This window comes from Amia ocellicauda, chromosome 6 (assembly GCF_036373705.1).
Source record: "Amia ocellicauda isolate fAmiCal2 chromosome 6, fAmiCal2.hap1, whole genome shotgun sequence".
NCBI classification, from domain to species: domain Eukaryota; kingdom Metazoa; phylum Chordata; class Actinopteri; order Amiiformes; family Amiidae; genus Amia; species Amia ocellicauda.
This window is the reverse complement of record NC_089855.1, coordinates 31493067-31637245: the sequence shown is the minus strand read 5'-3', so window position 1 is coordinate 31637245 and position 144179 is coordinate 31493067. Positions and strand designations below refer to the sequence as shown.

The 144179-nt window shown below is 37.9% G+C and overlaps 7 protein-coding genes across 11 annotated transcripts in view; 1 reads left to right on the top strand and 6 right to left on the bottom strand.

Moving 5' to 3' along the window:
• The window catches only part of btla (B and T lymphocyte associated), a 15904-nt gene extending 9378 nt beyond the window's left edge, over positions 1–6526 (top strand). Inside the window, exons 3-6 of the mRNA XM_066706911.1 lie at positions 321–368; positions 541–663; positions 2409–2494; positions 2736–6526. Coding sequence (XP_066563008.1) covers positions 321–368; positions 541–663; positions 2409–2494; positions 2736–3113 — 635 coding nt within the window. The 3' untranslated portion in view covers positions 3114–6526. The remainder of the gene's footprint in view (positions 1–320; positions 369–540; positions 664–2408; positions 2495–2735) is intronic.
• A 17256-nt stretch (positions 6527–23782) lies between these two features.
• On the bottom strand, positions 23783–58662 carry LOC136751355 (OX-2 membrane glycoprotein). Of its 3 annotated transcripts, none has more exons than XM_066706909.1 (7): positions 58551–58662; positions 49806–49881; positions 48585–48905; positions 45036–45362; positions 40567–40848; positions 35250–35354; positions 23783–25155 (listed from the first exon to the last, which is right to left on the bottom strand). In XM_066706909.1, the coding sequence occupies exons 1-7, from the start codon at positions 58560–58562 to the stop codon at positions 25151–25153; spliced, it is 1128 nt and encodes a 375-aa protein (XP_066563006.1). In that variant the 5' UTR covers positions 58563–58662; the 3' UTR covers positions 23783–25150. The 3 variants fall into 3 exon arrangements, with proteins under 3 accessions (XP_066563006.1, XP_066563005.1, XP_066563007.1); XM_066706908.1 differs by lacking the exon at positions 23783–25155 and adding an exon at positions 34697–35017; XM_066706910.1 differs by lacking the exons at positions 23783–25155; positions 58551–58662 and adding exons at positions 34697–35017; positions 50925–50944.
• A 1859-nt stretch (positions 58663–60521) lies between these two features.
• LOC136751354 (OX-2 membrane glycoprotein) lies at positions 60522–69767 on the bottom strand. Its single transcript, XM_066706907.1, has 13 exons — positions 69661–69767; positions 67914–68252; positions 67354–67659; positions 66841–66894; positions 66407–66497; positions 64245–64295; positions 63838–63918; positions 63313–63393; positions 62763–62801; positions 62450–62533; positions 62110–62196; positions 61478–61516; positions 60522–61011 (listed from the first exon to the last, which is right to left on the bottom strand). The coding sequence occupies exons 1-13, from the start codon at positions 69710–69712 to the stop codon at positions 60999–61001; spliced, it is 1317 nt and encodes a 438-aa protein (XP_066563004.1). The 5' UTR covers positions 69713–69767; the 3' UTR covers positions 60522–60998.
• Positions 69768–78748: 8981 nt separating this feature from the next.
• LOC136751353 (OX-2 membrane glycoprotein) lies at positions 78749–86536 on the bottom strand. Of its 2 annotated transcripts, XM_066706905.1 has the most exons (12): positions 86356–86536; positions 84612–84950; positions 84020–84325; positions 83701–83742; positions 83227–83329; positions 82719–82769; positions 81940–82005; positions 81602–81640; positions 80885–80947; positions 80507–80593; positions 80002–80034; positions 78749–79489 (listed from the first exon to the last, which is right to left on the bottom strand). In XM_066706905.1, the coding sequence occupies exons 1-12, from the start codon at positions 86405–86407 to the stop codon at positions 79471–79473; spliced, it is 1200 nt and encodes a 399-aa protein (XP_066563002.1). In that variant the 5' UTR covers positions 86408–86536; the 3' UTR covers positions 78749–79470. The 2 variants fall into 2 exon arrangements, with proteins under 2 accessions (XP_066563002.1, XP_066563003.1); XM_066706906.1 differs by lacking the exon at positions 81602–81640.
• Positions 86537–96930: 10394 nt separating this feature from the next.
• On the bottom strand, positions 96931–101682 carry LOC136751859 (OX-2 membrane glycoprotein). The gene is made up of 5 exons (XM_066707613.1): positions 101350–101682; positions 100736–100754; positions 100196–100501; positions 97955–97990; positions 96931–97133 (listed from the first exon to the last, which is right to left on the bottom strand). The coding sequence occupies exons 1-5, from the start codon at positions 101680–101682 to the stop codon at positions 97057–97059; spliced, it is 771 nt and encodes a 256-aa protein (XP_066563710.1). The 3' UTR covers positions 96931–97056.
• Positions 101683–103060: 1378 nt separating this feature from the next.
• Positions 103061–108708, bottom strand: LOC136751352 (OX-2 membrane glycoprotein). 2 transcript variants are annotated; one of them, XM_066706902.1, is made up of 5 exons: positions 108579–108708; positions 107904–108248; positions 106938–107252; positions 105813–105929; positions 103061–105276 (listed from the first exon to the last, which is right to left on the bottom strand). In XM_066706902.1, exons 1-5 carry the CDS (start codon positions 108628–108630, stop codon positions 105170–105172), a joined length of 936 nt encoding a protein of 311 aa, XP_066562999.1. In that variant the 5' UTR covers positions 108631–108708; the 3' UTR covers positions 103061–105169. The 2 variants fall into 2 exon arrangements, with proteins under 2 accessions (XP_066562999.1, XP_066563000.1); XM_066706903.1 differs by having other exon boundaries at positions 105166–105376.
• Positions 108709–119280: 10572 nt separating this feature from the next.
• LOC136751351 (uncharacterized) lies at positions 119281–125025 on the bottom strand. The gene is made up of 5 exons (XM_066706901.1): positions 124622–125025; positions 123614–123922; positions 122883–123212; positions 122081–122206; positions 119281–120608 (listed from the first exon to the last, which is right to left on the bottom strand). Exons 1-5 carry the CDS (start codon positions 124680–124682, stop codon positions 120511–120513), a joined length of 924 nt encoding a protein of 307 aa, XP_066562998.1. The 5' UTR covers positions 124683–125025; the 3' UTR covers positions 119281–120510.
• Positions 125026–144179: the final 19154 nt, after the last annotated feature.

Here is a 144179-nt window from a genome sequence, read left to right as displayed (position 1 = left end):
AAACAATCAGGCACAATCAATGTTAATCAGTGAAGCAGCAGTATAAGGATAACACAACCCTGTCTTAACTGAGCTCAATAAGCTGCAATGTTTATAGTTTAATCCTCTTAGCTGAATCAAATAAGTATAGTTTAATTAACAATATTTATGGAACTATATAAATCACAGTTGTATTTTGTTTTGTTTAATAGAATGGGTTAAATACGACAGAATCATTTTTTTCTTAGAGGTATAATGCTTTGATCCTGTATTGCATATCTGTATATAAGATTGCATATTATTATATTAGATTGTGACTTACATAAAATCGTCTTTTTCAGAATCAAACAGAAGCAATGAGAGCCCCAGCAATAAAAGCACTACCACAGGTAAGACTTAGAAGAATAAGAACACAATTCTTGCTTTCATGTATTGTGCAATGGATGTTTGACTCAAATAGCACAACAGTGCTCTGTATATTAGTAAAATGTCTTAAATATGTAGACTATATAACATGTAATACATTATTTCGATGACCTGAGACCTTGTTATTTTTTTCAGGTGTTTCTTTAAATGACAAAGTTGAAATACAATGGATAATCTATTTTTACATATGTGCTGCAGTCGTGACTTTCATCGTAATTGTGGTGATCATATCATTTTACTGCTTGCATGCAAACAAAGGTAAGTGGCAAGTAAATAAATCGATTTATGTCCTTGGCCGTTTTGGCAAATGCTTTCAGCCCTCAAAGACTAGGTTTGGCTAAACTGTAGGAGGAACTAGCTAGCTTAGTCAATAACTGACCTGTACTTGAGGCATTGGTGATTTGGCTGACATGGACCAGTGCTGGAGACCCCTGCAATAGAGTATCTTTGGTTGGTTTGGGGGATGGGGGGGGGGTCTTATAATCTGCAGGAATTGTACATGAGTTGAAAAAGCGTAGTCTAATGGTGTTAAACAGCAGTATTTGTGGGCTATGTGATGTGGTATAAATTATTTTAAAATAATCAGTAATTGAAGATATTAATGTTAATTTATCTCATCTTTTAAATGCTGCCTTCCTGTCCAAAATGAAAATTGGGTTGATGTGCAAGATAAGGCTTGTGAGATATTTATGTGACAGTAATGCTGCTCTTAACCATGCCAGTCAGAAAAGGATGCTCAGATATATGTCCAGGTCCTAAACAATGCTAACCAAGACCGCGTTGACACTTGAGATTTAGGCCGGGCCTGAACAGGGTAATAGATTTAGGCCGGCCATGGTCCGTGTCAAAACTAGTCCCGCTTTTTCAACCGGCCTAAATCTTTAGACCCGGCCTAATGCGGCCTAACTGTGACTGTGACGCGCCGGCCCTGGGCCGGGTGGAAAGCGTCAGCGTGTGACGCAACTCAAGCCCCGCCCCCAGAGACTGCGTGTCTGAGAGACGCGGAATAAACAGAGTAAACAGAGTAAACACAGTAAACACAGTAAACACGGGCACCGACACAGCTACAGCGCTGCAGGACACAGTATTGTCTCTGTATTGTCTGAATGTCATATCGATCTATAGCCTGAAATGTAGTGACACATTTCGCTAGTTCACATCTTTATATATATTTAAAAAGTCTAGGCTAAGTAATGAGTTCTAATGTAAACAGTTCAAACTACTCGGTCGATTAAAATAAAAGTGTGTAGCTGGTAAACTAGCTATTGTTTGTTTTTGTACTAAGTGTGATTGAAGTCTGACATTTAACAGCATGCATTTTACACGTGGAAATTGCATTGTGAAATTGTGAACGGGACCATAACTTCATTAATTATCCGGATTTTGCATTTAAACGATATAAATTTAACCGAAGCAGGTTTCCATTCAAATCAATACATTTTAAAACGAGACCAGCTGTTTACTATCCAATCCGAAATGCAGTTATATTGAGCTGAGCAGTACAATCACAAATGCCGGCGTTAGAGGTAAAACTGGGCCGATGCAGAAATGAAAGCGCGGTTTGCAATGTGGATGAAGATGAAGATGAAGGTAAAACAGAAACCGCAGGAGCGCAGCGCTGCTGTCTGAGGATATAAAACGACAGACGCGTCACAGAGGCCGCTTTCCGCGCACACGACTGCACACTAATGCACACGATTTACTGTGATTTAATGCAGATGTGCTAATGAAGGTGCTTCGCTTTCGGGGAATTGTATACCAGCACTTTTACACTTGCAGAACCGAAGATAGACATTGGAAAAGGGAAATGTATGAATTAGATTCCCCATTGAACCAGCACATTTTTAATTATTTTAGAAAGCTTCGGCTGCAAAGGGTTAAGATTACTTTCAAAGAAAATATAGAACAGAATCAAAACAAAGAAAACACATGGTTTTCCGATTACGATCTTCTCTGATGTCATGGATGATCATCTTATGTTTTTCTTCTCATTTGTTTTCCAGCATCCCCAGGGCAGAAGGATGCAGTTCAACAAAAGAAGCAGCTAAGGACAACAGTGTCCAGCACTGCTCCTGGAGGCCTCTCAATGGTATGCTGAAGGAATGTAGCAAGTAGCCAAAAATGCAGTATTTTTCAGTATTTAATCAAAACATGATATTTGAAAAGGATATATATTTTTAAATAATGTCATCATGATTTTGGTTTTCATGATAATGTATCACAAACCAAGCAACTGAACTAGTATTCAACATCAGCGTGAAGTAAAAATGATGGTGTTGTTTAGCTACTTTGCTTTATCTGTACCTCATTCTGATTCTATATACCCACAGTGTGCAGCACCAAAATCGCCTTGCATCAGCACAAGGCCACCGAGTGTCCCTGAGCGGACAAGAAGCATTCGATCTCAACCAGCAGGCCGTCACAGCGAGCCTAGCACAGTGTACGACAACGACAACCTCCGAAGGAAATCCCGGAGGAAACAGACTGCTTCCAATGGGGCTCCAAAAGCTGGCCGGAATGAGCCCAACCAGGTGTCCATTGTGATACAGACCTCTGATATCTACGACAACGTGGAGCAGGAGACGGAGGGGGATTCTTTCACCCTCGTGTACGCCGCCTTGAACCACAACAGCGAGGACTGCCCAGTGCGGACTTCGGCCCCCATGGATGACTACACAGAGTATGCTGCCATACGCGTCTGTCCGTGAGGCGTCCTCTTGTCCAGAGCTGAGACATCATACCATTTCCAAGGTGCAAAATGAAGAAGAACTGGAGTCACAGATCTACTGCTAGCTGTTCTCATGAAGGCACCATTTTGTACGCTTTCCCACTATTGTACGCATCAATGGTGCTGACTGCAAGACACTTCGTGCTGGGCCATTGCAAATAACCTCTGCTATTTTTGTGGCCCATTTATTACTTGTTTCTTGAGTTGTGAATGGGCTGAGACACTTCTAGGATTCAGCATTTGTTCCTCATAAGTTGCAGAAAGCAAGACTTAAAAGCTTGTTAGTAGAGACAAACAGTTGACATGGCCTATGGAGAATTGTTGCTGGGTTACATTGATTCTGCTTCGACCTGTATTGGTTAGATATGGCCACCTGTAGGGCAGTTGGCCATTGGAGATATGTCCATCAGAAAGCCTCAGAATACAGCAGAACTAATGATCAGAAATGGGTATGGAAAGCATGTGCATAAAGCCTTAATCAAGGAAGAGCACAACACAGGACAAAAGAAACACACTGTCCCAAATGATGTCTCCAGTTAGTGCCTTTACAATCATGTCACATTTTTATATAATGAAAACTGTTATTTTTATTACTGTAGTCTCTTGAATTTAAATGGTCCTGGTCAGGCGTCATTGTTTATAAACTTGTTACTGCTTAGAAACCTGATAAACCTGTCAGTACTAACTAATAAGTATATTTTGCTTTCTTAGAATTGCACATTACAAGCCAGATGGCAGGAAATGAGCAGGTGAGGTTGGTGATGTGTTGTGTGACTCTTTTAGCTCCTGACACTTTTAAACATCTGTGACTGCAGGAGAAAGGGATCTATGAATGTGGGCCTATGAAAAAACACACAATTTCCTTTTGGCTCTTGTTCTATAGAAACTGAGGTTCTTTTATTTTATGATTTAAAAGTCAAAGTCAGCAGTGCAATTTTATTTTATTTATTTGTTTTTTTCCAATGTAAAGCTTTGTGGAATGCGGCTTAAGACGTTCCTGAGCAGTGGTCTGAGGAAACAATATCACAAAAGAAAAGAAAAAAACAATGCAGTTAACTATGATTTTCATTGTCAGACCTTGCACACTTTGTTCTTGAAAGAGGAGGCTTAGGGAGGAAGGTGGTTATTTTTTTTTCTTGTCTCACATAAACAGATGTAGAAGAAAAAGTGAACCCGTAGGCCTACAGCAAACACATATTCACAAAATAAAAGGCATCTGTTGTATTGTCTCATTTGAGGTGAACCAAAATAAAATTTCAGTCACTTCAAAGAGACAGGGTGTCGGCCGTTAATTTAACCACTGACCAGAGGTGACACCAGAGAAGATGCATTCGTGTTTGTTGCTAAGCAGTATCTTGCATAACACCTTAACATTAACAACACAATCTTTTCACAATAAGGCAGAACATGTTTCCTTTTTTTAAGCAACTGAAAACAAACAGTCCACAGTCCTGTTTTGTAGAGTGTTTACATTATTGTTGTAGTTTTTTCGACATTGCTTGAATGTTTATTTTATGCCTGTGTTATACAGGCTTTTGCTATAATCCTACTAAACCTGGCTAAGGTTCTATTTTATCAAAAGTTCTATCGTAAGCGAGATAGAAAGGTAAATTGCTGTTGTCAGGGCAACAAGCATTATAATAAAAACATAATGATTGTGGATTAGTTTCATGGTATGTTATAGTATATATATATATATATATATATATATATATATATATATATATATGTAGACTGCAACACTCAAGTTTTTATATCAAACAACCAAGAAACAAACATTTGAACAATTACATTTTTATTTATTTATTGGCAAACAGTAGGAACCCCAAATCCTATTTCCTCTGCTCTGCTTTATTAACATTACAAGTTTAAAAAAATATATTTTATATTATTATTATGATCTAAATCATGATCATAATTGAAACAACCGAGAGCAGCAAACAACAAATAGTAGAGGGAAATTCCTAATTATGGAAATGTCTTAAAATTTATAAAAATTTGCATTGTTTTGTCGAATCTCTAACCAAATGAGTCATGTTTCATTTGTGACCCCACACCTGAAAGCAAGAGGCCCCTCACTTCCAGTAACATTTAATAATAAACTGGAACTTAAAAAATGGCAAAATTAACACTCCACACAAGTTTCCTGTGAATGCCACCCCACACTCCTTTTTGTTGTCGTTTTTATTTTTTTTATTTTTCTAAGTACTGTATTGGATGGGTCTGAGCTGTGTTTCTTCCTGTAAATCATGTTTCAACGATGGATCTAATCTTTACAGGGTTTAGTAATGAGTGTAGGGCCTAGTCCTGAGATATAGATTTGTATTTTTTGTCATATCTCTTTAATTCTTGATTATCTAGGGAGTTGGAAAATATCAGTGATAGTCACTCACACAGTATTCACACAGATCTGTTTTTCATAGTATCCAAACAAAATACATACTAGCACATTATTCAGTTGGCAGAAACATGAAAACGTTAGATGTTTGGACAACATTTTTGAGTTTTGAGTACCATACAATGGTCCATTGCTATGATCAAAAGCACGGTTTAAATTTTTCACCATTGTGACCATTTTCATATGCCCTTTTCTATTGATTAATACACTGGTTATTTTTAGAACTACAAAGAAATGTGGTCAACTTTGATACAGTTATGGACTTATTAACTTATTTTATTGAGCTGTAGACTTGAGACCTCCAGTTAAAGATGTGCTCTGTGAGTTAGTTTTGGTAGAAGTTATTATATACAGACAAATGGATATGATTTTCTAGATGACAGTGTGTTCAAAACGGCAAAGTCACAGAATGATGGTGGAACAGAAAGAGCTGTACGGAAACCTCTTTTGATTGTATTACAGATCTGTGGTCAACATATGATTCATGAATGCATAGTGTAACACTTGAAGTCATGGTTAAGGTCTATGATGGTGACCTATTTGATAAATCCCCCCCACTCCAAAATGAAGTAGATACAGTACAATATTTCAGTTTGCAAATTGCACATTTGTAATTGTGAATATATGTTTTTTAGTCTAGAAGTTGCCCATTTGCAAGGCTCACATATTTATAATGTGTTTATGTAAGTATAGTGTGTTATCAATATACATCCTGTGAAATGTTGAGCAGCCCCCCAACCCAGCCTTATTGTTGTTGCCTGTTGCTCAGGAGGTTTTAAAATGCCTTCCCTGTCAACCTATCTGAGACCATTGTAATTGTACAGCTGCTTTGTGTTACACAGAATGTGATTGTATTTTAATGTCAAGGTATGTATTGTAAAAAAAAGATTTTATCATGAAAAGTGCTCGCCATAAATACTTATGCTATGTTTTAACATACATGTATAATTATGACAATTCATAAATTAACAAATATCTATTGTAATGCAATCTAAACCGAACCATCTGGTCTTTTGTATTTTTTCAGCTTTTGTTCTACTATTACTAAAAACCTTTATTAAACATGTCTAATTAAACTATCCACTAATACAGAGCCCACTCGCACCATTCCAGACACCTGTGCTCCTTAAGCATGCTTTTTTTTTTTTAACAACCTATGTGTAATGGATGCTGAAAATCAAGCAGTTCAAATGTCAGGATTCGATCGAACTTAGTAACACGGCAAAACACTGAACAAGAGGAAACGTGCACATGCAAGCTTGCAAGGGTTCGCTATCTTCATAGGTGCAATGACAGCCCCACCATTGGCTCTCTGATTTTAAGTAACTCAATGGATTATTTTCAACAAACAGGCATTCATCATAGCCTCAAGGTCAACACTGTACATTCAAAAGAAAAAACGAAAAAGATCTTCTCTGTTTGGATCCATCTTTCTTACAATGTTGAAAGCATGACCTATTTTTCATCCTTGTGGGCAAGTTGCAGGTATATTTCACACTTCAGTGCAAATGCATGACGTACCCTTTTCTAGACTCACAAAGAGAACTGCAACACTTTTCGGAAGTCTTCAGAATTGTTGTTACCACTACGACCACCATTTTACCTATTTGAGCTATAAAGTAATTGAACAGATCAAGAGGAAATTGCACTGAAACTGTAACCCAAATTGTGCTGGGAATTCATTTCCAATGTGCGCTGATGATTACAAAGGATTAGCTAGGATTATTATTATTATTATTATTATTACAATAACATACAACATATACTCAACTCACTTTGAAATCCACAAGGTTTTCTGTTTTCTGAGCTCTTAATGGCTTAATTACTGAAGTAGTTAGTTGGTTAGGATATGTGTTATTATATAGGTATAACCCATTCAATGTATAAATAATGAATTGAGTGAGTTCTCTGGGATGTACCGAAGTTCTTAACTTTGAATACATTTGACCGATTTCTACTTCTGTATCGTACAGGGTACAAAGGTGATTAGTGTAGTGTATGCACTCAGAAAAGGATGGATGACCTTTGCATTTAGTTTTAACCTGTTTCTCTACTAAACTGGTGGATAACACAACATCCAGAGCATCTCTGACTAAACTCAGACACATTTGTCAGCTTACGTTTCTTGGACATTTAAAACATTGTATAGCTGTAAAGTAACCTGATAATAATGATTTGTATAATGTAATTCTATTTAAAAATGTTACTTGAGAAGAATATAAAATAGCAAAATTCATTATGATTTTGGGAATAATGCTGTTTTGGCATTTCAATGTACCATAACATCAAAAGTCTGTGCAAATAATTGGAACAACAAAAATATTGTCGAAATTAACACCACACGAAACAGCAGTGTAGATCAAATTCAAAACGGACAGAAGCATACTGCATATCGCTGTATATCAAATTCCCAGTTAACAGTTTACTTAATTTAGCAACAAAGGTTGAAACACACTGTTCTTAATCCAAACAGCTCGTCAGTAACAGTTTATAATTCGGTTACATCTATAATAGTCGATTAGCACCTAATTACATGTTAACAGGTGGCCAATAACAATCTATGGAACTATTTATATTAATGTAGTCTTCCACCACTATTCAGCTAACCATAATATAATGTGTACATCATAACATTAACACTGTTGTCTGATGACTATAAAATTGTATTGCATTTCACAAGTCCCTGTTCATAGTAGAGTTTTACTCTACTCTATTTTTGGAAGATAAATAATTTATAAAGGTTTATAACTACATTAGTAACACTTTTATAGGTTCTTATTCATCATCTGACAATGTTATGTTTATTGCTTATTAACTACAATAGATGTAATGTTATTACAAAGTGTGACCTAAAATTCTTCACCTGAGCACCTAGAAAACCTCAACCAGGATTTAGTGCAAGCTGTAAGGTAAATGTTGTACAAGCAGGAAATAGTTTTGCAAGTTACCTGACACCGGAAATCCTGTTTTCAGATTTTCAGGTAGAGAAACTTATTGAGTTTTAATAACCATTATCAAGACACAATGTATAATTCCCACAAAATCTGTTTGGAACCTTTATTATTTTCCTTATAGCTGCTTCAGTGCAATGTTCCTGCTTTGGGGAATACAAATCTGGTCACAGGATTAGCAATTTAATTATCATTTCAACTTGCAACCAGTGACCTAAAAATTCAATTGATGTGTATCCTGTACCAATAAATACTTTTCACTTATGTTATGTATTCAAAGCTTTGAGTATGATTTAGAAGAGGGTTGAGAGTAGGGAGCATCATTAAATTGGACATCTAGATTCACTGTAGTGCAACCACCGATAGTGAACAAACAGTAGTCAAGCTATTTGTCTTCTCTTTTCTTATCTGTTTTACGATACATACAACGCTGATTGTCACGAACAATTACCAGTTCAAACTGAATCGATCCCACCTTGCCAGCAGTATATTCGCTTTCTCAAAAAAAAACTATATTGTGACGGCAAATGTTTTTTAGTTTCCCACCATGTAAAAATGGTTCAATATAAGGAGTTTCTTTCTGTTACTGGAGTAAACTTTACTGCCTTAAAGAAACACACCCTTCTTCCCCAAGTTTAAAAGCCTTATGATGCAACACCCAGTAAAGTGTGACAGTACCTCAGGCAAACATAAGGCTTCATTGTGGTCTGCTTTTTTATTACCCCTTTCCACTGCCTATGACCACAGCGTCCTGTCAAAGTTAAAAATGTATTCCTTTTTTAATTATTATGTATGACCCACTATAATCCTTCAATTTGTGCCCTGATGAGAAATATACTACGCAATTGTTTATTTATTATTATCTTAAAATATACATATATGTGTATATTTGCAATCACAGCATTAAACATGTTTCACTGAGAACACTCCAAATAAGTGCTTGTTCCTCTGATCAGAGTGCAGTCTGTGTGGTTACCTGAACACCTCTGAAGTGGAAAGTTCTTGAGGTTTAAGAGTTCTGCAAATTCAAGCCATGAGCATTGTTCAGATAAAACAGGGGGGCTTCGAAGCTTCAAAGTCACAAGGAACATCAAGGGTCTGTTTGTGATATAACTCTTGTTGTTTGTGCACTTTCTACCTTTTTTTTTTTGGGGGGTTTTCACTTTTTCTGTTCTGGTAAATTAAACTCTTTATTTGAAATGAAAAACAAGTACCATCTGGCTTAAAGGGGGGGGGGGGGGGGGCAGGTTCAAAAGACCTGCAGTTTTCTGGTTGCATACATATTTATACTTGGTAAAAAGGATTTAAAAATAGGGACAAAAGTCTCCATTAGATTATCAAAAACAACATATTTTGAAAGAATGGAGACACTGCTATAGACACTGCTGAAACAGGCTTGATAAACATGGTAAAACTCTGTAGTGGGGTGAATTACCTCTCATAGCAGTGTTGTTAAACTTTTTTGTCAATGATACCTCTTGAGCTACGGATAAATACATTCAGAATTACCCCCTTCATTTTCAAGTGGAAGATATGAAAAAGCAAACTCAAGAAACAGCATAATTCGATAATAATTGAAGTTGAATAATTTGTATGCCTTTGCATCACTAGACCTATATGGTAAAAATTACTTACTTACTCTGGGGTTTGTGAGTGGTTTCAAGAAAGGCGCTGGGAAAGTAACAGCACTGAGCATGTCTCTCCGACCAGATATTGCTTTGCAGCCATACAGTGAGGGAAAAAAGTATTTGATCCCCTGCTGATTTTGTACGTTTGCCCACTGACAAAGAAATGATCAGTGTATAATTTTAATGGTAGCTGTATTTTAACAGTGAGAGACAGAATAACAACAAAAAAATCCAGAAAAACGCATTTCAAAAAAGTTATAAATTGATTTGCATGTTAATGAGGGAAATAAGTATTTGATCCCCTATCAATCAGCAAGATTTCTGGCTCCCAGTTATCTTTTATACAGGTAACGAGCTGAGATTAGGAGCACTCTCTTTTCATTTGGTCTGCGTCTCACAAATGTTAATCTTTTTGATCCGAACACCTCAAACTTACATTCGTCTGTCCATAATACTTTTTTCCAATATTCCTCTGTCCAGTGTCTGTGTTATTTTGCCCATCTTAATTTTTTATTGGCCAGTCTGAGATGAGGCTTTTTCTTTGCAACTCTTCCTAGAAGGCCAGCATCCCAGAGTCTCCTCTTCACTGTTGACGTTGAGCCTGGAGTTTTGCTGGGACTATTTAATGAAGCTGCCAGTTGAGGACCTGTGAGGCGTCTGTTTCTCAAACTAGACACTCTAATGTATTTGTCCTCTTGCTCAGTTGTGCACCGGGGCCTCCGGCTCCTCTTTCTATTCTGGTTAGAGCCAGTTTGCGCTGTTCTGTGAAGGGAGTTATACACAGCGTTGTCTGAGATCTTCAGTTTCTTGGCAATTTCTCACATGGAATAGCCTTCATTTTTCAGAACAAGAAGAGACAGAATGATAAAGGTGGATTAGCAAACACAACGTGCCATTGGAACACAGGACTGATGGTTGCTGATAATGGGCCTCTGTACGCCTATGTAGATATTTCATTACAAATCAGCCGTTTCCAGCTACAATAGTCATTTACGACATTAACAATGTCTACACTGTATTTCTGATCAATTTGATGTTATTTTAATGGACAACAAATTTGCTTTTCTTTCAAAAACAATGATATTTCTAAGTGACCCCAAACTTTTGAATGGTAGTGTAGGTAGGAACCATTTCTAATGTAATGTACATAAAAAGCATTATTAAGGAGTCCCGATTTTTCTTCTCTCATATACTCTAGTGCAGTACTTGTTAACCTGCACATAAGTTCAGTTTCTGTGAACAGAGTACCCTCTGAAATAAGCTGTATTCCTCCTTGGTGGGTAATTCACCCCCAGGTTGAGAATCACTGTATTATAATATTATTTATTTATTGGCAGATGCCCTTTTCCAGGGTGACTTACAGGCATTACAAACATTACAAAAGTACAGCAATAGAATTCAAATGAAGCATGAATACAGGGTAGAAGTTAAAAACTGTGAAAATGCAGAAATACAAAGCATGCATCCTAGATCAAAGAAGCATAGTTATATGAAGTGCAAAATGACAGGAGTGCTGAAGAGCTCCGGAGAATAAACTGCTTTGTGTGAAGTACAGTCTGAACAGATGTGTCTTGAGTAATCATGGGAAGGTGGTCAGGGACTCTGCTGTCCTGACCTCAATGGGAATGTCGTTTCACCACTTAGGGGCCAGGGTTGAAAAACAGCAGGCTCTGGAGGAAGGAGTATTATAGGATCTTCACCCTTTTGTACTGAGAATGTACTCATTGAAAGGGAAGTGAGTCCCTCTTTATACTTTAAACTTAGCATCACTTTCATTTAGAATTAAGTCCGGCATTCACTTCCCATCAGTTTAAGTAGTTTAAGTTTAAGCCATCATAATGGTAGTATGTAAGTGTCACATAAAGAGTGTCTCTTATTGGATAAGAAATGTAATCTCATGCAGTGTGGGCATACAATCTCACACAATAAGAGACCCCTCTCACATGACCTATTAACTGATTATTAGTCATTATTATAAATGTGTTACATGTAACAATAAGCCCACTTTCTCACCATATAAAAATGGTTTGGTCGAGGATCAGGTATAGCTGACCTACAGAAGGTGATCTGTGTTGTGTTTTCATGCTGGTAAAATGTAACGAAACAAACAAACAAACAAAAAAATCTATGAGGGGATGTTCAAATAAAAAATAACAGAAAAAACAAATCATATACCAAAGTGGATAACTGCTGTAAGCAAATGGTTGCAAATCGTTGACTCTCAAAAGCCGGCTAATAGATATTTTAAATACTTAAAAGCTGGGTTGAGCACATCTGTACATTAAGTACTGCCTACAAGTCTATAAAGTATTTTTATTTTGGAACTGCCTCGCCGAACTACGCATTTCATCAGCTGTGAAGAGCGCAGGCAGAAAGTAGTCCGTAAGTATGTGGAAACTCATTTCTTACGATTAACACTAAATTAACAAATTAATTGAACTATTTATTTATAATGTATAGTATTGTAAGACTACAAATGACAAACGGACAAGCTTTATGGTAGGTACCCATGACCCCCTGGGTTAGAAAGAGGACATTGCTGCGAGGGGTAAAAGTAAAGGAATGTTACACAAGAACAGGGTAAACATAAGTCAGGAGTCAAATTAAAATTTGAGTTTCAAATATATTGAATGCAAGTTCTTCTAATGTCTTAGAGGCACGAAAAGAAGCAATGCATGTGGTGTAGCGGCCTCTAGTGGACATCTGGGTACATCCCTCCAGCGCAGTCTAATGGGAAATACAGAATACCTTCTGCTCAGCCACATTGCTACAGTAACCTCAAAATACTGGAGTCAGTGTACTTAGTTATGACGAAATAAAATTAGACGGAATGATTCAAATACTGAGATCATTCAACACAAAGCTGTGAGGGAACAGAGTTCATGAATCGAAGTATGTATACCACAAGAAGAACACACCACCTTATCAGAATCACATGTTAACAACATTAGGGTCAGGGTCCCAGACTGGGTTTAGGGTTAGGTCTACTACATGTGATCAATATCAGATCTCAGTGGAAGTGCATAAGGTGTTCATACGTTATTCCGTGGGATTCATGTATCGATTCATTAAGAATGTGTGGCCATTATTGTGAAGTGTTTCCCATTTGTTTGCAAAGCAGTGAGTTAAAGTTAGTCATTACAGGAAATGAGTATTTAACGATATGCATTCCTTTCCTCTGTATCCTTTCAGTTTAATATAATATCGCAGCATTTCAGTTTGTTTCCTTATATATATATATATATATATATACACTCACCTAAAGGATTATTAGGAATACCTGTTCAATTTCTCATTAATGCAATTATCTAACCAACCAATCACATGGCAGTTGCTTCAATGCATTTAGGGGTGTGGTCCTGGTCAAGACAATCTCCTGAACTCCAAACTGAATGTCTGAATGGGAAAGAAAGGTGATTTAAGCAATTTTGAGCGTGGCATGGTTGTTGGTGCCAGACGGGCCGGTCTGAGTATTTCACAATCTGCTCAGTTACTGGGATTTTCACGCACAACCATTTCTAGGGTTTACAAAGAATGGTGTGAAAAGGGAAAAACATCCAGTATGCGGCAGTCCTGTGGGCGGAAATGCCTTGTTGATGCTAGAGGTCAGAGGAGAATGGGCCGACTGATTCAAGCTGATAGAAGAGCAACTTTGACTGAAATAACCACTCGTTACAACCGAGGTATGCAGCCAAGCATTTGTGAAGCCACAACACGTACAACCTTGAGGCGGATGGGCTACAACAGCAGAAGACCCCACCGGGTACCACTCCTCTCCACTACAAATAGGAAAAAGAGGCTACAATTTGCACAAGCTCACCAAAATTGGACAGTTGAAGACTGGAAAAATGTTGCCTGGTCTGATGAGTCTCGATTTCTGTTGAGACATTCAGATGGTAGAGTCAGACTTTGGCGTAAACAGAATGAGAACATGGATCCATCATGCCTTGTTACCACTGTGCAGGCTGCTGGTGGTGGTGTAATGGTGTGGGGGATGTTTTCTTGGCACACTTTAGGCCCCTTAGTGCCAATTGTGCATCGTTTAAATGCCACGGCCTACCTGAGCATTGTTTCTGACCATGTCCATCCCTTTATGACCACCATGTACCCATCCTCTGATGGCTACTTCCAGCAGGATAATGCACCATGTCACAAAGGTCGAATCATTTCAAATTGGTTTCTTGAACATGACAATGAGTTCACTGTACTAAACTGGCCCCCACAGTCACCAGATCTCAACCCAATAGAGCATCTTTGGGATGTGGTGGAACGGGAGCTTCGTGCCCTGGATGTGCATCCCACAAATCTCCATCAACTGCAAGATGCTATCCTATCAATATGGGCCAACATTTCTAAAGAATGCTTTCAGCACCTTGTTGAATCAATGCCACGTAGAATTAAGGCAGTTCTGAAGGCGAAAGGGGGTCAAACACAGTATTAGTATGGTGTTCCTAATAATCCTTTAGGTGAGTGTATATATATATATATATATATATATATATATATATATATACTTAATCTGGATTACATATGTGATTTATTTATTCCAATTTTTAATGTAATAAGGTGAATGCTTTTCTCATTTTATTCTATCTTCTTATCACCAAGTAAAATTAATGTTTTTTTCAAAATGAATAATAAAGCAGAGGCTGAAAAAATTATAAAGTGGTGAGATGACAGCCGGATACAATTGATTTGCTTTTTTTGCAATATGCATTAGAAAGCATCACCCCTCATTCACTTTACTGTGTCTCCAATTCACAGTTAGTTTGGTCAGTAACTTATCTGTTGTAGGAAGAGTTAAGAAAAACACTAAAGCAGCTGCTTTGTATATCATCTTTTTATCACATTTAAAGCTTCAGGTTTAAATTAAGAAAGAAGAAGGTATATTTTTGGTCGGTTTGCTTTAGGTTTCATTCTTAATGCACTGCCTTTCATTTGAGTTTAGAGTTAATCATGTTCTGAATGAACTAATGAACAACTAATTGTCTTGACCATACCTTTATTACTTAGTGTCTAGTGTTAGTCTAGCAGATTTAATCGAAAACATGGTCATGATATTTACATTTTGTTAGACAAAGATATATTATTCTGTCCATATGACACATTTATTTGTAAGTTAATTTTCTATCTGAGGAAAAACAAAACTGCGAAACAATGTGACACTGTCTAAGGGGGAAGTAAAATTGAGTTCATGAATTAATTATATGAATAACAGTAGATATCCATATGTATTTGTCACATACAAACAAATATGCACTGATAAGAACAAAAGACATGGATAAACTGCATCTATGAATGTGAAATGGTGATTTAAAAATAAAATGTAATAGAGACATAATTGTTCATATCTACCTTGAAATCTGGATTAATTGGAAGCCTGTATCACAATCTTAAATCATAACATTAGTGTACCCTTTCCTACTATTGACATGCTTTGTATTTCTCAATGGTAACATTCAACACTTACAACATGTTAACAGAATATTTCCTGGAGGAATGTAATTATGTAGAAGTTATCTGTCAGTGCTTAGATGAGTTTTTCTTCCTTTAATATATTCTGGTGTTTTGCCTGAGAACCTGATGAGAGAAGATTAACTGGTCTTTTTTGACAAAGGCTCTGAAATATGACTCAAAAAGTGTGACTATAGTTCACACAGTTGTTTATATGTGAATGATTTCCTGTGTCTCTCCCACATTAAACAACTTCAGTACACGAACAGCAAAAAGATGCACCTTATAGAAGAATAGAGACACAAATTACAGAAACAGAGCAAAACTCGCAATCGTTTAGGCTGAGCTTCTGAGAAGTTACATTGCTTTATTCTCTTCTCCCACTTTCTCAATCACTCTGTTCTTAACAGTTACATTTGGGGGGAGATACAGCAAAGATAATTCAACGTCTAAGAAACTAATTTTATATGATTTTTTGTACAAAATGTTTTTTTTTTTGTTAAGCATTCGTTTGACACAGATATCACAGGGCATCTTTAATAACCTAAAATACATAAATAAATTCAGGACATTGGGTCTTTTCACAGATTGTGAATTGTGTTGACCTCTTGTGGGATTATTTAATTTGTTCTTATTCATTCACTTCAAGTTTTAATATTATTATTTTGTCTACTTGCCTAATCTATCAGTAAATTAAAAATCTCTTCAGAGAAAATTGTAATGCCGATACCAACTTGGAAGAGGTGTGGTTTGCTTTTGGACATTGTGAGCTGTAACTTATCCGCCTGAAGTGACGTACTGTATTTTTTCTCATAAAACCTAAGATCATATCTCCTTTACTTTCAGGAAGAAGTAAAAGTAGGTGTTGGAGTCTGAGTAACAGCAAGATTAAGATTGTTTTCTTTCCGGTTATTCCTAGTCATTCCCACATTTGAAGTCTGTTTGTTCTAATTGATGTTTTCTCTCTGGCACAAGAATATCATCTTAAAATAACTTTCTTGATTTTGTGTTTCTTGGCTAAAAGTCACCAACTTCAATTCCCATTAATCATACGGCCATTTTAAAATATTACATTATTGCTGTTATGTTGAATATGACATGCTGTTAACCCCTTGTACACCTGGTCTCCTATGTAAAACAGACTCAAACCTACACACCTAATTTTTAACTTGAAAGCATAAAAGTTTAGCCACATTCAAAGGTTATGCTTTTCCATCTAGAGAGGCACTGGGACTTGACATGCATCACATCCATTCAGTGGGACCCTGTACATTTAAAAAACAGCAGCAGAAATTATGTCAACCAACATTTAAAAACATAGATTTTAGCTAAAGAAGCTAATGGACTGTCGGACATATGATAGGCTCCCAGATCCAGGGGAGTGTGAGGACATTATAGACTAACCTGTCAACACAGAGACATGGAAATATGGGAGACTCTCATAATAGAGGGAAGGGGATGTCTTCTGACCAAACTCTGTTCTTTACCTTCATTGTTTGAACTTGCACTTTCATTCATGCCTGGCTTTCCCTTTTGTTTGACATCCCCCCGTGGTCCTAAAAAACATATCTATTTCAGAATTGGTATGAGATTTTGAGCTTTTGGTGGCAATAAAATTTTTCTGAAATTATAGAAATATATAAGAGTAATTTGTATTACAAGAGCTATCTGTTGAGAAGGGCTTTAATGACAGGATTTAATTGAATTTAACTTCATGAGATATGAGAGATTTGATATCTATGCATGAGCTGTATGGTTAGTATTAATTTCACTATCCATCCATCCATCCATCCATTTTCATATTACTGCTTCATCTAGTACTGGGTCACAGTGAGCTGGAACCTAACCAAGCAGACACAGGCTATACCATGCCAGTCCATTGCAGGATTTGTTTAACTGGTTTAACCCTTCTCTCAATCTCCACTGCCTCCAGAGCCCTGCAGTAGTGTTTGTAGTGTTTAGGCTTCTTGCTATGGAATTCACTGTCTTGCATTAAAAAAACAAGAAATAAACATAATAATGGTTAATGAGGATAATGAACTTAGCAACAGTGTAATTTGCAGGGAAATCAGTGGTACCGGTGCAGCATCAATTGTCTCTCTCCTGCACACAACTCTGCTTTTATAAGTCTCTCAGGCTAGTTTGAATCGGAAAGTAGGGGACTGGGGCACCCCGACTTATCCCCCAACCCTGCATGATGCTCTCTCCCCAATCACTGCTCCCCACTATTCACGTATGGGGCCAACTTTTAATGCCAAAAGCTCCCACAATTTCCCGCCCATTAATTCAGATCCCCAAACGATCTCCACCCCACACAGTATGTCTGTAATACTTAAATTATTGAAATCATGGAGATGAGCACCATTGGTCTAAACAGCTCTAGGTTTTTCCCCATTCTCTCATCATCATCGTAACAAATAGAAGCAGGACTGTTTCTGGTCAGAGATGTGAAAACTGTTTTGACATTGCGAGGAGTCAGGGGGTGTAGGTCGAGTTCAGTGGATAGCATTTCTCTTACAGCTAGACTTTATGAAAATAGTGACATACTACAGCAAATGACAAAGATCAAAGTGTTCATTGGAGTGTTTTTTTTGTTTTGTTTGGTTTGTTTTGGTTTTGTATCCACTATATCCCCCTAATTTTTTTAGTAAGACTTTCCTTTGGAGACCAGCCACAGGACACTTAATAATTGACGGGTTACAGAATACAGAGTATGGAAATCAGCCATCCAAAACCTACAATTCCCATGAACTTGTGGGAAAGCACGCTATGCATACTTCACAAACAAGCGTCTCCAAAATGTGAGCTTACCTACTGCTTTTCCTGGTCCTTAAAGTTTTGAAACATTTGCCCCACACTTAGTGAAGATGAGTGACTGTGCTCTATGCAGACTGCCTTCAAATGCTGACTCTCAAGGGTTATTCCACAGACCCTGTTAATCTTTAATCACTCCTAATTTGGATTTACAAACTATCGTAGAGTACTGAATGGTGATCCATCAATGGTTAACCCCTGCCCCATCAGAGCTTTACCATGTGATTTCCGACGGTTTGTCGATTTCTGTTTCCCTTAGCAACCACAGCCCTTCATTTGGGTGTTTGAGGAAAAGGATGTGGAATTTTTGGAGCACGACTTGGGCGGATTGGGAATTTAGTCACTTTATGACTGGATTCGAACTTTAGGAAATGGACTGATAATGGTCAGTTGTTGGGTATTGCTGGCAAACATAAAAGCACAGAATATTACTCACTGGTCCCATTGTGAATAAGTTTGCGTTCCCCCATCAGATTAGCGAGGATGCAGTAGGAATGGATTTACACCCACAGGGATTGAACAATATAAGGGAGGAGGCATGAAACGCAGAAACAATGACCTTCAGTGCTTTTGCTTCCCCTTTTGCTTGCCTTTCGTTGCAGAAGTCGTTAAGCTGTACTTGTGTCTTACACCTGTAAAACACAATTGCAAACTACAAAAACTACAAACTACACAATTAATTGGCAATGTCAGTTAATCATCTAATATTTGTCTATATACATAAAGCATGACTGGACCAATAACAGATCCTTGTGGGACACCATGTGTGACATCATGTATATATCAAAAGACTAAGGCCCAGACCACATCACAACTTATATAACTGACCTATATATCACTTACAATTCATAAACCTCAAACCTTATGGTGGCTTCTTGTTTGTCTGAGGCTTCTTGCTTCTACCCAGTGGGAGTGCATACATCTTGAAATGAAAATGAAACTGAAATGCTATTTTTGCTATGTTTCTGGTGGCAGTATTTTCATTATATACTTTATGATATATTTTTGGCTTCTTAAAAAAAAACATGAGCACAGACTTTTCTGCTTTTTTAATTACTTATGATCAACTTAGTGCCTTTTTTTTCCTCGTCTTATGTTGCTAGATAGCTAGATAGCAGTAGATCGATAAATATATACAATGACCAGTCAAGTTTGCACAGTGTATGTGATTAGTGTTGTTTTTTGTTCTTGCCTTCACCATAGAACAAAAGGTAATATTTATGGAAAGTATTTGCCGTCAAGATATGATTTTCATGCAGCTGCCAGAACTGGAATGTCATTCATAATCAATCTTTATTTTGCCTGAATGAGGTCATGCCCCTAATGTTTAATACCGAAAATACCTTCACAGAGATACATTTTCAGGCACGTTCCTGGACAGATACATTGTACTGCTGGAATAGAAAGAAATTCACAAGTATGAAAAGTATGAGATGCTGCTGGACTGACTTGCAAACTAAAATTTTACTCTTATGTTTGATAGCTTTCCCTTGCATACCTACAAGCAGACTTTTTCATTAAGTTTAGTTCTTTAATCAGATTAATTGCCCTCAAATACTTTGAGGAATTTTATATTTACAGTAGGAGTTCATTATTCAATGCAATAATTAGAATGCCCATGATGTATTCGCACAATCATTACCTACTATACAGCTGGGAAATTTTAACATTGATGATCTAGCTCTGTTCTTCAGTTGCCAAGATGATCAGAGGGCATCTTAGAAGACAACATCATACTAAAAAAAAACACCTTGTTTTCTCTGGGTTTTTTAGATGTGCAGCTCAATCCCCTGCAGGTGTGCAGACTGTGTTTTCTGTCAAGGCTTCCTGCTGCTTTTTCATACTGGCCCTGCATGAAACGATCCTGTAATGACGTGCATGTGTTCCATTTAAAAAACAGCCTTTTCATGTCAATCCAGTTATCTAGGAGCTGCGGGGGCAGAGAGGATTAATGTTAAAGGCTGGAAAGTTTTGCCAGCTCCACCAAAAGGAAGCTTCAGCACAGATTGTCTTTTGCAACTTAGCAGGAGCAAACATTGCCCATTTGCAATTCATTTTGATTTTGCTTGGCTTTTTAAAATGTCTCTAAAAGTGTGTTGTTGATATTTTTAACCACGACTCTATATCTTAGTGTCTTACTCAGCTATAGAAGAACTCAGGGTGCTGGAGGCTACAGTGGATTTGAGGAAATCCATTGTGATGCACTTCAGAAACGGCCTAACCAATGTTAATTAATTGAAATGATAGTATTAAGTGGGAGTGGCCATTTACATGTCCATATTTGCCCACTAATTTAGAATAAAGGAAAAAGAAAATGTCCCATCCTCCGTAGGTTCCAAGCTGTGTTCTGTCCCAGTGTGTTCAGTGATAGAAAGTAACACGAGATAACACTCTCTAAACGACCCATTATTTTCATCTTATTTTATACCTAAAATGATGTGAGCCTGCCCTTAAAGACAAAAATACGTATAGAGCCCAGTCATAGTTGGTTCCCACGAGATTCAACCTGATTTATTGTATCAGAAATGACTCTGATGAACTTCACCCAATGCCTCCTCCACCCAAATGAAACGCGTTGGCATACAGATATTATATATGCTGCACAACACCAAGCAGAAAATGAAGCTGCCACAGATTCACAGACTGATAACTTAGGTTGAGATTGCTGATTTCATATTACAGAGCTATGTGCGCAGTTGCATTGAGAGACATTTCAAATTTCCCCTTCATTCTACCCATACTCGTTCCGGGAAGACCTGTTTAGTTCAATAAAGCTTTGCAAGATTCTCTGAATTCAGTCTCATTCAGTCATCTGCAGGTTTAAAAATAACATACATGAACATGACATTATCAATTCATATAATAATAATTATTATTAAAAAGATAACTAACACAATGCTGTGAATATATGCACACTGTGATCAGGATCACATGAATTTAAGAAGAAACAAAACTCGAAACCATAAACTTTAAAGCCAAATTAAACTGTTTTAAAACCCTTATGATGACCTCCATTCCCAAGGCAATTTAGCCTTGATTAACAAGAACTCGATACCCCTTACAGCATGGCATGTTTTGGTAACTTTACCTTTATCATCACATTTTTTTGTTTGTTTTGTTTAAATTTTTCTAACAAGGACAGGATAGAGTACAATCCCAAAAGAGGTTCCTCCATTCAACACAACTTGAAATTACTGACACAGGAAGCCAGATTTGTGAACTCTTGTCTTTGCAATTCTGTGCAAATTCACATACAGGAAAACAAAAATTAATGAGAGGCGAAGTCCCACTAAGACTTGTTTCCCATTCATCATGCCAAATGTCAACCTGAGCACTTACCGAAAGCATCATCCTGAGGGTTTTTGTTTGAAGCTCCCAATTTTGTATTTTTTCAAAAGAGAGAGGCATTCAAAACTCAGCATTGGAGATAAAATGTAACAATTTCCCCTTTTTTGTGGTGCATTTATTTTACAATGAAAACCCAATAAAGGTTTAATATAGTATACCAATCTTAAAAGCATAGTAACATGGAGCAAAAAAGCGATATCATGTAAAGCATGTAAAGAGGTATGGTCAACCGTAAAGGAAACAATATACAACAGCTCATGAGTTATATGACTGTTGCCATCGGTTTTCAAGAAGGCAATCTGCGTTAGTGCCGTGCATGTCCTTAGTTAGCTGTCTGTGTGGTGTCACAGTTTTAGTTTAGTTTAGTTTCACAACCCATATGTAAAATGTATATATGTACAATATATATTATATATTGTCATATAATTATATTTACAATACAATATACCTGCATAAACATATATAAATATGTAGGTTTGCATTTGGGAAGCATTAAACAAAAGGTAGTGCTTCTGGTTTCAAAACAGAAGTGGTCTAAAACAATGGAGGGGAAGATGCTTTCATATCCTGTGTAGCAGGAATCACATATGTGAGTTTTGAAGAACTGTCTATTTAATGAAAGACAATAGACGCCAGTTTGTAAAGAGCAAGGGTTTCTTTCTGGAAATAATAAATACATAAAGCACATCAAATGACGTAGGCAGAATATTCCTTGCATTACAGTACACATTTTTATAAATAAGTATCCTTACTTTGAATTTACAATGATGCAGTTTCTTGTAACACTTATCATCAAAGCAAAATGATACATTACACAATACCATGCTTAGTAGAATATAACCACGTCTGAAAGTGTTTTCAGTTATTCCCTTTTCTGACTGACCAGCATTCTGCTTCATCCCTTATGCTTCATATTCTGCTATTTTATTTTAGATGTCTAAAGTCTCTACATCTTTGCCCACATTGACAAATAGATTGATCAAATGTTCATTTGGTAAGCTCAATATTATTAAATCACAGCCCTGCATGGCACACTTTGGTTTTGGTAATTTTAAGGACTCACATAAGCACATAAACATAGACATTCTGCCCTGTATTGGGAAGAATCAGTCACTCATATCCGCACTCATTGCGTTCCTAATCTACTTCCCGCTGTGCTCCATACGAGAGACTCGAGTCATCAGGCAAGCAGATCAATACAGCTCATTCTGACAGCCTTCATAAATGACTCCCACTATCAACCTCCAAACACCCTCAACTCCTCCATCTTGACTGAGGTATACAGATGTGTGGCTCCAAACTTGGGATTTCATGGGTCACATCTGGCCTGGGGATGCATCATAAATTTGGACTGAATAGCAGAAGTACATCAAAGTTCCTGATGTGCTTGCGCTGTGTTCTTGCATCAGGACTTCATCCCACCAATAACATATCCCAGATGGTGGCTGTTCACCAGGTGAAAGGGAGAAGCTTTGACTGAGTGTCTAATCTTCTAAAGGGGCACAGACAAAAGCTTTTTCAAAGGCAGCTAACATTGGCCAACCTTTTTAAAAGTGATCCCTTGATTTTGTAAACATGTCAAGCCATGTATTTAAGAAAGAGTTATACAAAATACAAATCACAGGTTCACTATCTGTGTTTTCAGATGTAATGTATATAATATAACTTCAAATTGTGGTTTGGTATAGCTCTTGTTAAAAAAAAAAAAAATGATAAAGGATTGCTAATTGGGAAATGAGAGATGAAATGTATGCAAATATTTTTGGTATTTTGATAATTTCTAGTATGATTCTGTAAAAAGAAATGTATGCATCCGAGAAGAAAAATGTCCATCTTCACATCTAGATATGTAACCCATATAGTCCTGTACTGGAACGGCTTATGCAACTTTCCATTGTACTTTTCGTCACCATATCTCTGTATGTGTACTTAACAGCTGTTGTCATGAAGGGTTCTTGTGCAGAGAGGCCCGACAGCTGATAACTGTGATGTGAATGAGCTTACATGTGATAGTCAGATCCAGAAAGAAACTTATAACACAAAAAAGTACACAGGGTTACTTGAAAGTTTTAATGTCTTCATAATGGACTGCCCCGTTAAAGTACAGTCAGTCCTGTAAATATTATACAATTAAGGAAGTTACAGAAAAAAATACTTTTTCAGCTGACAGTTGACAGCTGACAGTCCACAATAATTTAAAACGTATCTGTTCAAACTATAGAGGAATATTAAAGTCCTGCTCCCATGTCTTGTAATCAGACATAAAATAAGTAAACAATCCATATCTTAAAGGTGACAAATTATTGACTGTTCTGTGGTGACTTAAATATATTTTACATATATAAATGCATTTCTCCCAAAGAAAGATAAAACAAAATATATGTCATTCTTGCTTTTGTTGTTGGTGGTTTGTTTTGTGGTAACGCTCTATCATGGTCTTAAACTCAACATTTCTCATTGAAATACAGAAACACCAACTGAACATCTTGGTATTTTGGTATTCACATACAGTTCCAAATTCACATTCAAACTGCCTACTCTTATTTAATGCGTTTCCAATTAAAAAAAAAAAATAAAAAAAAATGAAAAGTTCAAACTCCCACACAATATCAGTGGAACAATGAATAAATCATAATAAATGGGGAAAAACTTCTTGGGTGGAACTGGTTCATCGTCAATGTCATCCAAGACCACAGTGCCCAGTTTAGTTTTTTAGGTGTGTTAAAATACACAACCTCTCAAGATGATTACATTAGCCCAATTCGTAAGAAGTGCAGTTCAATGACCAGGAAGATATTTTAGAACAGTGACCATTTTTCTCATGGTGATTCACAGGGTCAAACAGAACAATGAGTGAGTATCATTGTTTTAGTGCTTGGATAGGATTAAATAAAATCTTAATTTAGAGGTCTTTCGAATTACCTAGTCAATCTTCCTGTTATTTAAATTTCCCAGTAGTTCCACTTCCTATTCAGGTTGTCCTGTTATACTCTGTTGTTTACTTGTGAAGCACTCTGTGTAACACTGAAATTATTCCTCTGATCTTAACCCCCACCCGCCCCTTCCCAAATCTTTGTTGTAAATTTCTTGCTGGATTTGAATGCTTTCCCTCCAGGTTTGCACCTGAACAAATTACTTACTTTGGCACTTGCCTGTTCTTTATGTGTCCACAAGCTGTAAACAACAAAACAAACCAAACAAGCAGCAACACATTTAAAAAAAAAACACACACTGGGTCTACTTAATATCTGTAATATGTAACAGTTCTGTAAACACTTATTTTTTAAACATAGGCAAGGTCATTGTAGTTTACCCAAATATAAATATCCCTTTATTTACCATAATGTGCACAGTGCTATGTTTTAATTGATTTCTTTTGTTGCTGACATTCTTTATTAGCTGCCTTCTCGTTTCCCAGGTCCATTCAATCTGAAAAATAAAGAAAAACTAAAAATCAAGCCATGACATTGATATTTCCTCTAAAGAACCTCAGTGAAGGCAGATTTAGGCTTAAACATATTCCAGCTGTCTTTAGAACTATGGACCCTGTGCTTTAAGCAGCATAGCCTCTCCTCCATCACATCCTAAGCAGGTTATGATTGGATAGCCCATCGATCAGGTCTAAATGCAAGTGTTGATTATGAACCGAGCTTAGTGAATAGTACTGATGTCGAGAGTAGCTCTCCCACTAAATTATATTGTAATTTTTTTCCTTGCGTTTTGTTTTCACTCTCTCCAGTACTGACAATCCAAATGCAGGACATTTCATGATGGATGATATATTTTAACCTCTTTCCTTACTGCCCATTAGAATACATATAGGCTATGTCAAATATAATCTCCTAAACTAATGTACACACAGCCTGCTAATTGTGGTCCTTTCACTCATTCAAAGTGCTGTGCATGAGAACACATATTGTGTGACAGGCTAACAAATATGTGAACTTACAGTCTGCTTATTTATTATGATAAAAAGAGAGAATACAGACAGATACAGGGGTGTGCTTCTCGGCTGTGCTTCGAGATATGCCGAATCAGACCATTGGATCAATTCCGCAGTGCTTGAGGTACCGAGCATGCAGTAGACGTCACACAAAAAAGCTGCCAGGAAAAGGTGAAATTGTAACGTGCGACTGAAGTTTTGATTCGGGCCCAAGATCAAAAACTTGGGGTTTCATGTTTTCCGGCTGTTTTGGCTCGGAATCGCACCCTTTTCCTGCAGCATATGAAACCGATTCATTGTCTCAGTTCATGGCAGTAAAGATACAGACCCGTCTAGTGGTAAATTAGCAATGGCACGATCTTTGTTTTCACAGGAACACCCTGAAAAAAAATAAACCACACAGCCTCCCTATGTCTTGAGGTTTCAACAAGAAACGTAACAGTTTTTGGCTCAATGTGCATTACCACTATGTTTTTTTAATGTGTGCTTTTCCATGCCACAGCGTTCTCTTCTCTGATACATTTACTTTCTCTCATCAATCCAGGTTTACGGGAATCCACCCTAATGAATCTGATAAGGTTTAAATGCTTAAGTCTTCAGTGATACCTTTTGAAGGCATAAAACATTTTATATTATGATCTCATTAACAAATGACCTGTGGCTTTTAGTTATGCAGTATATGCATTTGCATTTACGAACAAATAAACAAAGACTGAAAGAGAACACAAAGGGGACATAGAGGGGACCCTAAGGTAATTTATTTTTGACCGCATTTTCAACAGCGCTCTGAGGAGATAAACAGAGAAACATAAAAAATATATATGTCATGTGCTTAGAAGCAAGAAAACCTTTTCAGGAACACTAAAGGTAGACGTTCCTGTTGTTTTGCAGTGTATTCAAGTGGTTTTATTTTTATTTTTTGAAGGGAAAAAATTAAATGTAATCTTAGCATGGTAATACATGTTGCATGCAGACTACAAATATTGCAAACTCTCTATAATAAGACAAAGAGGTTTTGTTTTTCGGTTTATCAATTCAAAATGACAGACTAAAACTATGCTGGGATTATTATAAGAGAAACCAGAAAAACAAAAACAAAAAGCTGTTAAATTTCTATCAGGCTGCACTGGGATAACAATGATAAGACATAATACATTTTAAAACTGAAATACTTACTACCTTAGTCATGCTATCCATCATTGCCAAAAGGGGCTACAATATAGTCCCAGGACACTGCAGACAATTCCATGCTCCTACATTAACAAACTAATGGAAAGACACACAAGCTTTTCCTTAAATGTAACAAATTTGGAACTGGTCCCCAGAGAAAAGGAACCATATCTAACCTACCTCCTAAAGGAGCTTTAAAAAAAAGTGATAATACATTTGCTATTGTGTACACATATCTTCAAGTCAGCTATAAGTTAGACTAATGGATATGAAGCTATAGGACTTTACCAAAGCAGGAACTAAGACAGTCTGTGAGATCCAGGAATGGAAACTTACAATAGCATGGACTTATACTGTGTTTGTCCTTAAATAATCAATCAATTGTACTGATGTATTGCTTAAATTAAATTAGTTGTTTTTTGAGACTTGGCAACTTTTCATTAAATGGCTATTGTTATATAGGTGAAATAAAGGACAAAATGCATTACAAAATAAGACGCAATGCTGTAGCAGGAGGGAAGTGTAGGTTTAACATCATTGGCTCTTGATAGATGTTATTTACACAGTGACAGATGCCACCAACTGTCAAGAAGCTGCAACATTAGGAGTCAAACAGTTCTGAAGTAGTCGAAATATGGTTTCTCATTGGTGTTCATTTTCATATCCTTTAAGAGGGAAACTAAAATTCTTTGGGACATTTAAAAAACAGAACAAAGATGCACACAAAAGTGCACACCTGACCAACACCCACATCCATTTCCTGTAAGCCCCGATTTATTTAACTGCAGTCTTTGGCTACCATTTGCTCCAAGTCAGATTTTCCTTCTGCTGTATTTGCGCTTCAGTCTAGAAATGACAAGCCGCAATTTATGGGATTCCAGATAAAAAGCTGAACAAACATACATTTCTGAGCTGTAAAGTTTATAATATGTACCTCAAGTTTCCGTTAACAAACACAAGACATGCAACACAAGTCTGACTATCTGGATAAGAAAACACAAAGGCTGCCATTGCCAATACTTATCTGAGCTGACAAACCGAACTTGCAATGTTTTATTTTCACTCTTTTCATACAGGAATTAGCCTAGCATGGGAGATATTTTCCATTCCCAAAGCACAATGGCCACAATGTCCTTTGTGTGGATGCTAAACCTTCAGCCTGATGGATGAAGACTTGGCACCACAGATATATGGAGGTGAAGTATTCATTTTCAAATTTAACTGGATCATGAAATCAAGAAAGCAAACAGGAATGCCAACTCTGGTTGTGCACAACTCCAACATCTGGGATAAACTTCCAGTTTCCAGCCTTATTTTCATGTTAAGATTTCAAAGGTATGTGAAGAAATTAAATCACTCTGCCAAAGTAATGGCACACATCATTAAAGTCATAATGGCACAAATGATTTGTTACGCTGAAATGTAATTTTAAGATTAGCAGTGCTTCAAATTTCCACAGGAACAATGCATTGGTTGTGTAATATAACACTTTTGTCTTTACCTGCCACTACAAAGGTCACTGTATTTATTTGGGGAAAAAGTAGTTTTGTTATTATTGCATTCTTCTTTTTAAAATGCATATAATAGCAGCGTTGAAATCTGCTTACACACAAAAAAAAGCACTACATCAGCTTCAATTTAAAACCCACCGCATGTGATCGAAGAATCTGAATGAACATACACTGGCCTTCCTTTCACTTGTTCTCATGACCTCAAGACTTGGGAAGAGCTTGACTATGCTAGAGTTGTCTATAGGTCTACTCTCCTTAAACAAAAATGCCAGGCCACTTGTTTAGTCTTACTTTCAAAATGACTGATAAGCAAGTGTGTTAAATATAGTACATGAGAGGAATTCATATGAATGTAGATATTGGTTCTCCACACCACATATTCCCCTGCAGCATATTATTATTTTCTTGGGATATATTCCAGTGGTTAATTTCTCCCATGCTCAGTTTTTGTCCAACTCTCTGTGGCCACTGTGCAGAACCCAACATTTAACTTGCATGTTTTGGTTAAGTCCATTCTGGAAAACAAAAAGAGGGTAGTTGGTTTCTGAAGAGAATCCCAGTTTTATGAAGGCTGACATTTCCCCCTGGAATATGTGTATGACCAGAAAATGCGAGTTCAACAGCTGACACCTCCACAGAAAGTGGAGCAGTCCATATCCATAGCTTAACATATTGAGTTATGTGTAGGTCATGCAGAGTTTATATTATAGGGCTGGCCTGCTATATATAGAAATGATGTTCCATAACATTCATAAAGAATGAGGCTACATTAAGAAAGGAAAGGAAAGGACAAACAGATGGCAGTGAAACCTATATCCTAAATATATACATTTCCTAGAGATAAATATCTATATGCTATGTAAAGATGGAGAGATAAGATAGCTTTGTGGGGAAAAAAAAAAAAGATTTGTTATCTCTTAAATGAATAGAAACATCCAGTTGTACATTATGGCATGTATACAATCATCAGAACAAAAACAAGTTTAAAGTAAGTAACAAGTATAAAAAATAAATGCTTTGCTTAACACAGGAATCGGCAACTTTGGGCTTTATAGGGCTGCAGATCGCTCTTATTTTCATTACCCCTCATATCCATACTTGTGATTTCCACATTAAATCTTTTTCTAATTGAAAAGGTACTGAAATCTACAGGAATCTGGTCCTCGAGGACTGCACTTGCCCATACCTGGCTTAAAACCATCAACATTATTATACTAAGCCATTATACTGGGGATTTTGAAGACCCTTCTCACTCTTTTCCAGCAGGTGTCACTTCAAAACAACGACTGTCCTTAAATAGAAGCGGCATCTGATTTCATTGTGAAGACACTGTGGAAGAGACAATTTAGCAATCCAGGCAAATAACATTTCCCTTTAAAATGTTCCAGTGGGACGAATATGTTCCTTAGGCTCCGATAAGGAAGTATTCATCTAAGAGTTGTTGGCATGAGAAAGGAAACGGTTACTCCCAGCACTTCCTGCATCAGGACAGATAAAAGTCCCTGAATACAAAGGCAATACAACTGATAAGGGACATTCTTATCCGATTATTTTGACAGTCTTTTTATGCCATAGCTATTAATATGAGATGAAACTATTAAACCCAACTAGTTACAGTAAATAAAAGACAGAACTGCTCTTTAAAATGTAAAGCCCCTTAGAGATAAAAGCCAATATACCCCACCCCACATTACAGTGGTCACACAAAGATTGCCTCCACAGTGACACACCCGTTACCACAATTCTTAACTTTAGAGGAAAGGCCTCAATCTAATAAAGCTTTTCCATTGCAAGGTACAAAGAAAAGGTTACACCTGCGGAATGCTCTATATTCTTTGGAACATTTGTCCCTGGTTAATCCACAAACAAGCTAAGCCACTATTTTGTTTCTGTTGTTTTACAAACAGTTCATTTTACAGTAAATACGAAAGCAGTACTGGACCAGGATTGAGATCAAAGTGTTTTTCTCTGTCCCGACACTGACTGGTCGTGTGGTCAGCCACATGGGTCTCTGTTGGTGGATTTGCGATCCCATAACACCCCGCCTGCCTGCCATCTTCCTGGCTGCCCAAACCAGGCACTGATGGTGCTCAGCTTGAATCGAAAGGAGAGACAGTCCCATTGTTCTCCAGCACTAAACATTCTTACAGCCTCTATCTAACCAACAGATTTAAAATAAAACAAACATTTAATTGGGTAATGGTTGGATATAATTTCTGTATCATGCCCTAGCTAATCCATTCATTCCTTTTATTGTTTATTTAAAAGCCCTTCCTAGGACATTCTTAGTGAAATGTGGCCATAGTAGACTCATAAAGCTTGTTCATATTGAAAGCCAATTATACTTCATAACGAGTGGTAACAGAGCTTCTCCCCCCCACTGCAGAATGTGCTACTTGTATTTGGAATTGTGCCGCCAGAATTTTCACAGAAATCGTCACTTGGGGATAATGTCAACAAACACACCACCTTTCTTTCTCTGGCTCTGACCTGCTTTCCTCACTCCTACATCCAAAGCTGTCACCGTCCAGCACCAACTGAACATTTTCAAGGAGTTGTGTTCTACTAAATTCAATTGAATTATCAGGCGGATGCTGAGGAACAAAGTATTTATTGGGTCACAGACCTCTACAGTCTTGTAGTGCTGTGTCAATGACAGCACGTATCACACAAGTTAAATAAACACTCACAAAGCTATATGAAAACAAACATTGAGTGCTGTAGCAATATGTGATGTGGAAACACAAGATATTAACAACTAAAAAAAAAAAGTTCAAATCATATAGTTCATATTCCTATGATTAACCTAACGGAGGGTGGGGGTCTTTTCAAAAAGGCAAAATAATTTCAGTCAGATTTTCCACACAGAGTGGGATATACCATTAAACTTAAAAATGTTTTGGAAAAGGTTTAGCAGTTTCTTTTTAATGCACCATTTAAACTTTACACCTCTGTGTATAATAATCTTATTTCTGAATGAGTGAAACATGGCAAAAGATATTTTATACACCCTTAGAACATCGACTCCTGCCGACATGGTCATTTACAGCCTTTTTGTTTGGGCACCACAAAATCTCCAGTTTTGTTATCCTGTCTGACTGCGGCACCACCGATCCCTGGACACACACACACACACACACACACACACACACCTCTGTCACAATAGATGTATATGGAGAGAGAGAGAACAGGGAAAATTCATTCTGCATAGCATGGCATGATTTACAGAGTTCAAAGTTTAACTAGGTTTGTACTCCCAGGCTTAAAATTATTTGGAGGGAATTCCCAAAGTAATGTATTTTGCAAAATACAAAGCAAAGTAGAGTGGGAATCCAGCAAATGTGTAGTTCAATTTGCGTATTACAGAGAGGGAGAGAAATGTATGTGATTTTATTGCGATTCTTCCGTTTGTATTTTTTTGTACTTGTTTGTTGCTGTGGTTTGGGGTCATCTTACAAAATATACAATAAATGGTTATCTACTCAAAAACAGTGCAGGCTGTCACTGTACTTGTTACTCATTAAGAAAAGAGCGTTGCCATTTCTCCATTGTCAGAGATCTGAAGCGGTCCAACATTAGCATATTACAATGAAGCTTTCTTGCCTCTGGAACTGTTGCTTAGGAGGATTGAAATTGACTGTGATGTGGCAATGTGAACTGCACCAACGCTCCATACAGAAGTGTACAAAAAGACTGCCTCACGGTTCCATATCAAAGAGTGTGGAGGCACCTCTTCATCCAAACCTCACCAAAAACAATCCATAGATTTTAATTAGATCCTAAAGAGCAATCCAAAGCTGACCATCCCAGTTCAGTTTGACAAGCATTAAGGAGTCCATCTACCCAAAGCAAGACCTGGTTTGATGTGGTTTCAAATTCAGGAGAAATGTTATTATGTAAAAAATATTTTCATAATTTTCCCCCTTGAGCGTTGACCATCCACACCTTAGGGGAACATTAACCTCCAGACTTTCTAGCTTGCACTAATTTTGATTTCATGTTTTTTTGTACCATTCAAGTTAGACAAAGAAAGCTTTCTTGTGACTCCAGGGAATAAATAGAAATCATACAAATTGAATTGCTGGGATGATTTCAAAAGATCTGCCACTGACTCTCCCAAAAAAAGCAACAAAAAATGATAATACTTGTGTGACCTTAAATTGATAAATACAATTATTCAGAACTAGTAAAAAATAAAATACAAATAATTCTTATTAATGTGCAATTTAGGCGTGTAGGACTTAATCAACTGCTGGTAGTCGTCCTGCTAGGAATGTAGAACCAGAAGTACTTTTTGAAAGGAACTTGTTTAAGAATCACCAAAAGAGTATCAAAATTGCCGTCTCCTTTTAGAATAACCTGATCACGCGACTATGAGCCTATAATGGGGTAATGTCTCTATATTTGTCCAAGCCCTAATCTCTCACATCTCATCGCTTGCAGAAATAAAAAAAGTATTATTAATAATAATAATAATAATAATAATAATAATAATAATAGAATAATAATGATTCACATTCTATTTTCAACATTTCTGGTGTTTTCATTTCAAAAAGGGTGCAACTTCCTCATAACACAACCAGACTGCAGTTACATTAATGTAATCATCTAAGCCTGTCTGTCAAAAGGTTTGTGTTCTCTGAATCAGAACATCTCAGCTACAGAAATGGATTCTTATATTACAGAGTATAGTCAAAATGTTAGAGAAACTGAACAATTTCCTTTAACACCGAAAAGAAAACTAGTTTCATCAGACACAGGCACCAGCTCACTAGTGAATACATTTCAGGCATGTAGTGGTACTTATACAGCTAGATTACTTGCATTTTGTTAACACAGATGATCATGATGGAAGATGAGGGTCTGGATGAGATGTAGGCAGAACCCTCTTGTAAAGCAATAGCAAAGAATACTGGGAAGGAAGGGCCCATTTCCTGGATTTCAGTGTCGGTCAGTGACATACCTGGAATGGCTATCTTTCCCAGGCTTCAATGTATACATACATATATAAACATATTATACTATATGTATACACACGGGAGTAATAAACTCATTATACACTTATGTTCACACGTTTTTCCTCTCGGTTTGTGTCCACCGTTCATGTCCACTGTAATAAAACACATTGTATTTATGTTGATTCAGGGTCAGGTCAAATCAAGAAACACCTTTGTGACCTACACAATGAGACGGAGGGCCTCCAACTACTTTTTCCTGCCACCGTTTATTCACAGCTTCCCCACTTTTCAAAATACTCATTTTCAGCTTTGTGTTCAAAACTGCAGAGGGCTTTCCCCTTCCCTTTACGAGCTGTATTTCTTTCAGTGCAGGTAATTTCAAGTAACATGATGCTACTGTTAAGACATTTGGTCCTCATGCCATGTTTTCCAGATGAAGCGTGTGCGATTGTGTGCAGTTTCCCATTGTTATGGTTATTACATTTAGACAAATGGCTGCACAGGGTCGGGCAACAAATCCATCACTGCTTAATAAGGGAAACTGGATAATACTTTGCATGCCAAAAGCCCAATGAAAAATGCCTGCTGTGGCCAATTAACTTTCAAAGAAAAACAATAGATTGTAAACTATTTTCATGTTGTGGATTTCCAGTGCACTGTAGGGTGTTTGGAAAGGTTTGATTGATTTGAAAAATACTTTGGGTGCTTAGTTCCTTATTTATGCACTGTCTTGTGTAAGGAATGCACAAACCGACTCCAGCGTTGTGCAATGGCTGAGGTTTTGGGTCTAGAGAACACTCTCAACATGCCATTGGACTGAGTGTATGAGCTAAAATTAGTACCATAAGTATCGAATTCAAAATAAAATATATCGTAAATGAGAAAATTAAAAGTTGAGTAAATGAATTTTGAGATAAATTCAACAAATCGAAAGTAAAATGTATAGAATTGTAAATCTAAATTATTACTTCAGTTACTTATGGCGCTAATTTGTCCCCATACAAGTGCTCCTTCAGTGTAGGATCTGATATTTGTTCAGATTTTTCAGACTTACTTCCATCAAAACACAGCAGAACTCATAAGTATGTGCCCTTATGGGTACCTTTGGACTGAGCACGAGACAACAAAACTGTTGTGACTTTGATGATTATACCCAAGATGAGTAATACTTGGGGAACGGATAAAGTCCAAACCAGGCTGTTACGACTGGAATAAAGCAAACAAGATAATGGGACACATAGTTTGTACTGTGAATATGACTTATGCCTTAATTCCTTATATTGTGCTGTTCACCTTCCCTTTTTCAGAGTGCACACAGAATCCAATAACTCTTATTCTGTAGTGACACTATATACATTCTTTAAATGAACCGTACATTTAACAAAGGATCAGCCAGAGGACAAGATGCTTAACATTTCCTTGCTCTGCCACCAAATATGGTAAGTTTTATTTCTATTTTTAGTGGCTATAACAGCATCTCAGGGTCATAGTCAATATGTTAAGTATTTGTGGACTATGGAGGTGTACATATGATATAGTATTCCTTTGCCCACACATGTCAGTAATAAAAAGACTGCTTTTGTAAAATAAAAACTAAAGTCGTTTTGTAGTTAATTCAGATTCCGGCCTGGGAAGCATAAAAATATGAAGGTGGTGGCTCATACTACATCTCCAGCAGTCCTGACTGATGCCCCGTTACCTGCCATCACCTGCACAAAATGGAAAATGTGACTTGGCAGAGGAACGATATAAAACAGGAAGTCAGTCCCATCCTGGTGGAGAAGGGGAAAAGCAGTGGAGTTTTGGGGAGCGAATGAAAGTGTGAGTCAGCTAGAGAGAGGGAGAACAAGAAAACAGGTGACAACACCATAAGGAGCCGTTTGCTAATGAATGGAGTGGGCTGAACTTGCTTCCAGAGAACAATGTTCAATAGTGACTTACCATCATCCTTTCGAATGAAACACCTCCACAGGCACACGCACAGGCACATCACTAGCAGCACAGCCACGACCGTCACAGTTATGAGAATCGTCAAGGCCTTTCCAACTACAATAGAAACAAATGAGACATGGTCTGAGGCCACAGATGCGAGATGGGTACCTTTACAGTGCAGAAATACTCAAAACATCTTACTACTGAATCCTGCATTCCTTAAACATTCGGTTGTTCTACAGGTGGTGGCGCCCACCACATCTAAAAACAAATTTGGTGTCGAGGCATTTTTGAGTCACCTTGTTTTTTGTTGTTGGTTTTTAACCACAAGTTGTGACTTGAAATAGTGCAGAGTTAAAGTGTGTGCCTTCTGTAAGGTAGAGACCTTGGGGTCATTTCTGCTGTACTTCTGCTGAACTATACTTCTGTCATGTTCCAAATTGAACCTTGTTTTAGATAGTTAGAAGAAAATACAGTTTGCTTAATAAACATGTTGTTATGGCTTTTTTACAAACTCTTCCTCAATATCAACATCTGGAAATGTAGGTTTTATTTGTTGGGTTGTTTGATTTTTGATTGTTGAAAATATACAGTAGATTTGTATGTTTTTTTAACTACTTCAAGGAAACCTATAATTGTAGAGGACTAAAATAGCTTAGGCTATGAGCCACGAAAAACAAGTATCTCCCTTTTGACAGCTGCTTGTGGTCAAATCAAATTGTCTTTACACATACTTGGTACACTACAGCTATGTTATTCAATGTCTTTGCAAAGTTACACTATATTTAATATATTGCATACTATATATATTACAAAATAAAAAGTATGTATGAGCTTATGATAACTTCTTAATCTGGTACAACAACCTTTATGGTTTATAGATAAAAAAAAAAAAAAAAGACTTGGTCACAGACTTGGCAAGAAGACTGAACACAATTAGCAAATAAATGAACAGAATGTTTTTACATTACATATCTTCATAAAGCTCATAATAAGCCATGGAGATGCTAAAGATCCTCTGCAAAGCACACAGATTTGCTATTTTTCCTTGAAAGCTATGTCCATTTTAGTGCATGGTATCTACAATGCAGTACATTTGGCCAAAAGTATAAATATTTACTTATTGATCAAATCTTTATGCCATAACTTGGGAGGTCTGATAACTCAAGGGAGCACAACTAAAATAAATAAATATTTGAATAAACCTGGGAGCCAAGTAGGTTTTCAAATCTGTTTTGTGTCATCAGCCTCCGAGACATTTGAATAATACCTTCATTCTTAATGCATTTTTCAATATTGAGTAGATATTTGAGTACAGAAGTTAGTGCATTAAAAAAAAAAAAAAAAAGTTTAAATCTGTTTACTGTATACAATACCTCCGGCCAATTATTTTAATTTGCTTAACCTTATAACTTTGCTACCTTGGGTTAATATTCCTGCAGAGGCATCATTCTGAAACATGGGGGTTGGGTTTATTAAAAGTCTACCTTTATGCTAGTGTAAAAGAGTGTATAAACTACAAAGTTGAATCTCCCTTCAAATTTGCCCAAGATAAGTTGATGCAAAGAACTGGTAGTAGGTTGGAAATCATGTACATCAAATGGAAAACATTACTGGAAAGTTATCACATTAGATTGATAGGCCCTACACACACACCAAGAACATTTAACAATTAACAGGTGTCAGTCTTAGTCTGAAGTAGTGGACTTTAAAATGGGGAGTCTTATTATAGTAATTGTATCGTATCTACTGTATTAATTTCCCTGTGCAGAGCAATAAGTTCCCAACATAGATTTAAAAAAAAACAAAGAAGCATGACATAGATGTAGGCTTGGGAAAAAAAAAAAAAAACGAGATGGAAAAAGACACAAATGGGTGAGAGCAGAGACAAAAGAGTGTTAGACATATGCCAGGATACAGACAAAAATTGTCCGGACACATAGCAAGAAGACTGGGTCATCGCGGGACCAAACAAATACTGCACTGGATCCCCAGAGACCAAAACAGACCAAGACAGAAAACTCGAAGAAATAAATATGGGAGATAGTCTGGGGGAAAACTTCATTCAACTCTGTTCAAAGACGATGATGATAAAAAGTCTGTTCTACATGACATGTGGATTCACCCATCAAAAGCAGCAATTGCAAGCCACGGATAGAAAAATAACTCTGAAAGGGCAACAAAACAGAGCACCAAAAGACAAGATAAACCACAATCTTAATAGGACGCATAACCTCCATACCCTTTCAGAACTAACTAATCCATACCGTGGCTGTTGAACTCTGTCACTAAATCAAACAGACAATCCAGAGTTTCTCCTTTATAAAATGTACTGGCTGCCTTCCGCATTTTCGGACTCTTCCCTGGCATTAAATCCATGGACCCTAGACCTCACCACAGCTTAATACTTAGTGAGAGATATTAGCTGAAGCTAGTCATCTCACCTTGCAAGATTGCTTTTGACTCTTTTCCCACTAGCTCCCTCTAATGGTCAATTTCCTAAACTTGCGATTGTAGCATGATATTTCTGGACAGTGTACAGACAACATTGACAGAATCGTATATTGGAAATGTATTTCGGAGTCGTTAACTTTCCCTGACTACACTACTTTCTACAGTATGTTCTGGGAATTGGGGGGAACGAAGGTTTTACATTTCAAGATGTAAAGAAGTGGGTTCATGCTGCAAATAACACAATGATCAAATTCCCTGGACAAGTATTTTTCCCCACTGTCCGAGCCACGCTGAATTTGAAATCTCATCGTAGCGAATGCAATAAGTTCAAGTTTTTTCTCATGTCAGAAAATCATTTTGGAATACATCTGGATTTTCTTTTTATCATTACATTTTCTTGGCTCCGAGATGAAGCATTAAGTTTTCAAAACAATAGATTAAGTCGAGTGGAGAAGTCAGCCAGCAAAAATAGGCAAGGAGTTAGATTCTATCAAGTGCAGGCTGTGTGCCATAATCCCATAGTCTTAAATATAAATTCCTCTTCTGTTCTTCTTATGGTGATGTAAAATGCTTTATCACCAAACCCAAATACATCAGACAGATGTTCACATATGTACTTTGCTAAAGAGTAGGCCTATGCCTGGCCTAAATCACATTGAGTATTCAAAACCTTTGACTGTTGGAACCACTGTGTTCAAGTGACCTGGCATTACTGTTTTGGGAGATTCACAGGACAACTGTGAAATACAATTTCATCAATGTTGTCGGTACACTGTGTCCAGAAATATCATGCTACAATATATACCAGTAGTCATGGTTATAGTCACCAAAGCCAGCCAATGCAAAGCACATGAGCTGTGATTTAATCCATGTGGTATAATCTGGTTGAGGTAGGATTGTCCCTTTACATTGATAATCAAGTCTATACGCAGTGGTGGATAAGGCCATAAATAAATACATTATTGTGAACACAATAGGCCCACTGACATGTCAGAACACATAAAATCAAAAAAACAAAAATCCAGACCTAACTTTCATATTTCATTTGTTAAAATGTCTATGAAGAAACGTTCATTACAGGAGAAAAAATATTTTTGTGGCATGTTGGGAGTGTTTTGAAAGCCCACTGCCAGGGAGGAATGGGGGAAGAACAAAGGATGCCAGCTTGAAATGCAAAAACAATCCAACCCGATTCACTCTGTCAATCCATGTGCTGGCCGTCTGGCCCAGTGTTTACTTTCAAGGAATATATTTTAGGATAGTACAGCATTTACACAGAGGGGAAGTAATGACAGAGTGAAATGGTGCTTTGCACCAAGAAGCATCCAGTTTTGAATAGCCTATGTTTTTTGTTTGTTTGTTTTTCTTTGCCTGAACAATCAGAGCATTGAATTCACATTTCATAGGGTACAAAGATCCTAACCAACAAATTATGCTTTGGCACTGGAATTTGTATAATGTGGCCTTTATTCTGAAGGTCCATCCTTCTCTGCTCTGACAGGAATATAGCAACTTGCTTCAAACAAATCCTTCTTGCTTAATGCAGAACTCCTACAGCTGTTCTTGATTTAATTGTGTCTATGAAGAACAACTGTGCCAACGCTCATTCTTTTCACTGCATTACTAGTTTTGGAATGCATTGAAGCATTTTACTATTTAGTATTGAATTGTGCATTTTCCGTACAAGTGCATTGATAAAATCTAGTGTTTAAAACCTTGAAATCTGCAATTAATACAGATGTGGTCATCTCATGGAATATAGAAGCATTGCAATTTTGCCATGTGTTAAATGTGTTTCTAGAAGAGGTTTGTTATTTTGTGTGTACTGAAAGAAAATATTACCCTGTGGCACTGCATTTCAAGAAGTAAACCATGAAAAAACAACTAACACAATTAGAGGGCAAAGAAGTTCCCTCTCTTACACATGACAACTTGTTGCTTGGACTGTTCCAGTAATGTGTCTGCCATTTTTGTTTGTTCCTTCCCACACTCATCAGTTTCTGACGAGTGTGATAACTGAAAGAACTCCGCTTGCAATCTTGCCTACTTCTATCAGTTCAGTTGTGTCATAAGTCCTAAAATACTGCACAATCATGTTATGCACAGCGCAGTATACAAAAAGCATATTGCTCAACCACATAAACTAATCCTGCTTGGCAAATGATCGTGATTAGAAAGTTTTGTTAAACCACATTGAATCCCACAGTGAAAGAAGGAGAACTGCAAGTCAATCCTGCATTCTGAAGAACAGAGGAATTCTTCAGGAGTGGTAAGTGGTTGCACTGTTGTCTGATGGACCAACTGAAACACCCTACTTTCTTGCTAGGGGTATAAAGAAGACATCAGTGCGTTTGTTATAGAGAGAAAAATAAGAAAGTGGACATTACATCCATGTAACTGAAATTACTTAATTTGAATTATTTGAAGGTGCAGACATGTTGTTACACGATACATTTTTAAATAAACCCTATGAAAGGAGTTTATTTTGTGACTTGGTTAGGATTTTACAAGTTACTTTGCCCACGTTGAAGATGCCTCTATTACGGTGATCCTCACCCATGGTCCTGATGATATAGAGGTACTCCTGGTTTTATCTCCTTCTGTGCTCTTAATGGCTTATAATTACCTCTGATTTCCAGGTCTATATTCCTCGCAGATTTGAAGCCGCCTAAAACATCCACAGGGCTGTGGCTCCACAGGGATAAGGGTTATAGTACCACTGGACTAATCCTCCGTCACATCACTTGCTTAGGGTGGCAAACATAACTGAAGCCCCCTCTCTAACACACAGGTGTACTACCAGGCTACAAAATCCCATCTGAAGATACGGGAGCTATTTAAGAAGATTTTCAGTAGTTGGAACTGTACTCACTTTTGGTGTTCATGGACACTCCGATGGGTGAATCCAGACCACGGTGGTGTACTATGCACTTGACAGATTTGTCATCCAGTAAACTGGCTTTTACAGAGATGGTACCGATGACTTGCGTGGTCCCATCACCGCGGTCTTCAGTGAAAGTGGCGGTGTTCAGGGTTCGGTTATCTTCCTCCACATTCCACAGAATCTCTGGAGCAGGCCTTCCCACAGCTGTACAGTTGGCTTCAATGACCCCCGGTTGTGTAGTTTTGTAGTTTATATGGGGTTTGGGCAAAACTGCAACACAAACAGAACCATTACACATAAGCAACCCAGCTAACAGTTATGTTTAGGCAACATTGCAATAAAGTGAAGAACAAAGGGATTGTGTGGCAACAGAAATTTTGGGAATCGTCCATGACTCCAGGGGGTGTTGTCGAAAGGTTCTAAACCAATGTTGTACATTCACATATAACTACACCAAAGAGAAAACATTGTTCACAAATGACAAAACCAAAATAGAATAAAACGTATAATGACAAATATACTATATAAATGCATGCATAATGATACAGTTGTACTTGATGGGTATTGTTCCAGAATGGGACCTGTGATATATGAAGACAATGTTATCGTGCACCAAACAGAGAACATTAATGAATCCCTGCGGTCAGGGTAATGCGTTTACACAGTGTTTCTCACATCATCTTCGTCAGAACTAAACTGCAACCTCACACAACATTGCCTGAATGAAATGTGCTGGGAATTGTCCATGCCAAACAGAAGCATCAGGGATTTAGTAGTCCTAGTGGATGTTTTGCCTGAGAGGCTGTTTTGTGGCTGTTGTTATTTTTTCTTTGAACCATTCTCAATTTGATTACTTCTCATAGTTAGTCAAATATTTTGTACAGCCTTACTAGCAATACACCAAATGAGCATGATGGGTCAAATGGCCTACTCTCATTTGTAAACTTTCCTATGTTCTTATGTAGTGTACAGACATCTATGGTGAGGCAAAACATATAGCTATAATTTAGGCTATTCTTGTGCTGTATACTTACTTTACCCAATTTACTGAAACCTGAGTTTACGGTTTTAGTAGAATACACGTTTTCCTTGGCAAATAAATGTAAGTAGCCTAAGCAAGAAGGCGCAACTTACTGTAAACAAAATGAAACAGCAGGAAAAAGTAGACAAAGCAAAGCTAGAGACTTACTCCAGTTCCCAGGGTCTGACAATTTTTTAATGCTGGTTGCCCAGAAGGGTGGGTGGTTAAACTTTACCCCCTAAAATGTACCTGCCCACCTAGGAGTTCCCCATAGACTAAATTGTTCCAACAGCATACATCGGACAGAAAGGAGGGAGGGAGACAGGCAAACCAAAGGTAACCACATTTTGAGTTGCAGGTGTAGTACCCATGGGAAAAATGTTCATCCATAGCAGTCAGAGAAACAGCTGTGCCAAGTAGTGCGAGGAGACAAAAGGACTTAAAAGTTCTGTACACCTAGTTCGTCTTTGCACCATAAGTTATTCTAACACAAAAAAAAGATAGCGTAGCAATACCACCATTATCAGCACACAGCAGGAATCTTTCAATAGTTGTCAGGAACAAAAATATGACATCAGTTTTGTTACAGATTAGGTTCCATGATGTTGTAATTAGGAACAATTTGGATTGGCATCTACTTTGTCAAATCCTGCCAGGCAGATAGTACCATTTGTTAGGGAGACAGTTTGAACTGACTGCTGTGGTTGTCGCAGCGGTGATCAGGGCTAAATGATAATAAGTTATTCCACAATTGATGGGAATGACAGACTCAATAACTGATGGTTCTTAAAACCTCTTAAAAAGACAGTTGTGCACTGAAACCGTTAAATCGAATGATGGTGCTTTTTCCAGAACAAAGGCACGGCTGTCCCGCAAAGAATACGACAGAAGGACACACAGGGTCTGGTTGTAGTAAGAAACACTAACACATTCACACTGTAGGTGGTGTTCTGAATTCATTAAAGTACTACAATAGCTCTTTTTATGTCCTTCTTTTCTGCAAGGGTATGCCATTTGGGTTTCAGCTGATGTGAAATAGATTGCCTGAAAATACAAATGTTATTCACAGAAGTAAAATAAATAAAAGTTATGACAAAATCACTAGCTGCAATACAATAATTAAATTAAAATTGAAGTCCTGTTTATAAACTGAACTTCATTTTGACTTATTTTGACAAAAAATGATCTTGGGTCAGTACATGTTCTATCCAAAAATAAGGAAGCTGCTGTTGACCGAGAATGAACCAGGTTGAAAACAGAATGTCATCCTTATTTGCGTTAGCTTATTTAATGTCTGCAAATTATTTGCGATGTTTGTAGAACATTTTTAGTTTAGTTTTTTCCAACAGAAAAAGCAGAACAAGCATGAAAAATCATGAACGGATTTTGAAACCTATTCATGCAGTGTTTCATGGCTTTAGAAGGTAAAGAATTTCCATCACAACATTTTCAGAATGTCTTATTTTCAACAGAATGACTCTACTCAGACTAAACCCCTTAGTAAAGAATTCAAAAATTATATACAAAAAAAAAAGCAGATGCAACCAGTCCAATATATAGAATACACAATTCTTAACTTTATAGTATCCATTTTACATACCAATATATAGAAATATTTGGAAAACAACTTCTAGAAACAGAGAGGAGAGGAGAACAGAGGCAAGGAGAGGTGAAGAGAGGAGAGGAAAAGTAGACGGTCTTCTACACTAGTTCAAATTGACAGTTTTGGTAAAGTAGCTGTTGCAAATAAAATTTAAAAAAGCTAACAAATCCTGCCATGTCATGGTGAATGTGGTTAAAAAAAGTGCAAATATGATTGAGCAAGTCGAGGTGGTTGCTTTTATGACTGTTTTCCACCGAGGAATTAAGCGTATTCTTGTGAAATCAATAAGTCTAAGTATTACATTTTGGTCTGTAAGCAATAAAGATTATTCATAGACCTGGTCATTATTATTATATTAGTTTAAATCTAGTTAAAAAAACTAAAAAGTGAACGTGATTGAACAGGTATGCACAGGACCAGAGTCATGAGGACCTAAAAGTAGTTATTTTACTTAGTTCTTTTATTGGGGTAGACTTTTAAAATTAGGTACTGTATTACCAGGCAGTGAGCACATTCTTGCTTTAAGAGGCTAACAACTAGTTGCAGTTGAAATAATCAGTTTGATGTTTATTGGATGGGACCCATCTGTTGTTTACAATTTCTCCTTACTGTAAGGCAGGAGTTTGTACTGTACTGTGCGCACTAGTCTGTGCATTACAGTAGAATAGGAGTTTCCTTTAGACACAGTTGTGAAGTTCACTTCATTCCTCTCCCTAGTAAGCACTGCAAATAGCATCTACAAACAACACAGTTTGACAAGTATACTGTAAACAAATCTCAGTGGTTACACAAAATAAGAAAGCAAATCACTTGAAAGCGGAAGAGTCACACATGCACAATTAAGTAATTATAACTATTATACACACACACACACACACACAAAGACAATAGCAATTGATTCATAGAAAATATTATTGTACCGCTACTGATCTCTCTGCTGCTGGTAAAGTTAGATGAATGTAACCAACTTACTTCACTTAGTTTCAAAGATGTAGAAAGTGGATACATTCTACAGTTTATATAAATCATTTCAAAGCAGTAAATTAAGCTACCACAAAGAGGTTTGAGGAATAGTTTGCTCCTCCTGAAAGTCAGAAGAAAAATGTACTGCCTAAACAGCACTGATTAACACAGGAAGAGGAATAATGAGAAAGACATTAGGAGAACAGCTGTGTTAAATCACTTTGAGATCTGGGTGGCTTCCAGTTTCTTTAAAATGATATAAAAAGAAGTATTTATTTACTTTTGTGTAAAATTATCAACTTCAAAAGACATTGATACAACAGCCACAGGTTTTGTGCCAGTTCGGTGAGAAAAAAAACAAAGTAGTACAACTTGTACTAGTACAAATTATTGTTGAGATTCATAAACTACTAATTGTACTTTAAAAGCTACAGGATAACCTAGTTAGCTTCTAAAAAATATTACCTAAAAAGATGCAATACACAACATGTGTATGATTGAGCTTTCCGCAAGCAGTTTTTCTTGTGAAGGCGCAATGTGAACAATGTGCTCTGATTTCTGGACAATACTGTGTCACCAGCATGGATTTGCTAGGGCCCCTGTACTGAGTGGGAGCGTAACTGGGGGGGATCGCAATGAAAGCAGTTCATGGCATATGTGTACAGTCCTGATCAGCCGAAACCGAAAGGTTCATATAAATCAATATAAATCAAGCCTAGGCATCTCCCCTCTTATCTGGCAATACTAATCTCAGTATCGGAGACCATTATATTAGGGACCTGCACTGTAGGAGGTATGGCACAGTATTCCCCTGGCAATCCTTCACAAGGACTGCAGGAAACACTGAAAACATAACTGGTCAAAACTTACCAAAAACCGTAAGGCAGCTGATGTCTTTCTTAGTCCCTTCCGGATAGGTGTGGAATTGACATGAGTAGCAAGCTTCATCTTCTGGCTTGACCGATGCGATGTGAAGGGTTGTTTCCTCAAGCCCCCGGCTAATGGTGAAGCGGTCTCTGAAACCCTCTCTGGGATGAACGTTGCCAAGCTTGGAATATGAAATAATGTCCCAAGTCCCAGTGGCATTAATTTTTTTCCAGAGGACCTGTTGCACGTGTTGGGTTATTCCATAGGTGCACTTGAATTTCACCATCTTCCCACCTATAGCCGTCTTGTTCTTCTCTGCTTTCACTACATCTGGACAAAATATATATACAAATGCCAAATTTGTTATTTGTTGTGTATATTTAAGTCAATATATTATAATTACTATTATTAGCATTTTGGAGACCTCTTTCCAACATTAACCAGGGCTGATGTGATTGTACAATACTTCCACAGGCCTTAGATCTACATACATTAAATGCAGAGGTGGAAAGAGTACTGAAAAATCCTACTCAATTAGAAGTACTGTTACTTTGAAGTAGAAGTAAAGGTACTGGTATAAAAAACTACTCAAGTAAAAGTAAAAAAATAGCTCATTTAAAAAGAAAAAGTAAAAACATAACAAATGCAGGTGAGCAGTAGGGCTTATGAAACACACTTTAATGGACTTTAAGTAGCTCTAGATTTGCATGAACAGTTTCTCTGGAGTTTCATGATTGAATTGCAGGATCGTCAGAAACTCTGAGCCGCTCAGGACAGGCCTATAGTGCCCTATAATATAAAATAATTAGCATCAAACAGGTAATGATCAAACACTGATCCAGAGACCTGGGTTTGCAACGAGATCGAGGAAAGATAGCCGAGCCGATCACAGGACAGACAGACCAGAGCTACAGCTGCTGCAAATATGCTAATAATGACAATAATACATGAATATACTTTTAGAAAATCATGTTTCAGGACTCAACACCAACCCTTTCACAATTATTAATTATTACAAAGCCCAGATTGTCGGCTATATTGTGTTCAGTATATCCTGCCGCATAAACTGCGGGTCCCGCGGTTGGAGAAGAAAGTGTTTCTAATGTATTACATTCACAGCTGAAAAGCCGTAGAGGCAATTCATTTAAATTTTTAGTGACATATAAGAGCAGATAAGCGGGAGAAATGCACACACGCAGAGATATGTACTGTCTGCTGTCGTTTGTTTTTTCTGATACCTGAAATAATTTTGGTTTGGCGAAGTCAAATAAATACATCGCGACCCCGTCTTTCAATTCAATGGTCGAAGTGAAACGCTCATTTGGATCGATCTTCGATTTCGATTAAACCATATTCACCTCTGCTGACTAATACTGGTGGCTAAACAGATCATTATCTCACCTCACTGCTGCCGGACTGACCTCAAATCCGTGATTAATGGACTGACCAACCATAACATCACACACACTGTGATTGGCTGCTGTGGGCGGGATGCTGGATATTTGAATGTATTGCTCTTCATTGATTGGTCTATTTGTCTGTCAGACACATTCTGCTTTTTCGTGACAGCCTACACAATTTGTACTCTGTAATCCATGCCTTTTTAAAAAGTAGCGAAGTACAATACTTCACTCAAACCATACTTAAATAGAAGTAAAATTACCAAATTTGAAAAATACTCAAAAAAGTACAAGTATACGAAAAAGCGACTCAATTACAGGAACGAGAGTAGTTGTAATTCGTTACTTTCCACCCCTAATTAAATGTTATATTTGTTCAGTCACATTCTTTTTCTTTCTTAATAAAATAAAATAAATCCATAAACCTGAATGAATAGTAATGACAGTCCTGAAGATGCTATATTTAGCTACCAGGGGGAACATCTTCACCATTTGTGCAGCCTGCTTTGAATGCAGATGCAAAAGTATTTATTTTAATGCTTTTTATTTTAGTCATTTGCTTCACCAAAACCTATAAACAGTAAGAGCAAGCCTGTAATAGAAGCAGTCACTGTGAGGTTAACTCAGCAGTAGACGTTGGCCATTGTAACCATGGGGATTCGGGAGAAAATTATTTGGCCGAGACTTTCCAACTGGCTTCAGCTAAAGCCTGGACTCATGCCAGAGACCACAAGCTCCCTTTTATGTGGTTGTTTTTGTGGCCACACAGGAAATGTCTATTAAGTGCTAACTTTATAGTACCTTATCTATTCTCATTGCACTGTTTTTTCAAGAGTAAAAGTAGCAAAATAATAAAAAGGAAGGATATCAAATTAAAAAACAAGGTGGTCACAATGTAAGTGCCTCTGGCATCGTTGTTTCCTTAATATAATGACATCTGACATTCAAATAACTTATTTTCACTCTCACAGTTTTGTATTGAATTGTATTGCTGCACTTTTGTAATGCTTGTGTAACCTGCAAGGGCATCTGCAAGGAAATCAATAATTAAAAAATTAAACCACTGAAAACACTGCAGAGTTACCAGTCAGTAGCCTGTGAATGTACAGGAGGCGCTGCTGTGTGACAAGCGGAGGAAACCTTGACTGAACCCACAGAACTCAGGCACCACTTGACAAATTGTCAACCACTCTATGAGGAATATAGATCATAGGCAGCGTATGGCATAGTCCAGATTCCAGCCGTGTACCAACAAGGGAAGGCTTTCACAAGTTGGTACTGATTGGTATGGGAAAACAAATTAAAGGATTGATGATTGATGATTGATCAACTGACTATGTGTAAGGTCTAGACCAGTGGTCCCTAACCTGCCAATCACAATCAATCTATCAGACGATCTTGAAGCCTTACAGAGTCGACCTTGAACAATTCGGCAACAAAGCAACAAAAACTACACCCAACCCCCGGTTAACAACTCATCAGCAGTGTCTTTCATCTGCTGCAGTAAGTTTCCTTGGCTGACCACTGCGTCTACGGTCCTCAACGTTGCCCGTTTCTTTGTGCTACTTCAAAAGAGCTTGGACAGCACATCTGGAAACCCGTCTTCCTTGAAATTTCTGCCTGGGAGAGACTTTGCTGATGCAGTATAACTACCTTGTGTCTTGTTGCTGTGCTCAGTCTTGCCATGGTGTATGACTTTTGACAGTAAACGGTCTTCAGCAACCTCACCTTGTTAGCTGAGTTTGGCTGTTCCTCACCCAGTTTTATTCCTCCTACACAGCTGTTTCTGTTTCAGTTAATGATTGTGTTTCAACCTACATATTGAATTGATGATCATGAGCACCCGTTTGGCATAGTTTAATTATACACCTGACTTTGTGCAAGTGTACCTAGAAGAATTGATGCTGTTTTGAAGGCAAACGGTGGTCACATCAAATATGGATTTGACTTTTCTTCTGTTCACTCACTTTGTATGTAGTTAATTGATAAATATAATCTATTAGCATGTCTAATTCTGAATGCATTCTTACTTTACAGCATTTTTCACACCTGCCTAAAACATTTGCACAGTACTCCAGAACACAATGGGGTACAAATTTGTAATTCACAAGTGGGTCAAAGTCTTGCTTTGGTCTAGCCCCGAGCTACTTACCAGTAACAGTTATGCAGGTTTCCCCACGAACTGTGCCAGTGGGGTACACGTTAAAGATGCACTTGTAACAGCCAGCATCGTTTGCGGTTAGAGGGTTGAAAGTAATGGCACTGGCATCTGGCTGAGCCACAGATATGTACTGTCTAGCTGTGGTATCAGGCTCGGGAGGATCATCCTGGGTGTAAATGATTACCGTCTCATTCCTCCTATTCTCCCATCTGATCTGGCGCAGACTCTCTTCCCGCGACAAAGTCAGATTGCATCGTATGGTAAGTGGTTGATTCAGTGATGCAGTTACTGTCTTTTGAGTTATGACTTTACCTGAAACATTAAAATACAGAGTGAGATTACACTTGTGTGTTACACATTATTATTATTTTTATTTTTTACACCATTTGGAAGTCCCAAACTTATTGTGAGTTTTGATCTCTGTCCATAGGTTTCCCATTCACCAATGTTTTAAAACAAGACTTATTACATTTGATGAGTGAATGTGGTCTGAATGGGAGCTTTGACAGTTAATTTATAGGTATCCATCTGGCAGTTGGTAGTAAGTCACAAGTAAAATCTGATGCAGATAATGTTACCTGATTGTATCTCAAAGAGGCGTCTCCTGAGATATTAAGAGATGAAGCGGCTTCTTCCTGACAGATACTGAGAGAGAGATCCCCATTTTCCCTTCGTTCAAATCTTATCTAAAGACACACCCGTTCGCATGGCTTCCCCTTAACCCATAACCTCTCTGATAACAATAACGGTATTTGTTGCTTTAACTCCTTATTTATGTTTTCAGACTTTTTTCCTCTCCAAAGCCACTCAGCGACATTAAAAACTGGACATACTGTTTTATGCCCCATGTGTAAAAACAACCCAGTAGAGCTAGGATTGTAGTTGTTTTTCTGACCACAGAAAGTGAATCTAAAGCTCTCTATTAAAAGGAAGTGCATTGAAGAAGAAAAATGGAAGGCACTAGAGCACAAGCATTGTAGGTTTCTATGCAGCAATGTGTCTGAAGTCAATTCCTTGGGATGGTTCTAGATTGACAAATTAATATGCTGCCATCCACCACACAAGTATGATAGGCTGAATGTGAATTTGTAACCTCTAAAGTAGTCTGCAATCTCTTTTTCCAGACAGAACGGTTTACAGGGAGTACTGGGTTCTTAGTTACACAGGATGTGGTTTTGCTATAGTCCCTTCAGTGGAGAAAACAAAACATACCTTGTATCCTGCACACCAGCATTAGCGATACACAGATGAGCGAGCATCGGTGAAGCAAACCATCGAGCATTTTAGTCTGTCGAGGAAGAAGGAGACATACCATGATTATTTCTTTCAAGTATACGTATCAGTTAATACTCGACATGTCTATGGATCTATCTGACCAAACCGATGAGTTACATGAAGTGTAAGAGTTGAGTTATATGACTTACACGAGGTGTCCAGTTATCTTTTAAAACCACTGTCTGTGTACTGTCCTCAGTTCATTCAGAGGTCATAGAATTATAATATGCAATTGAATTTCCCATTATTTAGAGATTTATGTTTTTCTATCCTGTTTTATAGGTCCTTCCTCACTGGCCAAGTAACACTGCCCAAACAAGCAACAAATCCCCTAAGCCCAAATAAATAGGGCCTTGCGCATAGGCTATTAGTACCCAGAGGAGTTGTGTCAACATAACAGGCACATACATAAACAGGCTGAGCTAAGCCACTTTCGTATTGGCACTCAGAGCGGGGTAACACCGTCACACATCCTGGTTTTCACACTACAGCCGAAACAAGCAGGGTCGACCCAGGGTCACAGAAGCAAATACAGAATGTGCTGTGTGGCCTTTAACAGGATGTGCTGTTACAATGACCATGAAGAAAAGCAACCTTAAGTCAAAGTTTGGGAATCAAAACCACTGCCTGTTTTGCAGTTTTGTTTTGTTTTTCTTCCCCAGAGGTATTTTATTACCACCTGAAACAGCTGCCCTCTGTAAATTTGTCAGTGCCCCATTTCCTGTGGCAACGTCCTTCCGAAGTGAGGGATACTGTGTGGCTCACGGAGCACATACAACACGAACACAGAACATACACATGGGCAATGTCGCTCCACGGTCATCTCAATCCTGGACAGATGCTGTGAAAGACAAATCTCTCAAGACACAGTTTTCTGTTCTGCAGAATGTCTCGGTCGTTGGTCAGATTCACCCTTTTCCTGTTCCAAAAAATCAAGATTATCACACCTTCCAGGTAATTAAACTGGGAGAGGTTTTGGTTATTAATTGTAGAACCAGTAAAATCACACTTTTTCTGGTAAAAGCAAATGGAAAAAGTGAAAATCTGTTGAATTACCTTCCAATTCCTTCAGGACCCTCGTTTCTGAAACCTAGAGAATATACAACATCGACATACAGTGAGGGAAAAAAGTATTTGATCCCCTGCTGATTTTGTACGTTTGCCCACTGACAAAGAAATGATCAGTCTATAATTTTAATGGTAGGTGTATTTTAACAGTGAGAGACAGAATAACAACAAAAATCCAGAAAAACGCATTTCAAAAAATGTATAAATTGATTTGCATGTTAATGAGGGAAATAAGTATTTGATCACCTATCAATCAGCAAGATTTCTGGCTCCCAGGTGTCTTTTATACAGGTAACGAGCGGTAACTCTCTTAAAGGCAGTGCTCCTAATCTCAGCTCGTTACCTGTATAAAAGACACCTGTCCACAGCAATCAATCAATCAATCAATCAGATTCCAAACTCTCCACCATGGCCAAGACCAAAGAGCTGTCCAAGGATGTCAGGGACAAGATTGTAGACCTACACAAGGCTGGAATGGGCTACAAGACCATCGCCAAGCAGCTTGGTGAGAAGGTGACAACAGTTGGTGCGATTATTCGCAAATGGAAGAAACACAAAATAACTGTCAGTCTCCCTTGGTCTGGGGCTCCATGCAAGATCTCACCTCGTGGAGTTTCAATGATCATGAGAACGGTGAGGAATCAGCCCAGAACTACACGGGAGGACCTTGTTAATGATCTCAAGGCAGCTGGGACCATAGTCACCAAGAAAACAATTGGTAACACACTACGCCGTGAAGGACTGAAATCCTGCAGCGCACGCAAGGTCCCCCTGCTCAAGAAAGCACATGTACAGGCCCGTCTGAAGTTTGCCAATGAACATCTGAATGATTCAGAGGAGAACTGGGTGAAAGTGTTGTGGTCAGATGAGACCAAAATCGAGCTCTTTGGCATCAACTCAACTCGCCGTGTTTGGAGGAGGAGGAATGACCCAAAGAACACCATCCCCACCGTCAAACATGGAGGTGGAAACATTATGCTTTGGGGGTGTTTTTCTGCTAAGGGGACAGGACAACTGCACCGCATCATAGGGACGATGGACGGGGCCATGTACCATCAAATCTTGGGTGAGAACCTCCTTCCCTCAGCCAGGGCATTGAAAATGGATTGTGGATGGGTATTCCAGCATGACAATGACCCAAAAAACACAGCCAAGGCAACAAAGGAGTGGCTCAAGAAGAAGCACATTAAGGTCCTGGAGTGGCCTAGCCAGTCTCCAGACCTTAATCCCATAGAAAATCTGTGGAGGGAGCTGGAGGTTCGAGTTGCCAAACGTCAGCCTCGAAACCTTAATGACTTGGAGAGGATCTGCAAAGAGGAGTCGGACAAAATTCCTCCTGAGATGTGTGCAAACCTGGTGGCCAACTACAAGAAACGTCTGACCTCTATGATTGCCAACTAGGGTTTTGCCACCAAGTACTAAGTCAAAGGGGTCAAATACTTATTTCCCTCATTAACATGCAAATCAATTTATAACTTTTTTGAAATGCATTTTTCTGGATTTTTTTGTTGTTATTCTGTCTCTCACTGTTAAAATACACCTACCATTAAAATTATAGACTGATCATTTCTTTGTCAGTGGGCAAACGTACAAAATCAGCAGGGGATCAAATACTTTTTTCCCTCATTGTAGGCAACCCCTAACCTGCTCAGAGTATCATTAGCTGGAATCTTCCAAACATGATGACTTTATTCAATTCCCATGCTGCAAGTCATTATATTTATACAGCATCATGTAAGGGTTAAATCGTGTAGGCTTTGCAATTAATTAGCTGAGCAGCCAGAAAAATAAATGAATATGGAAAAAATCTAACGGATTGCGGGAAGGAGCCGGGGGGTTCATAAACAGAAACTGTAAACAGTCCTTTAGAAGTTTTAATAATAACAATACAATTACAAATCAGTATGACACAGGTAATAAAAATGCTTGTGGTTAGCTACTATATCGGTCTGGCTGCAGATCATTTTTGTAGGTCTGAGCAAACAAGCCAGTTTCAAATGTTTTAACTGCTACTAGTTGAAAGACCTAACACACAGCCAAAGCCCTAAAATTAATGCTTCAAGTGCTTTTTACAGGAGAGTTTATGACTGTTACAGTTAAAACCACAGCAACTTACGGTAATGGCCAAGGGAAAGCTGCCTTCATCACACGGTCAAGTGTTTTTTATTTATTTATTTTATCCTCAATCATGTGTTGTTTATTTTCTTGAAGAGTCTTAGTGTTACTAAGTGCCATAAGGTGTTATTTCCTTAAACAATAAGTCCGTTTCATGCTGCACTAATACCTTGGATACCAATACTGAGGTTCAGGCATTATTAACATGCCAAATTAAATCACACCCTATAATATTTGAAAAGGATAATATAGCTGTACTTCTTTGGATTTAGATTGAAAGAACAAGCAACTCATTGTTTGCATGTAGGCTACATATTAGTCTGAACAAAATTAATCAATAGATTTTTACAGGCAAATTCAAGTGTTACATGTTTTTAATCTGCAATTAAGTTAAGCGTTCTGATTTATTTGGCCTTTTTTTACAGAATATTTTCTTCATATTGTCATTGTAAAGAATCTGTAACAGGCAGTGCCAGGGGAATCTAATGTGGCATCTGCGTGTTTTTTCAAACTCTGGCACAGACAATTTGCAGGGACTTGAATGTTATAAATACGGTGTTCAGTTCTAATAAGCAAATGTATACCACCCATAAGATTCACAATATGCCTCCCTTATAGTACAGGCGAGTTAGAAAATATGTGGATGGACTTTGAAGTGCAGTAGGTGTTATCTCGGATTACATTAAAATGCATCAACAACTATTAACGGTTCACACAATGCAATTAGTCAAAACCACAAATATGGTAGTGCTTGTTTAGATGATAGAATTTGAATCTGTGGTTTTAACAGTCTGTCATTAAGTAGGTGTTTTCAGAATTGTTGACTGTTCTCTTTCCCTTTTGAACACACACCTGCAGAAATGCGTCAGTATATATGCATATGAGCTTCTTATTCTACTACCAATACATGCCCACCAGCAAAGCCATAGACGACTGGAATAATCTTAACACTGGGTATTCTTACAACCAACAATATAAGAAGTTTGTCTAGACTGATTTAACCTAGTCATTAATTAGGGTTATTTTCCAACACTACAGTTATGACAACCATACACTCTATAACAATTACTCTGTACATGTTTTGTTGTTGTATTTTTACAATCTTGTACATCTTATTTTAGTATTTTTTGCAGAGAATATATATTTAATATAGAATATATGTAAGCACTTTTGCTACAAAAAATCTCCATCCAGAAATAAAAAAATTACTCAGACTGGATAACAGATGTGCTCAAGGAATGACTTCGGCAGACATATAAAAGTGAGTTGTTTTAGATACTGTGCAGATGCTAGACAAGAGACTGGGTCTTAATGTGTTCAACATGGAGAGGTAGTGTGGTATGGAATGACAGAAGTGTTTCTGTGAACAGGTTTTTACTAACAAGCAACATCAGTGCAGTAAGTATAATCCAGTGATGTAATAATAATAATAATATATTACTGACACACCAAAATCAATATGAACGGAGAAATTTACAAAAAGAATGTAGAATTCAAATAAAACCAGACAGGATTGAAACACAGAAAATACATTTGGTTTCAATATGGTCTGGATCTCCGACATATGTTGTGTATGATATATAGTTTGAGCACACCTGGCTAAAAATATGTGTTCACACTTTTTAGTACAGAGGAAAACTAGTATGCAGTTTATTTTAGAACAACTACAATAATAAAGACAACAACAATTCAAAGTTTAACAAAAAGGTGCAATTGTAGAGTGTAGGACTCTGTAGACTGCAATGTTGCTTAATTTTGTATAAATTGTGAGGTTTCATTTTAATATTCTTCCATTCTTTCTTTATAGGGAACAGTAGTACAATTGTACAGCACTATACACATACACAAACACACACACACACACACACACACACACACAACACCATTCCAGTTCAGTTCTGGAACTGGAAATTAACACAATGTCAACCATCTGCAGCTCTGGTGTATGACATATATTCTCACAATTTGCTTTCTGTTGGGATGGAGACGTTGGTTGCCCTTCTGATTTCGCCAAGGCACTTCTGAACAATTTAATTTACAGAAACGAGGGTCCTGAAGGAATTGGAAAGTAATTCAACAAATTTTCACTTTTTTAATTCACCGTCCCTGACCCTTATGACTCCTGAACTACCTTACCGTGCCGCCCTTTGTTAGGAAAATGCTTCGAGACACACCAAGATCCCGCTTCCTCTAACAGCTCTGTTTCCAAAATTGAAGGAAATGATTAAGTGAATGTATTTTTAAGACTTTATTAAAAGGACATTTCCTTACAGTGTCCCATACACACTGAGAGTACTCCCCTATGGGGGAGGGATGAGTGACCACAGGGTTGAGGCTAATGAAGAGATCTCTTTTAAAATCAAGATTCAAACAGGACAATATGAAAATGTTTGGCAGAAACTAAATGAAAGGAAAATGTTAAATAAATAATCTATCCCTTCTCTTTCTCCCCGTTGGGCATTGAAAAAGTCTGGTTCTGCCTGTAATCAGAAAAGTAGAGGAAAAAAAACAGAGTCTGCTTTAATAGAACAGAGATGGGATGCTGTCCAAGGCGACACTGTCAAGGCCAAGTAAACTCTGTTATGAAATAAGGGGTAGAAATACTGCAGTTTAAACCGATAACGAGGAGAGAAAGGCATAGAGCTTCTCAGGGAATGACTACGAAGCTCTGAATCATTAACCTTCTCATCCAGATTTTAGGACTGCTGTTACAATTACATACGCCTGGGTAAGAGGACCGTGCACTTGTTGTCTGCCTCCTCTTGTAAGAAACACATTTGTAATTATTTTCAAATCCCCAAGCCACCATTCTCTTAATGTTGTCTGGATGCGTGTTAAAAACAAAGCACAACGTTTCTGCAAAGTTTAAAAGAGCAGACGAATTTAGAAAATACAAGTTATTTATGTATAGAGACAACACTATGCTCCTAGATAGTGGAAATGCCCCAAAATAACCACTGTTTTTATGTGGAATTGGGAGTACACCCTTTTGTTTTTTAAATACAATTTTGTTAGACAATACATCTTTGTACAGACATTTCGGGATGCCTGCTGAGAAAAGCACCCTATATAGGAAAAATATGTTGCTGCTGCTTAGACCAGTCAAAGTCCACCCCTTGTCAGTAGGCACCAGCCAATGGTTTCTCCACTGTATGCATGTTTAGTGTAATTTATCAGAGGAGGGTCCTAAAGGAGTCTGGCCTCCTAGTCAATATTGCCAGTATACCAGGTATTCTCTCAAAACTGTGAGGCCATACAAATGTACATACAAGGTGGAGTCTAGCTAATTTGTATTACGTTTCTTCACAGTACTTCAGTGTAAATGAAAAAAGGAAACCACTACAGATCTAGTGCACTTACAGCGCAGTCGGAAACCTGAAGAAATCACTGGAATTAAAACAAGCGTATTGGTGAATGTTAAACATTTTGATTTCTCTCTCTCCATCTAATTATGACATTCATTTAATTTTGGGGGGGTTGTTTATTTGTGTGGCTCTTGTAAGTCTCCCCTACCCTGTTCCGGAATTACATGGTGTCTGCACTACATCATATGACATTATGGTGAGGTCTGTGATGCTTATAATTATACAAATCCCCTCGATGTTGATGTGAAGATGGAAGTCAAGTACCAGCCTGTCTCTGTAACTCCTTACTTGCCACCCGATGCCCATGGAGGGACACACCCTGTCTGCATTGGATCAGATCGCCTTCCTAGGAACCGCTAGACCACGTGCTGAATTCCTGCCTGATTAAGTGTCCCACAGACTGCCCACGGACAGGAGTGCTCCTGGGAAGGCTGCGAGACTAATGAGGCCTTAAACAAGGAAACAAACCTAAGCCGTGGAAGGCAGCAGATGCTTATAGCGGTTAAAGATTCCAAACACTGAGCTCATCAGCAAAGGTAATGCCAGCTACAGTGGCAGCGATGGCAGTGTTGGTCTCTTAACTGAAGCTGGACCAAGTAAATGAGAGGTTAACTGAGTTGATTTGGGACCAGGAACTTGTACCATCAAAAACAAAAAGCGGTCGGTTCACAGAGCACTGCTGCAAGACAGGTCAAACTAGAAGAAAACGTGGCTGTCCCAGACCAAGATGTTCAGGGTTGAAGGTACTGATCCATAGTAGATCTGTAGTAGTCTGTAGGCTACCCATAGGTTAAGATACTGCGATGGTCAATTCAAATTGCATGAGGACTGCTTAAACACAAACCTAAGGAAAAGTAGCTCTTCAGTGGAGAGAGAAGAAGGTTTATGAAGGTATTGAACTAGCTGAAGAACAGAGCCCAGAAATCTAGCAGAGAAACCCTTTGTGCAAAACTACATTTTATTCTTCCTTAAGAAATCCAATACTTATTTACAAGCCAAAATTGCATTATAATAATAATTATTATATTGTATCTGAAACTTACACATTTGCTGCCATTGATTTTGCCAATTGTTTGCAGCTTTCTCCTGGCAGGTTAAGAATTGTGTCTCTCTAACCAACGTAACAAAACGTCAGCGACTACTACTAGCAGGAGCAATACTTAAATACACAACCCATTGTCTGTAACAAATGAACAAACAAAACAAAAACGTTGGATTAAAATAAACAATTATAAATGGAATAAAAAGTAAATAAAATGCATTCATGAACAGGTTTAGCCACTTGATTACTGTACTTAGGTTTGAAAAATTGCCAGTCCTGGCTGTTTTGTAAATATGACAGTGGCTTTTCCTTGGCCAGTTTCCCTGTGCCCATTTTTTGGCATTCATGGAGTCAATGATTAAAAGATTTAGCTTGGGAAGAGCAGTCTGAAAAGCCAATTATTCTAATTAGTAGAATAACTATCACAACAGGATATATTTACTTAAACTCCTACAAGAAGCATGGTAGCTACAGTACAGCCTGGGGCAGATTTTTCCAAGACTTACCACCCCAGCTCCATCACCTACCACTGTGTTTTCTGCAAATAATTACAGCCTTACTAAAGTGAAGAAAGAAAAGTGACAACACTTTTTAAATGCTCATACTGTACATATAATATATACACACCATTACATTCTTTCAACCATATGATTATTTAGCAAGCAATAGTCAAGTTTTCTTTTAGGATATTTTGTTAGCAAGCTACGGTTTATTTTTTAAATTGTATATATATATATATTGCATCTTTATCAAAGTATGTTGCAGAACACTAGATTTGAATATATAAACTTTTTCTAACTAGCCAACTACAAAATAGATTTAAAAATACATGCATATTTTGATTTCAACCCCTATTTTTTTCCCCCTCATAGCATTGACTTAATGAACTAGTCCAACTATTCGTTTTAGGAACTTGAGACCATTTAATTTTTAAGTATACCCATTGTCACTGATAATGTATTTAGATTTGAGTTAGTGTTTTTCAATCACAGCACCATCCGATAAGCGTAACAACATTTTTCCAGTCTTTTAAACTGCGGTCACACATTGCTCTTATTTTTAGCTCAAACTATAGATTACATTTTGACCTACCTTCTTCACCATGGTGTGCTGGTTGCAAGAATGAACCACGTCCTGAACGAAATATCCTTAATGCTTCCCAAAGCCATGTTTCCGAGTTAGTATAGGAACAGCGTTTAAAACGTCCCGCCCCTTCTTTATAAAGCACACATTAGCCTCTGAGTAATGGCTTGCCTGCAGTTTCCTATGCAGTTAAACATTGCGATATTACTACTACTACTACAAATAATTACATTTCATAAAATGCATATAATATGTTATAACGCAATTCGTTTTATGGTCTGTAAAATGTGAATGTAGTATTAACATCAAAGTATTCATATTGTAGGATTACACGTATTGCTACCAAACACGCCTTTTGAAAAATATAATTTGTGTTTTCAAGTGTATTTAAAACGTTTTACTATACGGGTGTGTGTGTTTTCCTAATCAGATCAATGAAGCAGTACTGATCAAATGTGCGTTATGATTGGCAACATGAGTGTTGATACGAATTGCTGACTTGATTAGGAACAGCTGTACTTATGAAGGTGCTAACTAATTAAAATAACAGAAAAAGCATAAACATTAAAATATATTCAATATGCATACTAGTACTGTATTGTTATATTGGCACATTAAGCCTATTGAACTGGTAGTTTGGCATAACATGAATACTTATTAATATGACATTAATATAATTAAGTTATCGTTTCATATAATCTTTGGTTGTATTGTGTTTGTTGAAAGTCTCTTGTGTGAGTAGCTTTTAAGTCAGATACATTCAACTACATATAGAAAAGCAATGCCAGTATTTTTAAGGGAATATTTCAGTTTTAAGTTGACTGTGAAGCATGATATTTCACCTGTTTTTCAGATTTGTATTTTGCAAGTTGAGGCTGACCTCTAGTGGACATTTATAACATTGTATGGCCCACAGCAATAACAGTTTGAGTTTTGCAGGCACTGAACTTGTTTGGACTGTATCATGTTTTCCTTTGCTATCAGCACAACAGACACTAATACATTTAATAATTGCAAATTAGTTAAATTAGATTGTTAAGGAGTTGGCTGCAATACAGACTTGTACTGAAGTGTTATATCTTAAATTACGGTAGTTTTAAAAGTTCCCAGTTTGTAATGTTTTCACTTTAAACACTTAATAAAAATGCACTTGTTGTGAAAGTTCTTAAATCATTGCTCCTTCTAATGTTGTAATAAGCTCACAGTTGTATTTTTTTATTCATAGAAAGCAAATCAATCTTGATGTAATAATTATGCATACATTGAATTTCATAAGTATTCACCTCCCCAAGGACTTTTGGAAATTTTGTAGTATTTGGAACTGATTTGTTTTTAATTAATTACAAATAATATATATTTTTTAATGATCTACAAATAAAAAAGTGTGCAATTCAAGTGTCACGTGACCTCAGATTAAATATTTCACTCTTCAAGAGACCTTGGACTGGACCTTTCAGCAAGACAATGATCACAAAGACTCACAGCTGTAATTGATGCCAAAGGTGGTTCTATTCAGGGGTGAATACTTACGCAATTAACACATTTCAGTTTTTTATGTTTAATTAGTTTCACTATATATATATATATATATATATATATATATCTTTCCAGATCCTTAAGGGGCAACGCATCGCAAGACGGTGTCTCTGTCTCTTGCTCTATATGGTATCACGACATGGTGTCTGGGGCTGTATAGGCGGGGTTTTCTGAAGAAGAAACCCTACATAGGTAGGGGGGAATGGGGCAGGGAGGCAATTTATTATTTATACAAAAGTTTATTAACATATAAATATGTACATATATGTATAAATGCACTTTGCAGGGGTGACATGGAAAAGAGAAGCTTTAGATTGAAGCAAGTAGAAACATCTTGGGGAGGCAGTGGATCCATATAGGCTGATGGTGATGAAACACACATATTTATATATATACAAACACAGACATATATATATATATATATATATATATATATATATATATATATATATATATATATATATATAAACAGTAAAACAAATAAAGACAGTGATGTGAGGAAAAAGGGTACTTTGGGGCAAGATGTTGGGAGGGCAGTTAAGCAAGAATACAGTTAAGTTCAAGGCATCAAACATTTCAAATTCAAATTTACATTATACAAAGCAATTGAAAGTATAATAGATTTTACAACTTCCAATTTACACAGGTAAGTACAGTAAGTGAGGTCATACGTCCTGGAAAGTAAAAGCAAAGTGCTGTCAAGATGTTAGGTCACAGTCAAGGGCTACGGGAGAGGGAGCAAAGGGGAAATCAATCAATAATGCAAGTATTAGTAACACAAGAAGCATGGTAAAATGTTGTGAAGTGTTATCTTACAGGGGATTAAAAAGACTAATATTACATGTCACTGATTCTCTGTAGTGTTGTTCAGAAAGTTGGCCTTGACAGATGTGATCCAACGTGTAAACTGCATTCAGTAATTCAGAACAATACCCTGAAATGGTAAAAATATGAGACAAAGTCAAGCACTAGACAATATAAATCAGAGTAATAACACATTAATGAACGCAGGCAAAGCAATCAGCCTAATATAAATGGTGGCAATCCTAAAAGGATTTATTTGCAGTACCTAATCTGCTGTATTACAATTAACACCTACATAATTGAATCAAGAAATTGCATTCTGTATTTAATCATAAAATAATAAAGTTCCTGGCAACTCAAACCCAAAATTTCAGTCCACTGGTTTGTTAATATTGCAATGGAGCCTTTCACAATTTAAAGTCACTCTCAATCATTCTACAGCATCCTCAATATATTAAATCCTGGTACCCTATCCATTGGCAATGCAGTTAAAACAGTATTTCATATTACTGAATTTCTGAATAACAGGATTCCAGGTGGGTGGTTAACTGGAGAAACAGTTATTCATCAGAGTTGTACACAGACAATCAACTCACCGTTTACAGCTGGAAGAAGCCGAGTCCATCGTCCTGGATCTTTTAAACAGCAAAATCAAAAGAGAATCATTACTTTTATTATTGACTGATCTTTGCATGTTTTCTCCTCCCCTCTAAATGTCACTTAAAACCCTAGAATAATAACCACAGTTCTTCATGGCACAGTATTCAATCATATGGTGTTCACTGCTAGCTCTCAAAAACTGCTATCACTTTTTGAAACATAAGATCATTTCACTATAGTTGACAAATAGAAATTGGGATTTGCACTCCGATTTACACAGAAATAAAACTTAATGGCTACTTAAATCCTCAAAAATATGTGCATCTTCAGTATACGTAAACAGATGTTGGCGGGAATGAGAATGCTGAAATGACAATTTGATAAAAAACGAATGGAAACACGTTTGTGCTCAAATCAAGGGCACATCTGAGGTGTAATAAAGAGATCTGAGATTCCAGGATCAAAGGTTGCAGGGAGAAACAGTGAAGGAAAAAAGTCCCAGAGTAGAGAAAAGGCCAATTTCTGATCTTGAAGATACAATACTCTCATTGAACATTATTTTTAATATGCTCTTGTTTTTACACAAAGGTAAACCATTTAAAGCTGAAAGAATCTCAAAAAGGCTTACATGTTTTCTTTATCGTGTTGCCTCTCATTCACAGGAGAGCCATAGGCATCAGGCTTTCCATTTGGTAAACCTTTGTCATAAGTGTAGCTGCAATTATACAAGAGTTGACACATAATTTAATTACTTTATTAGTAATTTAGGATTTCATTATGTAGAACTCTAATTTGAACACAAATTGTTTGATCATAATGGTATAAGTAACTATTTTGTCTAAGTAACTAATCAAATGTATTGTCCCCAGAAATGTATTTAAACCACAGTTAAACAAAGGAAAATAGGTAAATACAGAGTGCTGAAGGCCCAAAATACACAAAGCAAGCTGTATATCATAAAAGCTTACAGATTTCCTTTAGGTAGTGTCTTCTCCAAAGGCGAAGGGGGTATCATAAATATTCCACTTGAAATATCATCATCATCAGTAGAACTGAAATTATAATGGAATTTAAATTAGGCAGATGACATGTATACATTTTCCTAGTATTTCATGCAATTGTATTTCAGCCCCAATAAACCTGTAGCAGAACATTGAGTTCATTGTGGCCAAGACTCCCACTATTCCACATTATTTAATTTCTGAATAACAGGATACCAGTAGGGTGGTAAACTGAGCGAAATAGTTCTTCATTGGAGTTGTATACAGATAATCAACTTACCATTTGCAACTGGAAGAAGCCGAGTCCATCATCCTGGATCTTTTAAACAGCAAAATCAAAAGAGATTCATTACTTTTATTATTAACTGATCTTTGCATGTTTTGTCCTCCCCTCTAAATGTCACTTAAAACCCTAGAATAATAAGCACAGTTTTTTTATGGCACAGTATTCAGTCATGTGGTGTTAAAGTTAATTACTATTTAAATGCTCAAAAATACGTGCATATTAAGTACCTTATATGTAAACACAGATGTTGGTGGACATGAGAATACTGAAATTACAATTTGATAGAAACCAAATGGAAACACTTTTGTGCTGAGATCAAGGGCACATTTGGGGTCACCAAAATATCTGAAATTCTAGGATCAAAGCTTGAGAAACAGTGAAGAAAAATAGTCCCAAACTAGAGATAAGGCTAATTTCTGCAGAGACATAAGACATTCACATAGATTATGAAGGAGAAGACAAATATAGAAGATCAAACACAAAGGCAGGGCCCACTTCTGGAGTTATCCATCTCATCTTAAATACACACAGAAAACAAACTCACATATTTTTAAATGGTGTCCTCTTTCTCACAGAAGAAATTGTTATGCAACATTCACCATTCAACAGATGATGCCCAGAAGAACTGAAATGAGAATTAAATGTAAACAAGACAGAGAAAGTACATGGCATTTCTACATATTATACATAATTTAATATTGACCAAAGCTTACAGAATGAAATGAAGGGTGAATTGATATTCTGCTAATACTCGATATTGTACATCTTCTGTAGTTACTTCATAATAAATAACTTCAATTAACAGCTACCAGGTTTACAAGATAAGCCTGAAAATATTGATCATCATTCTTCATAAATGCACTCAAGTTCAACACAGCAAAGAACTCCTATTTAGTAGATCTGTTTTTAACGGTTGCATATCCCCCTGAGCTCAATGACTGATGACAATTTTGTCAGAGGCATGTTTCATTTTAGATATTTCACTGTGTACTTGTTAGGAAAAGCATACCAATTATTTTGTATAGAAATCATAGGTTAAGTGGCTTACTGCAGCGATGAGGAAAATTACCTATTGTTTTTGGATGGTGTTTTACTCATTAAAGGTTCTTGGCATACAGCATTAGATTGTGGCTCCACAGGGAATTGCTTTCTAAAATTAACAGTAACAAGAAAAACATGGGTAAATTAATCAATTGTTGGTCATTTTAATTTCTAAACAAAAGTTTAAGAAGTTACATTTATTTTATCTCCTTCTCTTAGAGAATGACCATGTTACATAAGACCTAAGTGGATTATTTGTATCCAAGGCAACCTACAGGTTTTACAATACCATATAATCAAAACTTAATACATTTACAACATTTATAACAAATTAAAATAAAAGTATGCAAACAAAGATTCCTTCATGGTGATCCAATTTAATGATTCTGTTAAAGATAAGTGCACAGTCAGAAAGACAGTTATTCGGTAACATACCTGTCTTTTACACATGCAGCTCCCGAGGATGTTTCTGTGGGCACTTTCTTTCTAAACAAGAAAAACAGTAAGAGAATAACTGAATTAACTGATTGCAGTGTTTTCCAATTTTTCATGACACAGCCCTTCCAAATTATCTTAGTTAGTAATAACAGAATTAAATATAATTGTATTCTACAGTGAGGGAAAAAAGTATTTGATCCCCTGCTGATTTTGTACGTTTGCCCACTGACAAAGAAATGATCAGTCTATAATTTTAATGGTAGGTGTATTTTAAAAGTGAGAGACAGAATAACAACAAACAAATCCAGAAAAACGCATTTCAAAAAAGTTATAAATTGATTTGCATGTTAATGAGGGAAATAAGTATTTGACCCCTTCGACTTAGTACTTGGTGGCAAAACCCTTGTTGGCAATCACAGAGGTCAGACATTTCTTGTAGTTGGCCACCAGGTTTGCACACATCTCAGGAGGGATTTTGTCCCACTCCTCTTTGCAGATCCTTTCCAAGTCATTAAGGTTTCGAGGCTGACGTTTGGCAACTCGAACCTTCAGCTCCCTCCACAGATTTTCTATGGGATTAAGGTCTGGAGACTGGCTAGGCCACTCCAGGACCTTAATGTGCTTCTTCTTGAGCCACTCCTTTGTTGCCTTGGCTGTGTGTTTTGGGTCATTGTCATGCTGGAATACCCATCCACGACCCATTTTCAATGCCCTGGCTGAGGGAAGGAGGTTCTCACCCAAGATTTGACGGTACATGGCCCCGTCCATCGTCCCTTTGATGCGGTGCAGTTGTCCTGTCCCCTTAGCAGAAAAACACCCCCAAAGCATAATGTTTCCACCTCCATGTTTGACGGTGGGGATGGTGTTCTTGGGGTCATTCCTCCTACTCCAAACACGGCGAGTTGAGTTGATGCCAAAGAGCTCGATTTTGGTCTCTTCTGACCACAACACTTTCACCCAGTTCTCCTCTGAATCATTCAGATGTTCATTGGCAAACTTCAGACGGGCCTGTACATGTGCTTTCTTGAGCAGGGGGACCTTGCGTGCGCTGCAGGATTTCAGTCCTTCACGGCGTAGTGTGTTACCAATTGTTTTCTTGGTGACTATGGTCCCAGCTGCCTTGAGATCATTAACAAGATCCTCCCGTGTAGTTCTGGGCTGATTCCTCACCGTTCTCATGATCATTGAAACTCCACGAGGTGAGATCTTGCATGGAGCCCAAGACCGAGGGAGACTGACAGTTATTTTGTGTTTCTTCCATTTGAGAATAATCGCACCAACTGTTGTCACCTTCTCACCATGCTGCTTGGCGATGGTCTTGTAGCCCATTCCAGCCTTGTGTAGGTCTACAATCTTGTCCCTGACATCCTTGGACAGCTCTTTGGTCTTGGCCATGGTGGAGAGTTTATAATCTGATTGATTGCATCTGTGGACAGGTGTCTTTTATACAGGTAACGAGCTGAGATTAGGAGCACTGCCTTTAAGAGAGTGCTCCTAATCTCAGCTCATTACCTGTATAAAAGACACCTGGGAGTCAGAAATCTTGCTGATTGATAGGGGATCAAATACTTATTTCCCTCATTAACTCTCACTGTTAAAATACACCTACCATTAAAATTATAGACTGATCATTTCTTTGTCAGTGGGCAAACGTACAAAATCAGCAGGGGATCAAATACTTTTTTCCCTCACTGTATATGCACATACATCTAAATTTATCTGGATATAAAAGTTTGCAAAAGTGCTCTGATAAAGCAAAACCTTTGTGCTGGATGTCTATTTGGGCCTAATAGAGGGGTTGAGAGAATGCTAAAATCATTGCAGTTCAGACAAAGGTTGTGGATCTGTTAACTTGAAATGTGATTGCAGTCCTTCACATTTCTTAATTTGCAAGACCTTAATTCTGCTGGACAGATAATTGCTCTTTGAGAATGATGCTCTTTTCTGATTTTCTGATGAGTTCATAGCAGAATATTGAAAAACAACTTTAGAAAAATCAAGAAATGCTTTATCATAGACAAGAAGAAATCAAACAAAGGAAATATAATAATGAAAAATGTTTCCTTTAAAAAAGAAGGTGTGCTTGGTTTTAACACCAAATAAACAACCACAACATTAATCCTCTAGTACAAACAACACCATAACAGGAATTAAATTACCTGTTTCCTCTTTGTGTATTCATACATGTACAGACCAATACTAAAGAGAGGATTAACACCACGACCAGTAGAACAACAATAATGGGTACAACTGTTAGGGGAAAAAGGAACAGAAAAGAAAATATGAATATATTCATTAAGCATCTTTGAATACACATTTGTATTTCCTTAAAAAAAAACAACCATAAAGCATAAAACTTGCTGCCAATAAATGTCCTTTGTTGGTGTCTAGCTATGATCTTATTGCATGACCATTTTCTGTTTTGCTATATGTAATTCCTTTTAGCTCAGTTGCCATTCCTTAAAAAATAAAAAGCTTCATCGTTTTTGTGAAACAAATGTTGAATTGCTAAAATAAATGGTTACAAACAACTAAATTGTTTCAATATTTGAAACAGAAAGATTGAAGTAATTTGCTTATAAAGTTTGTCTACCTGACTGCTGGCTCAGATCACCATATGGTCTGGAATGCACTGAATCAGTGAAACCTGAAAGAAAGCAAAACACAGAATTACCCTATTGTGTTAGAATTCATATTCAACACTTCTATCATTAGAACGCTGGGTTCCATACTGAAACGTGCAGAGAATAACATTTCTAAATATTGCATGTTTAAAGCACATTTAACAAATGCTTGCCATACACTTCCACACTATTTAACAAATAATTAAATATTGCAGTTTTTCACAATACTGGGAGTTTACATAATTGGTTTGTTATCTGTTGACAGTTATGAAATTTGGAGTGATACTCAGAAGTTTATGTTATGTTTAACAACCCTTGATGAATAATCTGTAGGCCTATACTCAAAGCTGGAACAGGCAATAGAATTATGTAGGACTGTGAGTTGTTTCATCTGATGACCTGATGGGACGAGGTAGTACTTACCAGGTTTCATATAAAACATGAAATACGAAACACTATTTCAAGAAAATACAAATTCTCACCATCTGCAATCACTCTGAAAATCTCCTTCTTGCTTTCCAGAGCAGGTTGCTCGACTATGCACTTTATCAGCGTTTCCTTGCCTGTCAGTCTGGACACATCAATCGTGGCATTTCTAGTCACAGTAACGGTGCCATTGGGGTTGGTGACAGTGTAGTGCTGAGAATCCTCTATGACATCGTGTCTCTCAGTACTCCAGGACATGGTGGGAGGTGGTCTGCCAGTGACAGAGCAGGTCAGCAGAAAGACTTTGTGTTCACTGCCATGGTGGGGCACAGTGCTCACTTCAAAGATGGGCTCATATAGCTCTGAAAAGAGTTAGAATGGGTGGAGGACATTCACTGCACAAACGGTTTCCATATTCAACAAATAAGGAAATTACTAAAGTGTTTGCTACTTTTTGCTTCTGGTCTTAATTACACTTTTGCCTATTCTGTAAAATCAAATGACAACACCAGAGTAGATGTATTGTAAAAATATTTATATTTCTTGGATACAACATTTTAAAGCGGAAGCTAGTAACCTGTACATTACACATTTAAGAAGACAATTAATATTTTACCATAGACTGAAAGGCAGGTCATTCCTCTGATGGCCCCATCAGGATACGAGTTAAATAAACAGTTGTAGCACACCTCGTCTTCTCTTGTAACTCCTCTGATGGCTATTGAGCATTTCTGCAGGCCCACCTGGGAAAAACTCACATGTTCCCTGTAAGAGTCAGAGATTTTAGCTCCAAAGCGAGTATTATAAGTGGCGATGTTTACAGCAGACTGTCTGTTCTGCCTCTGCCATGTAACCTGCAGGACATCTTTGGGCTCCGTCAGCTCGCAGGTGAGATTGGCTGCTTCTCCCAGTGCTGCTCTGACAATCCGCTGTGTTCTCACCAGCTCTGAGGAAGCTGCAAGTAAATGACAAATAATACATACATGCAATAAACATATAATAAGTGTATGTATTCAACGCTTTTGTGTTATTATTGTGCTTGGAAATTAAAGTGATTATGATATTTCTATTTTAAAGCACAAGCTTCAGTCCCAAGCTCTTCTAGTTGCACTACCACTTCACCCAAGCAGAGTGCAATCTAAACCTACATCTCACCACTTATTGCTGTATGGATTCTAATTAGCCAATTCATATATTTTACAGTAGAATATGCACTTTGTCCTAAGCATAAAATACAGACAGGACTGTAGTGTCTTATTTAATTTAATTAAGGGCACTGTAAAAAATAATGTAATTTCTCCTCCACACTTATTGTCACATTGATTTAAATTACCGGTCTAATTTATTTACTTTTTCATACAAATTAGTTTGCTCAAAGAGAAAAATACAGACGTATCTTTAGCATTTTATTCCATTAGAATAATGTATTATAATTCCACCTGCAGTGATGTTGTATCAAAGTACAGTTCATTTTAGGTAACTTGGGAGACCTGTCCATCTGACAGCTATACTAGGGAGTTCCAACTTGATATAAAAGAGATTGTCATCAAACTTTATGTGCAACAAAATAAAATATGTGATTTTCAAGATTTCTCTTAGGTGAAAACATCCTTTTCAAACTGATTACTAGATTACTAATAATCAAGGACAAATAATAAAGTAAACTAGGTCCAAAAATCATGTTAATTTAATAATTAACCAGATCGCAGACTTCTCTCATAGCTGCATCTTAATCTGCTGAAGAAAGATTTATGCACAGAATTCTAGCTGATTATGTTTTTCTTTCGTAAAAGACAGTATTAATAATTTGAGCTCAATAATGTATTAAATGGTCACCAAACTTTCCTAAAGCTGATTTTCATGGAGGTGGTCATCAATCCTGTGTCATAATGAAATGACCTATGCATTTGAACTAATTGTAAAATGCCAAATGACAAATCAAGAATTTGAATGCATGTTGGGTTTTTAACACAATTCCTCAATCATTTGCTCACGTTTGTGGGGTAATACATGTGCAATGGTGAACACAATAGATCCAAATGTTGTGCTGAATACAAGTATGAAAGTTAAAGCATGGTAAAAATCCACATCAGATAATTCTGCAAAACACTTTTAGAATAAACCTTATAAATGCATAACATGTTACCATCTGGGAGAATTCATTAATACTTTAAGACATATTTCTATACCTATATCACATGTTCAAGTTGACTTAATTACGAGTATTAAGACATATTTCATCAGCTATCAGCTAAAACTATCTACAGTGCAGCTATAGTGAATATTTACACATAAAGAAGTATATCATAAAAGAAGCAAAAAAAAAATTGAAATTGTGAAAACATTTTGTTTTAACTACTTACCATTAGCTGTCATTGCCAATAGCCAAAACACATATTTTACCACAGGAGTCATGACGAAAACAAGAAAAATATTGTACAGCTTAAAACTAGCTTACACCATTGTTTGTCACTCAACTGCATGTGTGTGCAATTTCAAATTTAGCGCCTTCTACCTATATTAGTGCAACTATTGGAGCACAGCTACACCAACCAACCAATCACATTAATTTCTGTTTTATTATTGAAATAGTGCCAACTCAGACTACTGATACACACAAGGTTGCACTTTGTGAGTGAAATTTTAAAATGCCTCCAAGGTCATTTACCTAGATTGATCCAGTAAAAATCCAGCTGATTCAATGGGCAATTGTATATAAAATTTATGTGATATATTGTAAAAAATGTAAGTTGCCCACGACAAGGGCATTTGCTAGAAATATATTTTTATTAATAATAATATAGTATTCCATAAGAAATATACTGAAGTTTAAAACTAAGCCTAAGTATGGTGGTTCATTAAGGGCAAAGAAATTCACCACCTCTTTTTTAATTTCACTTTGCCCTTTAGGGCCACCATAGCTAACAGATGGGCATTACAAGACTGTTTCACAACATCAGACCTCAAATTCCAAAAGTGTAAAATACATAATGTTCAATTAGCTAAACCCACAGTATAATACTCAATGAAGTACATGTGAGCTTCTGAAGCAAAGAAAAAGAATAACCCTCTCATTGTATCTCTTGTTAGCATAGGCTAACTGACTTCTTGAAGAAGAACAACACATATCAACAGCAAGCCAGTGCACAGGCTCTGGTAAATTACCGTCTCTCTATGGGAATACCTCCCTTTCGCAAAGCCTGTGACATGCCCTAAGGCCATAGTATTTTTCTCTTTAAGCAAACAACTTTCTACCAAAAAGTAAATAAATTCCATACTGCAATAAGTGTGGAGGAGAGAATGTTTACAGTGCCCTCCTTAATTAAATAAAATAAGAGGGTGCAGTTGACTGTATTGCCTGCTTAGGGCAAAGTGCACATCCTGCTACTGTATATAAAATATTTGCATTGGGCAATTTGAATCCATGCAGCAAGTGGAGAGATGTATTTTTAGATTGCTGGGTACAAGTGGTAGTGCAACTAGGTGAGAGATTGGGACTTAAAGTAGAAATAACAATCACTTTAAGCACAATAATATGCAGAGGATCTATCTTCCTCACAAATGTCTTTAATATATAAATGCATTATATGTTTATTGAATGTATGGATTTATTTAGTATTTACTTGCAGCTTCCTCAGAGCTGGTGAGAACACAGCGGATTGTCAGAGCAGCACTGGGAGAAGCAGCCAATCTCACCTGCGAGCTGACGGAGCCCAAAGATGTCCTGCAGGTTACATGACAGAAGCAGAATGAACAGTCATCTGAAAACATCACCACTTATAATACTCACTTTGGAGCTAAGATCTCTTACTTTTACAGGGAACATGTAAGTTTTTCCCAGGTGGGCCTGCAGGAAAGCTCAATAGTCATCAGAGGAGTTACAAAATACTGTTTTATTAGGTTTAGTATTTAGAGGAGTTACAAAAGACTAGGCTTGCTACAGCTGTTATTTAACTCCTATCCTGACAGGGCTATCAAAGGAAGGACCTACCTTTCTGTCTATGTGTGGCAATTCGGCAGGGGGGGATTTGTTGTCCGCCACAAGCATTATTGCATGTCTCCTATAGTCGGCCACACCACCCTCTTTATGATCAGAGGAGACGGACCTCTCGTTTCAGATTAATAACCCAAGATTCCCCACAACAACTATACTTCAATTAAATGAAGAAACCAGTAGTAGACGCACTGTAAAATGGTACCTGTACACTAAAACCATACAATAAAAAACTACTTAGCATAAAATATGAATTAAACCCCAGTTTCATTCAGTAAAAGGTGAACTAAGTTTCTTTTCTAATGCAATAGTCAGGAAGTTAAATCCTAATATGGTGCCCATTCTGCCTGGCACAGTTAGTTATCAGCAAAGAAATGAAAACAAGGCAGACTGGTTGTGCAGTTGAAAGTCCTGAAGGATTAAAGTTTAATCAACAGAACAAACTCAGAGAGTGAGATAGAGACAGAGAGAAAGAGGAAAGTTAAGAGAGAAAATAATATTACAGTATTAGCAGCAGCATGGAAGAAGCATATACAGAGCATATACAGAGCATACCCTAACACCTTTTAAAATAATAATTCTGGGGTTTTCGCAGTCCCTACTGTTTGCAAAGCTGACCCAAGTCACAAGAGCCACAAACAAATGAAACCCCTTCTAAAATATACAACTCACTTACAGGATGAGCAAGGGCCCTTTGTCAATCCTTGGAGTTAACAATCTATTTCACCTCCACAGTAGGGAACTAGCAGCAGGCAGCTACAGAATACATAGATAAATGTGTGCATGCATGTGTTAACCAATTTCTAAAACTTTGTAAGATTTTGAATGCATGAATAAACATTTTTCAAATGTTATTTTACAAATAACATCCCAACAAATAATACACTATGTTGATTTGGAAGTACAACAAAGTATCTCAGCAAAAAGGGTCTTGTTGTTTTCCTCAAGGTAAGTCATTTTTAGATTTTGGTGTATAAAACAGGTACAAGGATGCTGGAACAATGTGTGTAATCTGTATAAAACAATGCATTCTTCTTCTTCTTCTTCTTCTTCTTCTTCTTCTTCTTCTTCTTCTTCTTCTTATTATTATTATTAATTATTATAAATAAATAATTCAAGTGTTACATTTGGGAAACTGTTGTTGCTTTATGAAGATTATTTGAAGTTTTATTTTTTGTCAAACTATAAAAAGTAAATGAATAATGTTCATTGATTTAATCAGCAAGGAATCTATGTATTGTGCTCTCTTTAAGAGAATGCAGTGACTATATGGAAAGTCAGTAGCAATATATCTTATCACACATTATAAGACATTTTAATTTTAAACAGATTGTTAGGATTTTTTGATCGACAATACATCCAGTCCATATGCATTATTTGAGGTTTTGTTATAGTCTCCAGTGGAAATGAATGATTAAATGTGTGCAATTTACTAATGTAGTACTTTAATTATTTTATTTTAAAACTGTGTGGACAACAGAGTATAGTTCACAGCAATCTTGTCTATGTCCTGAAGTAATAGGTGATTACTCTGCAGAAGAAAGGTTTGGGATTGATAATAATTTTACATTTCACAAACCTTAAGATCACACAAAATAAAATAATTTATCAAAAGATGGTTAACACTTTACATGGCTTAACTGCTGACACTGCAGCCTGTGTACGGATTAAATTTATGAATCCACTAATTCGAATAGCTGTGGAAAATATATTTTCATTGTGTAAACGTGAAATGGGCAGCTGGGCAGTATTTAGCCACATTATTTATATTCAGAGAATTCTACTTTTAATGGTTGAATACATGTTTTAGTTTTCTGGAGAAGAACATAGTTAAGGATGGAAAGCTGACATCCATTTTGAGGGAACTGAGGAAATGTATTTCTCTGGTGCAGATAACTTTTCCTTTAATTACATAATTCCTTTATAAAGAGTTCCAGGTAATGTTTCTTTCAACTGCTCCAATAAAACATTTGTTCATGTGAGATATGAACAATGGAAGATAAACAGGGCAAGTGGGAGTAACTGTCAGGTGATTTTATGGTTTGATAACAGCAATACAAACAGCAATTGTGATGAACCTCGCATCACAATTCAGAGAGTGGGTGACAGAACCACCCTCCATATAGCACACTTTGAACACAATGATTTTCTGCACCTTATTGTATCTGTTGTGGGTAAGTATGATATTAACTAAATCCCAAATACACATACAAAACATATGTAAATAATACTATTAATTTAGTCTATTCTAAGAATAAGAATTGTTATATTACATTCATATCAATGGTAAGTCTTTCACAAAAACAAAACAAAATGAAATGGGGTAAATTAAAAAAATGTGACCACATCCTGTTGATCACGTTGTCATTATGGGGTATTGTTTGTAGAATTTTGAGGAAAATAATGAATTTAATAAATTTTGGAATAAGGCTGTAACATAACAAAATGTGGAAAAAGTGAAGCGCTGTGAATACTTTCTGGATGCACTGTATAACTGTTATTTTTAGAGAAACTTTTTTTTTACAGTGTAGGTTCCTCAGCATTTGTTTTCTTATTCCTGGTATAGATAAATATTGGTCATAATATTGGGTTTTCTTTTCTAAGACATGTTACAATAGGTAAAAGTACAGTAGAAGACCAACTAAATTCAAATTATAAAACTATAAACAAAAAAAATAATAATGATAAATTAAGTTAACAAAGCATAAACACATATATAATTGCCATTTATAATTTAATCTTGACATACTGTTAATAAAACTGACGTTTTGATAAGTGAAAGATAGGTGGATATTTACTATTTTGTAAAACTTTACCTTTTCTATCTTTATGAATGCATATACTTTGATCTACATAGTCTAGAGTATTTAAATGGATAATAATCACAATAATAGTCAAGTTAGCAGCAATTCTGATCATCCCTGATGTCGTCTTCAGTTATTATAAACACCTGATGAAAAGTTAGGTTGGTAAACATGAATACATCTGTTAACATATTTATATTATTTGTCATTCATTTTTCTTCTTCTGTTTCCTATTATTATTCTTAATAAACAACAATGATTTTTTTTTTTTTTGTAATCAGTACAGTCATTTATTATGACTATTACTTTTTCAAATATCATCAAAATCTGCCTGTGAAATGTGCATGGAAACAACCCATTGTCCTGATGACAATGTTATGTTATTGCATGTGTCCCTAAAAATACATGAATGAATAATTACAGAACAATGAAGTGTGTCATTCCAAGTGACATATATATATATATATATATATATATATATATATATATATATATATATATATATATATATATATATATATATATATAATGAAAATTAATCTGAAATATCAAAATATCTAAATTAATCATGCTCTCTTTTTTCAACAGCAAACATCTCGAGATCAGTCTCTGGAATAATAGTAAAAAAACATGGATATGTCAACTTTAACGAACAACGTGTTTGGGTTGGAGATCCTCACAGGCTGTGAATACTGTAGTGGTGCCCCACTGGAAGTCCCCAGTGAAAAGGACTACTCAACATCACAATCCCAGGCAGACAGTTCAGTCTCATCCCAGGGTCACTGCGCTGATATTTTCGAACTATTTCAACATTGACAATTACTTTAATGTTTTTGCATCCACAGAGGAAACAACAAGCATTAACTTAGTTAATGACATTAACTGCAGAGCTACATTCACTATAAACATTTAACATACAGTTAAATGTCGATCTTAATATGATATAAATCATCCTGAATTAATCATAAACAAAATTGGAAACTATCTCTGCATTGACGCACGGATAGTGTAGTAAAACGGCAAGGAAAGGAGAGGAGGATTGTTGTTTACAAGTAGGGAATCCAATCCCGGGATCCCGAATCCTGTCATTCTTGTACTCCGTGCTGTAATCTATAATAAAAGACAATGTGCAAGAATTAATACAGAGGCTCGTCATCTGTTCAGAATGTGAATCTGAATTGCTGTATTAAGAAACAGATAGTAAACAAAACCTAAAAATCATAGGCCTACTGTTTAACTGCCCAGTGTATGTTTTAGTGTAGTCGTACTAGTAGTCTAGTGCTTGTGGCTGTTTTGTGTTATATATATATATTAGTGTAGTATATAGCATACATTATAGTTTATTATAGTAATGCGTTCGTCTCATCTCCGAGACTACGCTACTTAGTAGTAAACAATCTGTTTAACATTCAATGCGATTCATGACGTGATACATAAATAAAAACGTTAACGTATTTAAGAAAACAATAGGGTGTTAGTTTTGTTGTTTTGGTTGATTCCATGTATTATAATTATTACTACATTTGAAGATGACCTAGCTAATACGCAACCTTGCCATAACGTTGCAGCAACGTAATAATGTGTGTGTTAGCTGGGAAGCTCTTTTTAATCCTGAAATCCCGGGATTTTAAAAACAGCAGTCCCGAAATCCCGGGATAGAAAAAAACGCCCGGGATTGGATTCCCTATTTACAAGTTTGCAGGAGAAAATGGCATGAACTAAATGTTATAACAAAACTTGAACACTAGACGGCGATATATCACAAGCTAAACGGACTTTCTGACGAACATCATTATGCAATCCGACAATTGCATAATAATTTTACATTTGACAAGAAGGTAGTGTGTGCTAGCTGTGAGGCACCTAGTGGTGTGTTGTGTCCCCGTCACACAGTACCTCAACGGAGGTCTACATTGCCAGCCTCCTGGATTAATTCATCATGGGAATCTACATATTCCCCTACAGAGACGCTATCATAACTCCATCCCCCAGACCGACACGAGTGTTAAAGGGCATGGTATAGGTTGTACAAAACACACTAAATGAGACTGGACTAAGAAGATACTGGTTTGTCTGGGGCAGGGGTTTTCAAGCCGGTCCTGGAGTACCCCCTGCCCTGCTGGTTTTTGTTCCAACCAAGGTCTTAATTACTTAATTGAATGCTATATTGCTTTTTTAGGTCAATTAATGATAAGCAATTAAGACATTGGTTGGAACAAAAACCAGCAGGGCAGGGGTTACTCAAGGACCGGTTTGAAAACCCCTGGTCTGGGGTAAAGCAGTTGCTTTCGCATTTATACTGATAATCAATGTAGGCATGTGTTTCTGTTTAGGACATTAGAAAACTACACTTCATGGTTTACATGCACACATTTACTTATATTCTATAGCTGCCTGCTCCTGGTTCCCTGCTGAAGGGGTGAAAGAGATTGTTATCTCCAAGGATTGGCAAAGGCGCCTTGCTCCTCCTGTAAGAGAGATCTATAATTTAGAAGGGTTTTAGATTTGTTTGTGACTCTTCTGTTACTGAAAATTACTGTTACCCACTTGATTTCTTACTAGGATTTCAGAAACCAAATTAGGATTTGACTGTTGCATTATCATAGAAACTTAGCACTCCGCTTTCAAGTTTTCTTATTCTGCAACTGTGATGTTATTGAATGCTGTAAATCAATTAAGTGTTTGGAAGGATTGCCCTATGGCCTCTGTTGGGAGAGTCTGTTGGAGGGCTTCCTCAATAACACTCCTGGGTGTGTTCACCTGAGGCCTTTTGATTATGGTTAATATGACAAGTTGAATATTTGTAACTCCTCCCTTCTTTCTCTCTGCTGATGCTACAATTCATTTCCATTCTACTGATGATCATTTATGATTTCTCCTAATCCAATGCTTTAGGTTTAAACCCACAGAAGCAGTACAGAATGGCTGTGTTTTGCTTTGGAACTACTAGCTACATGTTGTCATTTCCAGCCTTTACGACTACAACAACTGACTGTTGCAGTAAACTGTCTTTCATGGCTTGTCCACTGTCTACTACACAAATGGTGCTTCTTGACTTAATTGCCCGCATACAGGTTCGGCCGGTGAATGACACCCTGATCATTTGAGACCCCGGTGCATCCTGAATGGTCTGGTGACTGCACCTCGGTGGCATGGGCCATTAGCGATGAACATTACACCTGTTGCCCTGGCACATAGACTGCTTGCTGACACATTACAGACTCTTCCTCATTCCTTGCTTGAACCAGGACGGAAATATAACATGGACAATATGAGGTGCAGCTGGGATCTGCACGGGTCAAAGCCTTCCAATTACTAGGACTGTTTTCAGAGTTCTGCTGCTCTTTGTCTCTTGTAGTGTTTCTATTTTCTGTCTATGTTATTTCAAATGTCTTATTTTCTCTGCACCGAGAATTCCTGAGCAGTTGTCCGGCAGAAACCGAACTTACACTCATCACGGGACAGACATGTGGGTCCTGTTATCTTTCTCTCCTGTCTGGTCTGCATAAAAGTGCCTGTAGCTTGTAACTTCTTGAAGAGTGTTCTTGAGATTGCCTCTTGAACCTCTTCCTTGCAGCTGCTTGTAATAAAATACATTTGATTGGAGGTGCATCTACATGTCCCTATGGCTGCACAATGTGTGTGTATGTGTGTTACTTGTTAGGGTTAAGGTTCAGGAGTCAGCAGTATGAACAAATACAACGTAAATACAGTGATTACATTTTTATCCAAAATTCATTCCATAATTAGCCATTATTACATAATCTAAGTTATTACATTATTAGTTGCTAACTTCCCTCAAGTCAAACTAAAATCATCTTTAATAAACCCAGGTAAATAAAATAAATAATAATAAACCAGTCCAAAATAAATAACGTTTAATGAGCTAAACCTGTTGATGTGATGTGAACTTCTGCAGCAAAGAAAAATAATTACCCTCTTATTGTATCCTTTGCTAACATAGGCTACAGTGAATTATATGAGGATGGAATAACAAACTGTATGAAGAGGAACAACACATATCATCAGCAAGGCAGAGCCCACAGACAGTCCCACTCTAATTTTAGTTTTAGTGTCTTTGATACCTTTGAATAACATTTCCAGTCTTGCTCGTGGTAGGGACAGCTCATACATTTAATATTATCCAAATTAACAAAGGAAATTATGTCCATCCACAGACTACTTTTTCCATAAATCAGCTAATCTACCCTGTTGCAGCCAATATAGCCATTATTTGTGTGTTAAATGTGAAGAAAGTTGCTTTCTAATATGTTGCTTATTCCTAGCAGGGCAGTCACAACAGTTCAGTCTAAAAAAAAAAACATATACAATACAGACTTTCATACAAAAAGTTTCTTCTAATTTTGCTCTAGTTCCATTAAAAAAAAAAAAAATCTTCCTGTAAATTAGACAAATGCTCTGTTCTATGGTTAATCAGTGTTCACAGCACATACTGTAGAAACCTGTAAAGACTGATAAACATACTGAGTAAAATCCCCAATTCTGTGTTGTATTCAGATGTCTAAATTACAGTTTACAGCTGGGAGTAGATCTATGTCTTCTGAATAGTATTAAGATAAAGTTGATATTTTCATATTTCATCCTCAATTCTAAGTACTATATAAACTCTCCAGAGAATAAGTAGTACATCTATTAGTGGGTGGGTAACAGTTTTTATTTAATCCAGCTCATATTATCAACGTTACTAGCAAGCTTTATTACTATTACTATAATCCCAATGAAATCCATCCATCCATCCATCCATTTTCAAAACCGCTTATCCATGTGGGTCGCGGGGGATGCCAGAGCCGATCCTGGCAGGCATAAGGTGCAAGGCAGGAATACACCCAGGACGGGACGCCAGTCCATCGCTGAATCCCAATGAAATGTCCTACTAAAATGATACCTTTACGACTTTAAACATACCAGAGCAAAATTACTCAGCAGCATCATGTGTTATGTTGAAAGTCACGTGTGAAAAACCTATTCAAAGTCATATGCCTCAGAAACACTAACATTTTTAAACAATTGCTTAGCTACATACAGAATTAACTGAATTAAATAATGTGCTACCAGTGACAGGTGTTTATAGAATTCTGGATACATTTAAGGAATTTCATAGTCAGGTTATATAACATGATTGATTATGATTATAAAAAAAAAGTTATTGTTATTTCCCCCTCTCCTATTGTATTGAGTTTTGTTTTTTTTTGTTCAGTTTTCTTTTGCCATTTTTTTTTTGTTCCTGTCTACCCTGCACAGTCTGTCCTTTGCTTGCTAGCATAAAATCTAAATTTCCTGACAATTGTGCTCCAATTGTGTAAAAGGCTCCACAGACATCATTACAAATGTGTGATCCTCAGTGCTTTTGACAGTCATCGGTATTCCAAGCCCCTGGAAAGGTAAATAAAATTAAACTAAATAAAATAGTATATATATATATATATATATATATATATATATATATATATATATATATATATATATATATATATATATTATAGAAATTGACAGGGCCAGGTCATACATTTAATGTGATCAATTTAAACAAAAATGGTATCCATCCACAATCTACCCTGTTGCAGCCCATGACTGTTGATTCAAACCAGAACAGATGTCATTATTTGTGTTTAATTGTGTAGAAAATCACTTTTGAATGTGTTCTTTATCCTGAGCAGTGCAGTCACAAGAATTCAGTCTCAACATTTCTTCATATGATATGAACTTTCTTATACGAGGTTTCTTGTAATTTGTCTATAGCTCCATCGAAAACATCTCCTTTAAGCTAGACCAATGCTCTATTCTATGGTCAATAAATGAACACTGTAGACTGTATACTGTAGAAACCTGTAAAGACTGATAAACTGAGTAAGATAACCTGTGTTGTATTCAGATGATCAACTTACCGTTTACAGGTAGGGTGAGAAGATCTAGGTTTTCTGAACAGTAGTAAAATAAAGAAGGACAATACATTTTAAAGTTAGTTGATCATTGCATGTTTTCTCTTCATTCCAATTACTACATAAAATCTCTAAATAATGAGCTATTATCTTTTGGTGGGTAGGCCACAAATGTGTTTTTAATCTGGCCCATATGCTCGTCTCTAATAACAAGCCCACAGCTTTGACATTTTGAATGCTGAAATGACTGACATAACCCATGTTTAGCACAAGACATGTATGACACCAGCACTCTAAAACATGAGTTACAGTGAGGGATATGTAATGGACAGAGTGCTTGGCTCAGCTGCACTGCTGTTGGTATAACAGTTACCTTTAGATATGATTTGGAATTAAACTCCCCTCCACTGCTGGGAAAGGTGTTGAACTTGGTGGATTAGAGACTGTACAGTGTCATTGAGGCTATCCCTGCCCAGCTACTCACTACTGATAAAAACTCAATAACACTTACCGGTTTTCCTTATCCTTATTCCTCTTCCTCATAGTAGAGCCGGTTGATTTAAATTTCTCATTTGATAGATGTGTCTGATCAGTAGAGCTGAAATGATATTAGAGATACAAGAGCAAAGCAGATAAATGCTAGTGTACGTCTACCATTTGAATCCTTAAGTTTTTGTACTCGGTTTTATTCTGTCTGTATTTGTAATTTGCAAATAATCTCAGGGTGTATCTCTAGATGTCCTACACATGGTTATTTTAAACATCAAATATTTCAATGATGCTAGAAAAGGCATGTGTATGTGTCCAATTATATGAAAGTTACTTTACAATATATTACAATATATGATGGTGTACTGTAACTTCTTTTTGGAATGAAAATAATACCCACTTATTTGTTGTCAGAGGAGAAGAGGTTTTAAATGCCTTTGACAGACTTCCATCATCATTAAAACTGAAATGATAAGAATTTATCCATAAACTGTAAGTCATCATTTCCCAAAAGGTCAGTCAAGCTCTATGCTCAAGAATGCAGGTACATGTGTGCTAAAATATGGTGCTCTGCTCCCAGTATGTGATGAAACTGGAGCAGAGTTTATGGAATGAGAAGCAAGCATTTTCTTATTTATTGATAATTAGAAATAAAGTTGCAGAACATAATGAAGCACAAATTCATCCATTTGCAATAACTGCTTCATCCAGCATAGGGTCACCATGAACCAGAGCCTAACCAGAGGATACGGGGCACAACGTATGGTACTCCCCTGGACAGGACACCAGTCCAGCGCAGAACAGCACTTACACACACCACACCATGCTCACGCAACCACATCACAATTTAGAGTAGGCAATTAACATAAGCATGTCCTTCAGATGTGGGAGAAAACACACACGGCCACGGGGAGAACATGCAAACTCCACATAGCAGACAACCAGGGCTGCAATTGAACCTGGATCCCAGGAGCTGTGAGGCAACAGTGCTAACCACTGTGCCACCCCATAAAAAACACAATATTAATACTGATACTAGTAAATTGATTTTGTTGATAAATATTTTTTGCATGAAACACTCTTCGGTCAACCTTTAATTTTGGAACCGAGAACCTACCTGTTATTTTCATCAGTCACTTTGACTGGTGACTGGTCTCTACAAAAAAAAAAAAAAAAGCTTCAGATGTTGAGAAGTCAGAAGAACTTTTAAGACACTGGATTTTTATTTGCAGTTACGAAGGTGTTAAGCCTTCTGGTAATATGTTTAAAAATAAACAAGTTAAAAGTATCTATTAAAATCAGATACGCCACTATGAAACAACGAGAAGTATTACCTATCCATTTGGTCTACTTGGGCATAAAGATTAAAATTGTGCAGACTGAAACAAAAACAATTATGTGCATTTCAAGTAAAAAAAAGAAATATTAATGCTTATGAATAAAAAAAAGACTTACACATTTATTTTAGATATTTCCACATTCATCAGGAGAGAAGACATGTCATTTGGCGAATCTTCAATTCTATCAATATAAATATATAGTTATATACAAATAAATGAGGTAGAACAGACATTCACTTCTTGTTTTGTCATGAGTTAATTTGAACATATAGGTCAATATACAGTCATTAATTTTCATAGAATGTGGCCATAAATTGTTTGACATAACTTTGGAAAAGTTCAAGTGTTAGTTTGACTAACTTATTTTTGAAGTGATGAATGTGGTATATTATCAAATTGCACCCTGCTTGTAGGCATGTGTTTGATAAACAAGTCAGTTTAGGAAGAGTTGTAATGCCTAGGGCACCTTAGAGAAGGTGAATACAGGTGCAGAGCACAAAAGGTTGAGGTCCAGCAAACTGATGTAACCAGAGCAAGGTGAAACTCATAGTCAGAAGGTCAGGGGATCAGGCCAACAGGCTATCAAGCGAAATCCAGAAGTCAAAGAACAAAGGGTGTAGCACGGGTCAAAATACCAGGGATCAGTAAACAAGGATAGAAGGCTTAGAAATGTAACTAAAGTTAACAAGACTTAGCGAGGACTGACTGTAACAAAGGGGTATAAATACGCAGGGAGAAAGAGAAGCAGAAGAGCAAGGAAGTATGTATGATAATTCAATTATTAGGTGCGTTAGTGGAGCATTACCGCAAAAGATGGATTAAGAGTGACATCTAGCGGTTAGGATGTAGGCATTACAAGAGTACAGGACATACTGTAGAAGATGGGGAACATACCCCACATTTATATTCTTATCTTCCGAGTCATTTCTTGCAGGCAACCAATTTCTAAAATTAATGGAAATACAAGAGAAATTCAGATTTAATAAAGTGAAGAATTATTTTCCCCATTTGTCCAGACACAGCCCTTTCAGTGTCCCTAAGCTTTACCTGTTGAATTGGCCTAGTTGAGAGACAAAACCCAAAGGGGTTTGGCAACAGTAATTTGTTGGTATTTGTTTACTGTTCAAGGCTTCAAATACAAACTAATGCATTCATAACTGAATTAATAAGTGCTCCTGAGGAGCAGCTACTTCCTGCATAAAGACAACAGATTAAAGCAATGTGAACTTTGAAATGTGAATGTGAAATTATCTGGAGGGAGGCTAAGAACAATACATTTCTCAGGACGTTTGAGAGCAGACCAGATATGGTGTTATTAGTTATCTTGTAAGAAATGGACATGAATGAAGTGTCCACAATTCCTTAAGAGAAATAGAATTTGCTGTGCAACAGTAAATTTTACCTTTTTCCTTCACATTTTGTCTGCTTGCATTTCCAGAGGAAAATTGCACCGATGATCACAAAAACACTGATGAGCCCAACAGACACAAAAACGCCAATAAGAACTGCAAATGTAAAGAAAAGTGTCACACCTTCCTAATAATTGTTCCAAAATCAAGAGTTTGGACATTCATATATAATTTATTCTAAATAAATCTGCTATTCAGAATGACTTGATTACAAAGGGGCCCAATGTCAGATTTGGAGGGCCCCTTTGAGAATCTTTATTCAGCTCATTTATCTTCTGTTTAGGAATTTGATACCCTTAGACCTTATTCACAAAATCTCAGGTGAGCAATTGATCGAATGAACAGGAAACAGGGAGGGGCCTAAAACCAGATGACCCCCCCCAACAATTTACCCTTTGGAACAGCCCTGTCAACTTTATATTATTTTAGCTGTACATTTTCAACAGATTTTCTGTTTGTCTGTTTACCTTTTAGCTGGCGGTTTTCCTCATCCTGGTTCTTGATGACATCTGAAAAACAAAGCTCAGCAATGAAGTTCCCAATTTCATTACCAATAAAGGAGATCATACTAAACAGTGCAAATTACACAGGACAGGCTAACACAGACCTTTACATGAAAGAGTAGTTACACCTAGAGCTTATTGGATTACTGAAACATTTTTTGTTCTTTAACTGTTAGGTACTACTATGACTGTCTAGACTCTAGACAATAGTGCTGGAAATTGCAAATTGTGTAAAACACTTGATGAATATGGGCCACTGATTCAAGACAAAGAAAATGCTCACCTTCTGCAATCACTCTGAAAATCTCCTTCTTGCTTTCCAGAGCAGGTTGCTCGACTATGCACTTTATCAGTGTTTCCTTGCCTGTCAGTCTGGACACATCAATCGTGGCATTTCTAGTCACAGTAACGGTGCCATTGGGGTTGGTGACAGTGTAGTGCTGAGAATCCTCTATGACATCGTGTCTCTCAGTACTCCAGGACACGGTGGGAGTCGGTCTGCCAGTGACAGAGCAGGTCAGCAGAAAGACTTTGTGTTCACTGCCATGGTGGGGCACAGTGCTCACTTCAAAGATGGGCTCATATAGCTCTGAAAAGAGTTAGAGTGGGTGGAGGACATTCACTGCACAAATGGTTTCCATATTCAACAAAGAAGGAAACTACTAAAGTGTTTGCTACTTTTTGCTTCTGGTCTTAATTACAATTCTGCCTATTCTGTAATATGAACTGACAACACTGGAGTAGATGTATTGTAAATATATCTATTTAATATTATATATATATATATATATATATATATTTCTTGAATACAACATTTTAAAGCGGAAGCTAGTAACCTGTACATTACACATTTAAGAAGACAATTAATATTTTACCATAGACTGAAAGGCAAGTAATTCCTCTGATGGCCCCATCAGGATACGAGTTAAATAAACAGTTGTAGCACACCTCGTCTTCTCTTGTAACTCCTCTGATGGCTATTGAGCATTTCTGCAGGCCCACCTGGGAAAAACTCACATGTTCCCTGTAAGAGTCAGAGATTTTAGCTCCAAAGCGAGTATTATAAGTGGCGATGTTTATAGCAGACTGTCTGTTCTGCCTCTGCCATGTAACCTGCAGGACATCTTTGGGCTCCGTCAGCTCGCAGGTGAGATTGGCTGCTTCTCCCAGTGCTGCTCTGACAATCCGCTGTGTTCTCACCAGCTCTGAGGAAGCTGCAAGTAAATGACAAATAATACATACATGCAATAAACATATGTATATATTCAACACTTTTGAGTTGAAGACAGATCCTCTCCATATTGTGCTTCGAAATTAAAGTGATTGTTATTTCTACTTCAGTACAAACTTCTGTCCCAATCTCTAACTAACACTAACACTAACTGCACTAACACTTCTCTCCAGCAAAGAAAAAACACTTATTGCTGCATGGATTCAAATTGCCCAATTCAAATACTTTATAGTAGGATGTGCACTTTGCCTTAAGTGGGAAATACAGACTGGACTCTCTTATTTAATTGAATTTAATTATGGAGGGCATAAACATTCTCTCCTCCAAATTAATTGACAGATGGATTAAAATTGCCAGTCTAATTTATTTACTTTTTGGTAGAAAAAAATACTGAAATTGCTGAAAAAGAAAAATGCAGATATATCTGTAGCCTTTTATTTAATGTAAATAATGTATTACTATTGTACTTTCAGTGATGTTGTGTCAAAGTAAATTTATTTTCTATCTGACAGCTATACTGGGGAGTTCCACCTCTGAAAGGTCCCAGAAAGGTTATAAAAAGCCAGGTCTCTGCAGACAGGGTTGAATAGTATTTCTGTCTGCAAGGTTTCTCTTTCAAATGGCTGCACCTACAGATAATCAACCAGGAAACTGGGTCCAAAAATCATGTTAATGTAATTATTAACCAAACAGCAGACATCGCCACTTATAATACTCATAGCTGCTCCTTACTCTACTGAAGAAAGATTCATGTGCAGAACAGAATTCTATCTGCTTTCTTTAGAAGACAGCATTAATAAATGGTGCTCATATATGTATGAAATGGTCACCAAACGTACATAAAACTGATTAGCATGGAGGTGGCCCTCAACCCTGTGCCATAATGAAACGACCTATGCATTTGAGCTAATCCTAACATGCCAAATGACAATGGAAGGTTTTGAATGCAATGTTTTGGGTTTTAACACAATGCCTCAATCAATTGCTCAAGTTTGTGGGGTAATGCATGTGCAAAGGTGAACACAATAGATCCACATGTTGTGCTCAATACAGGTTTACATGTTAAAGCATGGTAAAAATACATGAAGAAATTAAGAGCATGTGATTAGAATTCAAGGTTTCTCAGATAACTGTGCAAAACACTGTTACAATAAACCTTTATACATGCATAATATGTTTCTAGGATCCATTAATACTTTCAGAAACATTTCTATACCTACATCACATGTTCTAGTTCACTTGTAAATTGTCCTTAATTAAGAGTATTAAGACACCTTTCATCAGCAATGACCCTAAAACTTACTTCACACATTAACAGTATATATCATTATACAAGCAAAATATTTTTGAAATATTGAAGACAATAAAATACAAATACAAAAACGTACCATGAGCTGTAATTGCCGATAGCCAAAACACATATTTTACCACAGGAGTCATGACGGAAAAATGAAGATATCATACAACTAAAACTAGCTTACACTGTTCTTTGTAAATCAACGGCATGTGTGTGCAAATTCAAAATTACCGCCTTCATTAGTGTAACTATTGCAGCACAGCTACACCAACCAATCACTTGTTCCAGAAGGAGGGCCAACTCAGACTGAGAAGTGAAAGTGGAAGTGAAATTTAAAAATGCCTGCAAGGTACCTTACCTAGATTGCGCCAGCACAACGTGCATCCCTATCAATTGCCTTCATTTCGCACTTGCGCAGACCGCTCTAAATTGAGCCGGTATAAAACATTTGGCACCTTGTTTTCTCTTGGGGTGGGGATGCCAAATATTACAGCAGGTATACTGAAATATGTCAACATGTATACTGACATATTTGGCATCCCCTGTCTTCTAGCAATTTAAACCTCTTTTTATACACTTTTATTTGTATTATTGTTCTCAAAACGTTACTGTAATGTAGCCTACTGCATCGGAATCTAGATTTTATACTTAAACTTCGTACACTCATCATGGCCAAACTGTAGCTTTAAACGTATTAACAAGTCGCCCTGGATAAGGGCGTCTACTCTACTAAGAAATAATAATAATAATAATAATAATAATAATAATAATAATAATAATAATAATAATAATAATAATAAAACACACGTTCTATTATTTGCTACTCAGACATTAAACGCTACTGGGAGTTGGCTATGATTAATATGAACTTGGTTATAAGTTGTGCATGTGATGTGTCAAATATTTCATTATATTAATAATAATATTTGTCAGCCCCTGCAGCGCACGCGCCAATCTAGAGCGGTCTGCGCAAGTGCGAAATCAAGCTGATTTCTAGGGGATGCACGATATCTAGGGGTGCAGGATTCATCATAATACCTGAGCAAAATGTCCAGTGACAGATCATTTAGGAGTTCAAGTGTGAGTCGTCTATTTAAGAAAACCCGTTTTGCTTTCTAGAGCAGGTTGATCTACTCTGCAAATTATCAATGTTTCTTATCAATCAGCTTGGATGCATCAATTGTGGCATTTCGAATCACAATATTTTTCATTTTTTTAATGACAATGACTCCCATCTATGTTTGAGGGAGGGCAAATCCTAACCATGAAAAATATGTGCTGACCACAATAAATTAAACCATTCAGTATTGTAGACATGTTTCAAAAAGGGGACAAAACCTGAAATACAGAACATTCAATTGTATTTCTCACCATTTGTATCCACTCTGAAAACCATTGGGGTTGGTGACAGTGAACTGCTGAGAATCCTCTATGACATCGTGTCTCTCAGTACTCCAGGACACGGTGGGAGCCGGTCTGCCAGTGACGGAGCAGGTCAGCAGATAGACTCTGTGTTCACTGCCATTGTGGGGCACAGTGCTCACTTCAGAGACAGTCCTGTCAGGATACCACCAGATAAAAAAATGACTGTAAGACTCCTGTTCCTTTGCAATTATCTTCTCTAGCCTCTAGCGTTGAAGAGTGTTGAAGATATCCATAGTCTCTCCACAATAAACACATGTTCACTGCCAGAGAATAAATGTGAATTCATTATTTGAGAATTCAATAACATATTCAACAGTTCAACAGATTTTGTGTTGACAGATCATGTAATTTAGCTTTTTGCAAGTCCATTAAGGATGGATTTAAATCATCTTTCTGATTAATTTACTCTCAGAGTTTGTTAAAATAGGAAAATACACACACATCTTTATCCTCTTATTCCATTCATTTAATTGTTCCGTAATTTAATTGTAATTGTACCTGAAGTCCTGTTGTGTCAAGGTACAGTTCATTTTAGGTAACTCAAGTGAAAGATCTGTCTATCTGACTGGTATACTGAGGTGTGTTCCACCTCCTCTGAAAGGTCACAGAAAGGTCTGGGAAATGGCAGGTCTCCAGTTCTCTGAATAGTGTTCCTGTGCAGAAGGTCCAAATGTCTTTTTTCTTCTAGAGTACGTCACTTTCTTATACACACACTTTAAAAAGTAAATACAATCCTCTGAGAAATACAGTTTGTAAGATGAAATCCCATGATAGTGTGGAGACTATCAGACTTTTCTCATAGCTGATCTTAATCATTTGAATAAAGACTCAGACATACAAATATATTTGTTATTTCTCAGTGTTCAGCGAGTTATGAAATGGCTACCAAACTTTCATAAAACTGATTTGCAGCTGAAACATTTCTACATCTGACTTACTCCTAACATGGCACTTGACAAAACAATTCTGAGTTCACATAGTCAGAGGTCAACACATTAGATCCACACATATTTAAAGCATGAAGGTTAAAGCATGAATACATGGTCTTTTACAAACATCAGATAACAAAACAGAGATAAACTAAACTTTTACACATGCATAGTATTGTACTAACAACGAGAATTTGTTAATACATTGAGACATATTTTTCTAACTACAACTCATTCATAATTCATAAATGAATCATCTTTAAGGAGAGAAAGCAATAACCCTGTATTTAAATAACAACTTTAATCAAATATGACCCCTTAAACTATCCACAGTGAAGCACTTGTGCATATTTACTTTATACATTCAGAGTATATTTTTATAGCAAATAGTTTTTCTTATGAAACTTTGAAAACAGTTAAAAAAAAGAAACTTACCATGAGCTGTCATTACTGATATTAAATACAAATATTTTACCATAGGAGTCACGACTGAAAAATAGGTACAACATTGACAAATCTAGATAAGGCTATGTTCTCTTTAATCAGATGCAGCTTTTATATGTTTCCATGTGTGTTTTTAAAATACTATTGAACTATTGCAGCACAGCTACACCAACCAACCAATCACTGCTGTGGTTCTTCCTGAAGGAGGGCTGACAGGCTGCGATTACACATATATGGTTACACTAAAAGTGAAAGTGAAATCTAAGAAAAATCTCACTTTTTAAAAATGCATCCAAGAGGTTGGTTCAACTACCGGGATTTAAAAATAAACAGGAATTTGAAATGAGACTTCTCAAATTGCAGGTATAGCCTACTGTACTATAAACTGTACTGTTTCATAACAAGCATCAACATGAAGTTAAAAGAAAACCTCAGACTAAAGACAAGATTTAGTTCACAAGATCATGAATGAATGATGAACAGAAATAAATAGAAGTACATCAGAATTAAACATCAAAACTTAATTTACAGAATTAAAAAGTACATATAACAGCATCCTGAGCCTTAATATAATCTACAATGACAAGCTATGCAAGATTTATTAAATCAGCTGCAAATGCAATTGCACATTTCACACTGCTCTGTTCACATGAACTAAGGAGGTTCCATGTTCACTTGAAAACTTAATGCAGACTTCTTACTATTCTGTTTCTTGATTGTTTTTGGGGATATATCACTAAGAAATGACTGTTATATAATGTCTGTCGTGCCATTTTATTTAGTCACGTGTAAACATTTGTTTACAATTTTCAAGTTGAGTTTCGTTTCAAAGTATATATATTTGTGGGACTTAGTGATGTCAGCCTGCAGCCTTATTCGAGCTGTGGCAGGAGGAACACACCTTTGATACAAGGATTCAAGTGCTTCCTAGTTTAAAAGGTAGAATTCCATACTGCCTTTTGGGGAACTAATTGAAAGATGATGCCAGTCAGAATACTGAGGACTACGCCACCTAGTGGTTTTGTATTGAGGGACTAGGACCTCAGTTGCCCCCAGTCAGATTTGGTTACACTATTTGGTTAGTTTCCTTTCTTTCGAATCTCCAAGTTCTTAGCACACAAGCCACAAATAGAGGTAAGTTTAAAACTGTGCTTTAATTAAACTTTATATTTGTTAGTGTGAGATTCCATATATGGCTGGACCAGTTATCTACTAGTGCAGATAAATTGAATTTAAATAAGGTTCACTTTTAGTCCCCAAATCACCAAAAAACATATAAATCTTCAAAAGTAAAACACGTAAAGGAAAACAGTCCAACTCCTCACATGTACAAATGTGAAATTAGCTAATTACCCAAGTTTGGAGTTTTTTAAACAGCTCCCCTGAAAACTGATAGTCACAATTCTTGTACAGTAGAAGTTACTTTTTTTAGATTCATCTATACTAAGTATTCATGTCAAGGAAATTTTATTATGCACTGCATACTGAAGCTGTAACCTTTATTACTGCCAAAACATTATTGTGCCACACTACTATTAAAGAGTTATCAATTGCATTAACGGAATTGCCTATAAATCAATTCAGCTACAGCACTTACTGTATGTATTGTGTGTATGGAACACAGAGAAAAGTCAGATGAAACATTTAATTAGTTTAGGGACATACTAAGTTCCATGAAAGTACTTGAGTAGCTGGCCACTATTAGATTCAAATGCAAATGTTGAAGTTGCCCATAATGGCCCCCAATGTTTTACACTATGTGGAATGTGTGTGAGCAGGTGCATGTTGAAAGTCATAGGCTGCTTTCCATACAGTCTTTGAAATTCTATGACAAACTTTTTGAGCACTAGTTCGGTCACATTAATTTTGGACATTTTGACAGTGTCCTGCATTAAAGTGTATATTCCAAACACTAGAAGAAAAAGATGGTTCCAAAACTTGTTAGGAAGAACACCTTTCAGCACGGGTAACGCATAGAACAGCAGAAAGGTTCTCCATTCTGAAGTCTTCCAGAACTTTTGCTCACCTAGTGACCTGGTCACTCTAGGTACTTCAACAGGTGGTTTTATGTTAACTAGTCTTGAATCAATCTCTGACATCTGATTGCCAATGTACCACTCAGCTTCATGATTAGTTGAATCAAACCACAAAGCTGAAAGTGGCCAAGTTTCATTAAAAGAGATGGCCCTTTGACACTGTATACTGGCTGCTTAGGTGAAGCTAACACTGCATGACAATAATGGTCTTTTTCATTTCGAAAGGCAGGTTCTGGTATTCTGTACGGATATAATTTACCACCTTCATGGTAACAAAAATCACACCCATAAAAACCATTGAATTGCTTTGTGTTTCGCAGCATTGGACGGGCAACTGAGTCTGAGCTACACACAAGCACAAACACTTTGGAGAGATGGGTGTTCCCTTGTCTATCTTTCCAGTCAATACTGGTTGTTTCTAAGTGTAAGGCTTCATTTGTGAATGGTGTTAGAAGTGTCATCATGTTGGGTTTATTTGGCCCAAACCATAAGGCTGACATCAAAATGTATTGCTTTCGCTGTTCTGGTTTTAACTCAATAACCTGGCACTGTATAGGCCAAATTTGACATTTGGAGCTCTTAAAAACTGGTACTCCATCACAATTCCATAACAGAGTCATGTCATCTTTTCCCAGAATTTGATTATCATACAGCTTCCTGTATTCTTCTCCACATTGTATGTCTGACAAATCATCACCATTAGGTTTTCTATACAGGCTAACATCATGTTCCTGAAGAAGCTGCTTAATCAGACCAGACAATGGGAGCACAAGAAAAAAAATAAAAAATAAATACTCTTTAGGTTTGTATCAGCATCAAAGACTGTGTTACACATGTCACATTGCAAAGGACAGCTCGCAGTCATGCCCAAGTGTTTTGTGCAACAATTACAATAGAAGTGAACCTCATATTTAGATGTACTTCCAAATGCCTTCTTAAATAAATACTGCATAGTTGGTACTAAGCCTGGAAAAAATATGTTAAACATTTGAAGTAGATAGGTCAGTGCCTGGCCTGTTAGATGGTGTCATAGCACATATATCATGAGCAACAATAAACTCTGTCCCTTTGAAATTGGTGCCCTGGGATACAACGGTTTGTCACCATCCTCCACTCTGTCTTCCTTAATCTGGTCTTCATTGTTCTGGAGGGAGGGAGAGAGAGGAAGAGAGGGAAGGTGAAAAAACTAAAATATACCAATCACAAATTTTAAATAATAGATTTCTCTCTGTGGCAATAATGCACAAGAGATGGCATTCCATTTGCAATTTGGTTTCAGGGTGCAGCTATTAACATTGCCCTCTATAAAATAAGTAACTTAGTCAAAAATTGACAAAAAATATACAATTGTAAGACAAATAAATCCAATGTTATTAAAAATATTAGGGATGTACCGATAAGATATTGGCCGATACCGACATCGACCGATGTTCATATAACATAATCAGTCGATGTCGATACCGATTTTTTGACATTTCTGTAACTTTCTACCCTGCTGTTATACAACAGACTGCACACCATTCAAGCACAACAGCCTGAAACATTGTCCAGCTGTTCATACAATATTAATAATATCGGCTGCTACCGATCCGATTATTATCCTTCAGTTTATTAGTCACTAGTCCTGTGAAATCACAGTGTTTAATGCACTCGGATATTAACTTGTTTCTGCACGTGAATTTCACTCCATGCTGCTAATAAACTTGTAATTTCTTCGTGATCGCACTCGGCACTTGAGCACCTCTTTGCTGTTGGGCTCAGATCTGGAGTCAATCTGCAGACTGAAGCAATAAGAAAGAGTAAGTTAGTTCAGTACAGTTTATAACACACAGCTTGTTACAATTTATAACACACAGCTTGAAGAAAAAAAAAAACCCGTCATGTTTAACTAGATACTGTACAATCCTTTCATCTCAAGGTACCGTTTGTAAGGTCCTCTTCTTTGGGTCATTTTAAAGCGAAGTTTTTGGCAACACTTGAAATGTCTCCGGTTTCAAATACACTGACAATGCTGTCGGTTTTTGAAGAAGCATTAGAATACAGAATAATACAGGAAAAAAGACTGGAGAATGGAGAATTCTGGAGAATGTTTTGGTTGTATTTTCCCGGGCGCGGGTAACGGAAGTGACGTTGCTTGCGAACTACCATTAAAAATCGAAAGACGGAAGTGACGTTGCTAACCGTTTCAAAAAAATGTTCCCTCCAATGATCGTCTTCTGGGAGTTTCAATCTATGGTTCGCAGTTCGCACTGTCACGTCCACAAGGACCAAAGGAAGGGATCCAAGTGCAGGCTAGAAGTTGAAGCAGATAATCCAATAAGGGTAAACGAGAGAGAGAAAACAGAGACAACCCAAGGTCGATCGATCGAAAGACTGGTTTGACTGGACAAAGGAAAGGAGCAGCACTAGACTAGTATTTGGGAGAGGGAGACCTCTGGTGGTGAACTAAGGTGGAAGCAGGGGAGTCCGTGACACGCACCATGGCGTTTGCTTTGTATTTCTTTCAAGTTAGATCTGTGGAAGTGGGAAGAACGGATTGAATGTACGATGAAGATCAGCAACGCATCTCTGGTAAAAGAATAACTGAATGTCAAAAGGGATCAATCTACCAGCAATATAATATTTGAATGCGTTTAAATAAATCAGTACTAGTCTAATTGTTAGCCATTGACCAATTCAATCCAGTGGTTTTATTAGTATTTTTTTAATTTACAATAATGTAATTATTTTATTTTGTTTTAAAGCGCAATAAGGAACGCTGCCCCGAGAAGCAGGCTGCAAACAAAATGATAGAAAGTTTAAAAGAAGAGTTGATGGTTTAAATGAAAAGCACTTCTGATCAGCAAGAATAATTAGAATATTAGGCAGCAAATATGCAATTGTATTCTGTTCAGTGAGTTATATGGATAGATTGTATGCAGGCTACATTATGAATATTTTAGTGGAGTTGCTTGGTGTGTGAGTTGAAACTACCGTACTGTACACTTGATTTGTGTCTGAATCAGAGGAAGAAGAGGACTCCAGAAGGAAGTTAAGTCAGGAGGTAAAAAGGCTTAGAGAGGAAAATGAAAGGCTGAAGGAACGACTTGTCAGTAATAGGGATGAAATCCTCAGTGCCCTCAAAGGTAATTTCTCCAGGAAAAAAACGTTTCATGATGAAAAACTGCAGTGAGCACAGACATCACAGTTGTGTGCCTTCATGCCCATGTTAAAATATCATAAGGCTGCTTCTAATTGTAAATGTGATTTTCATGGTCATTGCATGATAAATATAATTATGATCCTTCTTCTTCACCTTTACTTCTTTATAAAGACTTTCCATCAATTGTGAGTTCCTTGAAAGCCATACTGGAGCGACGTCCATCGTCATGGTTCACCCCATCGTGCAGTGCATCAGATAATCCTTCTCCATCTCCGTGTTTGAGTGTTGTGCCAGGGAATGTTATTGATGAGGTATGTTTCTAATACACAGGATGCTGTGGTATCAACTAAAAGCTGCTATAGCAAATAAACATACCCGTATGAAGGATGCTACAGTATATAAACACAATCTTTTGTTTGTTATTACTGTCATTTAAGGTGTTGTTTAATGATGTATAATAATGAAGAATTGTGGCGTTCTGAAGAACTCACCAGCACTGAATTGGTGCTGAGTAAGACAGCTTCCAAAGTGTAAAAAATACCTGTTTTTAAAAACAATTGCAAACCTCCAGTGCTACAACACATGCCTTCAAATTTTTTTAATGTATGTGTATCTGACCCCATAACTGTTTGAGTCTTGTCGCTGCACTGAAGGTTCGCAGTTCTTTTTAAAGAGTGTTTCTTACTCTTTGGAGACTGTTCCACTACCATTAGGAACGGCTGTGCAGGAATTTAGTGCTGGTGAGTTCTTCAGAATGACACAATTCTGAACTTCCTTTTAATTAACATTTTTCAGATACCTTTGATGCCAGGATCTGCAGTTTGTGTATCTGGTCGCCAATTGAAGTCTCTAAAGAGCCCGAACCCTTCCGTCTACATTGGAGATCTTGCTGTCCTGGTGTTTGGAAGGGAAACCTTGGCTACATCCAGTCTGACTGGCCAGCAATCTGGAGCACACAAAGACCTTGAATCCAAACCAGCCTTGGACCCTGAGAAGATTGCTGCCATAATCGGTGTGTAGGATGCATTAAGTACAAATTTTAAAGTCTATGTACTATGTTAAAGGCACTGTGAATTTCTTGTTAGTGTTTTGTTAATTATTTTGCTGTTCAATCAGTAGTGATGGTGTGTTATGATTTCAGTAAACAAATGAGAACATTCCCTCCGCAAGAGTGCCTGAGTCTGAGTCTGAGTCACATCTTGTGTCTTGAGTTTCTACCAGTAAGGGTATATAAGTGATTCCTTTATTTTAAAGATGTTAAATATACAGTAGTATGTTTCTTGTAAAGTTTGAAGTGGAAGTCATACCAGACACATGACCCCGAGTGTTAAAGTATTGTTTAAGTAAACAGTTAACTTTAAAAACATGGCTCGTAAGTATACTAAACATTTATAGTTATAGTATACATTTAAATATTTCAGTAACTCTTATTAAATTGAAAGTGTATTACAGAGATTACTTTGGAAGTATCTCTGTAGTGCACTTTGAAGTACATGTCAAAATATTCAAAAGTATACTTTGAAGTATTTCAAATAGTCTGCTTCATAAATTGAAAGTACACTTCAAATTATTCAAAAGATATACCTCATAATTTAAAGTGCACTTCAAAGTATTCAAAAGTATACTTTTAAGTATTTCATGAAGTCTACTTTTTAAGTTGAAAGTGCAATTCACAGATACTTTTAAGTATTCAAAAGTAAACTTAAAATATACTTTAAGTGTACTTTGAAGTGTACTAAATAAATTAAAAGTGGGCCAATTTAGTCTACTTAGTACAACAATAGTATATACATAAGTACATTACTAGTATACTTAAAAGTACATTCAAAATAGTTTACTTTATATACTTAAGTATATTTACAAATATAAACTAAAAGTATACTATTTTTTTGTAAGGGGCACTTAGACCGAATAGGAAGTTGCATAAATAAGTGTGAGACTGTATTTTTACGTCTGGGACGTGTTTCTATGACGCATTACATATTTCAGTTAATTTGTAAAATAAATGTTTAATTCATTGTCTCCAAGATGATAAAGCACTATATTAAAAATGGCACCTGTAGCCAAGTGATACTAACCCATCAACAGTAAGCTCATATTATTTTACTTAATTTAAAACTATTTTGAAACAGTGAAGTTAAAAACAAAAAACTTACCATGAGCTGCCACTGCCAACAGCCAATAGAAATATTTTACCATAGGAGTCATGACGGGGGAAAAGTACAATTTATAACAATTTTACATGTGTTTTGTAAATCAACACCATGCTTCGCCCATACTAGAGAAAGGTAATTGTAGCATGGAGAATTAGGAAATCACTGAGGTGTTAGTTCCTCCTAAAACCACTATGTGGCGTAGTTGGTTATATTTTGACATATACAGTATATTACCTGTATTTAGAATATTTATAGGTATTCCAAAATGTGTTGTGTAGTGTGTTAAACTTTGTTTTGTTTTAGTACAGTTAGCCTTAACCATGCAAATATTTCAAACAAATGCAATGTTAAGTTAATATAGGATTTGTTTTCCCAAAACTTGTTTTTTTAAACGTTATTTGCATTCCCAGTGTGTAGAGGTAAGTGAGAAATATTATTATTTATTTATTTATTTATTTATTTATTTATTTATTTATTTATTTTTTAATTTTTTTTCTTGGCAGACGCCCTTATCCAGGGCGAATATGTAGTCAGAGAAGCAACATTTAATAACAAGCTTGGTATCTCAGCTGATTTCCACAGCCAAGTCCCATGAGACCACTTACAGCCCTCACACCATCCTCTCAGACTTGGGTTGTCTGCACATGTTGTCTATCATGTTTAATTACTTCTGTTTCCATAATATGCAAGTGCACAAATTAAAACAAAAAAACATGAAAATGCACAGATGACTGGTACTGTAAAACAAACAAAACAAACAAAACATGTTACAATTCATTAAACGTTATTTCAGGCTTGATCAATCCACATTCTCTGAAACTATTCTTACAGGATAATATGTGACCTGTATTATACTCAGTGCTGGTTTTGTTTCTGCATGTATCAGTATCCTAGACCAACTATCGTGTTATTGTTTAATTAATATCGGAAGATGGCGGTGTTAACTCAGGGCTCCTAGCGGCAGCAGCCTTTGATGTTCAATTAGTTAATCTTCTTAAGTTTAAAATATTATACACCCAGTATAATTATTTGATTTATACTTAATGATGATATAATTATACTAATACATGCTAGAAATATATAACTATATCTATAATGTGTCAATAGGAGATAGTATTATTGAATTGTGCATTATACTTTTATGGTGTTATGTACACTAGTAATTGTATCTTCCTTTATTCCTTTGTAGACCACACAGACACAAATACCTACACAATTATCCATCACTTCAGCTGGCTATTCACAGACTGGTCAGAAAATAATTAAGTGCCTTTGCCCATGTGCTGTGCTGGGACTTGTACTGTTCTAAATCGTCTTTCTCCATTAAACTCCCAAGTCAACATTACATCGTCGTCTGAGTCATGTGTGTTCTAACTGACACCCAGGAGCGAACACACTCTGGCACCACCCCTAAGGTTTACAGTCCCCTTAGCTCTACCCAACATGCCCATTGTCAACATGCCCAGATGTCATATATCTATAACTAGGAACAATGAACACATTAATTTTAGAAAGCACTCAGATTGACATTGTTGTAAAAACTATAAATAATTCCTACCTTGGTGTTGGGTTACATCAGGCTTCACGTAGATATCTAACAAAAAAAAGGCCAAATGACAAATTACAAGATCTCACATGAACAAAAGCAAATCACACTTAAAAGGAATATGAGATGTGAACTCAAGACATTGATTAAAGACCATTAAAATCACATTAAAATAAGTACTGCTGTTTAGTTCCCCTTACACAAGTTTACTGAAGCACAACATAGTAATACCACAATATAGTGTTGGAAAGCATCCTGAAATCTTGGTAAAGCATAGAGAGGTATTGGACACCAGAATACAAAACTATGAAAAACCATATACACACATGGTATAGCCTTGGGAAAACTGCCAAATGAGCATGCACATTGACTGATCAGTACTATGGTAATTCTCACACCAACATCCCAATTCATGGGAGTAATTAGCCCATCACTGTAAGTATGAACACATGCAAATACTGAAAAATACAGATATGTTTTTGTATGACAGTGTTTCACCATTGTTTTCTGTGAAAGGAGCATAATCACAAAAACATACGAACCACAAATGAATGACACCAGTCTTTATACTTCCTTATCGCAGGCATTTTGGTCATAGTTCCCTCAAATATATTAATAGCTAGTGTGAAAATACCAACATTATTTCTGCTTTATTTGCAATTTTTTTTGCTTTTCATGGAAATGCAAAATCTGCACTTATCTGTAGCAAAGAAAAAAACATTATAGAAACTAAAATAACTTGTTAATTATTTTTTATATATACATAATAATATGTGTGTGTATACTGTATATATTGACACGAAGAAGCATGGAGAGGCGTACGCTTGGAATAACAGAGACAGAATAATAAAAGCCCTGAAGGGGCAAGAAAAACAGACCAAAGATGAACAACAAAAGCTTTAGAATGGATCCCAAGAGATTAAAAAAGATGTAGAAAAAACAAGTAAAAGATGATAAGTTAATATAAGATTTACTGGTGTAATCTGGTAAAGAGATGCTGTATCAAATCGAGTGGAAATACCTTGGGGAGGCCTTCATCCAGCAGTGGATCATTAAAAAGGCTGATGATTGTATTTATGTATATATTTACAGCATTGTCTTGCACAAGGTAAGTTTCTACCAGCTTGGTGGAATTTCTGCTCATTCTTCTTGGCAAATTTGTTCAAGTTATTTCAAGTTGTATTGGGTTCAATTATAGACAGCAATGTTAAAGTCTTTCCACAGATTATCCATAGTATTCAAATCAGGACTTTGACTGGGCCACTCAAGAACATTCACTTTCTTATTTGTTAGCCAGTCTTGTGTAGTTTTGGTCTTGTGCTTTGGATCATTGTCTTGCTGAAAGGTGAATTTTCACTGAATCTGAAACGTATTCCACTAGAATATGCCTATACTTTGATACATCCATTATCTCTTTGATTCTAACCAGCTTTCCAGTCTCTGTAGCATGATGCTGCCACCACCAGGCTTGACTGTAGGGATGGTATTGGCTGGGAGAAGTTCTGTGTTGGGTCTACCCCAAATGTAATGCTTGGCATTCAGACCATAAAGTTACAGTTTGGTTATGTTCTGAATATTGTTGACTAATGTACATTTCCTCTCATCTCAGCCATTGTACTGTGTAGCTCTTTCAAAGTTGTCGTTGGCCTCACAGTGGCATCCCTCACCAGTTTTGTTCTTGCCTGGCTGCTCAGTTTGAAGGAATGGCCTGAACTAGGGAGTGTTTGGGTGATACGATGCACCTTCAATTTATTGATTGAGTAGTGTCTGCTCACAGGGATATTCAGAGACTTTGATATTTTGTGTACCCTCCCCCAGTCCTATGTTTTTAAATTATTGTATCCCTGCCTTGCATTGGACTTTTTGGTTGAGTCTGCTTGAAATTCCCTACCTGACCAAGGAACCTCACAGAAAAGGGTGTTTTTATTCTGAAATCATGAGAACCACTATTATTGCTTAAAGACAGAGGCCATTCAAGAATTGTGTGTCTCGTTAAGGTCATTTTGTGCACCTGCATTAATTTAGGTTTGCCACACCAAAGGGTTTGAATACTTATGTAATCATGACTTTTCAATTTTTATAACATTAATTATCAATTCACATCCACATTTCTTTCTGTTTTTGCCTTGAATGTATGGAGTAGGTTGTATATAGGTTGTATATAGGTTGCAAGTGTAGGTTGCAAGCTTTAAAGCAACACAATGTGGGAAAACAATATGAATATGAGACATGAAAGAACATCAAATTTCTTACCATTTCTAATCACTCTGGAAATCTCCTTTTCCCTTCCAAAAGCTGAGTTATGTACTGTGCACTTTATTAGTGTTTCCTTGTCAGTCAGTCTGGACACATTGATCGTGGCATTTATAACCACAGTAACGGTGCCATTGGGGTTGGTGACAGTGAACTGCTGAGAATCCTCTATGACATCGTGTCTCTCAGTACTCCAGGACACGGTGGGAACCGGTCTGCCAGTGACGGAGCAGGTCAGCAGATAGACTCTGTGTTCACTGCCATGGGCAGGCATTGTGCTCACTTCAAAAAGGGGCTCATGTAGCTCTGAAAAGAGTTAAAGAGTGTGAAGCGCAGTCAGAAACACTGCTGGACACTATCCTGATCACAGCTGAATATATACAAAGACTTCCATTTAGAAACTTAAAGAAATTGCCAGTGTCTAACTGCTTAATGATAAGCAAAACACAGTCAAGATTATCTATTTTTTTGTAGGTGACTGAAAAGCAATAGAAAATGATTTGCTTATATTTGCAACCCTGGTCCTGAAGAGCTTCAGACCTGCTGATTTGTTCTGTAACTGCAAATGGTCAAAGATTAGAGACCCAGGAAACAGGTTTACTCATAGAAGTAATATGAGGTGCAATTCAATCAAAATAAAAAGCTGAAGACTCTGTGACTCTCCAAGACCAGGGCTTAAGACCTTTCACCTAAATTATCTCCCTCCAACAAGATGAAAGTTGCTAGACAGGGACGTAATCCTGAATCTGAAAGTATATGTCCATCCAAATCAATTGTAGATTGCAGTCTTCCCTCTCTTTGCTGTGTTTCAGTTACACTTCCAGGCAAACCCCATGACTGCTGGAGTATCTTGTGATGTGTTTGAAGATATTTCGATCACGGTGAAGTTCATTTATTAGCAGACTGCCTGGAGCCAAGTGACATCATTGCACAGACGTGTACAGAGTGCAATCATTGGAGCAATCCTAGGAAAGGAGGTGGTGAACTTACAATTAAATTATTAAGTTCTTGCAAATTTTTGCTTCAGGTCTTAACATTCTTACACCTGCCTTTCTGCATTTTCTGTAATATGAATTGACAACACTGGAGTATATGTATTGTAAAAATTGACACAACTAAAACTAGGAACCTGCGCATTACACATTTAAACACACAGTATTACCGTAGACCGTAGCAATGCAGGTAATCCCTTTGATGGCCCCTTCAGGATACGAGTTAAATAAACAGTTGTAGCAAGCCTCGTCTTCTCTAGAAACTCCTCTGATGGCTATTGAAGATTCATGTAATCCCTTGACAACAAAACTCACACGTTCCCTGTAAGAGTCAGAGACTTTCGCTCCAAAGCGATTATTATAAGTGGCGATGTTTTCAGCTGACTGTCCATTCTGCTTCTGCCATGTAACCTGCAGGACATCTTTGGACTTTGTCAGCTCGCACTTCAAGGTGACGTTGTCCCAAATCGTTGCAGTGACAATTCGCTGAGTCATTATGAGGTCTAATAAATATAATAATAACATTATGAATACTCATGTGAAGAGGAAGATGAAGACCAAGAAGAAGAAGAAGAATTTAATTCATTTTCTCTGGCTTATTCTTATTGGATGAAATTTATAAAGTAGAAATCCACATCTTTAGAAATAACTCTTTTTTACCTAACCCCAGAGATGGATTCAGACTTTGAATAAATCTCTAGCGAATTTCTATTTTTCAATTTCATTTTCGATGCTTCACTTTAGTCTGGAACAAGTTTGGAACAGTCCCTTTCTTTAACCAAGGGGGTTGAATGGGGTTGTGAGAAATGCTACATTCTCAATGGCATGGGTCATATTCTCCTACATGCTAGTGTAAACAGTTGTCAAAAGCATAAAAACTACTTCTCTTGTCATTTCACATTTTATTAAAGAAACTCAAGAGCCAATTGTCTTTAATCTACAACTCAATTCTGCTTAAGACAAACATAATTAAAAAATAAAGATATTAATGGCTACTCCAAATTCCAAACCTGATACTTGATGGCAGCTTTCCAAGCATCCAGCAAACAGAATGTTTCTATCTGGAGACATGTTTGTCATTTACTAATGGGCGTCTTGGTTAAGACCAAGGCAGCAATAACAGTTAAACAGCGTCTTCATGTATTGATCCTCACCTGAACCTGAAGCCACTGTCAGTTCTGAAGAGATCAGGTTAGGCCCCCCAGTAGCTGGTAAATACAGGAGTCCGTTCAGTAGCAGCACCGTGCAGCCCAGCATGATGTACTGTTTGGTTGACACACTCAGCTGTCATTTGCATTTATTCACTAGGTATTGATGCATTAATCTTGTGATAGTCATGTATTTATCACATCTCCTTATTTGAAAGAGTTACTCAATTGCCTTACTAGTCACAAGCACAAGTTCAAATCTGATACATGACTTTACATGGAGGCCATTGACTAATATTACTACTGAAAGCATAAAATATATACATCTATTTCTGCAAGCTAAGTTCATGATTGCAGAAGCTTGACATTTCAGCAAGGAAGTAAAAACCAAGCACATTTATATCTATGAAAAACCATCCAACAGCTTGGCAAAAATGCATGTTAACAAAACAAAATTTAAGTTACAAAATCTTAGTTGTGAACAATTCACTTATTACAGATGTTGCGCTTAAACTTTAGTTGCTAACAGCTTAATAGTCAGTATACTGAACATCATGTTACTAAGTATTGTATTTACACAATCATACTGTACAGTACACATACACATACATATATATCTATATCCCATTAAAAGTGTCCTTTCTTGTGAGCTGTAAATAATTCATAATGCATTCAAAGTTTCTTTAACAACATTTATTCATCAAGAAACAGATGAAGAACTACCTATACATATGGATGTTAAAATAGTCTGGTAACATAACAATCAACAAATAACAAAGGCAATGAGAATGAGAAATGAAAATGTTATAGAGAAGTCCTTATTCAAAGCAGATGATATTTACATACAGCATTTTCTTCTTCTTCTGCATGTGTAATATTTCTATGTATTTAAATGACCCAGTTCTCCATATACTGTCCTGTAGAACTTCCCAATAAATCCCCTCCTGGATATAATAGTTCTACTTTGTCTTAAGCCTTAACAGCAAATCAATTATGAAATGTATAAATTTAGAAAATGGAAGATTCAATATTTACCAGAAGCTACATATACCTGTGAGGCATTATTTGTTCTGTTTAACACTGAGGCAGAATGCAATCATGTTCTGTAGCTGAAACAATAGAAATTCAAATGAAATGAAAAAAGAGAACAGTAGATTTTCAGGAAAAAAAAGTTTTTGTTAACATCCTGAAAATGTTTCCCAAGCCTTGACCCATCAAAAATATGTTAAGAATGTGTAGATTTTTTCCAAATTATGCTGAAGAGAAACTGATATTTATTTATTGTATAAAGAATAAAGCTATTTCAAACCGAACCGTTTCAAAGTGAAAATGAATTTGGAGATAATGTGACTGTTTTACATACTGTGCACAATGGATATAGTGTCTGTATGGGTTATGTTTTACTTGGTTAATCATAAACTTATATACAAAATGCATTTGATAAATTTATTAAAGCATTTAAGGGGGAAAAAAGTCCATCAGTTAATGTATTTATATATTTTAATACTTTTGAAGTTATTGTACAGAAAAAGTGCATTTAAAATAAAAATAAATTATTTAATACAAAACAGTGCAAATTGAAAAAGTTTACATTTCTGAACAGGTTAACATTACAAAAACAAAATAAAAAGAAGAAAAGATAGTCAACAAATATGAAATTGGGACTGATAGTCATAAGGGACACATATCAATATAGTGCAATACATAAAGGTGTATATCATTATACCAGGTCAGAGAAAAGCCTAGAGTTACTATAAATAATTGACAGAAAAATGCATATATTGCCAAGGTTAGTGTAAGCAAGGGTAATCCACAGAAGAAACTGTTTTAATACCGAAACCAAGGGTTACAAAAAGCAGATGCATAATTTTATATCAGCTGTATATATTCATGTTAATATTCACTTGTTCACATATCGAGTATTGCACACATACAGAATATTGGTAATTACAGTTTCTTTTTTATCCAGCTCTTCTAATTCCAACTTGTTTAAAAGATACCTCATAATGTTATGAATTCACGTATTGCAAGCAGCAAGCACATTTGTGTCCCACATTAATTACATATTTCAAATACACATACAAATAAAAGTGCAACAGTACAAGATGTAGACAATCTTCAAATAGAAAAAGAGGTAGAATGTAAACACAGTGCAGTTTAGATATATGCTCAGTATCTCCGTCTACTATACTTGTATATAGACAGAACACATTCAAATGTAGCTATGTTCCCTACAGATATTTATCCTGGTTTGGACCTCTAGCTTATTCACAGCTTAAACAATGATACTGCCCCAGACCAACCCCAATCCTTTGCTACATTCTGAATTTAAAGACACAAATATTCCCCTGAACCAGCTTTATGGACACTTTTTTAATGTAAACCCACATACATGTGTATGGGAAGATAACGAACACAATATGTTGATTCCAATGGGGGGGGAAATGACCCAAAAGAAAATGCTTGTAGGATACTTTTTTTTCTTTATGTCAGAAACAAGTAAATTGTAACCGAAAAAAACAACTAAAAAACACATTCATAATTATGAAACGTATCTGTAGCTTCATGAAAAAGCAAACAAAAACAAATTTTAACCATTAAAGCGCTGCGGCAACCGAACTGTTTGGAGAAGTTGTGTCCTGAAGGTACTTGACATCACAGCTTGCTGCAAGAGGAATCCAGTCCCAAAGTGTATTGTACCGGAGCGCAGACAATGTTTGTTCAGTGGCAAAGATGTTTGGAGTGTTTGCTCAAAGCGAGTTTGTTTTAATGTTGTTGTTTTTCTCCCATGGTTAATAGCCTCTGACCGCTTATAGCAAAGGCATCCACTCAGATCATAGAATACTGTTTTGATGTTGTGCTTCTGTTTCATGTGAGCACACAACAAAACAGCAGCTCTCCCCAATCGTCCCAGTCCTGTTTCTTAATTCTGTACATGCATCTTTAGAGAAAAAGAAGAAGAACGACATCTTAAGCATTACAGATATTCTCATGAATGATCATGTCTTCTTCGGGATTGAGCTTTTGTTTCCAGATCCCACCTGGTAAAGAAAATATTCATATGAGTCATTACACACTGGGGGTGTTTGGGGGTTTATTACCACTGTCACTGTCAAGCAAGTGTGCTAGGAGTTAGGAACTATGTCTCAAATACAGGAAAGAAAATGTGCCTCATGTGTCACATCTAATAGGAATACAAATGGCTTAGTATATGAATGGTGCTCTTTATATTGCAGGTAAGAGAAATAGTATTGAGTAAATTATTGTTTCCATCTGTAAAAGACTACAACGGTGGACCAGCTGTGTTATTAACAGTGGCAAAATAAGTCACGTGATGGTGTTATATAACCAACTGTTGATGCAATACTACATATTAGGATAGGTGTATGACTCCACTCCACAAATACACAGATACAGTACTGTAAACCACAGAAACTCATAATAGGGCAATGGCTGAGTGTCTGAAATATAACGTACCTCTGTGTTTCTTTTTGATCCAAAGCAGAAGACAGATGGCAACCGTGACCAGTATGACCACCCCAATAGAGACAGCCATGATAGAAAAAGATGAGTCCTTCGATGAGGGTTCTGTGGCTGTAAAATAATCATAAATATGTTAGTTTCTCATTGATGTAAGAAAGAAGTGATTTTCCACCAGGTTTTTATTTTCCACCGCTGTTGCTCAATCATGCATTGACTACCACTTTGTCCTCACAAAGGATTATTTTTGTGTTCAGAAGAAACACCACATGTAAGTCCGAAAGTCTCACAGACAAAGATGACTGAAATTCCTTTGCAATCCCCCCCCTTGTAAAAGCCAGTGCTATACTGTAAATAAAGAATTGCGTTCAAAACTTCATGAAAAGCCCTTAACCTGAGTGAATACTTAGATAACCACTATCCAATCATAAACAAATCTTTCTTAAATGGAAAGTACCAGAGTACACACTTTACTTCCACTTCTGAATCTCTGTAGAATCAAAAGACTTCCCCTTGTTGCACATTTGTTTTTATTTTGATACAATACAACCTATTAAATCAAGCTTTTTAATTATGAAAGCTGAAGTCTTGGAAAGCACCAAAGCTTGTTTTTATTATAATTTAACCTCAAGACACAACCAAATTGGTGAAAAGAGGTGTCACGATAGGTGCTTTCAAAGGAATATGAAAAAGCCCCATCAAGAATTGTTTCCTGGTAGCTATCCCAACCTGGTAATACCCGTAGGGAATACATTTCCATAGAAACGTATGTGGAGCATAACAACATAGCAACTCATAACTAAATTCATAACCTAATAACACTTAAAATGTAAACAATTTAATATTAATAATAATAATACAGATACAAATAATATGGGAACAATAAGGACACTTATAAAGCTTTGATTACTATATTGCCTATATATAATATATATTATAATGCCATGATATTTGGACATTTATTTAATTAGATATAGTATTAATTTATGTACATATTACTGAGTTTAGTGAAATACTGATGTACAGCTGTAAACGATATGGGCCTACTAATGTTATTTTGGAAATCATCATCAAACCTGAAGACGCATCTTAATTTGCGTGAACAGAGGTGCAGACACTTACGCTCAGGTGTTGTTCTTGCCATTTGCTCCAGGCTGACGCGCTGGGAAATGGGCTCTTTCAGGTCGGAGTTGCTGACCACACAGTCCACATATTTGTCTGCCAGTTCGGAGGTGTCCACGGTGAGGTTGCTGGTCACAGTGTAGATCCCGTTCACTCTCTGCACCCTTTCCTGTCCTGTAAGCACTGCGCCTGCTGTGCTGCTCCATTTCACCTGCGGGGCTGGCAAACCCGTGGCTGCGCAGATGACAACAACCTTTTGCGAAGAAGTCCCGACGCTCGGCACATGGTGCGTTACAGCTGTCACTTCAGATATGCCTGTGAACAAGAGAGATGAAATGAACACCGAACTGTACAGCACAGTAGTCAGATGACAGGAATTTCCGACAGTGAAACTATTTTCGGTTTCACTTCTTTTCTTTTTTTTACCACATTACTCATGTAATGTTTGTCTCATGAAAAGTACAGGAGTGTTGATGCTCAGTCACATGGATTCTCAATCATGCATTATATATATATAAATCTGAGTAGCCTTATCTGAAAAGCAGTATGTGCCTAAGACTTAAAGTGCGCTATATATACAGCCTAAGAGATAAGATTTGTGTAGAAATCGTGCAATATACAGTTCTGTAAAAAAATAAGAGACCACTCCAAGTTCAGAAATCAATGTTAAGTGGTCTCTTATTTTTTTCCAGAGCTGTATATATTAATAAACATTGTATAATATATACACCTCTGGAAAAAATTAAGAGACCACTTAACATTGTTTTCTGAACTTGGAGTGGTCTCTTATTTTTTTTTTACAGAACTGTATATATATATATATATATATTATCTATAATATTCATAATATACTTATACTATATATATCAGAAGATGCTGTCAGAAAGTGAATCACAAGTTCTTGTTCAAGTTTATTCTGCATTTTATTATAATGTGATACTAATGATTATTTTTCAAAACACTTACCATACACGCTAAGAGATAATTGCCCTCTTGTGGACCCTTCTGGGTAGGCATTAAAGGAACAGATGTAGATAGCCGCATCTTCGAATCGGACATTCTGAATGGTTATTGATGACGTGTTCAGGTCTGATTTGGTGAAATTAATTCTGTCTTGATAGGGGGACAGGACTTTGGCTCCAAATCGTTTACTGTAGGTCGCCACGCTCTCTATGGACTTGTCTGCATACATCTTCTGCCAGGTGACTTGTAATACTCCATCCGCCTCCGGGAGAGTGCAGGAGAAAGATGCGGTTCCATTTAAAGCCACTTTAGAGTCCCCAGTTGCCACTACATTGGCTGACAAACACCCTACGAAGAAAACAAAAGGAACATCACAATCCAGCAGTGAAAAACCCTCCGTGTCAGAACCTTGACAAGTTGTCTTCAAAGTCCAAGTCCAAATTGCCCATTTCCAGTGGACAACAGTTCTGATACTATCATTATTAAATTATAATATGAAATAGCGCAAGATGAAAACACTTTCCACCCCCCACCCACCATTTTAAATAAACCCATGTTAAATACCCCCCATGTCAAATAAACCCATGTTTTATAATACAAAATTACATATTCTCGTAGATACATACATTAGCTACAAAAATAGAATGTATGAATGAAAACATATAATTTCATTCTTACCCTTTGATAGTATGCAGACCATACCAATGAAAAATAAAATAATACAATCCATAGCTGCAGGTCCTTTTTGCTTTCTTTCTGTTTTCTACCTGCCTGCTTGTTACCCTTGCCCAGCTAAATCTGTCAATGCACACTGTGGGAAGATAAGAGTATATTTAAGTAGGTTGTACTTCCCCATTAGTGAGTCACATTTACAGGCATTAGTGCTGATACCGAAAGTAAAATTTCCTCACAGCATTCCAGTATTCTCAAGATGATCTCAAGTTTTCAGTAAAAAGAAACTCAGATACCGCTTAATACTGCAAATACTGATTTACATCACAGGAAAATAAACACAAACACAAACACAAACGTATGCCGTTTTTGATCTCCTGGCTAAAGATCCAAAGAAAACGAGAATGGAAAGAAAGAGAAAGGTCTGGGTCTGGGACACAGCCAGAGCATCACATTGCATATAGCCTAAACAAATGCATCTGAATCTCTCTCTCTCTCTCTCTCTCTCTCTCTCTCTCTCTCTCTCTCTCTCTCTCTCTCTCTCTAACATTGTAACATTTACAGATTATGCTTGGGGTACAATGTGTGTTTAAATACAACTCATAATTAATCAATCGCCCACCCCCCCGCTCTCAGAGTTAGACTTACCTGATTGTGGGGGGGCGAGTTCAGTTATCCAAAAGACCAAAGACCTCTGGTGCCCAGGGAAGAAAAACAAGAATAGAAGAGGAGGAAAAACGGGATAAGGACACAGGTGAGGTGATGTGATGAATTAATAGTTTATCTAATTGCACAGTTACCGTTGGAGCAGCGTCTAGCTAGAGTTAATGTCAATGACTTTTACCTTAAATTCATTAGGGAATATTGGAAAGACTATTCAGGTGTCTGGGGAAGAACCTAACACAATTTTGAGAAATACACTTTTTCTTTCAAGTGTGCTGCACGAACCATCCACTTATTTATAATTCGTTTTATGTCACTTGTTTGCTGCAAGAAAGGCAAGGCTGTAGAACAATGCTATATTGTTATGCATATTGCACTAAGGTTTCTGTAATGTAGTTTTTTTCGTGCAATACTCTTATTGATATTGTATTTATAATTTATAATATGTCACCTGTGCTAAAAAGCTATGCAGTTTCTGTGTGAGTGTATGAACACAATGATCCCTTGCTGCGATGCAAGGGGCTCCAGCTAAAATATTGACGAGGGCACCAAACTGGTCAGGGCCGGCCCTGCCCCCCGCTCTCCTCTGTTTGGGCCGTTTTTTGGTCTCAGTCCGCCCCTGCTGAAAACAAAGGAATAAACTGGAATTGCTGCATCTTGCATCAGTGAATAACATTTAGAAAATTGCACACCATTTATTAAACATAAATGACATAGTATACCTAGAACTAGGCTACATTAATTACGTTCCCTGCAGAATCTGTCAGATGAAGATGCGCTGATTCATGGTGGGATCCCGTAATAGATCTCTGAATTGGACTTCCTTAGAAAGAGGAAAAAGTAGTTACCACACTAGTTCCTGCTGTGTCATGAGCCTGGGGGGAGAGCCCTTTCAAAATTTCCTGTAAACACAACAATGAAAAGTCACATAGGCCATGGGAGGTTTCACGTTTTTTACAAGGAATTTTATATTTCATCACGTGAACAGAAATTCACCATTCAACCTGCTCAAACCCAACTAGTGGAACCATGAGGTATTAAGTGAACTATTATGCACTTCATTTAACTGTGCCTCCTTATGCTCCCAAATACGTATGTATTGTTAGCACTTCTATTGTCACTAGACAAGGGCGTCTGCTGAGAAATACATAATTAAAATAAATTATAATAATGAACAGGTGTGACATGAGATGTAGGAGATATAATATTTGACACATTTTCAAATTAAATTGTAAATTAGTAAAGTGAAAAAAAATTGCAATGATGAAATAAACAGCTTTGTAAAAACTCAGGGCACACTGGTTGGCATAATCAATCATTACTGACTTATACTTCAAGCCTCATCTCCATCATCTATGCTGGCAGAGGTTTTAAAGTTCCTGTGATTATTCCCCATACCTTCTATTAAACAGAAAACCCTAATAAATATCCTTATTTCTTTACAATTTATAAACATGCAAATTGTCTCTGTCTGCAGGCTGCACACAGTACACACAGGTGTAAATATGGACAATTACATCACGTCCTGTAATGCACATTCACAGAAAAAGTCCCTGCCTCTGTTTCCCTCTGTTTCAATCACATGAAGTAAGTAACCATTCTCTCTTCTCAACCACTTCCTCACCTCTTTCTTTCTATCCATGTTGCATATGTTGGCTGACTGAAATGTGCTAAGACCCCCACACCCCCTCTTTTCTTACAAAGTTTTTATACTCCTGTTTATGCCCTGAAAGAACAACCGTTTTATTTCATGTCTGATACATATGTTAATGACCACACTCCTCCATTGATAATTAAAGTAAAGCTCGAAAACAGCAAATAACTGCAGCCCTAATCATGCACAGCTCCCCTGAGTGAAATCTGAGGCTATGACGTAGGGATTAACTCTTCCACCATTAAATACGAAATCGCTATCTTTGTGAACAGATATAGGTCTGAAAGGGAGCTTTGCAAGTACCAATGTTAGAGATGGCAAATTAGTTTCTTGTCACGAGTTTCCTGTCAGCACCCATGTTAGGAGCATCCGACAACATCTGAGTAAAGTCAAAACTCCAGCTGGGCTTAAATGAGGCACGTGTGACAAAACACCAGATGATGGTTTCACAAACAGGTGGAGACATGCTAACAAGGTCAAATAATACATCTGGGTGAAAGAAAGTAGGTTGTGTGGAAAAAAGGGAGGAGCTGAGAGTGCATCATGGTGCAGTTTGGATCTGCAAGACAGACAGACAGACAAAGAAAGCAAAGCCAGGATGAAAGCATAATGGAAGGACCAGACTGGGGTGGTGAAAGGAAAGAAAGAATCAAGATTTGTGGCAGGAAAGAGCATATCATTGAATAAATCTATTGAGCGAAAGAGTTGTAAGGTGTGGGTGTCTTACCAAAACTGACATGGTAAGTTGAAGTTTAAATGTGGTTTAACATGGTTTGAAGTTTGGCTGATTCATGCTGGGATCCCCGATTTTAAAAGCTCATATAATTTCCTCAGAAAGAGGAAAAAGGTTTGATGGTGTCAGCTGTAAACACAGCGATGAAAAAGTCACGTAGAGCTGAAGAATAGCACATGGAGCAGACTGGGTTGTGAAAGGACATACAGAGTCAAGATTGGAAGAAAATATAACAGAAATTTAAAAATCCATTAAGAACCGATAGAAGTGGTGGATCTATTTTACAGTTATTCAATGTGGTTTTCCATGGTTTGAATCCTCCCCAGCTTTACCATGATTTCCATTTACCAGTGATTTTGCTCTGGTATACTACAACTGACCTTTATAAAGGAGAAGCTGTTCAGGAACATGTTCAAAGCTGAAAAAAGGCACAATAATTCCAGATGCTACAGAAGAAATGTCCCTCACTGGGTTGTGGCAAAAGATCATCAAACACTTGGTTTGCGTTTTTCAGAAGTACAGTCAACGTCATGTCAATGCATGACAATATTTGCCCACGTGTTTTGCTGTAAGATATGGAACTCTGCTTGGTCGTCTTCAGCCATACCCCATTCGTGTCAAGGTAACTGAGTTCGACCATCCTTGATACACACAGGAAATTGTAGAGCATAAGAAAGCAAACAGCATTGTAGTTCTTGACACACTCAAACTGGCGGGCCTGGCAACAACTACCATATCCCATTCAAAAGCACTTAAATCTTTAATTTTGCCCATTTACCCTCTGAATTTAACCTGTCTCCTCCCCTTCATCTACACTGAAGTGGATTTAAGGTTACATCAATAAGCGATCACCTGGATTCACCTCATCAGGGTATTTAATGGAAAGAGGAGGTGTTCCTAATATTTGACTCAGTGTGTATTCACAAAACAGGAATTTACCAAACTGGAAATAAGTTTTTAGATGATTATACATTTACCTACCAATGTCTCCTTCAGATATGTTTAGGGTTTTTTCTTTAATGCTTCAGGCAGCATGTTTACAAAACACTCTTGCATAAGAAGGAATTTTTGAACTTCCTAAACCAGAATCACATTTCAAAATGGCCAGAAGATCCACTGCCATTAGTAAACCAGTGTGTTTACAAACACAGTTAAATGCTCACTTTGTTTTAGTTTTGAATAATTTGGGGAAGTACCTCATATAAGCAGTAATTTGCCCTCTTAAGCAACTGTTAAAAATGTTGTCTAGAAAGAAGATTTCAGTGAAAAGTTAACAATTTCCCAAGCTCCTGTTCCAACGCAATTACATGTATACATTCTTGCAAGGAGGGAAATGATATCAATTAACTACAAGTGCAATAAGTTCCACTCCCCCAAAGCTTTTCTCTTAATCAATCATTTCGAGTTTTAAAGAACCATTTAAATGTAATTTAAGTTACCTTCCCTCTATTTTGTTTCCTTGTTGTTTTTTTTTCACCAAGTGTACCACAGTACAATGTGATAGGTCTTCTTTGGGGTGACTAACAAGACCAAATATAAAATAATTTATTGAATGCAGAAAAGGCCAACAAAATGAAATGCAGAGAGGGCAAGTATATTTATACATTAGTTGCAATATTTCTATATCAAATAACTTTTTTTTTTTGGTAATATTAAAAAAAACAAAAAAACAATGAAACCAATTTGAAACAAGGAAACAGCAGAGCAGTACCCGAGAGCTGGACTCTGGCTCCTGGATGGTGAGTGCTTTTCCTGATGTAATTACTAGAACTTTTCAGGGGAAGTGTCGAGGAAACCCCGCCTCACCTTTAAATATTGCAATCAGCCATCCCTTACTGAATTGAAATCAGTCGACTGTAAATTGGTCAGCTTCTGAGAACTGTGGTATCACTCTGAATAGCACTATCACTAAGAGGGAAACTGAAATAAGGAGCTTGCATTGAGACAACTTCAATAAATATACCTGAACTATTTAAGTAGTTTATGGTTATGATTACGTATTAACATAAAACAGGTATGTCTAATAAGCCACAAAGTCTTGCTTTCCACAACTATTACTATTGCTTTTGTTATTATAGATTTGTAATATAAAAATATATAGATTTATACATTGAAGCTGTATGCAATAGTACATGTATTCTGTTATATGTTTTCAAGTGCATAACTTCTCATGGTCTGGTATCTACATGTATGTATCAGTTGCATTAACTTGACATTTTGTTATTACAATTTTTCATTTGGGATTTCTTTGGAGCCATTGTTAATATATTGTAGATATTTTGAATTCTGCCTGCTAGAGTCAGACCCGTCACCAGAAATGACAGAACCTGGGACAAAATTATTGTGGGTGGCCCCCTGCAACCCCCCCAGCCCCCCCAGTAGAATGACCTGCCTCCCTAACCATTGACCTCACATGTCTCCTCTGGTAGAGACAGACACATTCTTTTCTACATTAAAAGAGGTTCATTATAGTCCAAGAAGTGCTCTTAAATAGAAAGCAATTGTGAAATATTTATAATCGTGTTGATTACTGAAACGTGATTTTCTAAACATCATATATTCATGTATTATTATACATATTTATTTCATTACCAGATTTAAACCTGATGCAGCGCTCATCTGAATGTCCTAGAGAAGTATAAAAAAATGATAAAAGGCATAATTGTATAGTAGTATTTTTGCTTCTGCTTGTCTATGCGTGATATCCCTGTTTTTTCTTTCATTTCTTAAAAATGAAGAAAATACGTCACATTCTCACATAAATGTATTTGTAAAACTTTACAACTAACTAGGGAGGAATCATTTTACTCCCAAACTAACTTTCAACGTGATTCCTATAAGAGTAATTCTGAGATGTTTTATGGATATGGGCGCTGATGTCAGTGTTAGACTTTCACGCACTGTGTGAGAACAGAGTCTTTGGGGGTTGGGTTATTGTATATATATATATATATATATATATATATATACACACACTACCGGTCAAAAGTTTTAGAACACCTACATTTTTCCAGTTCTTATTGAAATGTACACAGTTTATTCTCTCAGTGTACTCTGAAATTAAAGCATAGAACACATAAACAAATTGCTGATAAAAAGGAAATCATGGAATCATTTTGTTTAAAAATGTAACCCCTTAAGCTGACAAACTCCTCTGGTACCATTAAAAGAGCACCAAATCCGTTAGCTTCTCATTAATCCCATGTGTACTCTTCACTGTTATGTTGTTTGCCTAGTGTTTGGTATCTTATGAAAGCTGAGACTCTCGGCTTTGTGAAGCATTCTCTGATGTCTAAAATTTTGTTTTTATACCCCCCATCCCACATGTTAGTAGAAGTAACACACACCCGTAGAGAGCTCAAAATGTCAAGATGGAAAACTGTTTACAATGTACCAATACACAATGATTCTGGACTTCTTTGTGTTTCAACATCAAATAATATATACTGGATTAATCTTAGGTTGTTCTGAACAAAACAAGCCTATTTGCAAAGAAATCCGATCGAAACTGAGTGATCTGTGACCGTCTGAATGAGATCCCCCACCGGAGCAGACTGTGAATTGTCATGCTGTCTTTATAATTTGTATTTCCTTTTAAGGGCTCCTGGTTTGGGGTTAATTGCTGGCATTCCATACGCCTTACAAATTATTTAGCAAAAGGAAGAAGGTGTGGTGACTAGCTCAGTGGTCGGCAGATTAAACCATTTTCCAAATTGGTGAAACTGAATATTAGTATATGCCCCATGATGTAAAAAAACACCATGTATCAAATTACAATTTCTATGCAAGGTCAATTACTGAAAAAAAAAAAAATTCCAAGTCATAAGAGTCCTAGGGCCCCCCCCCTAGACCCAGGCCAGGCCCAGGGCCTGGGACAACATTCCTGGTTGTCCCCCACTGTCGACGGGCCTGGCTGGAGCTATACCTTCAGTCACTAAACTGCTGATCAAAACTGGCCATAATATGGACAATGTGTCTTATCAAGAGAGAGAGGAAAGCAAGGAAATGCTTGCTGCCCTACTCTCATGCTAGAATCACCTTCTTCTTCTGCTTGGCAATATACTACACTGCTTCAACTTCCATGTTTCCATGGTTCTCAGACTGGTGCTTAGCGTCTAAGTCCTTTTCTAGTAGGGACCCTTGCTTTCACAGGTGCCTCACACTCAGTTCTCGGAAGGCTGCAGTGACATTTATTTTTTGTACCCACCAAACTCCTAGTTACTTAATTGCTCCTATCAATGATAATAGGCAGTAATAGGCTGATAACAATAGGCACATTGCATCGGTAGCATTTGACCCAGGTCAGAAACTGCAGTGTAAACATGCCTTATGACTGTTTTAGAGAATATGTCTGTAGTGGTCGCAGTTCTGATCCAGTCTATATAGAGGAAGCAGGACATAGATGTTGAGGTACCTGGGAATTCTTGGAAGAGTTTATTCCAGAGTTCCTTGGTGTTGCTGCATGGCCTGCTGTCACCCTCTATTGCTTAATTTTAAATTCTTATCCTATTCCCTTTTTTTAGAATCTTTCCTTTTCTATTCTCAACCACTGAAACAAAGGCTAAATTTAACTCACTGCAGTTTCGAAGAATGTGATCTTTACATATATATACACTCACCTAAAGGATTATTAGGAACACCTGTTCAATTTCTCATTAATGCAATTATCTAACCAACCAATCACACGGCAGTTGCTTCAATGCATTTAGGGGTGTGGTCCTGGTCAAGACAATCTCCTGAACTCCAAACTGAATGTCTGAATGGGAAAGAAAGGTGATTTAAGCAATTTTGAGCGTGGCATGGTTGTTGGTGCCAGACGGGCCAGTCTGAGTATTTCACAATCTGCTCAGTTACTGGGATTTTCACGCACAACCATTTCTAGGGTTTACAAAGAATGGTGTGAAAAGGGAAAAACATCCAGTATGCGGCAGTCCTGTGGGCGAAAATGCCTTGTTGATGCTAGAGGTCAGAGGAGAATGGGCCGACTGATTCAAGCTGATAGAAGAGCAACTTTGACTGAAATAACCACTCGTTACAACCGAGGTATGCAGCCAAGCATTTGTGAAGCCACAACACGTACAACCTTGAGGCGGATGGGCTACAACAGCAGAAGACCCCACCGGGTACCACTCATCTCCACTACAAATAGGAAAAAGAGGCTACAATTTGCACAAGCTCACCAAAATTGGACAGTTGTTGCCTGGTCTGATGAGTCTCGATTTCTGTTGAGACATTCAGATGGTAGAGTCAGAATTTGGCGTAAACAGAATGAGAACATGGATCCATCATGCCTTGTTACCACTGTGCAGGCTGGTGGTGGTGGTGTAATGGTGTGGGGGATGTTTTCTTGGCACACTTTAGGCCCCTTAGTGCCAATTGGGCATCGTTTAAATGCCACGGCCTACCTGAGCATTGTTTCTGACCATGTCCATCCCTTTATGACCACCATGTACCCATCCTCTGATGGCTACTTCCAGCAGGATAATGCACCATGTCACAAAGGTCGAATCATTTCAAATTGGTTTCTTGAACATGACAATGAGTTCACTGTACTAAACTGGCCCCCACAGTCACCAGATCTCAACCCAATAGAGCAGCTTCGTGCCCTGGATGTGCATCCCACAAATCTCCATCAACTGCAAGATGCTATCCTATCAATATGGGCCAACATTTCTAAAGAATGCTTTCAGCACCTTGTTGAATCAATGCCACGTAGAATTAAGGCAGTTTTGAAGGCGAAAGGGGGTCAAACACAGTATTAGTATGGTGTTCCTAATAATCCTTTAGGTGAGTGTATATATATATATATATATATCAATGTATATATACAGTGAGGGAAAAAATTATAATTATATTAATAATTATATTATTATATTAATAATCATTAATTAAATTGTGAGTTTCCATACTTGGTTGCAAATCCTTTGCATTCAATGACTGCCTGAAGTCTGGAACCCATAGACATCTCCAGATGCTGTGTTTCTTCCCTGGTGATGCTCTGCCAGGCCTGCACTGCAGCTGTCTTTAGTTCCTGCTTGTTCTTGGGTGTGGCCAATTCAACTATTTGGTATATTCTTAAGATATAATGCACTGGTGAGCTCAGGAACACCAAAAGGCCCAGAAGACAACTGGGGTGGATGACAGAAGTAGTATTTCCCTGGTGAAAAAAAACCCCTTCACAACAGTTGGTCAGATCAAGAACACCCTCCAGGAGGTAAGTGTATCTGTGTCAAAGTCAACAATCAAAAGACTTCAGAGTAAATACAGAGGGTTTACCACAAGATGTAAACAGGAAGACCAGATTAGAGTTTGCCAAAAAACATCTACAGAACCCTGTACAGTTCTGGAACATCATCCTATGGACAGATGAGAGAAAGATAAACTTGTACCAGAATGATGGAAAGAGAAGAGTATGGAGAAGGGAAGGAACTGCTCATGATCCAAAGCATACCACCTCATCTGTGAAGCATGGTATGGCATGGGCATGTATGGCTGCCAAGAGAACTGGTTCTTGTATAGAACCAGTTCCCCATATATAGCGATTGGACTGTTTTTAGAGCAAACACTTTAGAGCACATGATCAGTAGTAGGGAAAACCGTTCAGAGCAAGAGTACCTTATGTTGTCCCACTCTTCCAAGGCAAATCTCACCAAAGATGACTCCAATTAGATGGATTAAGCAGCAGAGCATTCCAGGGAAACATGATGTTAGATAATTACATACATTTCCAATAATCCAAGAGTCTGCATAAAGTGAATACAATGGCATCAGGTGAATCAGTGAAACGCACATACTCTATACTGTTCCTCTCAGCCTTCCTCCCACTTTGTACTGCCCCTGGCCTTTTTATAGCCCTAATTAACTGCACCTATGCTTGACAACAGATGAGCTGCGTGATCTAGGTGGAGGTGGAGGTGATCTTTGTAGCCTGAGGCCCTCTAGAGGGCTTTATACTGGTACTGCAGGCCTCATAAAGGGAATAGGACTTTGAACAGGTGTAGGCTGACATACATCCCTTGTGTCACCAGTCTGCGTACTTCACCACAGTATGCATTTAATATAGTATAATAAACACATTGTTTACACTGTTTTCTAATGCAGCCAGCCTTGACAGCAAGTGAGCTGACAGCTCAGTGATGCGTGGACGCAGTGCTAGGTTCAATCTAAAGAATTAACACAGGTTCCAGCGAACAGATTTTGATCTGGCAATGTTGTGAGAGGTCGTCGTTTGGTAGTATTTTGGTTCTGACAAAGCCATGATAAATATGTTGCACAAACATATTACCCTGACCATGGATTAGTATTACTGAATTCCTGGCAAAAGTGGTTTGTTGCTCAAGGTCTAAAAACGGTCATTTACTGTAAAAAATGAATATGTCATGTCTTACTCCATGGTTGTCTCCCAGACCATGTCATTATATATATATATATATATATATATATACAGTGAGGGAAAAAAGTATTTGATCCCCTGCTGATTTTGTATGTTTGCCCACTGACAAAGAAATGATCAGTCTATAATTTTAATGGTAGGTGTATTTTAACAGTGAGAGACAGAATAACAACAAAAAAATCCAGAAAAACGCATTTAAAAAAAGTTATAAATTGATTTGCATGTTAATGAGGGAAATAAGTATTTGATCCCCTATCAATCAGCAAGATTTCTGGCTCCCAGGTGTCTTTTATACAGTAACGAGCTGAGGTGAGTTGAATTGGCCACACCCAAGAACAAGCAGGAACTAAAGGCAGCTGCAGTGCAGGCCTGGCAGAGCATCACCAGGGAAGAAACCCAGCATCTGGAGATGTCTATGGGTTCCAGACTTCAGGCAGTCATTGACTGCAAAGGATTTGCAACCAAGTATGGAAACTCACAATTTAATTAATGATTGTTAGTTTGTCCAATTACTTTTGAGCCCCTAAAATTGTGGGGACCACATGTAAAAATTGGTATAATTTCCAAATTAAAGATGAAAGTACATTTCAAGCACATCTTGATTGTTTCCTTTCAAATACAGTGTGGTGGTGTACAGAGTCAAAATGATGACAATTGTGTCACTGTCAAAATATTTATGGACCTAACTGTATGTATAGCGTATAACTGAGTGAATGTGAAACTATACAGTACTCCAGGGACTTTACCACACTACATAAACAGGATGACATTATAAATGGAAAATTGAGAAATGCCAGGGGATATATAGAGGGGCTCTGTAGTTATCAGTTGATATCTGCTGCCTTTTCCAAACCTCAGATTTAGTGGTCTTCTCCCCACTTTGGTTGCTGCATGATAGGTCAAAAGGTTTTTGTTTCGCCTCCAACAAGAATGTGCTTATTTGACTGCATATTTAAACAGGAGCAAATGGAAATGCAGCAGAGTTTTAATAAACCCACAATGTGTATTAAATACTATAATATTAAATTATAAATCCATACATACACGGGCAAAGCTAAGCTCAATGAATAGGTGGGGTCTAGCTAAACAGGCACACAAAGGCAGGGACATATGGTGCAAGTGTGATTAATTATTTACAGCACTAGTGCAGACAAAAGCAACAGATATACAAAAAAGATATGAAAACCTAGCCTAACTAAACTTCCTCACATGTCCCTCTCTAAACATGCAAGTAATAAGAGACATACAGTGACCAGTCCAAATCAAATCCAATTTCCACAGTCAAAGCCTATTACCAGTAATCCTCTCCACTACAGCAATACTATACACTTTGGCTACAAAGTACACTCAGACTCCACAAGACATGCTGGCTTCCTGCTTATCTGCAGGAGTCAGACCAATCAGGTGAGCCATGCATGTCAAGTGTATCCCCCAGAGTTTCTGGGGGATGTAGTGCCATTCAGGGTGAGTGTTTTGTGCCCTGCCCAACACGGTGTCACAAAAGCATATTTTCATAAACAGGGTCTTCTGAGTTCTTGGTTTCATTACAATGTCTGCTCTGGAAGGTAGGTATATTGTTGTAAATAGCTTCCCCTGTAACAGAGAAAATGGAACATAAAAAAAAAGATTCACCACAGATTCTTATAAAAATAAATATAGCTTGAACTAATTAAGTTTTTGTCTTTTAATTTACAGTACTGTGCAGAAGTTTTAGGCAGGTGTGAAAAAATGCTGTAAAGTAAGAATTGCTTTCAAAAATAGACATGTTAATAGAAAGTGAGTGAACAGAAGAAAAATCTATCAAATCCATATGGTGTGACCACCCTTTGGCTTCAAAACAGCATCAATTCTTCTAGGTACACATGCACAAAGTCAGGGTTTTTGTAGGCATATAGTCAGGTGTATGATTAAACAATTATACCAAACATGTGCTAATGATCATCAATTCAATTTGAAACTGAAACAGAAAGAGCTGTGTAGGAGGAATAAAACTGGGTGAGGAACAGCCAAACTCAGCTAATAAGGTGAGGTTGCTGAAGACAGTTTATACATGAAAATACAGGAACTGGGGTGCAGAAAAATGGCAGCAGGTGCTCTGGACTGATGAGTCAAATTTTAAAATATTTGGCTGTAGCAGAAGGCAGTTTATTCACCAAAGGGCTGGAGAGCGGTACACTGATGAGTTTCTGCAGGCAGTGAAGCATGGTGGAGGTTCCTTGCAAATTTGGGGCTGCATTTCTGCAAATGGAGTTGGGGAATTGGTCAGAATGAATGGTCTCCTAAGTGCTGAGAAGTACAGGCAGATACTTATCCATCATGAAATACCATCAGGGAGGCATCTGATTGGCCCCAAATTTATTCTGCAGCATGACAATGACCCCAAACATACAGCAACAGTCATTAAGAACTATCGTCAGCATAAAGTAGAACAAGAAGTCCTGGAAGTGATGGTATGGCCCCCACAGAGCCCTGATCTCAACATTGAGTCTGTCTGGGATTACAGGAAGAGAGAGAAGCAACTGAGGCTGCCTAAATCCACAGAAGAATCGTGGTTAGTTCTCCAAGATGTTTGAGCTAACCTACCTGCCGAGTTCGTTCAAAAACTGTGTGCAAGTGTACCTAGAAGAATTGATGCTGTTTTGAAGGCAAAGGGTGCTCACACAAAATATTGATTTGATGTAGATTTGTATTCTGTTCACTCACTTTGTTAATTTTGTTAATTGATAAATATAATGTATTAACATGTCTATTTTTACTTTAGAGCATTTTTTCACACCTGCCTAAATCTTTTGCACAGTACTTTAACATGTTTCTGTGTGTAACAGATCATCAACATATATCTGTATGTATATCAGGTCAAGAATAATTATATTGAATTTTAAGTTCTGTAACTGTTAGAAATAAAATTTGTATTATTAATTCTTTCCTCTGGGTTACTATTCTTTAAGATTAAACACATTCTGTAAGATGATATGAAATCCATATAAGATGCATTGGATGTATTTAATGCAGGAAATAAAATCTCCAGATTTGTTTAAGTTTTAAAAATGATTTCAGCGACGAACCTTTCATCTCTCGTCTCTTCCTGGTGTGTTTAATGAACATGATGACAGCAGCAAGGAGAAGGATCACTGTTACAACACCTCCTGCTACTGATATGGCCATAATTCCTGACATGGTCCAAGTTACACCTTCAAAAATAAGGTTAATATTTAATCAATTATACAAATTATAGAAAATAACAGTTGATAACCCCATGGAAGTAAATTTTATGAAGCAAAACATAAAACAATGGCAGTTTTTTTCAACTACCTACTCTTTGTTTACAGAAGTTGAGCTTTCTGTTCATTCTTTTGCTTTCTGTTTTATTTTGTTTGAAACTGATGCCACGTCTGATTGAGTGTGATTACAGTTAGGCTTTGTAGAGGCACATAAAAGCAAAGACAACCACAGACCTTTGCCTTTTACATTGCCCTGTTGAGCATGGAAAGAATTGTTTAATTTTGTGGTGATCCATGTAATCATACATATATATATATATATATATATATATATATATATATATATATATATATATATATATATATAATCTGCAATCATGACAAATGAACCACAAACATAAATTATTAAATAAATACATATATATTTGGTTTAGTTATAGCTATGACCATCTGAAAATGGATCATGTTTTTCTGTACCTAAATCTGAATGAAGATGCTTAAAGAGCTGTTTCAAACTCTGTTCTTGTGAAGTACATCTTTTGGTGATTTTTATTGATAGAGCATATGGGACAATGAATTTATATCATTTTTGAAGAAACTTAATTAAGACGCAAAATGGGATTAGGACTGTTAATCAGAATCTTACCTTGACTTGACACAGTGAGAACAACTGTGCGTTTGGACATCTTACCCACAAGGTCAACCACACTGCAGGTATATTCTCCTGAATCAATGAGTCTGAGCCCCTCTATCCAGAGCGAGCCATTCTCACAGACCTGGACCCGTTTGTCTTCAGCAAACACCTTCTTGTCCATGTAGTTTGGACTGATTTTCAAAACAGCCAGCAGCCTGGAGCTGTTGGAGACACTATACTTCCATTCCACGGTTTTCCAGCTACTGTTTATCACAGACGCACTCAGCAAGACACTCCCGGCCTCCTCCACAGTCCTCTCCTCCACATTGCCTGCCAGGGCATCTGAAAGAAAGAGAGCATTTACAGTAGTTTTAATAAACACGTTTTGCACTACTTGCTTTTTACTTATCTAATGTCATTTTTTTGTAATTAGAAATTTTTTAATAATGGGGCCTATGGGAACATTTTATGTAATGTCAAATGTACATAAGTCAGGTGTTGATTGACTACTTTACATTGCCCTATAGTCATCTCTGGCTCACCGTGACCCTCCACTGGTTAAAGTGGTTATTGATTATGGATGAATAGAGACACCTCACAACAACGAGGGACTATACAGTTATTGAGTCCTCAAGAGGATTGGATGAATTTGATGAATTAGATGTAATCATATTAATTTGTCTGTAAGACCTGTTTGCAATTAAACTGAAAGAGTGTTTACTTACTTAATACAGAATACATACCCAAGGCAGATACGTTAAACTGCACAATATCCACTCCACCATTGTATACTGCTTCACACGTGTAAATCCCTGCATCATGAGGCTCAAAGTGCAATATGTGGAGAAAAGTCCTTTCATCTTTTTTTTGTATTGTTATTCGTGACTTGTTGCAAGTGTTTGTTTCAACCATATCAAACCTTAAAACTACATAGCACTCAGCCCCACTGGTCCTTCGTATATTCCATTTTTCATAGATTGCATAATTAAAAGTTGTGCATGAGCAGTTGAGAGAAATATCCCTTCCAATTTTGAAGTTCACAAACTGGATTTCTGTTAAAAAAATTTGTTACAGAAAGCTTATTAATGACAACAACAATAATAATTAGTATCTGCTAAAAACAAAAATGGGTATAGTACAATTTGTATTAGGAGATAAAGTGAAATAACTTATTAGTAGGTAACAGGCAAAATGTATGGTAATACAATGAAAAGCAATCCACATTGTGTCTAGTTATAACAATTGCTTTTTCAGTTTCATCAGTGAAGTCCTATACACATTAATACAACTGCAAAAAATAGTTCTAACCATAAATGAAGAGCTTCCTCTTTTCCCAGAAATGTGTAAACAGTGTGATTGATTTGTGAAGCCACTCAAAGGCTTTTTATGAAAATTCCACAATTTCACAGTTTCTTTGACACGCACTCTTGTTTTATGTTATTATACTACTGAACATGACACTAAAGGCTTTTAAGTGCTGTACAGAGGCATAAAGCAACAAGACATATTTTATTGTGTGCTTGGATACTTAAAAAAAAAAAAGGCCTTAAGTACACAATTTAAACACCAGTCTCAAAAATCACTATAGCAGAATGTTCAACAATAGAGAAAGGATAGATATACAGCATGAAAGAATGCATACATTTGTGCAGTCCCAACATATATATTTATATTTAAAAAATCACAGTATGCATACATTTGTGCAGTCCCAACATATATATTTATATTTAAAAAATCACATTATATCTTACCTTGAGCCTGATTCCTTAGAAACAAATACATTACTGTAAGGACAGCACTATTCACTGTCATTTTAACTGTGTGCAGCTTCCTTGAAAATTCAAAGGACCATCAGAAAATTGCAAACAATTAACTCAATAACAACTTTTCATGAAGACGCAAGTTAAACTCCAGCAGACAAAGGAAGTCACACCTGTGTGGTATATTGCTTTTAACTAGCGCAGTTTTCATATTCTTACTGATAAATCCATTCTTATATTGTTTCGAAATGTGTAGCCAGTTCAAAGGGCTAAATATCTCACAATTAAGACTGAGAGTAAATCAAGCTTCTGAGATCTTAATTTACAATACATGCATCAACAGAATGGTCTCTCAGTGAAAACGCTGTGTGCCAAACTAACAGAAGGTTAACTATAGCTAACCACACATTCTGTGAACCACAAAAACATACACAATTCACACAGCAGAAGAGAATGTGAGCATACTCAGGTCTGACAGCCTACAGAGGAAGCATGTCATTAAGGATAGATAAGTATCTCTCACGGATGTTTACTACAAGATGTGTCGTTTATTGACATCTGCTCAGAATCAGCTTATAAAGCCACCACACCCCACCTCCAAGCCTGCATTCTCCCAATCCATCCTTCATTGATTGAGACATTTGCGATGGTGCATTGTGTGCTGCTCTAATGTAGCTGCTCTGACAAGGATGGCTGTAATGTAGTGGTTGTAGAGGTCAAACTTTGCACGAGGCAGAGCGGCGCCTGGGAGAGAATGCAATGATGCTTGGAAGTAACACCCACAACCAATCAAACAAAGAGAATGGTCACCGTCTCACCACAAAGCTCTGCCATTTTTCTGCCTCATTAGTAGATAGTAGGGTCCTATAGGCACAGCCTATTTTTTATGACGTATGACCTAACCTTATTAATATTCCTACGTCATAATTGGGGGGGGGGGGGGTTAGGTGGAGTTATTTCCTTAATTATTTCTACGTCATATCCGTCAGAAAGGTTGATGTATAGGAAACAGAGGGTGTCAATTAGAGGAGTCACTTCTAACTGGATTGAGGTTGTTAGTGGAGTTCCACAGGGATCAGTACTAGGGCCTTTGCTTTTTCTAATCTATATTAATGATCTGGACTCTGGGATAGTTAGCAAACTTGTCAAATTTGCAGATGATACTAAAATAGGTGGCTCAGCAGATACAATCTTGGCAGCACAGGCTATTCAGAGGGACTTAGATAATATTCAGTTGTGGGCTGACACCTGGCAAATTAAATTCAATGTGGACAAGTGCAAGGTAATACATGCAGGTAACAAAAATGTCCACTATAATTACACTATGGGAGGTACAGATCTAGATGAAGTAATGCATGAGAAAGACCTAGGAGTCTACGTGGACTCCTCACTTTCTCCATCCAAGCAATGTGGGGATGCAATAAAAAAGGCAAACAGAATGCTAGGGTATATTGTCAAAAGTGTAGAATTTTAAACAAGGGAAGTAATGTTAAGACTACAATGCACTAGTTAGACCTCATCTGGATACTGTGTACAGTTCTGGGCACCACACTTCAAGAAGGATATTGCTGCTTTAGAGGCAGTTCAGAGGAGAGCAACCAGACTTATTCCAGGTCTGAAGGGAAAGTCCTACTCGGAGAGACTGAGGGAACTGAACCTTTTCACCCTGGAACAGAGGAGACTACGTGGGGACTTGATCCAAGTCTTCAAAATCATGAAAGGCATCGACCACATCAAACCAGAGGAGCTTTTCCAGATCAGCAGGGACACACGCACCCGGGGACACAAATGGAAATTGGGCTTCAAGGCATTCAAGACAGAAAACAGGAGACACTTCTTTACACAGAGAGTAGTCACAATCTGGAATAAACTACCCAGTGATGTGGTTGAAGCTGAAAGTTTGGGAACATTTAAAAATAGTCTGGATAGGATCCTTGGATCACTTAGATATTAATGAACACCAAACGAGCAAGATGGGTCGAATGGCCCCCTCTCGTTTGTAAACTTTCTTATGTTCTTATGAAAGTGTAATCCCATTACACCCTGAGAAACAAGGCCCCCCATAGCCCCCTCTCCCGCTAACCCCCCTCTCCTTCCCCCTACCCCACACAATAGGTCTGTAAGTGTTTGTTCTTGACGGCGAGTGTGAATATTACTACAACATTATTGTAGGCGTTTGGTTGTTCTGACCTATCCGTTTATGTTTGGTATCCTCTGAAGGCACCGCCCCTGAAACTCTCCTCTCTATTTAAGAACTGAAGACTCTGTATTGGAAGTTGAAGAAAGTGTTTTGTGATAATTATTTAATGTTTTGTATTGGTACTAGCATTGGTACCAGATTCAATTTAGCAGGACAAGTAAAGGGTCAACAAGGTCGATTTGTTAGAAACTCCTGTCAGTAATGAAAGATTATGCAGTGCCGAAATAACCTATAGATGTCTGCTGTGAATTTGTTTATGGCTTAATCGTTTCTCCAGATAAGGCAGGAATGTTTCTGTTAATGAGCGATTGACACTAGGTAAATGACCACCGTGGGATCGCATCTTCCTAGTGCACATCAAAGACGGACATCTGCTTTTTGTATCCATCACCTCTTCACGGGAGGACAGATCGTAAAACGGAGCCGGACTTGTATCTTCTGATTGGATGAATGGCCATAAGATGTTATGTCATTTTCCCTATAAAAGTTGTACTCATGTCTGTAAACATTAAGCCTCACTGAAGGAATTATTTCTGACAGTGGAGCTTCCGAGCCGACCCGATTAAAGTTCTGTTTGCTTTATCTCCGCGACTTCTCCATTTATTTCAGACACGGTTCTACAACTTGGCGTCACGAACGAGGATCTGAACTTGCCTCCACTCCCGGGACCAAATCAAGGGTGAGTACCTTTAAAATGACCACCCTGTATATTTAGATTTGATCTCGGGAATTGTGTGAGGCTCTCAGATTGTAATTTAAAGAGAACCTGTGGAGAGGTTGAGGTAAAAATAACAGAAAGGTTGACTGTACAGCGAGGTTCACAGTAGGGTGAACTCCAGGTAAGACAGATCTGCGGGGAGAGATACCAAGGGAACCGAAATGTACGACGAGGCCTACTGAGCCCCAGGTTAAGCAAGGAAACCCTTGTACGCCAGGGCCAGAGTTAGTGGCAGTCAATAACCAGACGGAACCGGAGGTACTGTAAATTCCAACGATATAGCCCCATCATTGGCAAAGATGGGGTTGGCATTATGGCATTACAAGACGTGTCTATTTGTGAATACCTACAAGAGAAGTTTAAAAAACTTCAACTTAAGATGGAAAAGGCAGGATGGGATCCTAACTGGGTTGCCAAGCAGCATAGAGAATGGTGGAATAAGGAAAAGAGGGAGAAAACCAATAAAGCTTCCGTAATCCTTTGTCAATATAGTGCGAAATTAGAGAAGAAACTAATCGCAATGGATGAGGAAAATACAACAATAAAAGAATTAAAAGAGAAAGTCGCTGAGATGCAAATAGAGATAGATAATGAGAAAAGAATTAGAAATGAGGAAGAGAAAAATAAAGAACGAACTAATAATGTAGGGAAACGATGCGCAAGCGCCTTAGGGGCACAAATAGACGGCGATGAACCCGACTGGGATGATTTAGACCGAAAAGCCTGGGAACATGAATACGAAAAATATGGGGGATGTGGATTTGGTGCTTCTGTCCCTCCACCATATAAACACTCCGATAACCCCACTGATAATAGAACAGAGTCTAAACTTTACCCAGATTTGAGTTCATTCAAGTCAGAGAAAATAAAATTAGCACCTATAGAGACGCGCACTAGACAACATCTCTCTGCCGACGGACAATTTCATGCATTAACAACGTCGGTGCATCGCCCCTTTACACCCGGAGAGAAACACACAATATTAAGCGACCTTCCAAAACTTAAACCCAATCATGGGAATCTAGAGTTTTGGGAAAAACTAAATGAGATGTTAGATGTACACCAAATGCACGCTAAATACATACACATAATAATTAAAACTAAATGTCCAAGGCCGATCTGGGACGGGTTAACTCCAGACCAGCAGGATGGTACCTGGACAACAGTTGGAAATGATAATAATAATCTAAGGATCACTAACTTCATCGCGGCTGTAATTGTAGCTCCGAGAGCTAAAATTATTAAAGGAAGAGTTTAGTAAAGCACACCAAGATATCCTCAATATGGGTGTGCCTGTAGGAAACACATATCAGCAGATTGTACAATGGGCTTCAGAGGTAGAAAACAAGTAGTCAAAAGCTAAAATAAATGCTGTGGCAGCTATATCTGCCATAACACAAAACGGAGGTAAATGTTACAATTGCGGACAAATAGGACATATTGCTAAAGACTGTCGGTCTAAATCAACCCGCCCTAAGTGCACTTTCTGTGGGAGGACAGGGCACACGGGGGACAAGTGCTGGAAGGCAGGCGCTCCAGGCGACACCAAGCGCCCTGCAATCAGACCAAGACAAACCCCGATCAGCCCAGAGGAGACGCGGAGCTTCTGCACATCATCCGAGATCTGACAGAGAAACTCAATAGGAAATAGGTCGCCTCGGCCCCGAGGTCGGTACAGGGGAAGATCCCCGCCTCCACATAAGTGCACTGTTAGGGGTCGGCAGTGTTCAATGTCGGTGGATACAGGCGCCTCTGTCTCGATAACCGATCTCCCCTCCCACTGACTAAACGCAGACTACAGATCTCAGGTGTAGGTGGCGCATGTATCACAGCCACACTCAGCACACCTCAACTTCTAGAAATAGGCGATCTCCTAATACCAGTGTCTTTTTGGGTTTGTAAAAACCCAGAGGGGACAATATTAGGTATAGATATCCTTAGAGAAGCCGGCGCACTAGTGGATGCTAATAATAATCGCATAATATGGACCAATACACACGGGAATAAAAAGGATACACAAAGATACGCAACAAATCGCGCTAGTATCTCATTCACACCGTCAACACCTCATATATGGCCAGACACACCACTTGGACACATGTGTCAGGCATTTCCTGATGTTTGGGCAACACACAAACAAGATTGTGGTCTGGCACACATTGAACCTATAGTTATCCCAGGTCCAGTACACAAAGCACATAAACAATATCCTATTAAACCAGAAGTTACACCTCGGTTACACCCGATTGTAGCCAATCCCAACACTATATGAAATGATTTGAAACCCGAACACTCTATTTTTACGGTCCTAGATATTAGCAATGGATTTTGGAGCCTGCCACTCCACTCTGATTCCCAAAATAAATGTGCGTTTACTGTATGCGACAAACAGTACACATGGACTAGAGTGCCACAGGGATTTCACAACAGCCCGACACTCTTCCACCAGGCAATGGCCAAGACTTTAGAAGGAATAGATCTGACACCCTGGAATAGTTTAATCATCCAGTATGTGGATGATCTTTTGATTGCGTCTCCTGATGAGACCGCACACTTAGGCGCATTAATTACAGTCCTCGGTGTCTTACAAAAGGCAGGATTTAAAGCAAGCCCTAAGAAAGCACAAATAGGCTTAACTAAGGTTCAATATCTCGGACACAACATTTCACAAGGACAAAAATCTATGACGCATAATAGGCAAGAAGCCATTCTAAATATGCCAAAACCACATAATGTTAGGGCTGTGCGTAAAGTTATGGGGCTCCTTAATTATTGCCGCACTTTCATCCCTAATTTCACACAAGCCACAGGTCCGATACAGGCGCTAATCAAAGGGAGCCCGTCTCCCTTGGGCCACATAGACTGGGGACATGAACAGGAAATAGCCTATCGTGTAATAAAACAGGCTCTCAGCAATGCCCCCGCCCTCGGGTTACCAGATCATTGTAAACCATTTCACCTCTACTGAAACCCAAGATGGGATCTATTATACAGCAGTTCTGACACAGGAACATGGGGATAGGCAACGTCCCGTCGCCTATTACTCCACAAAGCAACCCACAGTAGCAGCAGGCATGCGTCGCTGTATGGCAGCAGTAGACTGCGCCTCTTGGGCAGTGCAGGCATGCGAGCCGATTGTAATGAACACACAGTTGATTCTGCACACAGGACACACGTTAGTGGAGTTATTACACACAGGCAAATTGCGTTCAGTCTCCGATAGTAGACGAGCTAGATGGGAAGCTGTTTTGCTCCCCAGAGATAAATCCATACAAATAATAAAAGACACACGAGTAAACCCAGCAGATGGGATGTTAGGGGAGGGAGAAGAGCATACATGCTCTGAGCTGGTGCTCCAGGAGGACCACAGTCGCTTCCTAGAAAACCCCCTCACAGACCCTGACTTGGAACTATATGTTGATGGATCCAGGAAAATAATAGATGGAGTCCCCCACACTGGGTGGGCGGTGGTATTGGATGATAGCACCGTCGTAAAATCTGGATCCCTGCCAGGACACTATTCAGCCCAAGTGGCAGAACTCATAGCACTGACAGTCATTAAAAATAGCAAAAGACATTAAAGTTAACATTTCACTGACAGTCGCTATGTATTTGGAGTAGTACACGACTATATGGCAACATGGGAACGTAGAGGGTTTATAACAACAGCAGGAGAAGTAATCAAAAATTATGAGTATGTTATAGCCCTAGCTGAGGCAGCACACCTTCCAGAAAAGGTAGCAGTAGTTAAAGTGAAAGCTCATCAGAGTCTTTCTGATGATGGATGCCCGGGCACTCGTGGGAATCACTTTGCAGACCTAGCTGCGAAAAAGGCAGCAGAGACAGGCAGTCATGTGACGTTAGCAGGATTCCCCTGCTCTAGTAAACTTGCGAGCATCCTAGAACCAGAAACTACTGACCTCGCACAGCTACAGAAAGACTGTGAGGAGGATGAAGTACAAGAGTGGGTTAAGGGAGGTGCAGTGCATTCAGACGAAGTGGCGAAGTCCTAACTTACAATGTGTATTAGCACCCCAGTGTATTAGGTCAACGCTTCTGGACCAGTACCATGGCCCAGCTCACACGGGTCGCAAGGCCATGTTAACTCAATTGCGTGAACACTGGTGGTGGCCTGGCATAGGCAGGGACACTGCGGAGTGGTGTCAACAGTGTATCCCTTGCGCACAAGTAAACCCAGGTAAACCGAACAAAGTCACTAAATCACACCAGCCCCGGCCTCGAGGTCCGTGGGAAAATATTCAAATTGACTTTACAGGACCCCTGACAAAATGTCATGGGAAATCGTATTGCTTGGTAATAATTGACCATTTCACAAAATGGGTTGAGGCTTTGCCCTGCAGGGACTGCTCTGTCACCACTGCAGCACTAGTCCTAGCGACTGAGGTTATTCCCCGATGGGGTGTGCCCCGTCAAATGGACTCAGATCAAGGGACTCATTTCACTGGTAAGGTAATGAAGGAAGCATGTTTACTGCTAGGGGTAAAACAACGATTTCATATACCTTATCACCCTCAGAGTTCAGGCTTAGTGGAGCGCACTAACTGGACACTGAAGGAAAGTTTAGCAAAAGCCCTGTTAACTACAGGCAAGGGATGGACAGTAGCACTCCCCGCTGTGCTGTATAAACTTAGAGCGTCACCTAATCGGAGTACTCAGCTTTCTCCATATGAGTTAATGACAGGGAGAGCTATGCAACTCCCTGCTGGCATCTGGGGTCCCAGTGATCCCAGTGCTCCATTCAAAGATTATCTTAAACAGTATGTGGCACAGCTATGTACACACTTAAAAAAACTTAGAACACAAGCACGTGATCTCCAGTCCCTCAGGGACTTGGAACTCAAAGAGGAAATGCCAACAACACTTCCTGAGGTTGGTTCGCAAGTGATGTGTAAAATAATCCCAAGCAGACCAGGGCTCAGGCCCAAATGGACAGGACCGCATAATGTCCTTCTTTCTACAGACACTTCAGTCTGTATTGACGGACAGGAGGGGGGTACTAGATGGAAACATTGGTCACAAGTTAAAAATTATAATCCAGGAGAACTGTGTACTAAACCTTTATCTTTTCTCATTCCTAGGAAAGCAACAGTTGCAGATTTCCTGAATTTTGAGAGACATTCCCCTAACTGGTAAAGGTTTTGTCCCCCTACAGGTACTAAGAAATAATCCAGCATGAAGACGACTGTGTACACTACAGTATTTGGACTGATCTGCCTGTCCTTAGCTGAATCATGGACAGATAACAAATTTATCCAAATGACACGCACCTATGCAAATGCCCTTAACAAGACAAAATGTTGGGTTTGTTCCCACATTCCTCACGACACTAAGAAAGGGGTTCCAATGATCCCCATTCCAATTCCAGTATTTTCTGATTATTCACAACTTAGAGTTGCCTCTAATGTACGATATGCATATGATTATGCCTTAGGCATCACAGGAGAATGGTACTTTAGACCGAAGATGGATCAGAATAGAAGAGATTTTAAAATGCCATATATTGACTTGGCTCACAGTAACAAAGGATCTGTGTGTGTTTCATACTATAACCAAACCATGCAATCCCAATTTATAGGTAATAGTACTTGTAATCACACTGTGGCTATCGATGGTCTTGACTTTAGGTATCAGACTTGTCGATTTTACACTCCATGGAATGGGACTTATTGGATATGCGGCTTGCGGGCATATTGGGAACTTCCTTGTAACTTCACAGGTTCTTGTTATTTAGGATTTGTGATGCCAGATAAATACTTTCCAGATATAGAACAATTTACTCACCCGAAATGTGAGATAGGGGAAGGAGATAGGTTTGCTTCCATACTATTTCCTATGTATGGAGTCGGAAGAGCAATAAAGGAAATCAGATTAGTAGCGGGTATATTAGAAACATTAAGTATTTCTACAACTGAAGTTCTCAGCAATTTAACAACTGAAATAGTGGCTATGCGAACTGTTGCCCTCCAGAACAGGCTAGCTCTAGATTTCCTGCTAGCAGCACAAGGAGGGACATGTGCCATTATAGGGCAGGAATGCTGTACTTACATACCAGATAACTCTGAACATATTGGTAATCTTATAGAGCACATTAGGACAGCAACTACAAAGATACACCAGTCCTCCGGAGGAAAAACCCTCTGGGGATGGCTTGCTGATACCTTTGGTAATCTGGGTATGATTGTTTTACAAGGATTGATATCAGTAGTTACTATTCTGCTATGTCTGTATGTTTCTTTTTTATGTCTTAAATACACTGTTCAAAAGGTATCTCAACAACTTTGTAAACCTCATAATGTATCTACTATGGCTACAGCTGCAATTAAAACACCCTCGTTGGCAGACTTTCTCTAAATTTCTACTAAACGACACCGTCCCTCACTCGGGAGGAGCAAAACTCACACACCCATTGACACAAATCTTATTCTATCCCCTTGGTTCTGGAGGCTCCATGTGACTGAGGACAAATGGATTTAGTATCAAAGGCAATAAACCTCATGACTCAAGGAAAACCAAAGGATGCATTGGAAAGATACTATTACAAAGGTCACTCTGCTCCATGAGACGCCTTCAGGACATTCTGTACATCCACACTTAGGGACACACACTTATCGCTCTCCCCGACAGCAGGGACACCCTTACACTCGCCGTACACACATATACACCCCACGGGGAAGGGTTGGGATGAAGGAGCTGAAAACGCAGTGTCAAATTTTCCTAACCCCTAAGGGGATTTGCTTGTAACTGACAAACATAACTTTTTGGCTTCTTTCCGCTTTGCTCTATTGCCAAACAGCAGGGAATGAAGACTCTGTATAGGAAGTTGAAGAAAGTGTTTTGTGATAATTATTTAATGTTTTGTATTGGTACTAGCATTGGTACCAGATTCGATTTAGCAGGACAAGTAAAGGGTCAACAAGGTCGATTTGTTAGAAACTCCCGTCAGTAATGAAAGATTATGCAGTGCCGAAATAGCCTACAGATGTCTGCTGTGAATTTGTTTATGGCTTAATCGTTTCTCCAGATAAGGCAGGAATGTTTCTGTTAATGAGCGATTGACACTAGGTAAATGACCACCGTGGGATCGCATCTTCCTAGTGCACATCAAAGACGGACATCTGCTTTTTGTATCCATCACCTCTTCACGGGAGGACAGATCGTAAAACGGACCCGGACCTGTATCTTCTGATTGGATGAATGGCCATAAGATGTTATGTCATTTTCCCTATAAAAGTTGTACTCATGTCTGTAAACATTAAGCCTCACTGAAGGAATTATTTCTGACAGTGGAGCTTCCGAGCCGACCCGATTAAAGTTCTGTTTGCTTTATCTCCGCGACTTCTCCACTTATTTCCGAGACGGTTCTACATGAACCCGCGCTGCTTTTAGGCAATACAGCTTTATCTCTCAGCATCTGAAACATCCAGCTTCTTCAAAATGGCCAGCAACATCAACGTGAAACCCTGCAAGAAGCAAACCCGGGCAAGGGTTCCTGCACTCACCAATTTGAAGATTGAGCGGACCTGGGAGCTGTTCTGTGGGGCTCAGGGGGGTTACCGCTTTAAAAGGGAGCCCGGTTATGTCGGAGTGGAGCTTTTGGCTTTGGGAGAGAAGGAGGGTACGTTGGAACCTTTTGAGACCATAATTGAATACTCTTATGAGGACTGGTTGAAGGTGATAGTCTGAACTGCAAGAGCTGCAAGAGGGGCCAAGAGACCCCGAAACGGGCTCTCTGACTCAGGGTTTTGAAAGGTGTGAATGGGAAAGCTTGCAGATTTCCAGAAGAGTGGTGAGGAGTCTATCGATATCTACCGATCGCAAGGTTTTGTTTAGCAGGACCCTGATTACAAACCCTATTGAAGGGGTAGTGGAGGAGCCAGAAAAACAGGTTACCGAAATCATGTTTGACGACTTGGACTGGCCGTTCTTGAAAGAGGTCATAACCTGTATAAATGATGGTTTTGACATCTTGATCAAATGTTCGGAACTTGATTCTGTTAGAAGGAGAATATGTTGGATTATGGATTATATATCCCCCTTGAAGGACGACGACGATGATAAAACAGACGACCTGTGGGGGTTTGGAAGGGGGTCTGGCAGCTCAGGGGCCACTCTCTTCTAAGAGGGCGGTCTGTCGTGACATAATGAAGAGACAGTATAAAAGGCGCAACACTTCGTTCATGGTTTAAAATTAAAGAGAATGTCTTACCCGAAAGCTGTGGACGTCGACAGGCTCTACAGACCTCTTCAATCCCAGGATCTCCCCTGGTTCTATTCCCCAGATTTTGTATACACTCCGGAACCCTCTGACTGCGGCTACCCTCCAAGACCTCAACCCCCGGTCCCTCAGGACGAAACAGCATGCGATGGATGTCCAAATGAGTCTCGGTGAGCCCCAGCCTCTGGAGCTCCTGGAGGGCCTTGATTTTGCTGAACTGTCTACCGTCTGTGCGTCTCAGGAGGGGGTCGGTCCAATGGATGTAGAAACACCCCACAAACCACCAGGCGACCCAATGAGCATCGAACTGTCCCGGGGGCGTGATGAAGACGCTGGATTTATGCCCGAGGTACGTGTCGAAGTAAGCAGAGTGGTTAAAAGCACCCTGGTGTATATTCTGAATGCTCTCATCGACCGAGCCCTGAAAGAGTCTGTCTGGGTTGTGGAGTGAGTCACCCCAGTCAGTTGAGACACAGCTGTTTGTTTGAACCAGACACCTACTATTTCCAGTTCTATTTCGACGTGTTTTACAGAAGACTGAACAAACCGTGGCTGAAACCTGCGCTAATTAAGGCGCTGTCTTACTCCCACCTACATGCCACCCCTGGGCTAGTCCAGAAAATCATAGATGAGATTTTGCTGGAGCTGAAAAAGCTGCCGTTTATAAAAGAGAAACTTGATCAGCTGTTCAACGACCTGGATGAGCCAAGTAGAAAAACCGCCAGCAAGCTAAAAGCGTATTTCTTCCGTAAAGAAGTTAAAGCTGGGAACGGCGACGAAGAATTCAACATCTACGCCACTGATTCAGACTCTGACCTGAACTAAGGGACTTTGAATATGGGGAATGTTCTGGACTGCTTCTGCAACTGGTTCTGTCATCAACACTCTGCAGCTAACCTGAGAGCTCTATTACACCGTGTGCTTGACAAAAAAGTAGCCAACACGAGCCTTTTCTCTACAGATTTAACCATCGATGAGGACCAACTTTCAAACCTGGAAAAGTTAATGGCTGCTGTAACAAAGACCGGGGGGTACGAACACTGGGATGAAGCGCTCAAGGGGGCAGGGAAACAGGTATTTGTTGATATAGATCAAGTAACCAATCATCTGATTTATTTTTGTCTGGACCGTAGACATTTTTTTTGTGTATGTTATACTTTTCTCAAATGTCTAAAAAGGGTTATCTGCTCTTGTGAAGTTGAATTAAAAAACCTTGTATAAAAACTTTGCGCATAGTGTTGGTCTGTGTTGTTATTTGACAGAATGACTCGGCAAGCTCCCCAAATGCAGGAACTATACTACAACCCAGCCAAGATTGGGGGTTTGGTGGGTAAGAAGGGTTTTCAAAGAGGACTCACGGAGGCAGGAGTGAAGGCTAATGATGCGGTTGTTTCAGAATGGCTAAGGGAACAAGACGCCTATACTTTACATAAACCTGTCAGGATTAACTTTAAAAGAAACTGCGTATATGTGACTGGCATAGACTCACAATGGCAAATGGATCTAGTCGATATGTCAAATGTATCAAAATATAACAATGGTCACAAATTTATGTTGATGTGTATTGACGTGTTATCGAAATATGCCTGGGCTCGCATTCTACACAATAAAACAGGTAGGGCGGTGACAAGGGCCTTTGAGGATATACTGGGCCAGGGTCGGTGTCCTAAAAAACTGCAGACTGATAAAGGAAAAGAGTTTCTCAACAGAGAATTTCCGAATCTACTGAAGAGACACCACCGGTAATGAGCTTAAGGCATCGGTGCTGGAGAGGTTTAACTGCACCATAAAGACCAAAATGTGGAGATATTTTTGATAAGTATTTTGATAAAGTTCAGGATTTTATTGAGGCTTACAACCGAGGGTATCACACCAGTATTAAAATGAAGCCTATAGATGTTGATCAAAGTAATTCTTTTAAGGTTTATAAAAATGTATACAGGCCATTTATTAAGAAGGGAAAAACTACTTACAAGTTCAACATTGGTGATGTGGTGCGTGTTTCAAAGCTGCGGAGTCCTTTTGCCAAAGGTTATGAACAAACATTTTCTGACTAATATTTTACAATTACCGAGCAGTTGGCTAGAGACCCCTCTGCGTACCGGTTAAAAGACTATGACGGTGAGGATATAGAAGGAACATTTTACAAGGCCGAGTTACAAAAAATGATTGAGGGTAAAGACAGAGTATACAGAATTGAAAAGATATTAGCTGAAAAAACCCAGAACCGAAAAAAATATGTGCTGGTGAAATGGCGAGGATGGCCTGAAAAGTTCAATAATTGTGTCCCGGAGCAACAGGTTTGCGATATTCAATCCTTATAACAACATGACCGTGGGTGTGGTGAGGCCATTACTTTTGATACTCAAGATGGAATCAGGCGGCTTCTACGTGACTCTACCCAGTAACGCCTCTCTCGATATGTATCCTAAAAAAGAAATATCCAGTTACACGGTGCAATTTGGAAAATCTATAGATCTAAGGGGCTCGTGGGAAGTGGGGTTGGCGGAAATACAGTATCCTTACACTTGGTCTATTTTACAAGATAAGGATGCCACCATTTTTGATGATGTTAAAAAGAGTCAATGGTCATTCACGATACAAGGAGGTTATTACGACAACGTGGATAAAATATTAGATGAGATGAATAAACAGTTCTCAGAAGGCAACCCCGACCTCAATCTACATTACAACCCTATTAAAAACAGAGTGTACAAGGTGTCAAAACCGGGTGTTAGCATTCAAACCAGCGGCCACCTGGGCCGTATTTTAGGGTTCTATTCTGACACAGAGAGCATGTTCTCAGAAGTGGTGGCCCCTTCCTGGCTGACATCAGGGGCGGCTTTTACACTCTTTATGTGTATACAGATATCATCGCCCACCAGAGGGTCGGGGATAGTTATGTCCCCCTTTTGAGAAATGTACTTATTAAAGGTAAAAGCAATGACATGGTCACAATTACTTATGACAAGCCACACTACGTACCGGTCTCAAAGAACAAAATCACGATCACAGTAAAATTGGATCAGAATATCAACGTGCCCTTCCGCTTCGGTAAAGTTATTGTCAAACTACATTTTCGACCCCTGAAACAGTGCGTACATTATTAAAATGGTTACCTTGAGGGGATATGTTGATCCTAGCACCTATGTGGATTATTACAAGATGTAAGCAGGGAATGGCTTGCCTGGTTTTGTAGGAGCCCCCACAATGTATGGGGCCAGTCTAGGCTGGCTCTTTCGTGGTCTCTTTAGAATGACCATACCCCTGCTCAAGAGAGGCTTTGCTACAGCCAGACCCTACTTGAAATCAGCGTCTAAAAACATTGTTAGTGACGTGTTTACCAATGTTATGAACCGGGCAGCTAGCCATCAGCAGGGTTCAGGTCTCATGGTGATGGCGAGGAGCGGGGGTAAAAGAAGAAACAGCAGGCGTCCGCCAGGGTGGCTAACAAAAAACGAAGAATCGCTCATTCTCCAACATATCGTGGAAACACTCGGAGAAGAAAGCAGCACAAAAAAAAACCTGCAAAAAGAAAGTCTCAAAGAAAGACAAATAGAGCCTCAAGATACATCTTTTAAACATGTCCACAGTCTATCGGAAGAATGTGTCAAATCAGAACTGGATCTGTTTACAGTTCCATACACCCAAACGAGTATAGATAAAAGCATATATGTAGAGATTCCACCTCTTTCAGCAATTTCAGACATGCCCCCTCTGGAGTTTTTCATAGCAGGCAATGGCGAGGTTTATATTGATTTGAATAACACAGTTATTTTAATGAACTGTAAAGTGTAAAGATGAGGATGGTGATGCAATCGAGAAGGTGGCCAACGTTGGGGTCATCAATTACCCGGTGGCCACCATGTTTTCGCAGGTGGCTGTGACCCTGGGAGATCAACTTATTCTTACCCCTATAGAGCCATGATGGAGTGTATCCTTAATTATAGTGAGGAGACCCTAAGCAAACAGTTCAGCCCCGGCCTTTTCTTCAAAGACACCCCGGGAGCTATGGACGACAAGGATCCAGAGGGACTCAATCAGGGTTTGCAAAAAAGAGCAGCCTTTTCAACAGAAGTGCAGACCTTTGAGCTAATGGGGTATATTCATGCAGACATATTTTTCCAAGAAAAAACTCATGCTCAACGGGGTAGACATTAAAATTAAAATGATCCATAGTAAAAATGCTTTCTGTCTGATGACCCCTGATACTGAAAAATATTACTGACCATATTATTGGCCTCGCTGTTTGTGAAAAAAGTGTCCGTCTCCCCGGCGGCTAAACTAGGACATGCGCAGGCGTTAATGACAACAAACGCCAAGTACCCGATTGAAAGAGTCTATATGAAAGTCCACAGTATCGCCGCAGGGACGCAGGTGATGAACCAGGAAAATCTGTATCTAGGACAGCTCCCAAAACAGGTTATTATTGGGCTTGTGGATAATGATGCATTTACCGGGGTTTACAACAAGAATCCCTTTAACTTTAAACATTATAATGCAGAATTTATAGCGTTGGGGTGCAGGTTCCATCCAGACCTTTTCAACCTGACTTTGAAAACGGCAATGCTGTTCGGGAATATTACAGTCTAGTATTGGCTACGGGTTGCCATCTCAAGGATCAACCTCTGCTGATCGATCGCCGGGAATACTGCAGCGGTTACATCCTGTACGGCTTCAACCTGACCCCTGACGAAGAGTGTGGACAACATTTTTCGCTGGTGAAGACAGGCAATATGCGTTTGGAGATGCGTTTCAAGCAGCCTCTACCACGCACTGTAAATATGGTCATGTACGCTGTGTTTGACAACATTATTGAGGTGAACCAGAGGAGAAACGTTCTGTATGATTATTATTAAAATGAACACCAGAGAGCTCAACCACATCATGAATGCTCTGGCCTGCTCACGGAAACTGTTTCAAGGAGTCTACGCCTGCGACCAGCTGCCTAAATTTAAGATCAAGAATTTACCCGCAATGTACATAATCAACTCACACCCTAAAAATATGCCCGGAGAACATTGGCTGGCTATTTATCTAAGGGAGGACCACCGTGGTGAATTTTTTGATTCCTATGGAAACCCCCCGGATTTCAGACCTTTCCCTCGGAAGATCAATAACTTTCTGCTCAACAACTGTCAAGAAACCATTTACAGCGGTCATCAAGTACAAAGTCTACAGACCTTCACTGTGTGTTTTTCTTATATCATAGATCTAAAGGAAGGTCATACCCCGATATTATGGCCTTGTACAGCGAGGATTTAGGACAAAATGATAAAAAAGTGGCAGAGTTTGTCAGGACACTGTGGACCCTCCCTTATAACACATTGACTTACGGCCCTAGCCAACCATGTATACAGATGGGGTGTTCTTGCGAGGATTTTAAAAGATGTCATGCGTGTTAAGGTGAAAAAATAATGAAAACAGCCTTTGAATCATTAGTTTTGTTTTTATTTAACACAATTCTTATACAAAGCATGGGTTATGTTATAAATAAATGTACAACATTTGAAAAAAAAAATTAAAATAAAAAAAAATAAAAAAAATTGTTTGTCGGGTCATTATTTACAGGGGGGACAAATAAAAACATGAGATTAATAAGCTTCCCAACGGTGGCTAGATCCTGAGGATAGTTGCTCAGCACGGTCAGAGTAATGAGATGTCGGAGTCACATCAGTCTCCCCCTCTTTACACAGACAGATTTTTTTCGTGTTTCCTGTTTAGGCCATCGCATGTAGAAAAGCATTCCAGCCTACAGGTCGGCGACTATCGGGTACCTTATTAGTGCTAGTGACGGTCTTCAACAAATCAAACGTGTGAACCTTTGATCAGTTGTCCTAAAAACAAATTCACCCTGTTCATTCCAAGCCGTTACCCACAGTTTCTGAACCATTTTGTGCAGGATATATTCCCCATGTCTTTTGCTTCTGGCAGGCATGTTTCTCAAAACATCAGTTACAACATCTCCCTCTGAACTCTCAACATGGTCGGTCACCGCAACATCTTTATCAACCGTAGCCCCCGCATCAGCCCCAGAACCATTTTCTTGAGAGGCCATGGTTAAAGTTAATGTGTTTTGATCTTTTTCACCCTGTCTAACCAGACGGAGGTAGCGCTGTAACGTGTTGCTATACAACTGGGCTTTGGAATACTGATTTAAATCGGCCCTGGCCAATATAGCTTTCATTTCAGAGTCCAGGTTGTTTTCGGCCGTTTGTCTAATGGGCTCTGTCCCGACAACATTTTTTCTCAGTTTCTCAAGCTGCTCCTGAGGGATCAAAAACATTTTCTGAGCATATTCCATTATAAACCCACTCTGGAAGCTAGAAGACTGGTTAGGAAAGGCACGGCTATACTCAACAGTGGGCCAATAAAACCCGCGGTTTGATTAATCTTTCTTTTTCTTTTAATAGAATACTTCTTATTAGCAATGATCTTGATAACAGCTTTTTGTTTTTTGAGTTTAGAATGTTGAGAAGGGGTTAGGGGTATATTACTGCATAAGATGTTTAAAGCTATTTCACACAGGGTCTCGATCAAATCTGAGGGGGCCGCTGCCAGCACAGCTTCCCTATGGTGCAGGCTCCCCTCAAATAACATTTGCAAAAGCGGCAGATTTCTTTTAATCCGAACAGACATTCTTATTTATTTCCTTTTCTTTAGCACATACACTGCCGGCCAATTGGGCGGGCACAAACCGGTTCTGAGGCGAAAGTCTTCTGGGGTTTGTGCTTTTAAGTCCGCAATCAAGTACCCGTAGCGTTTTTTGGTGGCATCCCCAAATGCCTCCAAAAAGAACTTTGTCTGGTTAGGGTACATTTGATGAGCCAAGATGGTGGCCTGTAGTGTATCTCTGTTTTTTTTTTTAAAGAATGATATAATTGGTGTTTAAATTAATAGTGCAGCTTTTTTTACCTTGAAATAAATAACTAAATAAATAATACTTAAATTCCTATGATGAGTGTACTTTGTGAAGGCTTTTTCCACTTCGCTATTGTCACCAGCCTGCTCCATCAGGTCATCAAAGATCACTAGATTAGTTTATGCGGGAGCAAGTCATCGTCACACAACGAGGCGGGGAGGCCCTGCACAAATTTCAAGCCAAATCATCGTAGAGGGGTTGCCAGCAAGAGTAACAGCACACTATGTTGTTGAAAGCTTTGGACACGGTTGCTTCCACATCTTCTATGATGTTCTTTATAAAATAGCTCTTACCCAAATTGGAGGGACCAGCTATAATACAGAAGAAAGGGTGTTGAAGTCTGTTATCAAAACCGCCGCTAATATCCATAAGGCAGAGTGTTATAATCAGTCTTCAACACTCTTTTATTGTACACCACCCTGAACCATTTGTTTAGTGATCTATTTTCCAATGTGTACCCCTTTTTAAGCCGGGCGTAAGCCGTGGTAAAAACGGCTATGAAAACATTAACGTTACCCTGTTTGGTGGGGAAATCTTTAGGGGCCCTCCACTGGACCTGTGCCACGCGGTCATTTAAGAATTGAAAGTGTGATACAGCATGTTGTTTGGAAAACATAAATTTTATAAACTGTTCAGGGGTTTTAATCAAGGTTGTGTTTAGACGGTTATTTCTTTCCCCAAACTTACCCCACAGACTGTTTAAAATCAGTTTTTGTACATTTGTCTCTTGGCGGTGTTTACAGTTATGTTCCCCGGTTCTAGACGGATCCCTTCCTTTTCAAAATATTGCTGAACGTATCGCTCTTTGTCCGCGGCATCAACACACCAATAGGGATAGCCCGATGCCTCCTGTTTCCCTTTCAGATGGGTCATAATGTAATCAGCAAAAAGAGTATCAGATTTTTCAGAAAAATGCCAAACCTCATACACCTTACCGACTCTGTAACCTTTATCCACCGTCTTATCAAGCTCAATGCTACACCAGACACCCATCAGCGCTCTCTCTTCATCACTGTGCAGACAAGAGGTAGTCTGATTTTCAGTTTCCACACACGTTCTACACAGAGGGAACATCAATTTTCCCGAACACCTGTAAGGCAACACGGGTAAGAACAGCTCACGAGGAGGGTACATGGTGACCTTGATCAAACCAAAGTAATGACCGAGTTCGAGAAAGTCACGATAAATGATGGTTGGATGACCCACCGGGTACATTTTGGTCTTGTTGACAAAAGGGTACAGACTGGTGAAATCATAGTAATCTACTCTCTCCCCCTCCTTTACCTCATAATGTAAACAGATGGCGTTGGTACGACCCCCAAATAACACATCCCGGGGCTCTAGATGTTCAGGAAAGTCCAAGGTTTCCATAAACCGTTGTACCCCCGCATCCTGCTGCTTCAGGGCCGTCCACTCGTGTTCCCAAATCACCAGTACGTTCAAACCATAGGTGTTTTTTAAAGTTTCAATTCG

Coding starts and splice junctions, on each gene's coding strand:
- LOC136751355 (XM_066706908.1), bottom strand. Junction 48,906..49,805: donor GCTGGTGTGCAGGATACAAG/GTATGTTTTGTT, acceptor TTAATGTTTCAG/GTAAAGTCATAACTCAAAAG. Junction 40,849..45,035: donor CAGCTGCCTTACGGTTTTTG/GTAAGTTTTGAC, acceptor TTTGTGTTGCAG/TTTTGCCCAAACCCCATATA.
- LOC136751354 (XM_066706907.1), bottom strand. CDS start 69,712: ATGACTCCTGTGGTAAAATATGTGTTTTGGCTATTGGCAATGACAGCT. Junction 63,919..64,244: donor GCTGCATGTGTAAAAGACAG/GTATGTTACCGA, acceptor TGTTAATTTTAG/AAAGCAATTCCCTGTGGAGC. Junction 63,394..63,837: donor ACACCATCCAAAAACAATAG/GTAATTTTCCTC, acceptor TTCTCATTTCAG/TTCTTCTGGGCATCATCTGT.
- LOC136751353 (XM_066706905.1), bottom strand. CDS start 86,407: ATGACTCCTGTGGTAAAATATGTGTTTTGGCTATCGGCAATTACAGCT. Junction 84,951..86,355: donor ATCGGCAATTACAGCTCATG/GTACGTTTTTGT, acceptor ATTTACTTGCAG/CTTCCTCAGAGCTGGTGAGA. Junction 81,641..81,939: donor GAAATATCTAAAATAAATGT/GTAAGTCTTTTT, acceptor TTTTTTTTGTAG/AGACCAGTCACCAGTCAAAG.
- LOC136751859 (XM_066707613.1), bottom strand. CDS start 101,682: ATGACTCAGCGAATTGTCACTGCAACGATTTGGGACAACGTCACCTTG. Junction 97,991..100,195: donor TTCCAGAGTGATTAGAAATG/GTAAGAAATTTG, acceptor TTTTTTTGTTAG/ATATCTACGTGAAGCCTGAT. Junction 97,134..97,954: donor TGATGTAACCCAACACCAAG/GTAGGAATTATT, acceptor TTTGTTTTACAG/TACCAGTCATCTGTGCATTT.
- LOC136751352 (XM_066706902.1), bottom strand. CDS start 108,630: ATGGATTGTATTATTTTATTTTTCATTGGTATGGTCTGCATACTATCA. Junction 107,253..107,903: donor ATTATCTCTTAGCGTGTATG/GTAAGTGTTTTG, acceptor TCTTGTTCACAG/GCATATCTGAAGTGACAGCT. Junction 105,277..105,812: donor GATCAAAAAGAAACACAGAG/GTACGTTATATT, acceptor TTTTCTCTAAAG/ATGCATGTACAGAATTAAGA.
- LOC136751351 (XM_066706901.1), bottom strand. CDS start 124,682: ATGACAGTGAATAGTGCTGTCCTTACAGTAATGTATTTGTTTCTAAGG. Junction 122,207..122,882: donor TCTCACTGTGTCAAGTCAAG/GTAAGATTCTGA, acceptor TTATTTTTGAAG/GTGTAACTTGGACCATGTCA. Junction 120,609..122,080: donor GAAGAGACGAGAGATGAAAG/GTTCGTCGCTGA, acceptor TCTCTGTTACAG/GGGAAGCTATTTACAACAAT.